Genomic DNA, 144,179 nt, shown 5'->3' with positions numbered 1-144,179 from the left:
TGGAAATTATTTCAATTCCTTCCTTCCTTCCTTCCTTCCTTCCTTCCACAGCTTTTTTCACATTTGTCTTCAGTAAATTCAGAGAATAACTTTGAATAACCCAAATTATCCCAAATGACTCTCTCAACTACTCCTCTTCAGGCAACTGATTGACTTCTTTACCCTTCCTTAATAGGTTAGTAGGAGAAAGCATAAGTTTGAAGTCATTGGATTAGGTGATTTATTTGGCTAAACAAAAGAATTATAGAATTTCACAGTTGAAAGAGGCAATATGGATCAGCAAAGACAGGAGCTTCAAGCTTTATTTTTTTAAGCTGTGTTTCTTTTTTCAAATGAAAATTTGTGCAGAAGTCCAAAGTGTAAAACAGATAAAAGGAGAGATGCTCTGATTGAAATGAGGTGCAAGCCTTAGAGCTCAACTCCTGTGGTGATGGCGATGGAATTTGTTGCAAGTCAAGAAGCCCTTGTTTAAATGTCCCTGACCAAATTCAAGTCCTTCATTTCACATTTGAAGAAATTTAGGTCTGGAGAGGTAAAAGTATTCAAGGCCAGACATACAAGATTAGCAGTAGAACCAAAGTCTGCAAATAGATATTCAAGATGCTTTCCTTCATATTAGAAAGTAGTATTTTACTGTATAATTAAATGGAAGGTTATGCTGGTTGATGCACTAGTGTTCCAATGGCAAGGTCACAATTTAAGTAGTGTGTGTGGGCTGGGAGATATTGTTATAGCCTCTTTGGAAAATAAAATTTGCCACAATCCTTCTTCTGACCACAAGAGTTCACATTCCGGCAACATGAAAAATACTCTTATCTTCTTTCATGCATATCCAGATTTAATCCCATTGCTTCAAGTTTAAAATCCATAATTTCATGAAAACCAGGTTTGCATACATAAGAGGTTTTAATTTCTTAAGGAATCTCCATACTGTTTTTGGTAGTGACTGTACCAGTTCATATTCCCATGAACACTGCATAAGGGTTCTCTTTTCTTCACATCCTCACCAACATTTGTTATCTTGTCTTTTTGATGCTAGTCATCTTAATAAATGTGAAGTAATACCTGTGGTTTGATTTGATTTCCCTGATGCTGTCAGAAAGATAACTCCTTCTGTTTTTTTCCAGAAATGTTACTGTTTCAGGTCTTACATTCAAGTCTTTAATCCATTTTGAGTTGATTTTGGAATATGGTGTAATACAGGAGTCTATTTCCATTCTTTTGTACATGGATGTTCAGCTTTCCTAACACCATTTATTGAAAAAAATCCTTTTCCTTTGTATAATTTTGGCACCTTTGTCAAAATTTAATTCACTAGCTTTGTTCTTTCTCAAGATTGCTTTGGTTTTCAGGTCTTTGTAGTTTTGCATAAAATTCAGATTTTTTTTCCCTATTTCTGTGAAAAATGCCATTGGAGTTTTGATAGTAGTTGCACTGAATCTGTATTATCTCAGTCACCTGATGTGTAAGAGTAACTCAGTTAATTTCTGGATTTCTCTCAGAGGGAACTGATCTGTGTGTAGATGTGTATTTGGGGCCTCTGTGTGAGGAGGGACTTTCAGGAGCATCCAAGTTTCCATCTTGACGACATCACTCCTCTTAAGCTCCCCCTCCTCATTTTATTAATTGTAGCTAGAAGAAGTGAAGTGTGTCATGCAACATTTTACTTGAAAATCTTCTTCATTAAATTATAGAATTCATTAGGTTTATTTTCTATATTTTCACAGCTAATAATGTTTGTTATTTAATTTTCTGCCCATATATGAGTCTTTTATCCTCCATCACTCATTTGCATTTTCCTGACTTTCCTTTGGGCCTTCAAAGTTTCTTTTCTCAGGGTTCTTCAGGCTTCTGCTAAACAGCCTCATGGATTTTGCTCATCATCCTTTCCCAAAAGGAAAGCGACATATTTTAGGTTTTAGTATAGTGCATCACTCTGATCTGGATACAACAGATGCATAAAACTGTATCTCAAAGTTAGTGAAGTATAACAACATTTATTATTAGTATTTCTCATGGGTTTGGGAACTGACTCTGCTTAGCTAGGCAGTTCTCCTTAGGGGTCTCTCATGCAGTTGTCATCAGATAATCATTGTGTCAGGAGTTATCTTTAAAGCTTTCTTACATATCTGACAGTTGATGAGAGTTGTTGTCCGGAATCTGCCTGATTTCATAATGTGGCCTAGATGTTCTTGCATTATAGTGACTAGATTCCAAAAGCAAGTTCCACAAGAAAGAGAAGACAGATTGTCTGTATGACATAGCCTCAGAAATAAGACAGCATCATTTCCACTATACTCTATCAGTAAATGGTATAACAACATTCCACCTAGACTCAAGGGAAGAGAACATCAGCTCTTTTCGTAAGATGGAGAAGTAGCAAGGTCACAGAGTGAAGAGTCCATGAGTGATAGGATGATAGTATTACACATACACCATAAAACATCAGTTGTAATGGGAGGGAGGAGGAGTCAAGATGGCGGAGAAGTAGCAGGCTGAGACTACATCTGGTAGCAGGAGATCAGCTTGATAGCTTATCTAAACATTGCAAACACCTACAAATCCAAGGGGGATCGAAGAGAAGAAGAACAGCAATTCTAGAAACAGAAAATCAACCATTTTCTGAAAGGTAGGACTGGCAGAGAAGTGAATCTAAAACGACGGGAAGATAGATGGCAGGGGGAGGGGCCGGCTCCCAGCAAGCGGTGGAGCAACGGAGCCCAAAATCAGGACTTTTAAAAGTCTGTTCCACTGAGGGACATTGCTCCAGAGGCTAAACCAGGTGTGAAGCCCACGTGGGGTAGGCGTGGCCCCAGGTCCTGCAGGGTCACAGAAGGATCAGGGATGTCTGAGTGTCCCAGAGCTCCCAGGTATTAGAACGGAGAAGCCGGCTACAGAGACAGAGCCATGGACTGAACTCTCAGCTCGGGGTTACCCTGAACTGGTCACAGGCTCGGTGAGCTCAGAGCACGGCTAGAGGCTGGGGATACAGGAGTAATGGGGGCTGACCTCTGGGGGCACACTGAGGAGTGGGCTCCGGGTTTTCAGCTCCTCCGGGCCGGAGACTGGGAGGCCGCCATTTTCATTCCCATCCTCTGGAACTCTACGGAAAGCCTTCAGGGAACAGAAGCTCCCAAAAGCGAACCCGAAATGATTACTTAGTCCGGCCCCGTAAGGGCGGTGCAATTCCGCCTCGGGCAAAGACACTTGAGAGTCACTACAACAGGTCCCTCCCCCAGAAGATCAACAAAATATCCAGCCAGGATGAAGTTCATCTATCAAGGAAAGCAGGTTCAATACCTAAGACAGCAGCGGAATTCCAGAGGAGGAGAAAGCCAAGCATGGAACTCATGACTTTCTCCCCATGATTCTTTAGTCTTGCAGTTAATTCAATTTTTTTTCTTTCTTTTTTTTTTTACTAAATTTTTTAAAACTTTAACCCTTTTCTTTTTTAACTTTTTTTGACTAGTTTATCTAAAATATATATTTTTTCTTTCTTTTTTATATTTTTTCCTTATTTGTTTTCTTTTTTAAATTTTTTTCTTTTTTCTTTAATCTTTTTTTTTCTGAACATCTTTTTATTCCCTTTCTCCCCCCACACAATTTGGGGTCTCTTCTGATTTGGTTACAGCGCATTTTCTTGGGGTCTTTGCCACACTTTTAGTATTTTATTTGATCCTTCATATCCTCTTATCTGGACAAAATGACAACGCAGAAAAAATCACCACAAACAAAAGAACAAGAGGCAGTACTGAAGGCTGGGGACCTAATCAACATGGACATTGGTAATATGTCAGATCTAGAGTTCAGAATGATGATTCTGAAGGCTCTAGCTGGGCTCTAAAAAGGCATGGAAGATATTAGAGAAACCCTCTCTGGAGATAGAAAAGCCCTTACTGGAGATATTAAAGAACTAAAATCTAACCAAGTTGAAATCAAAAAAAGCTATTAATGAGGTGCAATAAAAAATGGAGGCTCTCACTGCTAGAATAAATGAGGCAGAAGAAAGAATTAGTGATATAGAAGACAAAATGACAGAGAATAAAGAAGCTGAGCAAAAGAGGGAAAAACAGCTACTGGACCACAAGGGGAGAATTCGAGAGATAAGTGACACCATAAGACGAAACAACATTAGAATAAATGGGATTCCAGAAGAAGAAGAAAGAGAGAGGGGAGCAGAAGGTCAATCAGAGAGAATTATTGGAGAGAATTTTCCTAATATGGCAAAGGGAACAAGCATCAAAATCCAGGACGTGCAGAGAACCCCCCTCAAAGTCAACAAGAATAGGTAGAGACCCTGTCACCTAACAGTAAAATTTACAAGTCTTAGTGACAAAGAGAAAATCCTGAAAGCAGCCCGGGAAAAGAAGTCTGTAACACACAATGGTAAAAATATGAGATTGGCAGCAGACTTATCCACAGAGACCTGGCAGGCCAGAAAGAGCTGGCATGATATATTCAGAGCACTCAACGAGAAAAACATGCAGCCAAGAATACTCTATCCAGCTAGGCTATCATTGAAAATAGAAGGAGAGATAAAAAGTTTCCAGGACAAACAAACACTGAAAGAATCTGCAAACACCAAACCAGATCTACAGTAAATATTGAAAGGGTCCTCTAAGCAAAGAGAGAGCCTAAAAGTAGTAGATCAGAAAGGTACAGAGACAATATACAGTAACAGATACCTTATAGGCAATAGAATGGCACTAAATTCATATCTCTCAATAGTTACCCTGAATGTTAATGGGCTAAATGCCCCAATCAAAAGACACAGGGTATCAGAATGATTAAAAAAACAAAACCCATCTATATGTTGCCTACAAGAAACTCATTTTAGACAACAAGACACCTCCAGATTTAGAGTGAGGGGGTGGAAAACAATTTACCATGCTAATGGACATCAGAAGAAAGCTGGAGTGGCAATCCTTATATCAGATCAATTAGATTTTAAGCCAAAGACTATAATACGAGATGAGGAAGGACACTATATCATACTCCATGGGTCTGTCTAACAAGAAGATCTAACAATTGAAATACCTATGCCCCTAATGTGGGAGCAGCCAACTATATCAACCAATTAATAACAAAATCAAAGAAACACATCAATAATAATACAATAATAGTAGGGGACTTGAACACTCCCCTCACTGAAATGGACAGATCATCCAAGCAAAAGATCAACAAGGAAATAAAGGCCTTAAATGACACACTGGACCAGATGGACATCACAGATATTTTCAGAATATTTCATCCCAAAGCAACAGAATACACATTCTTCTCTAGTGCACATGGAACATTCTCCAGAATAGACCACATCGTGGGTCACAAATCAGGTCTCAACTGGTATCAAAAGATTAGGACATTCCCTGCACATTTTCAGACCACAATGCTCTGAAGCTAGAAATCAATCACAAGAGGAAAGCTGGAAAGAACCCAAATACATGGAGACTAAACAGCATCCTTCTAAAGAATGAATGGGTCAACCAGGAAATTAAAGAAGAATTGAAAAAATTCATGGAAACAAATGATAACGAAAACACACAGTTCAAAATCTGTGGGACACAGCAAAGGCAGTCCTGAGAGGAATATATAGCGGTACAAGCCTTTCTCAAGAAACAAGAAAGGTCTCAAGTACACAACCTAACCCTACACGTAAAGGAGCTGGAGAAAGAACAAGAAAGAAACCCTAAACCTAGCAGGAGAAGAGAAATCATAAAGATCAGAGCAGAAATCAATGAAATGAAATGAAAAAAACAATAGGAAAAATCAATGAAACTAGGAGCTGGTTCTTTGAAAGAATCAATAAGATTGATAAACCCCTGGCCAGACTCATCAAAAAGAAAAGAGAAAGGACCCAAAAAAATAAAATCATGAATGAAAGAGGAGAGATCACAACTAACACCAAAGAAATACAGACAATTGTAAGAACATACTATGAGCAACTCTATGCCAACAAATTTGACAATCTGGAAGAAATGGATGCATTCCTAGAGACATATAAACTACCACAACTGAACCAGGAAGAAATAGAAAACCTGAACAGGCCTATAACCAGTAAGGAGATTGAAACAGTCATCAAAAATTTCCAAACAAACAAATGCCCAGGGCCAGAAGGCTTCCCAGGCGAATTCTACCAAACATTTAAAGAAGAACTAATTCCTATACTCCTGAAACTGTTCCAAAAAATAGAAATGGAAGGAAAACTTCCAAACTCATTTTATGAGGCCAGCATCACCTTGATCCCAAAACCAGACAAGGATCCCACCAAAAAAGAGAACTACAGACCAATATCCTTGATGAACACAGATGCAAAAATTCTCACCATATACTAGTTAATAGGATTCAACAGTACATTAAAAGGATTATTCACCATGATCAAGTGGGATTTATTCTAGGGCTGCAGGGTTGGTTCAACATCCCTAAATCAATCAATGTGATAGAACACATTAATAAAAGAAAGAACAAGAACCATATGATACTCTCAATAGATGATGAAAAATCATTTGACAAAGTACAGCATCCCTTCCTGATCAAAACTCTTCTAAGTGTAGGGATAGGGGCACATACCTCAATATTATCAAAGCCATCTATGAAAAACGCACCGCAAATATCATTCTCAATGGAGAAAAACTGAAAGCTTTTCCATTAAGGTCAGGAACATGGCAGGGATGTCCATTATCACCACTGCTATTCAACATAGTACTAGAAGTCCTAGCCTCAGCAATCAGACAACAAAAGGTAATTAAAGCATCCAAATCGGCAAAGAAGTAGTCAAACTATCACTCTTCGCAGATGATATGATACCGTATGTGAAAAACCCAAAAGACACCACTTGAAAACTGCTAGAACTTGTACAGGAATTCAGTAAAGTGTCAGGATATAAAATCAATGCACAGAAATCAGTTGCATTTCTGTACACCAACAAGAAGACAGAAGAAAGAGAAATTAAGGAGTCAATGCCATTTACAATTGCACCCAAAACTATAAGATACCTAGGAATAAACCTAACCAAAGAGGCTAAGAATCCATATGCAGAAAACTATGAAGTACTCATGAAAGAAATTGAGGAAGACACAAAGAAATGGAAAAATGTTCCATGCTCCTGGATTGGAAGAATAAATATTGTGAAAATGTCTATGCTACCTAAAGCAATCTAGAGATTTAATGCAATCCCTATCAAAATCCCTTCCATTTTTTTCAAAGAAATGGAACAAATAATCCTCAAATTTATAAGGAACCAGAAAAGACCTCTAATAGCCAAAGGAATATTGAAAAAGAAAGCCAAAGTTGGTGGTATTACAATTCCGGACTTCAAGCTCTATTACAAACTGTCATCATCAAGACAGCATGGTACTGGCACAAAAACAGACACATCGATCAGTGGAACAGAATAGAGAGCCCAGAAATCGACCCTCAACTCTATGGACAACTCATCTTCAACAAAGCAGGAAAGAATGTCCAATGGAAAAAAGACAGCCTCTTCAATAAATGGTGCTGGGAAAATTGGACAGCCACATGCAGAAAAATGAAATTGGACCACTTCCTTACACCACACACGAAAATAGACTCCAAATGGATGAAGGACCTCAATGTGAGAAAGGAATCCATCCAAATCCTTGAGGAGAACACAGGCAGCAACCTCTTGGACCTCAGCCGCAGCAACATCTTCCTAGGAACATCGTCAAAGGCAAGGGAAGCCAGGGCAAAAATGAACTATTGGGATTTCATCAAGATCAAAAGCTTTTGCACAGCAAAGGAAACAGTTTACAAAACTAAAAGACAACTGACAGAATGGGAGAAGATATTTGCAAACGACATATCAGATAAAGGGCTAGTGCCCAAAATCTACTAGGAACTTAGCAAACTCAACAGCCAAAGAACAAATAATCCAATCAAGAAATGGGCAGAAGACATGAACAGAAATTTCTACAAAGAAGACTTCCAGATGGCCAACAGACACATGAAAAAGTGCTCCACGTCACTCGGCATCAGGGAAATACAATTCAAAACCACAATGAGATATCACTTCACACCAGTCAGAATGGCTAAATTTAACAAGTCAGGAAATGAGAGATGCTGGTGAGGATGTGGAGAAAGGGGAACCCTCCTCCACTGTTGGTGGGAATGCAAGCTGGTGCAACCACTCTGGAAAACAGCATGGAGGTTCCTCAAAATGTTGAAAATAGAACTACCCTATGACCCAGCAATTGCACTACTGGGTATTTACCCTAAAGATACAAACATAGTGATCCGAAGGGGCACGTGTACCAGAATGTTTATAGCAGCAATGTCTACAATAGCCAAACTATGGAAAGAACCTAGATGTCCATCAGCACATGAATGTATAAAGAAGAAGTGGTATATATATACAATGGAATACTATGCAGCCATCAAAAGAAAGGAAATCTTGCCTTTTTCAACAACATGGATGGAACTAGAGGGTATCATGCTTAGTGAAATAAGTCAATCGGAGAAAGACAACTGTCATATGATCTCCTTGGTATGAGGACGTGGAGATGCAACATGGGGGTTAGGGGGATAGGAGAAGAATAAATGAAACAAGATGGGATTGGGAGGGAGAGAAGTCATAAGTGACTCTTAATTTCACAAAACAAACTGGGGGTTGCTGGGGGGAGGTGGGTTGTGGGGGGTTATGGACATTGGTGAGGGTATGTGCTATGGTGAGTGCTGTGAAGTTGTAAATCTGGCGATTCACAGACCTCTACCCCTGGGGATAAAAATACATTATATGTTTATAAAAAATAAGAAATAAAAAAAAATCAGTTGTAATGTATCACACATAAATAACAAAACATAAAGAAAAAATTAGAATAATGACAGCTTATTTCATAGTAAAAGGATGAAAACAGCTTAATGTATTTATTTAAAATTTTTTAAAAATAAAATATTTACCATAATATGGTATTATTTGAAAAAGTTGACTATCTCAATGTTTTGGTATTTGAAAATAGTCCCAACAAATGTAGGATAGTTGCTGCAAGGGAGGGTAAAATATTTCACAATAAATGAGATGAGTCATAGTACTACAAATAAACATTTCAGACATCTTAAAGAGATAAAATAGTCTGAATATAAAAAGAATAACTTTTGTACTAAATTCTAAGACAAAGTAATGTGATAAAACATTATTTCTGAAAAACAAGTTTTATGACATTTAACCCTCTTCGCTTAAGAGGTCTTCCTCTTTTCTTCCAGAGAGTCTACTGTAAGATAAAGTATATTAAAATAAAGGAAAACCTAATCACTTTAAATGCTGTAGCTGCTTTTGGACAGCAACTCAACATGCTTTCGAATTGGAAAAAATTCTCTCACTCTTTCTTATGGGAAAGGAAAATGGAACTAAATTAAGCAGTTTTAAGACCTCTGGCATCACAAATTAGGAATTACTTAAGTCATAATTATGTGAGGCCCAAGTGGATGACCAGCTTAGAGAACACCTTTTCTTAGCTCTCTCCTCCTATGAAGTCACACTACCTCTAATAGCAGCTCTATCCATATATCCCTCCCTTGCTGTTCCTTTGTATTTAAAGAACTCTTTAAAAGGAAAATATTTATTGTGTGTCTAATATGTGCTAGGCATTATGTAGATCTTTTTAGCATGGTACTTTATATTTTCCTTCCTGAGAGTCTGTGGTATAAATATTCTCATCACTCCTTTGTCATAGAATTTGTTTGCTTGTTGCTTAATCTTATTCAAAAATTACTTTCATTAAATACTACTGACATGTAAGAGCATAGACAATCATATAATGAACAACTGCATACATATCACTTAGCTTAAATATTTCAAATAAAATCTAAGTCCTTTGGGTAGCTTTCCATGATCCCATTCCTCTCTCATCCAAGAAGTAATTATTATGAATTATATTATTTCTATTGATGAAACTATTTTTATATTATTTTGCATATTTTAAAATGTAAAATATGTCATTATATCTTCTGCAACATTTTCCCTAAAATTGTTTCTATCTTTATCCACATTTATTTTCATTTTATTATTATGTCAGCTGTGTAAAAATATTTAAATTTACCCATTCTTTTTTTTTTAAATATATACATTTTTAAAGATTTTATTTATTTATTTGAGAGAGAGAGAGTGACAGCTTGAGAGGGGGGAAGGTCAGAGGGAGAAGCAACTCCCTGTGGAGCTGGGAGCCCAGTGTGTGACTCAGTCCTGGGACTCCAGGATCATGACCCAAGCCGAAGTCAGTTGCTTAACTGACTACACCACCCAGGTGCCCTTGTTTTTTCTTTTAATAGAATTTTACATCATTTAAAATTTTGACCAGTATAAACCATGTTGCAATGAGTATTTTAGGTATGATGTACTGGCTTTTGCTATCCCCTCAAAGTATAAATCGTGATTTTTTAAAAATTAAATCAACATTTACCCTATATATTATAATTAATATAAAAATACTATTCATTAGTAAACCAAATAGTGCTCTGGGATTAGCTTTCTCTTCTTCTTTTTTTTTTTTTTTCATTTTATTTATTTTTTCAGCGTAACATTATTCATTCTTTTTGCACAACACCCAGTGCTCCATGCAAAACGTGCCCTCCCCATTACCCACCACCTGTTCCCCCAACCTCCCACCCCTGACCCTTCAAAACCCTCAGGTTGCCCCAACCTCCCACCCCTGACCCTTCAAAACCCTCAGGTTGTTTTTCAGAGTCCATAGTCTCTTATGGTTCGCCTCGCCTCCCCAATGTCCATAGCCCGCACCCCCTCTCTCAATCCCACCTCCCCTCAGCAACCCCCAGTTTGTTTTGTGAGATTAAGAGTCATTTATGGTTTGTCTCCCTCCCAATCCCATCTTGTTTCATTTATTCTTCTCCTATCCCCCTACCCCCCCATGTTGCTTCTCCATGTCCTCATATCAGGGAGATCATATGATAGTTGTCTTTCTCCGATTGACTTATTTCACTAAGCATGATACGCTCTAGCTCCATCCACGTCGTCGCAAATGGCAAGATTTCATTTCTTTTGATGGCTGCATAGTATTCCATTGTGTATATATACCACATCTTCTTTATCCATTCATCTGTTGATGGACATCTAGGTTCTTTCAATAGTCTGGCTATTGTAGACATTGCTGCTATAAACATTCGGGTACACGTGCCCCTTTGGATCACTATGTTTGTATCTTTAGGGTAAATACCCAGTAGTGCAATTGCTGGGTCATAGGGTAGTTCTATTTTCAACATTTTGAGGAACCTCCATGCTGTTTTCCAGAGTGGTTGCACCAGCTTGCATTCCCACCAACAGTGGAGGAGGGTTCCCCTTTCTCCACATCCTCTCCAGCATCTGTCATTTCCTGACTTGTTAATTTTAGCCATTCTGACTGGTGTGAGGTGATATCTCATTGTGGTTTTGATTTGTATTTCCCTGATGCCGAGTGACGTGGAGCACTTTTTCATGTGTCTGTTGGCCATCTGGATGTCTTCTTTGCAGAAATGTCTGTTCATGTCCTCTGCCCATTTCTTGATTGGATTGTTTGTTCTTTGGGTGTTGAGTTTGCTAAGTTCCTTATAGATTTTGGATACTAGCCCTTTATCTGATATGTCGTTTGCAAATATCTTCTCCCATTCTGTCAGTTGTTTTTTGGTTTTGTTAACTGTTTCCTTTGCTGTGCAGAAAGCTTTGGATCTTGATGAAATCCCAATAGTTCATTTTTGCCCTTGCTTCCCTTGCCTTTGCCGTTGTTCCTAGGAAGATGTTGCTACGGCTGAGGTCGAAGAGGTTGCTGCCTGCGTTCTCCTCAAGGATTTGGATGGATTCCTTTCTCACATTGAGGTCCTTCATCCATTTGGAGTCTATTTTCGTGTGTGGTGTAAGGAAGTGGTCCAATTTCATTTTTCTGCATGTGGCTGTCCAATTTTCCCAGCACCATTTATTGAAGAGGCTGTCTTTTTTCCATTGGACATTCTTTCCTGCTTTGTCGAAGATGAGTTGACCATAGAGTTGAGGGTCTATTTCTGGGCTCTCTATTCTGTTCCACTGATCTATGTGTCTGTTTTTGTGCCAGTACCATGCTGTCTTGATGATGACAGCTTTGTAATAGAGCTTGAAGTCCGGAATTGTGATGCCACCAACTTTGGCTTTGTTCTTCAATATTCCTTTGGCTATTCGAGGTCTTTTCTGGTTCCATATAAATTTTAGGATTATTTGTTCCATTTCTTTGAAAAAAATGGATGGTATTTTGATAGGGATTGCATTAAATGTGTAGATTGCTTTAGGTAGCATAGACATTTTCACAATATTTATTCTTCCAATCCAGGAGCATGGAACATTTTTCCATTTCTTTGTGTCTTCCTCAGTTTCTTTCATGAGTACTTCATAATTTTCTGTGTATAGATTCTTAGTCTCTTTGGTTAGGTTTATTCCTAGGTATCTTATAGTTTTGGGTACAATTGTAAATGGGATTTTCTCCTTAATTTCTCTTTCTTCAGTCTTGTTGTTGGTGTACAGAAATGCAACTGATTTCTGTGCATTGATTTTATATCCTGACACTTTACTGAATTCCTGTACAAGTTCTAGCAGTTTTGGAGTGGAGTCTTTTGGGTTTTCCACATATAGTATCATATCATCTGCGAAGAGTGATAGTTTGACTTCTTCTTTACCAATTTGGATGCCTTTAATTTCTTTTTGTTGTCTGATTGCTGAGGCTAGGACTTCTAGTACTATGTTGAATAGCAGTGGTGATAATGGACATCCCTGCCATGTTCCTGACCTTAACGGAAAAGCTTTCAGTTTTTCTCCATTGAGAATGATATTTGCGGTGGGTTTTTCATAGATGGCTTTGATAATATTGAGATATGTGCCCTCTATCCCTACACTTTGAAGAGTTTTGATCAGGAAGGGATGCTGTACTTTGTCAAATGCTTTTTCAGCATCTATTGAGAGTATCATATGGTTCTTGTTCTTTCTTTTATTAATGTGTTGTATCACATTGATTGATTTGCGGATGTTGAACCAACCCTGCAGCCCTGGAATAAATCCCACTTGATCGTGGTGAATAATCCTTTTAATGTACTGTTGAATCCTATTGGCTAGTATTTTGGCGAGAATTTTTGCGTCTGTGTTCATCAAGGATATTGGTCTGTAGTTCTCTTTTTTGGTGGGATCCTTGTCTGGTTTTGGGATCAAGGTGATGCTGGCCTCATAAAATGAATTTGGAAGTTTTCCTTCCGTTTCTATTTTTTGGAACAGTTTCAGGAGAATAGGAATTAGTTCTTCTTTAAATGTTTGGTAGAATTCGCCTGGGAAGCCGTCTGGCCCAGGGCTTTTGTTTGTTTGGAGATTTTTGATGACTGTTTCAATCTCCTTACTGGTTATGGGCCTGTTCAGGTTTTCTATTTCTTCCTGGTTCAGTTGTGGTAGTTTATATGTCTCTAGGAATGCATCCATTTCTTCCAGATTGTCCAATTTGTTGGCGTAGAGTTGCTCATAGTATGTTCTCAGAATTGTCTGTATTTCTTTGGTGTTAGTTGTGATCTCTCCTCTTTCATTCATGATTTTATTTATTTGGGTCCTTTCTCTTTTCTTTTTGATGAGTCTGGCCAGGGGTTTATCAATCTTATTGATTCTTTCAAAGAACCAGCTCCTAGTTTCATTGATTTTTTTCTATTGTTTTTTTGGTTTCTATTTCATTGATTTCTGCTCTGATCTTTATGATTTCTCTTCTCCTGCTGGGTTTAGGGTTTCTTTCTTGTTCTTTCTCCAGCTCCTTTACACGTAGGGTTAGGTTGTGTACTTGAGACCTTTCTTGTTTCTTGAGAAAGGCTTGTACAGCTACATATTTTCCTCTCAGGACTGCCTTTGCTATGTCCCACAGATTTTGAACTGTTGTGTTTTCATTATCATTTGTTTCCATGAATTTTTTCAATTCTTCTTTAATTTCCTGGTTGACCCATTCATTCTTTAGAAGGATGCTGTCTAGTCTCCATGTATTTGGGTTCTTTCCAGCTTTCCTCTTGTGATTGAGTTCTAGCTTCAGAGCATTGTGGTCTGAAAATATGCAGGGAATAATCCTAATCTTTTGATACCGGTTAAGACCTGATTTGTGACCCAGGATGTGATCTATTCTGGAGAAGGTTCCAGGTGCACTAGAGAAGAATGTGTATTCTGTTGCTTTGGGATGAAATGTTCTGAATAGATCTGTGATGTCCATCTGGTCCAGTGTGTCATTTATGGCTTTTATTTCCTTGTTGATCTTTTGCTTGGATGATCTGTCCATTTCAGTGAGGGGAGTGTTAAAGTCCCCTACTATTATTGTATTATTATTGATGTGTTTCTTTGATTTTGTTATTAATTGGTTGATATAGTTGGCTGCTCCCACGTTAGGGGCATAGATATTTAAAATTGTTAGATCTTTTTGTTGGACAGACCCTTTGAGTAGGATATAGTGTCCTTCCTCATCTCTTATTATAGTCTTTGGCTTGAAATCTAATTGATCTGATATAAGGATTGCCACCCCAGCTTTCTTCTGATGCCCATTAGCATGGTAAATTGTTTTCCACCCCCTCACTTTCAATCTGGAGGTGTCTTCGCGTCTAAAATGAGTTTCTTGTAGGCAACATACTGATGGGTTTTGTTTTTTTATCCATTCTGATACCCTGTGTCTTTTGATTGGGGCATTTAGCCCATTAACATTCAGGGTAACTATTGAGAGATATGAATTTAGTGCCATTATTAGCCTGTAAGGTGACTGTTACTGTATATTGTCTCTGTACCTTTCTGATCTACTACTTTTAGGCTCTCTCTTTAGTTAGAGGAACCCTTTCAATATTTCCTGTAGAGGTGGTTTCGTGTTTGCAAATTCTTTCAGTTTTTGTTTGTCCTGGAAGCTTTTGATCTCTCCTTCTATTTTCAATGATAGCCTAGCTGGATAGAGTATTCTTGGCTGCATGTTTTTCTCATTGAGTGCTCTGAATATATCATGCCAGCTCTTTCTGGCCTGCCAGGTCTCTGTGGATAAGTCTGCCGCCAATCTAATATTTTTACCATTGTATGTTACAGACTTCTTTTCTTGGGCTGCTTTCAGGATTTTCTCTTTGTCACTAAGACTTGTAAATTTTACTATTAGGTGATGGGGTTTGGACCTATTCTTGTTGACTTTGAGGGGGGTTCTCTGCATCTCCTGGATTTTGATGCTTGTTCCCTTTGCCATATTAGGGAAATTCTCTCCAATGATTCTCTCCAATAGACTTTCTGCTCCTCTCTCTGTTTCTTCTTCTTCTGGAATCCCAATTATTCTAATGTTGTTTCGTCTTATGGTGTCACTTATCTCTCGAATTCTCCCCTCACGGTCCAGTAGCTGTTTGTCCCTCTTTTGCTCGGCTTCTTTATTCTCTGTCATTTGGTCTTCTATATCACTAATTCTTTCTTCTGCCTCATTTATCCTAGCAGTGAGAGCCTCCATTTTTGATTGCACCTCATTAATAGCTTTTTTTATTTCAACTTGGTTAGATTTTAGTTCTTTAATTTCTCCAGAAAGGGCTTTAATATCTCCAGAGAGGGTTTCTCTAATATCTTCCATGCCTTTTTCGAGCCCGGATAGAACGCTCAGAATCGTCATTCTGAACTCTTGATCTGACATATTACCCATGTCTGTGTTGATTAGGTCCCTAGCCTTCGGTACTGTCTCTTGTTCTTTTGTTTGTGGTGATTTTTTCTGCCTTGTCATTTTGTCCAGATAAGAGGATATGAAGGAGCAAATAAACTACTAAAAGGGTGGCAAAGACCCCGGAAAAATGCGCTGTAACCAAATCAGAAGAGACCCCAAATTGTGGGGGGGAGAAAGGGGATAAAAACAGGTTCTGAAAAAAAAAGAAAAAAAAAATTTAAAAAATAAATCAAATAAAGAAAATATAAAAAAGAAAGAAAAAATATATATATTTAGATGAACTAGTCAAAAAACGTTAAAAAAGAAAAGGGTAAAAGTTTTAAAAAATTTAGCAGAAGAAGAAAAAAGAAAAAAGAAAAAAAATTGAAAAAAGAAAAAAAAAATTGAAGTAGCCGCAAGACTAATGAATCATGGGGAGAAAGCCATGAGTTCCGTGCTTTGCTTTCTCCTCCTCTGGAATTGCTCTGCTGTCTTAGGAATTGAATCTGCTTTCTCCTTGATAGATGAACTTCGTCCTGGCTGGATATTTTGTTGATCTTCTGGGGGAGGGGCCTGTTGTAGTGACTCTCAAGTGTCTTTGCCCGAGGCGGGATTGCACCGCCCTTACCGGCAGCCGGACTAAGTAATGGGCTCGGGTTCGCTTTTGGGAGCTTCTGTTCCCTGAACGCTTTCCGTAGAGTTCCTGGAGGACGGGAATGAAAATGGCGGCCTCCCAGTCTCCGGCCCGGAGGAGCCGAGAGCCTGGGGCCCCACTCCTCAGTGCGCCCCCAGAGGACAGCACCCAATCACTCCCGTATCCCCAACCTCTAGCCGCGCTCTGAGCTCACCCAGCCCGCGACCAGTTCAAGGTAACCCCGAGCTGAGAGTTCAGTCCTCGGCTCTGTCTCTGTAGCCGGCTTCTCCGTTCTAATACCTGCGAGCTCTCCGACACTCCGACACCCCCGATCCTTCTGTGACCCTGCGGGGCCTGGGGCCACGCTGGCCCCGCGTGGGCTTCACCCCGGTTTAGCCTCTGGAGCAATGTCCCTCAGTGGAACAGACTTTTAAAAGTCCCGATTTTGTGCTCTGTTCCTCCGCCGCTTGCCGGGAGCCGGCCCCTCCCCCCCTGGTCTATCTTCCCGTCATTTTAGATTCACTTCTCCGCCAGTCCTACCTTTCAGAAAGTGGTTGATTTTCTGTTTCTAGAGTTGCTGTTCTTCTTCTCTTCACTCTCCCGTTGGATTTGTAGGTGTTTGCAATGTTTAGATAAGCTATCAAGCTGATCTCCTGCTACCTGATGTAGTCTCAGGCTGCTACTTCTCCGCCATCTTGACTCATCCCCCTAGCTTTCTCTTCTTTTACTACTTTTTCCCCCTCATGTTATTGTGGGATGAGGAGGTGTAAGGCAGGTAAAGTATGTTTTCTATTCCTTTAATTGCTTTAATTTTAATTGCTTTTATTGCTTTAATTGCTTTATTGAACATTAAGAAAAATGCATTTTTAGAAGGATATAAATAATACTTTGATAAAAATTTAACTTACTAAAATAAAATATGTATCAAAGAGAATGCAAATAAAAGGAGGAGAGATAAGAGTAACATGATATCTTGAATATCTTTTTTAATATTTTATTTACATATTTGAAAGAGAGAGAGAACACATGTGAGCATGGGGAGAGGGTGGGGAGAGAGGGAGAGGCAGAAGCAGACTCCTCAAAGAGTACACTGAGCAAGGAGTCCAACCAACAGGATGCGGGGTTCTATCCCAGGACCCTAAGATCATGACCTGAGCAGAAGATAGATGCTTAACTGATTAAGCCACCGAGGCACTCCAATATCTTGAATACTAAATACTATGTATTCAAACATATTCAAATATGCTTACATTTTATCTACTGAATACTAGATATACTCTAGTTCACTCTAATATTTCCAATATAAAATTAAAAAAAACTTCCTTAACCCAATCGCTAAGTCCCTATTTACTCTCATTTCTTCCCTTCTCACCTGGGGAGAATAATGGTCTCCATATATATATATATATATCTTTATATTATATTAATATTATATTATATATTTTAATATATATTAATATATATATTAATTATATATGTTATATATTATATATTGTATTATATATATTATATATAATATATATTATATATAATATATATAAAATATATATAATATATATAATATAATATATATAATTAATATATCAATTATATTAATATATATTAATTATTATTAATATATAAATAATAAATATATATAATAATAATATAATAATAATACTAATAAATAAATAAATAATAATAATAAATAAATATAATAATAATAATAAAAATATTAATCAATATAATTAATATTATATTAATTATATAATATTATATATTATATATAATATATATAATATAATATATTAATATATTATATTATATATATTATATATAATATATAATATTATATAATTAATATTATATTATATTAATATTATATAATATTATATAATATTATATAATTAATATATATTAATATATATAATATATATATTATATATATATTAATATATATCTTTATATATATAATTATATATTTATATATTTTATATATATATATAATGGTCTCCATATATATCTTTATATTATATTAATATTATATTATATATTTTAATATATATTAATATATATCTTTATATATATAATATATTTATATATTTATTTATATTTTATATATTTATATATAAATTTATATATATATAAATTTATATATAAATATATTTATATATATTTATATATATATTATATATTTATATATATTATATATATAATATAATATATATTTATTTATATATTATATATATATTTATTATATTATATTATATTAATATTATATTATATATTTTAATATATATTAATATATATCTTTATATATATATATATATATATATATATATGGAGACCATTATTCTCCCTAGGTGAGAATATATATATCTTAATATATATATATTAATTTATATATATATCTTAATCCCTGGAACCGAAAAATATGTTATCTTTGAAACAAAGATTTGCAGGTGTGATTAAAGGTATAGACACTGAGATAGGGAGATGCTGAAATTACTATTTATTCTGCCTGAAAGTCTCTTTTCTCAGGCCCAGCTGGAATTTTATCATCACTCTGACTTCAGTTTAAAGGGGAGCTCTCACAAATTGAGGTCATCTCTGGTCATCAAGTAAAAAACAGTCATGTAGGGCGCCTGGGTGGCTCAGTGGGGTAAGCCGCTGCCTTTAGCTCGGGTCATGATCTTAGGGTCCTGGGATCGAGTCCCACATCAGGCTCTCTGCTCAGCGGAGATCTTCCTCTCTCTCTGCCTGCCTCTCTTGTGATTTCTCTCTGTCAAATAAATAAATAAAATCTTTAAAACAAACAAAAAAAAAAACCAGTCATGTAGTCAGTAGCACAGTTCATTTGAATCTCCACATAATATTTATCAATTTCTTTTCTTCTTTACATGTGCATTGATTTGTTATCTGTTTTTCACTAGAAAGTAAGATCCATAATGACATGGATCTTGTCTGTTTCTGCTATATCCCCAGATCCTAACAAAATACTATTCATATATTATACCCTCAGTTTATGTTGCATGAGGAAGTTAGATGCCTTCCAACTTAAAAATTCAAAATTCCATGTCTATATAAGACTTAAAAATCATGAGTGTGCTCAAATGTGCATAATGTTTTGATAATATCTACGCAAATATGTTCATACTTTAAACTATAATCATTACAACTAACATAAAAGGGATGTTAATTTACTTTAGCCAAATATTCTGGAAAGAATATCATATGGAATATCTTTACTTCTAAACTGTAGGTTTTGCTCTAACTGTGTCTCATATTAGAACTCCATCTCCTTGAATTTTTGTACTAATCTGTACAATGATGGGGTGGGTGTAATATTCTAAGAATGTTATAATTTAACTAACATTTCATGTTGATACTGGTGAAGGACCATTATTTTGATCCAGGATTCACCTTCTTTTTTCTCTCAAGTAAGGACTACTGTCTATGTTTTGTTGGGACTACAGATAAATCAATACTGATAGGTGACTCTTTACTATCTAGAGAAAATAAATGACAGCCTTATAGAAAAGTTCTTCCTTTGATGTTAAATGGGTTTAATGTTTAAAAGTATTCCCTAGGCTTCCACTTTTAATAAAGACAACCACAATTCTTATAAAATTAGATCTCTTTATGATCTTTGAATATGCTTACTTATGATTACTTTAGCATTATGGATGGAATAATTTGGAATAAAGAACACCTGCCATTTTGTAACCACAACCAGAGTGGTGTGTGCCACAGAATAAAAGGTAACATTACTTTAAAAAGTATTTTCTTGCCATGAAATAAAGTATTTCACCTTTCAAATTGCTTCACCTATATGTTAATTAGTTTCTTTAACAAATATTCATGAGACTTCACACATTTCCACAAAAGGACTCCCTAACATGGAAAGAAATCTAAATTACTTTTCAGACTTAGTGATACTTCTGTAGATATTGATAAAATGCCTCATATCTATGAATATAAGTTTCTTTCCTCAATATTTTTTCCATTACAAGATATTTAATAAAATGCGGCAGCTATTGTCAAAGAAATTTCATTATTTTTTAGCACATCACACAATTTACTAGCTTCCCAACATCAGACAAGGCCAAATAGTATATGTAACTGCTGAGGAATTTGATCATGCATTGTTGAATATAGAAAGAGGATGTCCTGAAAAATAAAAGATGCAGCTATCACTTTGCTCTTTCTCACCTTATACATCACTAAATTGCAAAGTCCAAGACTGAAACATGTAAGATCATGTAATTGTCAATTTTTATAAATATATGTTGAAGGCCTTTCATGTAAGAGTTTTAAATCTTGGACTCAAATCTCATGGAACTATAGCAGCTGTCCACCAAATTCTACGATTTATTTTTCAACAATATAGATTTGGCAAATTTACTCCTTTTGTTGCCCATCTCTTACCTCCCCAAACCAAGGCTAAGACTGCTAATCTGGCATTTGCATGGTTAGTGACTATGATGGATAAACTCGGGAGTTGGTAAACTAAAAACACCAATATTTCAGGAAGGTATTAAAAAAATGAGAATACTATATACCAGTAAAGATGTGCTTTCTGAAATGAATGGAGCTGATGGTGGTGTAAACTATGAGAATTCTTTTAGAAAGCAACCTGATATCATGAATATTATTACCAAGATTCCACAATTATTAATTCATTACTAATTTTGTTTCTTCTATATCCAGTTCTTTCTGCTGCTGGGTTGTTATTCCATTTTATGTATTTATTTTAGAAAGACAGAAAGAGAGCGAGCACATGAGCAGGGAAAGGCGCAGAGGGAGAGAGAATCCTCAAGCAGACTTCCCGTAGAGCATGAAGTCTGATGCAGGGCTTTTCCCAGGACCCCAAGGTTCTTGACCTGAGCCAAAATCAAGAGTCAGCTACTTAACCAGCTGAGCCAGCTAGGTGTCCCTGCTACAGGATTATTTTAAATCAAATTCCAAACATCCTTCAGCTCATGTGAAATTCAATGTATTCATTCTAAGACACAGATTCTACTTTCGGAATATAACCACAATACCATTATCCTACTCAGAAATCAAAATAAATTCTTTTTTTTTTTAAGATTTTATTTATTTATTTGACAGAGAGAGATCACAAGTAGACAGAGAGGCAGACAGAGAGAGAGGGAAGCAGGCTCCCCACCAAGCAGAGAGCCCGATGTGGGACTAGATCCCAGGACCCTGAGATCATGACTCAAGCCGAAGCAGTAGCCTAACCCACTGAGCCACCCAGGCGCCCCTCAAAATAAATTCTTTACTAGCTGCGCATGAACAGTAAGGCTCCCCAATTTCCTGATTAGCTTCTAAATAGCTTCTATTATATCCTCCCTGCTTTTCTCTTGTCCTCCTTTTAAAAAGTATTCACTGAATTTGGTTGATGTGTCTCTTACATTTCTTTTAACCTATATGAACATTTGTTATCGGTGTCTTGGCAATAGAATATGAACAATTGCTTCTGGGTCCATTTGCTTGTTTTTTGCATTTACCTAGCATGCAAAATAAGTAGATTTTATATTTTAAAATGAGTACAATACATTCAATAAAACAAATTCCAGTTTGGCTAAAACTTCAAATTTAAAAGTGAAACAATCAGGTTAGAAAAGTAAAATATTTGGCATTATAGAGTGTAAGGAATCCAGTGATTATTGATTTTTAAATATGTAATTGATTTCTTTGTCCAAGTAATATAATGTGACAGCTAGGCTACTCCAGCTCTCCTCTTCTGTAGATCTCCTATGGTATATATTGGCAACTCTGAATTTCAATTAAGTTTTCTCCCCCCTCTCTTTTTCTGCTTCCTACCATAATTAGCTTTCTAAGTCTCTAGTGTGTTTAAACAATTTATTCCAATTAATTTGGATCAGATGATTTTTGTACACTCTTCTGACATAGCCAGATATCGAGCTGCCTACAGTAATATCTAATATCATTTTCTAATAAGCAAGTTGGACCAGCAAAGAACTTGAAAGAGTAGAAAGAATACACTCATTAATAACCCATTTCCACTGTATTTTCCCAGTGTGTACTGTCAGAGAAAAAGAGAAGCTTTGGGTTGATTTATGAGGTGAGTGCACATTTGCACGTCCCATCTAGTGGGGTAAGAAATGTGAGTAGACACCTACTCTCTGCTAATAGCTTTTCATTGCTAGAGAGCTTCCATGTTATTATTCCCTACTTGTAGTGAGTTGTTAGATTTTGAGGTGAAAGAAATTCTGTTTTAGATATTATAGCTATTTTTCTCCAATCTTCTATAATACAACACCTGCAACCTCTATTTTTCCATGAATTTACTCTACAGAGTGATTCTTTTACTATGGCCTAAGAAAAAAAATGAGACCTTGTTTTATGCTTTTTGCTTATAAATGGTATTGCTCTTATAATAGGCAAAACCAAACATGGTCAGAATATTCTTTTCATACCTTTCAGTTATTCTTTACTTTTCTCAAACTCTGCAGATAATCTGATTTCTTCAACTCTCCAGCCCAGACCTGTCAGGGGTCCTGGTATAATCGTCATTCTTCTCGGCCATCAAAAATTTCCTGTCAAAGGGTACAAACTTTCGGTTATAAAATAAATAAGTCATGGGGATATAATGTGCAGCATGATGACTACAGTTAATAATACTGTATTGCAAATTTGGAAGTTGTGAAGGAAGTAGATCTTAAAAATGCTCATCACAAGAGACAAATATTTTCTAAGTATGGTGATGAATGTTAATTTTACTTATTGTGGTGATCATTTTGTAATATATACAAAAATGGAATCATTATGTTGTACATCTGAGATTAATACATCATAAGTCAATTATACCATATGCATATTTAACACTGAAAAAACAACTCCTTTTCCAACCTACTTGTCTAACAGCATATCTTTTTAATGTAACATACTTTTCCATATTAATTTGAGGACTAGGGAATACATGAAAATCCACCTTCACTGAGCATATGCTGTTTACCTTTATTACATTTCTATTACATTTAATATAAATGTATATTCCATTTTATAACGTTTGTGAAATCATTCTTTAAATCTTCACTAATTCTGAGGACATTTATACCCTCTTATAGTGGAGAAAAACTAAGATTCAGAGAGATTAAATACATTGGCAAGTTTTACAAAAATAGGAATCAGTAGGGCAGGGTTTTGAAACCACAACTTCCTTATTGCAAAGCCTATGATTTTTTTTTTCTCCCAATTTCCATTTCAATTTTTCCCTACCCCCAGGAACTATCATAGATTTTGGAGCCCTGGGTATGATTTTATCCATGCATTCTTGTATGGTATGAAATGTCTTATGTGCCCATGAAATTGGCAAGCAGAAAACTGCTGTTACAAATGCCAACCGCAATTTCACAGGATATTTGTAGATTTGGTAAATGGCAAAATTTAGCTTTTTAGCACATCTAAAAGGGAACTTGGTATCATAGTCTATCTTCTGACATTCGAACAAAAATAGAGAGTATATTTTTAGAATGTAAACGTGTCCTTGTAGTATGTTGCCAACAAAATCTATTGGAGTTAGATTTTTAAATGCCCAACTGAAATTCAAAAATTACCTTAGGAACTAGTGCTGTTAAGACAAAGCTTGAACTTAATGCCTATTTGCTTAGCAGAAGTCACATAACATTGACGGGAAATACAGTATTGGATTCTTTTTTAATAGACACCTCTAAAAGTAGGATTTATTTTTTCACAGCTGTAAGGATTAAGTTATATCCTTTGCTAATTATGTAAATGTGACTAATTGAATTAATGCTTTGTCCACAAGCCAACTTCTTCTGCATTATTAATAACTATGACAAGGAGGCATATTAATAACAAAAATAACACAAGGCAAAATCAGTACTTCTTCCAGGTTAGCAGCATGGTGAAAACAGGTGAAAGGTAACTGAATAACCATTAGTGGCTGGACAACTTCATAATGCCCAAATATAAATTATGCAGCTTAGTCTATAAAAATTATTCATCTGAATGCCCCTGAAAAAAACAATGATGAGTTACATGGAAAAAGTGGAAAAATTAATTATTAAATCTGTCTGCACTCATAAAGACCTCCTACTTAAACACTAAATATTTCAAGTTGCAGTCTGACCTTTCCTACACCTTTTACATAGGCTCCCTTTCTTTAACAAAATGCTACAGAGAATGGAAGTGTTGTCAATTAAGTAAAAAGGGTGTTTGCATCAACCTTTTCATGTGTGGAATTTAATGACATTTTAAGGTTAAAGTAAAAGTCAAACATCGATTTTTTTTTCAGTGCCTTCCCCTAATGCACTTAATGAATAGACATTCCAATAAAAATCTTTTAATCCGTTTTAAACCTTTCACTATCAAAAGACTTTTATTTTCTCTTCTCTTTTCTTTTCTTTACCAAACTTTTTTTATCCCCACTGACAAAGATTCAGGACAGAAAGAAACGCAGAGTCAAGATGACCTAGGGAATCCAAATCCAGAAAATCTTGACAACGATGTATTCTAAAATACAGTTAATAAGATGAATCACATCTGTGAATACACATTTTAGAAATCAGGAGACTGGAAATTCAGAATTCAGACAATATCAGATTGGATGCTGATAATTTCCCAGCTATTTGAAAGGATACTTAGCTCTCTTTCACTTTACTTACAAGGTACAATGTAGAAGCATGCTTGTGTCTATGTACTTTGCTAACATAGATTGGTCTACATAAAATATAGAGTTGAATCCAAGGAATCAGTAAATTTTGTCCCATAACATCATGAACCACAATATGAATTATAACAAACCTGATCCTTTGAGTAGAGCTTTGTAAATTAAATTCAACTTTGCATATGTAACATTTACCTCACAAGGTGATCTGAGGTTGAAATGAGATGATCTCCATTTAAAGGGTAATTCTCAATGGTTTATTAAAATCACAGTATCAGAATTATTATTACCTCCTCAACAGATTTTTATTTCAAATTCTGAAGAGCACTGAAAAAATCAGCACATTAAATATATAAATAAGTAATTAAGCTTTCCCCTAAGTGCTAGATAATAATAATAGTAATAATAATACAATGGTTAACACATATCTAGTACTTACTGTGTATATGCAACTTTCTGAGTGTATTATATGTACTAAATATTGTAATACTCATAATAACCTTAGTCAATAGATATATTGTCATCCCATTCACAGGTAAGAAAAATGAAGGAGAGAGAATTTTAACTAAACTGCTAAAGTTTCTGTAGCTAGTAAACTTCAGAGCTCACATTCAAACTTTCGTTATCCATGTTGTCCCATGTCCATATACTTAACTGCTGTGAAGTTTTGTTGGAACCTAGTTGAGATGTGCTCAGGGACTGGAATTTCCATCTACTGTTGTGGTGCAAATGACGGTAATTTTTGAAGCAATAAAGGTGAAGAAAATTAGGATGGTCTACTGTTGTCTGTGTGTGTGTGTTTCTGAGGGTTAGGGATGAGTTCAGCAAATGAGATCAGAATAAGGTAAGAAACTACAAAAAATAATCTCACTTAATTTCCTTTGCTAACAAGCTTCTGTTCTAATCCCAAGAATATCAATGAATACAAACTGAGTTCAGAGTTTCTTTTTTAAATTTCCAGAGCATACAGTACAGAGCCTCATACATTACACATCAATCATTTCTTCTTAAACAAGTCCATAAAAGAGCTTCACAATTCCAGCTCTGAAATAGCTGGGGTGTGCCATAGCTGTAGAAAAGTACAGAGTGTCTTGAAATTAGAATCAAAAGATATATTCTGAATCCAAATTCTTTCATTAACTTGTTGCAAGACTGTGGAATACAATTCACTTATCCTTGCTGAATTTCAGTTTCCTCTTATGTGTAATAGGAATAATACTTTTTTCACAATATTGTTATAAATGTTAAGTAAGATCTTATATACAAGTGACAGTGGTTAATAGCAATAAGGCCAGATGATAGGCCATTTCAGTTAATTAACTATTCATTTTAATAGATTTAACATAGCTTTTTGGGAAAGTTATACATTTTCAAAAAGTTAGAAGGTGATGAAAGATAGTTATCACTAAAATCACAATGAAATATCAAACTTGTGACCTGGGAGTTTATCACGAATTTGCAATCGTTAATGGATAATGTGATTTAACATTGAGCAACTCCTCAATTGTATGAATGTGCTGTTGCTTCTGTAACAAAAGACCACAAGGGGGGCGCCTGGTGGCTCAGTGGGTTAGGCCACTGCTTCGGCTCGGGTCATGATCTCAGGGTCCTGGAATCGAGTCCCGCATTGGGCTTTCTGCTCAGTGGAGAGCCTGCTTCCCTTCCTCTCTCTCTGCCTGCCTCTCTTGTGATTTCTCTCTGTCAAATAAATAAAAAAATAAAATCTTAAAAAAAAAAAAAACAAAAGACCACAAGTTAGCAACTTCAAACAACACAACTTTATTAGTTCAAAGTTCTATAGGTCAGAAGTCTGGGTTTGGTGTGACTGGATTTTCATCTGAAGGCTTGGCCAAGGAAGAGTGTTTTAAAGCAGTCAGGTGGCTGGCATTACTCAGTTCCTCAAAGTTGTAGAACTTAAGTGCTCATTTCCTTATAGATGATGAGCTAAGGGCTGCTTTTAGCTCCAGGAGCCTATCTGCATTCCTTGCCATGTGGCTACCTCCATCTTCAATGTTAAGTCTCACACTTCCTTTTAAAGGCTCGTCTGATTACTTCAGACTTACCCAGGATTATCTCTCTATTTTAAGGTCAGTTGGTTTGAAAACTTAATGACATTTTCAAAATCTATTCATAGCAGCATCTAGATGAGTGTTGGATTAAATAGCAGGTTAAACATATATGCACATCAAGGGGAGGGCATTTTAGGCAACCAATGTAAAATTCTGCCTACCTGTCTTTCAATGTTTCCCATTGCTAGAATACTTAATAAAGTAGATCTGAAATACTTCTGTTTGGCTTAAGTTGTTTACTATGTCTACCACTTTCCTGTTAGGAAACCCCCTTGAGCTTATTCTGCAATTGTCATTAATGAGTGCTACTACCCAAATGCAAAAAAAAAAAAAAAAAAGTGACAATTTTGAATGCAGACAAAAGTATCAACACAGGGATGCCTGGGTGGCTCAGTCTGTTGAGCATCTGCCTTTGGCTTGGGTCAGATCCTAGGGTCCTGGAATTGAGCCCTAGGTCAGGCTCCCTGCTCAGTGGAAGCCTGCTTCTCCCTCTCCTCCCCACTTATGCTCTCTTCTTGCTAACTCTGTCTCTCTCAAATAAAATTTTTTTTAAAAGTCCCAATTCATATTCTACAGACATATTTTTATATCCCTTAGCTAGATCTGGGATTTATTCCCCAAACCCTGATTCTTTTTTCTCACAAAGAATTTAAAAAACAAAGCTTTTGTTTATTACACAGGTGGAGTCAGAAACTGGGTGAAATAAAATTAAGAATCCATAAGTCAGAAGAATGTTTCTTGTCAAATATATATTAGGTAAGGGTAGAGAGATAAGTTCAGAAATGGTAGCTACCATTTTTCTTCCCTGGACTCATCATGAGTCATTATAGTTTTTGGAGATTGGCATTGAACCTGAAATTAAAACAAAATTAGTATTAGTGATGGTTCCATGATCATTCCCATTATTGTTTTCCCATTATGAATTTATACAGATGCTGCTCTAGCAATGGTTTAGAAGAATGTTTGTCAAAGTGGTGTCCATTTGCTATCCGGGTCAGAAAATCTGAGGATAACTGTTAAAATGCCTTGGCCTCTCAAAAGACTTACCAGATCAGACTCTCTTGGGATGGACTTCAAGACTCAATCTGTTTCTAACAAACTTCCCAGGTAATTCTAATTTCTACTTGTTCAAAAAGTTGGGGTTGTTGAAAATATTTCGAATTCATTTCAATTTATTTATCTTGAAGTTTGACTATCTAAAGCCCCACACAGAGAGTTTAAAAATGGATTAAACTTTAATGTCGGAGCTCTGAATCACTATTATTTCCTTGAAAGATGTTCCAGTATTTTAGTGTCCAGGTCTACTGTCAAATAACTTGTTCTCTTGAGTCATCTTAAAGTGATGTTGATCAATGACATTTTGTTCCAATAGAGCTTTTATAAATCATTTAGACCAATTTTCTTATTTTATAGGAAAGAAAATGAGGTATAGAAAGTTTAACTTATTAAAGTCATCCTGATTTTTAGTGGGGAGGTATTGACTTGCAAACTATGTTCAAGATTTGAACCTCAGTGATCTTCCCAATGGCCCATATTACCATTTTTTATGTGAATTTAGTCAATACTGAAAAAATTCTTTGTAAAATACAAACACAAAAATGAAACAAAACAAATATACTATTAAAATTTAGCAAAATCACCAGACAATCATGCTTTCATCCTGAAGGCAGATGATCATTCACAGACTTTAAAAATAATTCATTTTTAATGAATTTTAATATTGCATTTTGGTTTGTATCCAGTAAAATAGCACAACATATAAAATGTTTCATTTATCTTCAGCACTTGAAACGTTCCATATGCCATCCTTAGTATATTTAAATCTCATTGTACTTTATATGTGATTTTCATTTTTATTTATTTTGGAAAAAAATTTTTAAATATTTTATTTGTATGAGGAGAGAGTGCAAGAGTGAGAGAGAGAAAGAGTGAGCATGAGTGGGGAGGGGCAGAGAGAAAGAGAGAAGCAGACTCCCCATTGAGCAGGGAGCCTGATACAGGACTGGGTCTCAGGACCCTGGGATCATGATCTGAGTTGAAGGTAGACACTGAACTGAATGAGCCACCTAGGTGTCCCATATGTGATTTTTTAATATTTTAGGTTGCAAATGTCTAATGTTTTAGTTTTTTTTTTTTGTGCTGCCATATATCTAAGTAGATTTTGCTTACAGTTAAAACATTTTTTGAACTTCGAAATCATTTAGTTTTATTTCACAGAATGGTAATGCTTATATTTTCATATTATCAATCTTTTATCATGACAAATAACTTTATTTTACAAATATGAAATAACACAGAAATTGGCTGCTTTGGAGTGTGAATAAACATCCAAAAAACCCTCCTCTTCGTATATAGTTGTGTTCTACAGAGATACTCCTAAAAACAGAGGCTCTCCACACTCATAAGTATATGAATCATAAAAATAATTACTTACAAACATCATCCCCAGACAGGTGATGGCATCCTAACACAATACTTATTTTGAGTTTGAAACGCACTGTCAAACTTATGGCATTTTTAGAGTTTATGAATTCAGACTGAAGAGGGAAGAAGATAGAAGTGAGATGGGGATAGGCTCTTATTACCAAAGCCAACTCTGAACCGAGACACCCAGATTACCCTCCAATTTTTACTATATTTCAGGACATCTGTCAGCTTATTTTGTTATATAGTAGGGTTGTCACCAATCTCAGGTTCACATTACTGAGGTTAACAAAGTTTGTTTCTATAATTAAATATATTCTAGAGATTAAAGGGTTTTCACTCATTGCATAGAGTTGATTAATCGAATGAGATTATTCCCCTCCACTTATTCAGTAAATTTTTTTGTAAGTTTTGACTGATGGGACAAAATGGAGCAAGAAATTTTAGAATAAAGAATATTTTAGGAGAATGGTACCTCTATCCAGTGTGACATAATTAAGGTCTTTGAATAAGATATGGGAATGAGGAAACTATAGAGGGCTCTTGAAGGGGTGTGTGTGTGTATGACAGAGCGCAGGCAGAAAACACAGATAGGATAATGGGAAGAGGCTCGCCCAGTTCTCTGGCTCACAGCCCAGGCTTCAATGAATGGAATGGATTTCAAATTAAACTTAGTTTCCAAGAAAATGAAATTCGATTCAATTCCAAAATACAGGCATTGTGTTCCTACTATACGTAAAACATGACTACTCAGGAAAACAAACAAATAAATAGTCTTTTCCCCCACATCTTTATACTTAGCCCAAAAGGGAAGACATATAATGATATAATTTTTTTTTAACATAACCATAAAGCCACAGAATTTTTATAACCGGGAGAAACTTAGACACCATACATTTTAATTTTCTCAGTTCACTGAAAAACTGGGTCCAAGTGACTTGTCAGGAACTCAGAGAAATCATCTGGTATTTATTCACCTACCTGGAAAAAATTTATTATATGACTGAGAAATAGATGAAAAGGAAGTCAAGAATACACTACGATTGCTCTCGTCCCAAGTCTGTTTATAAATAACTCATTCATTTATATAGATATATACACATACATTTCTCCAGAACTCCTTCCTGATTAAAGAATCTGCCTCCTCTCAAGCCAATTCTTTTTTTTAAAGGTTTATTTGAGATAGCAAGAGAGAGAGCATGGGGTGGGTAGAGGGAGAGGGAGAGGCAGACTCCCTGAAGAGCAGAGAGCCTGACATGGGGCTCCACCCCAGGACCTTAGGATGATGACCTAAGCTGAAGACAGATACTTAACCGACTGAGCTACCGAGACACCCCTCAAACCTATTCTTTAATATCCATCTCTTTAGCCTCTGGGTAGAATGAATCCTAATGTACATTGAGTCCCTAATTTAGGACTTAGAAGGCTGTGAATTTCCCAGTAGAAATACATTGTCTACTGCACTCTTTCTGATTAAGGAGACTAGTGCCACTTAACCCTCAGGATATCAGCTATGTAGTTATTATGCAATCGTGAAATCGCATGGTTCTGAGTATACATGCATCTTCACTAGTTTTCTCAATCATATAACCCAATGACTTCATATCCTATTCTGGAGGAATTCAGGATTTAGGAACTAAAGTCTAGATATTTTCATTTTCCTGCCTGAATTTAAAAACAATTATAATAAATATTCTCTGTCCAAGATTTGAGTAATATTTTGTACTTAAGTATCCAGAGATTATAACAGACCAATTAACATATTAATCATTCTTTCCAAACTCTGTGGCAAAATAACATATAAAACCATAGGAGAGAGCATATTGTCACCGTAGAAGGAAGGCATGTTAAAGAGTAGACAGAACTTGGCTCAAATACTGGTTCTAATTCCAATTAGCTTTTTGACATGGAGAACATCAGTTATCTATTTTAATCTGTTTCTGTATTTGTGAAATCAGATGATAGCAGCTGTCTATGTAAGTCATTTATCTAGATTAAACAATTTAAGATATGTGAAACACAGGACCTGTGACAAATGGAGGTGCCCAATAGTAAGTGTTAATTAGTTCTTCTATTTTCAATTTCTTCCCTACAAATTGAAAAAAAATTGAACAAAATAATGCTTAATATGAACATTAAGCAAACTGCAGGTGCAATTACTCTAGTAATATCATTGTGTAAAAGGAAAAAAACGGGAAGGATTTTCACTGTTCATTAATCAGAATCTACCTATGGACTAAACTCTAAGATATATTCCTGATAGCTATATTGAATTTTTAAATTTTTGTTCAATTTTGTTTTAATATTCTATAACAAAAAAGTGTTTAATATTCCATAACAATACTTAAATGTATATGTAGAGTTCTACATGAAAAAAATAAATGGCAGAATTTTACTTAGATGCCTATTGGATTAAAAATTTTTTTTAATTGCCTAATTCAGCAGAATGTTTGATATAGTCTTGGATCTTGCCTCTGATTATTCAGCAGAAATCAAGGCAGGGTTTGTCAATTGTTTGGATAATGAAATCACTGTAGATGGCAAAATTTGCCTCTCCAGGAACATTTGTAGCATTTGGGGTCCCTCAGAAAAACAAAACTATGCAGAGTTCTAATTGGAGGAAAACATTAAGTGTGAAGAAATAGGAAGGCCTGCCAAAGTGAAGGCCAGAGAAACTGATCCAGGAAATCAATGTGCTGGGGAAATCTCTTGTCTATGTTCTGTAAATCTTTATGTCTGCTGCTGCTTCATGCCACAGTTACTCCCTCTACTTCCCCTCTACTTGCTAGAATTCTCCTGAGTGTCTCTCACTGGTAAAATGGAACCTAGTACCTTCCCTTCAGGGATCCTGAGATACAGATTTACCAGGCTTCTAGCTCCTGAGATATAAGGGAGATCACAGGAGGGAAATAATTTAGGTATTTAAAGATAACCTATCATGACATTAGGATAACGGCAATGACAAAATATCAGGACATGATCTCAAACTGAACTAAGAAAAAAGCTAGAATCATAAGACAACAACTGTGGGGAGAACAGAATAAGCCTCTTTACGGATGCCTAGGAATACTGGGGTTTATTTACTTGTTTTTTTAAAGGGCAATCCTAGAAGAAACATACTATCTTATATAGGGACTAAAGATCCAAATTTTAATTAACAAGTGGAAAAAGAAGTCCCAATGCTTACTATTCTTTTGAATAACATTTCAGAGTGTGTTTAATAAAATGGTAGTGCATATGTGTGAAAATTATTGTGAACTTTTTTCATTTCAAATGTTAAGCATTGATTTATAAAGATTTGGAATAGATTCCCTCCATCCTCTAGAATTAAACACAGACAGACACACATAAACAGAGACAGAGGCACACACACGCACGCACACACACGCTCACACATACTCACACAACCAGACGTGATTGTTTTTATATGCAGAAGACAGAAGCAGATGGTAGAAACTGTGAATTCCTAGCAACAGATTTTGAGACCACAATATTATTCTAGCAAAACAACAAAACATAGTACTTATGTAAACTGATCGATATATAAAACTCATTAAGAAGTCCAAATATTTCTAGTAATTTATTAGAGAATTAAATCAATGGTGATACAAAGTTAATCATTATTTTGTTTGAGTCTCCACACTCTGATAATTTTAGTTTTCCAGAGAAGATTAAAAAATAAATAAAAATATTTACTTTTTTTGGCAAGGAAAATTACTCAAAAAAGACATAAGGAAAACTTTTTTTTTTTAAAGATAAAACAGAGCATGAGACTACAGCTTACTTAACATAAGGGAATATTTGAAAACAAAATTAAACAAACAAACAAATAAACTGCTTCTTATATCACTCACAAGAGCACCCCTAATACAGATATTTTATATTTGGAAAGTACAGGATTCTAGCCTGTTAGAGAGTCCATGCATGCCCCACCACCTCCCCCCACACACAGTAAAAATGCATTTTTATTACCCAGGGAAACACTAAACAAGAAGTCTCTAGGACAATACAAGAAATAGAATACTCAAAGAACTGAGATATTAAGGGAGAAATTGATTTTGCTGTGGCATTTGTTTTATAATATCAGAATCTATGTAAAGAACCTCAGGCTGATAGAAATAAACTATCAAATTGTCAAACCATCTTCAAAATCCATTGGAGATAAAGTTTAGAATATGAGTTAGAGCTGCTAATTCAATTAATCCAATGAATGGCCCATGTTCATTAGGTGTACATGAAAAAAAAAAAAAATCCTAGGTCAAGAAAGGATGTCCAAGGGGCGCCTGGGTGGCTCAGTGGGTTGAGCCGCTGCCTTCGGCTCGGGTCATGATCTCAGGGTCCTGGGATCAAGTCCCGCATCGGGCTCTCTGCTCAGCAGCGAGCCTGCTTCCCTCTCTCTCTCTCTGCCTGCCTCTCTGTCTACTTGTGATCTCTCTCTGTCAAATAAATAAATAAAATCTTTAAAAAAAAAAAAAAAAAAAGAAAGGATGTCCAGGAGTCATTTTCCATCTATTGGCAAGATTTCACTCAATGCAAAATAGAAGCTTTGTTTTCACACATTGCCTATACTTATTCTGTTTCAGTTAGGCTTCACTAACATTTAGAAAACACTTTTACAAAATTTTATCTAAGTTCATATATATATATATGGGAAAATATGGGAAAAATATATATGTATGTATATATACATATATGTACATATATGTATATGTATATGCATATACATATATGTATGTGTATATTATGCATAAATACACACACACACACACACACACACATATATTTCCTTCCCCTTATCTCTCTAGAAAGACAAGGTAAATCTATGACCACATAAACCAGCCTGAGAGATCTGTCTTGGAGTAGGGTCGTATGTATAGGGTTATCATTCATCTTTTTTCTAGATTCTTCAAAATTGAGATTTAAATTTTAGAATGTCAAAAATCAGCTAACTGTTATTATTTAGGACTAGCTTAAGGATAGTTGTTTATATTACCAAATTCACATTATCTAGAAAATTAAGGTATTGATTTCCTCCCCAATAGCAATCAGAATAACCTGTTGATCAAGCAAAGTCTAGTTTATTTCTGCAGTAAGGGAACACTCCCCCCACCCCCTTGACAGAGTGTTAGTATTTGTTCAGAAGGGGAGATTAAGGGTGGGTAATGATAGGATTTAGAGTTTTGGGTGGTAATAGTTTAAGCTGAGTCTTTCCATGTTAGATTTCACTGGCATTAGCATTGGCATTGGCCAAACACTGTATTATAACACTTTATCAACTGATGGACACAGTGAAGACATAGTTTCAATGAATAAACAGCTGTTTGATAAGCAAGTAAATTAGCTCAGTAGAGCTGTTTCAAGAAGAGCTCTACCCAGACCTATAAGCTACTCTCCTAAGAAGTAAACTGGTTTAACAATCTACTGTTCGAATTAATAGAATTTGGGGGAATTCCCAAGACTAACAAAAGTATTTACTGACTTACAGCCTTATCTTCTTGGGCAAAAATTTCCTAGAACAAATAGTAGAGAAGTGTTGATGTAGGGTCTCTGACCTTAGTTGCCATAAGGAAGCAACGAGGATGCAGGTTTTCAGTTTTCACCACTGAACTCACTTGACCCAGCATATCAATATATAATACATCAATTTATATTTGGAGATATACCAAATGATGAGTACAGAAACATCTTCTTAGGCTTAGGTCCACTCAAGAAAACATTGTTGAAAAGCAGAAAAACTGAGGTCTTGTGTGTAAATGTGCAATGTAAACTTGCACATTTAACCTTATGAGGCATTAAGTCAACAGAGGCACAAGCCAACAGGCAAAGCAGGGGGATGGAGACCTTTTCTCATCCTTCTGAGCCATTGTGATGTGAGAGCTATGCTGGTCCAAACTGAAATAATCCCCTATAGCCCTAAGGAAGTGAGGTGGAGGACAGAGCAAGGTGGAAGTAACTGCAGACACTACAGGATTTTCCCTTTGCACAAGAAGACAGACAATCCCCAAGGACAAATAATGACTTGCAGACCATGTATTTGTCTCCTTTTTTATGACTCAAATGGCTTGGGCCCACACACGCTAATGTGTGAGGAAGGGAGGGTGCAGGTGGGCTGTGGGCAGAAGTTCCCAGCATCACTTCAGTCCTATGAGTATGAATGTGTGGTGGTGAGGGAAGTGGGCTGGAACCAGCAGTGATCAGAATAGTCATCTTCTCCCTGATCTCAACTGCAGGGAAGGAACATTTAGATCTTTTCATCACAATGTGACAATTTCTCTAAGGGGGTGGAAAAGGGAAAGGATTTATTTCTGTGTAAAATGAGGTAACATTTAGGTTCATGCTACACTGGAATGTATTCCATTGTGCTTGGCTGATTTTATATACATAAAATTATACAAAATACATTTACAGGAATACTAAACAAGAAGAAATGCTTATATTCCCCAAGAGTAGTGTGTTTTGTCAGATAATTACCCAAGATACCGATATAAACAGTTTGACATTGGACACAAGTCCAGAACATTATCTTAATGGTCTGCATTAGGTCATATTTCTTTTTGTTTGTTCTTAATTTAAAAGCTACTTAATAACAGCCAATATATGTATAACACTTTAAACTTTTTATAACATGCCTTGTTTATACTGCCAGGATTTTCAGCCTATAAAGAAAACATGTCTAAAGGGAAATGTAAAAAAGCAAGAGAGAGATGTAAGTTATGGGTTGGGGTCAGGAATTCTCCCAGAGAACTATAAAATATTTAATGATAGTGTAAAATGTGTTTTCTCAAGATTACACAATATATAAATCATTTTTGCAAACATATTATAGGAGTGAATTATAAACAACAAAATGAAATTTCTACTTCTCAGCTTGCCTGAAGTGACACTTATTTGAAAGAAATTAATTTGATACAACAATCAGAAGACCTGGCTGATGAAGTCTTTTGCAATACAATGAGGAAGATAATCAGTAAGAGACAATGAGGCTGAATTTATATTTCATATAAATAGTGTGCCGAAGGTAAAAGAAATTTAAACACCAGTTTTACTCAACTAATAAAGGTGTTAGAAATAAATTTCTTCTTTCCCAAATGCAATGCTTAATGGGCTTGTAAACTTTTCATTTTAAATAACTGTTTAATTTCTTAACTTTAAAGATCTCTGCAATATTTCTTATGCTAAAAACCGTTAGACTTGTTTGTGATATATTTTTATTTTTAAAATAACAAAGTTTGCGACTTTAAAATTATTTAACAATTTCCATCTTTCTCTCCAATATTTTATCATAGAAGCAGCAATTTTATGTCTGTGGTTTATATTAATTTTTATAAAATAATGCAAGAAGGCAATAAAATACTCAAATAATTTTAAAATGCATTCTTATATAGGCTAAAGGAATGTGAATATATAGGGTTAGGAATATAGGAATATTAGGATATAGGAATATTGGTGATCAAATGTTGCCACATTGATTAAGAGACAGAATGGTAAAGTTATCATTTGCCCCTGGTATCCTAACTCTCAATTTGAGGTGCATCTGACTCTATCTCATTGCTTTTCAAAATTATTAGAACTTGGTAAACACCATGAGAATACAGACTTTGTTGAAATTACTCAGTTCTGTGTCCTCTTGCCCAGAATGACTTGGAATATATTAGGCCAAAGATGAATGACTATAAAATTAATAGGAAAACACAATTCTTATCCATGTTGCACAGTGTTGTGGCTTGCTGTCTTTTTTTAAAATAATAGATACAGTAGGTAAGAGTTACCTATCCTATCCTATCCTATACCTATCCTATGACTAGGCAGTAGAATAGATAAAGAGAAAGCTGGACCCAGCGATTACAAACCTCACAGAGAAGACAACTGAGGAAGGTAATAAGGGTAAAAGAAAAACTAGTCTAGGTGCCAGGTATCAGACAAAACACTCCATTTCCTGGAAATGAATTAAATTAAGGAGATAGATAGAAGATCTCAGACTAGAAAGGCTGGGATAATATGCAAAAGACTCAAGCGAGCTCTTTTGCACAAAAGGGGATGAGAAGGAATGGGTAGTAATGTTTAGATGCAAACGTTTATTTGGTCACTAGCCAGAGATGTCTTACTGTGACACATGCAAAAGTAAGATATGGCCAACACCAAGCCTATACTGATACTCAGATCTGAAGCTCCATGCCTTGGATTTCTTAAACTTTGATAATTTTGAGGGAAAAAAATGGTTCAGAACATAAGAGTTATAAGGTTAGTCCCAGTTTCTAGAAAAATAAACACCCAAGGATTATAAACCATGGTGGCAGATAATTCTCCACACTAACATTCTTAAAATTATTGTTCGGGTTGAACATGCCTCATCAGAGTTTGCTGGGTTCTGCTATTAATTCCAAAGTATGATTTCAAACCTCAGAAAAACATCTTCTAAGTGACATTACACAGAAACATTAGCACACCATATAAAGAAGATGAATCACTATGTTGTTCACCTGCACTAATGTAACATTGTGCATCAACTATATTTCAACAAAAAGAAGCAGCAGCAGCAGCAGCAGCAGCAGAAGCACTAAAAGGAGCCTAAAGCAGGACAGGAGAGTTGGCTTAGGTTATCTTAAACATAAGCATTAAATTTTTATTCCTTTTTAAATAAAATTAACTAAACAAAGTAAGCAATGGGCTGTTTGGTATGACTAAAGTGAAATAAAGAAGCGTAAATTTTGAATTCCAGTCTTCCTTAATTATTACCTTCATTATTACCCCTCTTACAAAGCACTGAATTATATGCTTTTAATATTATATTTCAATATTTAAATTTAAGTAATAGCATACATATAATAAGACACAGAAAGGAAATTATAACCATACTGGAAATAGTTTTCATTATAGTACTTAAAAATTCCTCCTATATAGAATCCTATTTAATCCACAGGCTTGGAAAGGCTGCTATTTTTTCTAAGGACAAATAGCAAAGCCAGTTTCTGAATAAGGGACTATTTGATTCTAAAACCTATTATACTCACTGTATATCTAGAAAGCTTAAAATATTGATCTCTAAATACTATAAATGAATATGACATGTTCCTTTATAATAACCATATTTATTATCTCATCATTCCAAATTCGCATATAGGTCTATTTCTCTCTGTCATATGGTAAACTAAATACATCATAAGCAAAACAATTTTTATTTGTGTTTTTTTGGGAGAAATGTGTACTTTTTCAAGCTAGAATTGTGTGTAGGGAACAGTTATTGTTTCCATACCATAAATGTGCGACTGGGTTACTCCTGAAACACACACTGGTAAAGAAGAATTTATTTTTTAGTGCTATGACATCCAGCTACTAATGGGAATTAGGGTGTGTAGTTCAGGTATTCCATTAACAGAAACTATTCTGTCTCAGTTTCCGTAAATTAACAATTAAAATTAAGCTATATCTGCCTTATTTGTGTCAAATTAATTTAAATATTTTCTATTATAGCCTGATGCAGTGTATCTATGCCAGAATTCAATAGATACAGTAAAAAAAGACATCTAGATCAATTAGTGTATTTCCTTGGCTGACTCAATTCACTATTATTACTGCTCTCTCCAGAATAAATAACTTAAATCTTTTGGCAGAAACACTCTTAAGTGTTCATTTTAAAAGAGATTTTGAGGGTCTAGTGTCCCAAACCCAAGTGATCAAGAAAATAAAGATATCAGAAAGCAGAATATCATAGTCATATCAAAAGTCAGAGGTCAAACAGAGCAGAGATTAGAAGGAAGGTTCATAAATCAGACCATGGTCTGGAGGGGGGAAAAAAAACAGAAAGACCAATAGAAAAGGTAACCTAAATTATCACAATGTTAGAAGCTTGGTGAGAGTATCTTTCCCTTTCCGTGGCCCTACAACCCTGACTACTACTACAGGATTAGGACACCAGCTCACTTTTTTTGGTGGAGTGAGGACACCAGCTAACTTAATGATACTTGCCTTTTCTCCCACAACTCCCTGATGATGATTACTAGCATTGAGTTTCTGCACTCCCAAGAAGCCAAGAAATAGAACAAATTGGCCTGAGATGCTACAAGAATAGACTACAGGCAGTAATAGGTAAGGAAGATACTGGTTTGTGGTCTGGGTCATCCTGAAAGTTTGTATTTTAAAATTAGTTTAATTATAAAGATTATTGAAAATGAAGTCTTCTCTTGGACATAATATTTCTTAATGTATGGTATGGCTCAAGAATTTAAATTTTAATACATCCCCAGGGTGATATTATGATTAAGAATGGCTGATAAACACTTGCACATGCTAGGATTAAAAGGTTTATGGATATTTGAGCCGGAACTAAGACTAAAACATAAGAGCTACATAACTGCTGACTTTATTTAAATTAAGACTATGGGAAACAAGTTGTAGACTTATTAAGTGTGGTTCTACAGCATGAAGAACTTTAGTTGGCATTTTAATGGATTTGTCAAATTATTCTATTACTTAATAAAGTTTATTCAATAAGTAAGAAGTGTTTATTATAGAAAAAACTGTCAAACGAAAAGGCTAAAAATAATTACCCATATAACCATCTTGTCAAAAAGAATCACTCTAGTAATTTTACACTATAATAACATCTTAACACTTCAGGGACATGTTCTTGAAAAGTCTCCATCATGCATGGATAAAATCTATGTCAGTAGAAAAAAAATGTATAGAGAAATCTAGTAAAAACAGTATTCAGTAAAACAAAACAAAACAAAACTGGTATTCAATATTATTAAACACAATATATCGATGTTCAAGAGGTTTCCCTCTTCTAAATCAACTGTCACTTGTCCAAATTTAAAAATCTTGTTCATAAAAAATAAAAGTCTTAGAAATTTTTATGTCATGATTGCACATTTTGTGTTTGTATTTGCCAGGCATCTCAAGGGAGATAAAGGCTTGTTCATATTCACCCCTGGAAGGTAGAAATAATTTAGATTAATCAAGATTAGCAAACTTTAATTATGTCCCTTTAGTAACTAAGCGATATAGTTATTAGAGAAAAAAAGAATAAAAAATCAAAAAACAAAAATATTCTTCGGCAAGATCCTCAAATTTTCACAGTATTGCAATATATTGAGGAAGATTCTTCTAGAAGACTTATGGCAGTAAACCTTCCTTGATGTTTTGAAATAGCTCATACTTAAAATGTCTATTATAGTTGTTTTCTCTTTTGTTAAGTTAACCATAGAAGAGTCTAATGTAAAAGAGTCAAAGTCTCATCCTCTCTCTCTCCATATACATTTCCACATAAATACACACACACACACAAATATATATCTTTATATATATTTATATATATATACACATACAGTCAAACATACACACAAATTTCTGTAGTCTATATATAAACATATATGTATACATATACATATACACATGATATTTAAAAAGGAAGAATGATTATAGTCTATGCACGGTAAATTGCATTTCTGGCTAACCTTGTGAGTCAACTATAACATTATAAAATATAGTAACTAAATAGTTTGTGCCTTTGGGTAGCCATACTTAAAAAAAATACAATTTTTTAATTCACATCAATTATGTTCTGTGATTTGATCTTAAAATGTCTGAAACATTTCTGGACTAAAAATTAATACCCAACAAGATGATTGAAGAAACATCCTCATTTATCAGAATCAGAGATGTATGTGCTGAGTTTGAGGAAAATGCCCCCAAATGTGTTTCTAACAGAGTAAGAATCACATACTCTGTTAACTGGGCAAATATCATCTCCAACTCCAAGGACACTGCATGCTCTGCTAACTGATGGCAAGGCAAATACTAAGGTAAGTTTCTACCAAAATTCCTACTGAGTACTGCAAGTTAGATATGTTTATAGAAGGACTTCTAGCAAGAAATGCTTGGAATGGTAAAAGAAGTAAAAGTAATCACTTTTTATTCTTGGAGTTACTATCTGGGGAAATGTAAGACAGTATTTCTTGAGTCTTAGCTACCACCTCATTACAAACATTTCATTAGTGTTTTCCAGCTGCTCATTTGTCTCTCTTCCCTCCACCTGCATATCCTTTCAGCCAATTTTCAATAATGGCTGTCCCTTTTCCCAGGCTTCAATGTGCCAAGCACTGGACAGATTCTGAAAGGCTTTGCTTCAAAGTAAAATGGAGAATCTGGCTGGCACTCAGCTGCCATGGAGATACCCACAATATTTTTCTTCCAATGCACATTTTGTCTGAACTGAGCATTTCCCCCCTTTCATTTTCTTCTTAATGGCACCTCTTCTTTCCCAACTGCTCTAAAACTTCCATAGATTAAGAGAAAAGCAGCATTCTCTTTGTTTCCTGCTTCCACATCTTTAGCATAATTTAACCACTACTTCAGTTTTGAAGTCCATGATATTTACTTGTCCGACTCTCTATCCTACTGATATCATCCTTCAGAATTGTATTTTTATGGGAAATTTCAGAGTCTATTTAACCTACTTCATTTCCATCCAAGCATCTGACAGTTTGGTGCTTAACATGAGCTCTTGTATTGAAAACTCACCCAACATTGTGTACATATTTCACCTACTCACTTCAAATTACTCTAATTCACCTTTTCAAACCATAAAATCATCACCCTTGTGCCCATTGTCATTTGGAGCTTTCTAGATTTAATCAGAAAATAAGACAATGTTCAAAATCTCTTCTAATTCTAACCCTGTTACCACCATCAACTTTGTGCTAGACTGCTAATAGTTTTATACTGGTTTTCTCTGAACCTATGTCTCCATTTCAATCCATTCTCCAACCTGCATCCAGAGTACTTTTTCTTTTTCAAAACATGAATTTGATCCTGTCCCACATCCTTGGCTCTGCCAGCATTTCAAAAGATTGCAAGTTTTTTTTTCCTCTCATTATTATTAGAAAGATGGAGGTAGTGTTATGCTGTTAAGTGTTTGGCAATCAGTTGGCAGGGAAGATTTGGGGAGGATAAAAACCCCTAATTTGTAGAGTTCCAAATTCCCATAGGTTACTCCTATAGTGGCCAATTTCACTCAGCATTGCTGAGTAAAGAGTTGGCAAAAGATCTAAACAATCCACCATGGAGAGTCAGTGTAAGCTGACTCCCACACAGAGTCAAGACAGAGGTAAATTACTTAACCTGGACTTTAAGTTCTTGCTTCACCTGCCCCTTTGACCATGTTAACTTAGACTGTCAGCTAACCACTTTGAGCCTGTATTTAGCCACTTACATGTAGTCAACATTCTCCTTGCTTTAGCCAGAGGAACTTTGTATATGCTATTCTTACCACGTAGAACACTCTACTTCAACCTTGCCAAAATTAAGATCTCTGCTCTGTTGAAATTTTCTTAGGGAAATCTTCTCCTTAAGTCCTACTGCACTCAAACTAATCCAGACCCTCCTGTTGTATGCATGCTGGGCATTACATACTTTTTATTTATTATTTTTTATTACATTACACACTTTTTCTCTTAACACTGTTGTCATTTTTTTACATCTATTTGTGTGACTGTTTTATTTAATGTTTGTCTTCTCAACCAGGCTGTAAGCTCTGCAAATGCATGAGTTATGCCAGGCTCCTCATTGCCTCATCAGTGCCTATGTCCAGCATGGTTCTAAGTATATAGCATTTTCTTAAAAATAACAATGATAGTAACATGCTAAATGAAAACATGGAGAGATCTGTATCCCTCTACTGTAAAGTACGTAGAATATACTATGGGTTCATTTGATGGTTTTGGATTTAATTGAAGATTTCATGTATCCCATTTCCTCATTTATGCTGAAATGTTTTCACCTTTACTAGGATCTTTATTTTTTCAATATTCTTCAACTCAGTATTATTTTCTACCTCTTACTTGTCCCTTATAATTCTCTACTTGATCTATTATGATTATCTATCTACATAACAAATTACTTAAAATGCTGTTGTTATAACCATAACCTGATGAACCATCAGCCTTTATCGCATTAAGTATGGGCACTACATTCTCACAATTTAGGAAAAATTCATTGGTGTTGAACTTAATCCTGTTCAGAAGATGTTGGATTGAAAAAATGGTGGGAGGGGTTCCGAGGTGGCTCCGCTGGTTAAGCATCTGCATTTGGCTCAGGTCATGATCTCCGGGTCCTGGGTTTCAGCCCCATATTGGTCTCCCTGCTCAGTGGAAAGTCTGCTTCTCCCTCTTCCTTTGCCCCTTCTCCTGCTCATATTCTCTCTTTCCAATAAGTAAATAATATATTTTTTTAAAAAAAGAAAAAATGGTAGTAAATCAAAAAGTGAAAAGTAATTTAACAGAATATTAATAAAAATCATATATAAGAAAGGAAAATTCATTCTTGACATAGATATTTTGTGAGGAAAAATATGATTATTTACAAGTAAATGTTAGAAGTGGGATCTTGAAAAACACTTGACAGTACTCTATCACAGGCACTCAGAGAAATGCAAGTCATTACATAAGTGGTAGATTTAATGAGTTCACTCTGACATTCTGACTGCTAATATGAATGACCTGTATGAATGAACCCAAATAATTAAGAAAGGTACTCATAAAATCACCAGTGGCATTTAGTAAACATATTGTGACTCTAGTAACCATGCTATGTACGTGTTGACACTTGAACATAAATAATGTAGTTTTATAAAAACAAACACACTAATCCAATATATAGTCTTTCCTGCTTACAATATCCTGTTATTTTCCTTGATACTATGTTCAATAGAACATCTGTTGCAGTTGTTTATACTGTTTAATTTTTTTAATCTATAAAAGTAAAGTGGTCTCTTTTTTTTGCCTCTGCATCTTTTGCTTAAAAAGTCAGACACCTCAGTTTCTTACAAAAAGTCAATTTTTAAAAACTAACTTTAAAATACAAGAGGAAGAGAATCTTTCTATCAAGATTTCTGTTTAAAGTGCTTGTTGCATAGTGTTTTAGAAACTAGAAGTATTGCTTTTGAAGTGTCAATCTAACTATTGCCATGATTTTGATGGTAATTATAGTGGAATGCCCATATTTCAAAGAGTAAGATCAGAAGTTCATTTTAATCTCTGCACTGAATGAATTTGGCAGTGTTTCAGTGCCTTTTGAGTCCTGAGCAAACATATTTGCAATGCATTTTGATGTAATAAACTCATTGTTTGGGTTTATCTGGACAGTTGTTCAAATTGGCTATATTAGCAAATAGTTCAGTCGTTTAAACATGTAACAACTAATACTATAATATTTGGAGCTTATTTTAGGTGTAGACATTACTAGACAGATATCACATACTCTTCTGTAGAAATTATTTTAGTATGATCAAACCACAAATTGAATAATAGGTGTATATTTATTTTAGTCCTTAATTAGGGAAACCCTAAAACAGATTCTATGAAGAATACAAAAATGAAGTGTCATTCTTTGGTCCCTACTTGAGGGAATAAGAGAAAAACACTGAAAATGGATTTTTTAAAAAAGGAGTAAAACAGCTAACTATATAAGCAAGAATATAAAATGCACTATCTGTCTAATTCATCAAATGAGGCATCTATGCAGAAAATCCCATAGCAACTTCATTCCAAAAGTAGAAACCACAGGAGATGCAAGGATAAGTAAATGGCAATATATAGTATTAGTAGTCTTTCACACACTATTCTCAATCCAATAAAGAGAAGTAGACAAAAATAAATGAGGATATAGAATATGTAACATAACTAGCAGTGTATATATCGTAATATATTGCAATTGGCACTAGAGAATAATGAATACATGTTTTCAAAAATATACATAGGACATTTGTGAAAACTGACCATATATTAGCTTACAAAGGTAAACTTAATAAGCTTCATAAATCAAGATTAATACTAACAACAATTTCTCATCACTGCAAGAAAACTAGACCTTAATAAAAAGGTAAAATATCAGAAAGTCTTTTCTACACTGAAACAAATAAATTCTTGGCCAAAGCAGAAAAACACATTACAGTTTTAAGAATAATTTAAAAAACAATAATAATATAAATCAGTATATCCTAGAATTTATAAAATAATATTTAAAAGACATTATAGGAAAACTCACAGCATTATTACTTAAGTCAATAAAAATACATGAATGAAAAAAAAATCTATTAAATATTCAAGTAAAAATATTAAAAAACTACGCTGAAGGAAAATGGAAAAAATGTTATAAGAGAAAAAAGGCAGAAAGTAATGAGTAAAAACAAAAAGTCTTAGGAATAATAAGAAAATGCAAGTCAGTGCTTTATTTAAAAATCATTAAAATAAGCAAATCCTTATTCAACCCAATTAATGAAAAATGGATAAAACCATAAATATAAGAGAACATGACAAAGGAAAAATAACCATAGAAACAGAAGTGCCACTCTGGGTGAATGTAGCCAAGAAATTAGGCTTCCCTCTTCTCCCATTTCCTAGCACAGAACTATAGTTTCTCTCCGAGAATAGCAGACTACCAGCATTTCTCATCTACATATTGTCAGTAATTGGTTGTGGAAGATCTGTTCTAGGAAAAATCAGCTGACAGGTCTAGGGTCTATTACTTCTTTCACTCATCTACCAATCATAGCTGAGAAGTTCTACTCCATGGAGTAGAGGCAGATAATATTGGGCCCCAATTATCCATCCTCACCTTAGTCATAGGAGAGAAATTTCATAATGGAAGGTGAGTTCAGAACAGGGGATACTACCGCCACTCAGTGACCCACTTATAGCTCAGAGTTGTCACTGTATCTTCATGCCCTGCTCAGAAGCAGGGACACAAAGATTCTTCCCAGGGCAGTGGAAAATAATAACAGAGTGCTTCATAGTTCACAGCTCTCTTGAAGGAGACTGACTTTATTATCAGCGAAATGTGGAAGTTCAAGACCAAGGGCAGTGTCAAAAACAATGGGGGCATTGATGGTAAGCAATTAAGAAAGGATTGTCAGTTCCGTGACAGCAACAAGTGAAACCACAGGGCAGCCAGAAGTTTAATGGAGAGAACCAGAAAAAGAGACAGATAAAATGAGCCTTTTGGGGCTCAGAACAGCATCAAAACCTGGCCTCAAAGTCTACTCCCTCAAAGAGCTCAAATTTAATTTCATCAGACTATGGAGTAATTTATTCCTCAGGGATAAATTATTGTCAAAAGCAATAGAACAATCGGCTAGCAATTAGTGGGGACTAACAGTGGAGAGAATTTGTCACTTAACAGACCTTCCTTACAAAAAGTATACTAAAGTAAATTCTTCAGCCTGAAGGCAAGTAACACCAGAAAGTAAAAGAATGGAAAAAAAAAAAAAAAACTCAAACAAACAAACAAACAAAAAACTCCAGGCAATAGGCAACATGAGAGGCTTGGGATGACTTTAAACAACAACAAAATAACAATAGAAAAAAAGAGGGACATTATGTAATAATAAAAGGGTCAATCCATAAGAGAGATATAATAAATATAAAAATATATGCACCTAACAAGAGACAAAATTCATGACGCAAAAAATTGACAGAAATGAAGAGAGCAACAAGTCAAAAATAATAGCTAATGGAGCAAAAGGAACACTCATTCATTGCTGGTAGGAATGCAAAATGGCAAAGTTACTTTGGAAGACAGTTTGGCACTTTCTTACAAAACAAAATATAAATGTACCATACAATTCAGCAATTGCATTCCTTGGTATTTACCCAAAGGAGCTGAAATCAATGTATTCTTCCTTAACAGGTAAGATATTTTTATACCTTGGTCAAAATACAGCATTTTATTTAATGAGAAACAGAGGAAGAGAGGAAGTAGTGAAATCTGAGGAAGACAAAATGCTTTATGTATATACAGTGTTATTATGTTGGAATTAAGATATAATACAATCAGCTGTGAAATATATGGGAAGACTTGAAAAATATGGCAATCAGGTAGGTAATACAAGATATTATTAGTACATACCATGAAGCCTAATTAAACACTGTGATACTAGTATAAAAATATAGAACATAATAGAAAGTCTAGAATCATCCTTAATAGCAAATGGAAATCTATATGTGTATGTTAAATGTAGTATCTCAATTGTTAGAGAAAATATAGATATTCAAAATATATGGCATTATGACAATAAGGTACTCATCCATAAAAAGTATTAAATGACATTTATATCTCTTGTACCATGAAACAAATAAATGGCTCACAGATATAATTATATTTTAAAAATATATTTAACAGAATACAGGGATAAATTCCTTTGTAACCTGAGATATGGAAAACTCTTTAACCCAAATTCAGAAAGGAATGATGAATTCAAGTACATTAATATAAACAGACAAATAAATACATGAACCAAATTTAAAGCAAAATGAAAACACTAAAGAAAATATTTGCAACTGGTATCACTGACAAGAAATTAATCTCATAAATATATAAAGAGCTCTTAAGATTGAGAATAATAAAAACCTAGTAAAACATGGGAAAAGATATAAATGGGCATTCAAAGATGAAATTCTCTTTAAACATACAAAAGATAATACAGATTGAAATAAGAAAAATACAAAATACAAAGGTGTGCACACTCTCCATTGGTGTAGCTGTTAAAAAACAGACTCATATATTGTTGCTGAAAATACAAAATAGTAAAACCCAACGTCAGTACTTTACCAGTATCTATAAAAACTGTACATGAATTTACTCTTACATAGCAGGTCCGCTTCTAGTGATCTATCCAGAAGTTACATTTCTACAAATATGAAACAACATATACACAATGCTATCATTTGTAATAGCATTTGTAAATGTAACAGCAGTATTTGTAAAACATTTGTAGTAAGTCCAAATATGTACATTAATAAGCAACACATTTTATAAATTATGGCATATTCAATTATGCAACCTTAAAATATAGTGACAAAGTCTAGAAATATGATTTCCAGGGATGAGTTTTAAGTGAAGAAAACAAGTTTCAAAGCACAACATATAGTATGTTCATGTTTTGTGTGTGAAAGACAGTAAAACACACATGCACACACATGCACACTTACATGTTTCTTAGCAAAGAAAATACACCAGAGGGGCGCCTGGGTGGCTCAGTGGTTTAAGCCACTGCCTTCGGCTCAGGTCATGATCTCAGGGGCCTGGGATCGAGTCCCGCATCGGGCTCTCTGCTCCGCAGGGAGCCTGCTTCCCTCTCACTCTCTCTCTGCCTGCCTCTCTGCCTACTTGTGATCTCTCTCTGTCAAATACATAAATAAAATCTTTAAAAAAAAAAAAAAAAAAGAAAATACACCAGAAAGATAAATTGGAAATTTAAGTAAACAGTCTTCATTGAGGACAGGGATCACCGTAGAATAAGAATGAAAGCAAAATGTAGCATATGTTTTAATATAATCTGACTTTTGAACTGCATATTTATTTTTCATATTTATAGTTAAAATATAAACTAAAACACACTTAAAATATATAAATATTCCATCATTTTTCTATTTATTCATATATCATCTGTCCATTCAGTCTACAAATGTATATACATATATATATGTTTTATTTTAGAGAGAAAGAGAGAGTACCTGCATGCACGTGAATAAAGTGGAGGTGAAGGGCAGAGGGAGAGAGAATCTTAAGCAGGCTTCACACCCAGCATGGAGCTTGGTGTGGGGCTCAGTCTCATGACCCTAAGATCACAGCCTGAGCTGAAATCTAGAGTTGGGCACATAACTGAGCACCCAGGTGCTCCTAATCTACAAATATTTACTGGGTACTTTCTTTGGGTCAATCATTTCTAAATATAACAGAAAACTAGAGAATATGGTCACCTATTTTCACAGAGCTACATTGGCTGGACCTCTTCTTCTCAGTAGGAATATTCCATCTAGTGGGCCACTAAGTCCACTTTAGACCTGCCTGGGCTCTAAAGCATTTGCATGCATAACCCTTGATTTAAAGAAATGATTTTGCAATAAATCCATACTAAAAAAAAAAACTCAGTAAAAAGGAATGACATATTTTGTTTATTTTTGGAGCAATGAGATCTTTAATAACAGAGCTAGGGACAGATCCACTAATTGCCTCTCTGGAATATACTTGTGGGATGGTCAGAGAAAGAAGAAATTCTCAAATACTTATCTTCTGGTGGTTATTTTGTGAAAGAAAGAATGAAAGTAACTACACTGTAATAAGTATTTTCCTATGATCCAGACACTCTGATTTTTTTTTAATGTTCCCTTATTACCTCCATAGAAAGTTACAATTAATAAACAAATTCATTAAATTCTTGAGAGAGAAAGAAAGGGGGAGGCAGAGAGAAAAGGAGAGGCAGAATCTCAAGTATGTTCCACACTCCATGTGGAGCAAGACATGGTGCTTGATCCCATGACCCTGACATCATGACCTGAGCTGAAATCAAGAGTCAGATGCTTAATCCACTGAGCCAAACAGGTGCCCCGAAGGTTATCCTTATTTTGCATATACATAAAGTGAGGCATATAGATGTTAACAAATTTAATGTGTAATAAATATATGGCTTAACCTAATCCTCATATACTGAAAAAATTAGCTGAGATGAAGATAATTAGGTAGAGCTAGCATTCTGCACATATTCTTTCTAAATTCAGAGCCTGTATTCTTTTTTTTTTCTTTAAAGATTCTATTTATTTATTTGACAGACAGAGATCACAAGTAGACAGAGAGGCTGGCAGAGGGGGTGGGAATCAGGCTCCCAGCTGAGTAGAGAGTCCGATGCGGGGCTCGATCCCAGAACCCGGGGACCATGACCCGAGCTGAAGGCAGAGGCTTTATCCCACTGAGCCACCCACGTGCCCCCAGAGTCTATATTCTTATTCTTACTTATTATACATAGTGTGCCTAAAAGTAAACATATAGCTGTCTGAGGAAAAATGTCAAACAATATTGGTTAGAACAAATAAATAAATAAGCTCCATATGGAGAGAGAAAGATAGTATCAAAAATGTTTACCTGTAGGCTCTCACATTGAATATTATTAATGGGTAAATATTAAGGAGATGTTAAAAAGAATACATCATTAGTGATGAAAAGTTTTGTTTTTACCTCATTAAATTCTAAATTTATTATAATAAAAAAGAATATGCTTTATCCTCTCCTCTATTGTTTGTAATAAAAATACAATGCTCAAAAATTTTTTCTTGGTCCAGAAAAATTAATCTCATATATGTACTTAGAAATGCAATTACTAACCCCTGTTTCTGTTTACTAAAGGATCTTAGAGATTGGGAGAGATGGATGAACAGCTGAAAACAAAGGGGCAGTTTTGACTTTCATAAAGATGAAGAAGGGGTCTCTGAACATTTTAAATGACTGAGGTTAATATAGATCCCAGACAAAATCCAATAAAAGATTTTTAAAAATGATTTTATTTATTTGACAGAGAGAAAGAGTACAAGCAGGGAGAGTAGCAGGCAGAAGGAGAGGGATAAGAAAGCTCCCTGATGAGCAGGGAGCCTAATGTGGGGCTTGATCCCAGGACCCTGAGATCATGACCTGAGCTGAAGGCAGATGCCCAACCAACTGAGATACCCAGGTGCCCCTAAATTATCATATGATCTCTCTGATATGAGGAATCTGAGAGGCAGGGTGGGGAGTTGTAGGGGGTAGGGAAGGAAAAAATGAAACAAGATGGGATTGGGAGGGAGACAAACCATGAGACCCTTAATATCAGGAAACAAACAGGGTTACTGGGGATGGGGGTGATAGGGAGAGGGTGGCTGGATGATGGACATTGGGGAGGGTATATGCTATGGTGAGTGCTGTGAAGTGTGTAAGCCTGATGATTCAAAGACCTGTACCCCTGGGCCAAATAACACATTATATGTTAATAAAAAATAAAAATAAATTTAAAAAGATTATTTAAAAGAATATATTGCAAACACTAGAGGAGGATTTCTGAGAGTCAGTATAGGCTAAATTCCTATAAGTTTTAATCCAGCTTGGTGTGATTATTGGATCAGAGAAATGAGGTTTATATGGATTGGTATATGGATAGCAAGATTTCCAACAGTGTCTTATATATTTTGTTTAAGAAATATAAATTTGATTAATAGCAAGTGAGTGGGTATGTTACTGGTTAATAAAGTACCCTAAAAGAGTGCTTAATATAATCAATTTTACTTTAATATTATATGGCTAATTTGTGGACTGCATACAAATTTATACATGCTATAGATTTCTCCTACTAATATTTTTGCCTCAAATTCAATTCCTCCAGTACTAATTTTGATGTTCCAGTTTTCTTTTAGGTAGCATGGCCTAGACAAGATATGTTCCATCATTAATTTCATCCTTTTCTGTATGGTATTATTTGAAAATAGCATAGAACTAAATTTTTTCTTTTTCTAAAATATATTCTGAATCTGTCATTTAATAAATGAATTTGTTATTTATATTTTTTACAAATATTAATATTTTATTTATTCAACATTAGTATTTTTTTCTATTTAGAATCTTACCTTAGATTCTATTTAAAATCTTATGTATATTTTTATTTCTTTCTTGGACTAAGATATATGATATAACAAAACAGGTTAGCCAACAGATTTTTTGGTTGAATATTTTGATTTAGAGAAAAAAATGTTTTTGTTTTTGTTTTTGGTTTTTTTGGCCTAGAATCTCTATTCTACCTCACTGCTTCAAGAGGTGAGTTTCCTTTTGGTTCTCTGACTAGAAATAGATATTATCCCATGGGAACCTACCTACCTCCTGGTCAACACTGATTCCAGACATGAATCTACTATGCCTACAGCATCATAACTAATATCTATTTTGTATATATTTGGCCCAACACATATTTATCTAATTTTTGAGCTCATTCTTTTTTTTTTAAAGACTGCATTTATTCATTTGACAGAGAGAGACACAGCGAGAGAGGGAACAGAGCAAAGGGACTGGGAGAGGGAGAAGCAGGATCCCCACGGAGCAGGGAGCCTGTTGTGGGGCTCGATTCCAGGACTTTAGGATGACCTGAGCTGAAGGCAGACGCTTAATGACTGAGCCACCCAGGTATCCCTTTGAGCTCATTCTTAAAAAATCTCTTTCCATGTATTATTTGTCATTAGTGTACATTTGGAGTAGGCAATAGGGTAGGAAAATACCTAAATGGAAATTCACTGTATCATCTTAACCAGAAATCCTCTATTGCTTGCTTTTCAGTGCTCATTAATTCTACATAATTCTCCTATTTTTTGACATTCATATTCCACCTCCATGATCTGTCTAGTACTAAAATAGACTGAATATGAACAACATGCTATCTGAAAACAACTGAAAACACTGAGTGTGTTTAGTCAAGAAAACAATAGGCTTGGAATGAAAGGTGCTGAATAACAGCTTTCATATATTTGAAAGGATGTCAAATGTATTTGTTGAAGTGAAGAAAGTCATTTTGTCTAAATAGGGAGAAACCTTGAACTGTGCAAAGGTGGAATAACAGCCTGGAGATACAGTGACCCTCCAAACCCTGAAGTTTTTATTCATAGACTGGGTGGCCCTTCAGTAGCTTATAGAGCGGATTCAAATATGGTATGTGTAAGTGCACAGAGTAGATGAGTTGCAGTGAGACAGTGAATGAGATGGTGACTCTAGTGGAAAGAGGAACAGAAAATTCCGAGATTACCTTTTACAATAAAGTTGCTATAAGCTTGAAGCCTCCATCCATTCCTAAGAAAATGGATAAGATCTTGGGCATTTTGTCAATTAAAGCAATCTGCTATTTATTTCAGCTAGTTTCTTATGTAATAACAGAATTACCTCCTCTTAGAATCAGCTTTTGTATATAAAATGTGGTACTTTGATTTGAGGCTTAGCGTATTTATTTACTTAACAAATAACTACATAGTACTTATGGTGAACAGGACATATTTGTGTGCTTCCTAAGTATTAACTCACTTAATTTTCAAAAACCCAAATGAAGTAGGTAGCAATTCCTTTCTCAATTTAAAGATATAGAAAACTGAGGCACAGAGAAGTTAAGCAACACCCTTGAGGTTATAGAGATGATAGTGACAGCAAATAAATTCAAATGCAGGAAGTCAGGGGCTTGATCTTTGGACTTAAACATTACATTGTTCAACCTAAAATAAATCACAACTACGATAAAGTTCCTTAGCAAGTATGTATTTTACATTAGAGGATACTGAAAATGTTATTTATATGTTAAATTTGGAACGAATTCATTTTACATAATAATATGCAGCAATTTCATTGGCCCAGAATATGTCATCTATTATAAAAGTTGTATATGAATGTAAAAAGGAAAACAGAAATGTTATAATAGAATATCAAGCTAAAATTTAATTATTCACTGGCACCTTTAAATTCATTGACTGTCTCCTTTTCCAAATGGATTTTGAGTGGTAAGAGTGGAAATTAATTGTTTAATGCATGCTTGCCTTTCAAAGAAGGAATGTTAAGGTAATCATGTGAACATGTAAGTTTCACTAAAGAACTCCAGGATATAAATCACTTTATTACGAAACCTAAAGTAGCATTAACATTCCATCCATGACTTATCTGGCAGCAGCCATATTCGTGGAACAATTTGTATGTAAATTTTTAAAAATAAATTGATATTGAGGTTATCTAAGGACGGCTGCCTTATATGTATGATTTATGAACAATTGTGATCATGGCGTTTCTCATGCAGACACAAGAAGTACATTGAAAAACCAGAGCAGGGGCACCTGGGTGGCCCAGTGGTTAACGCCTACGCCTTCGGCTCTGGTCATGGTCCCGGGGTCCTGGAATGGAGCCCCACATTGGGCTCTCTGCTCTGCGGAGAGCCTGCTTCTTCCTCTCTCTCTGCCTGCCTCTCTGCCTACTTGTGATCTCTGTCAAATAAATAAATAAAATTCTTTCAAAAAAAAAAAAAGGAAAACCAGAGCAAATCAAAAAAACTGAAGAAAGGACACAGAGACTATCATATTGACACATGTTCCCAGAAAATTGTGTCTTCATTCATATTCTCTCAAATTGTTGATATGTATATAAAATAATGCCCTGGAGGATTTTCACCATGTCTAATAAAATATGTTACAGATGCACTTTTTTTGCATGAAAGGCCTCCAGTGGTATTCAATACCAGAAAATTTTTTTAAAAAAGATTTTATTTATTTGAGGGAGAGAGAGGGAGCAAGCTCATGAGCAGGGGGAGGGGCAGAGGGAGAAGGAGACTCCCCTGGATTATGACCTGAGCCAAAGGTAGATGCTTTAACTGAATGAGCCACCCAGGCACCCCAGATGACTTTTAAACGTATGAAGACTCAAATGGATAGTTTTTGAGATAGATGACACAAAGGTAGGTATATAGATTGCATCTGCTGCTAAATAAAGGGAATACTTTTTTTTAACTGTGTTATGTTAGTCACCATATAATACATCATTAGTTTTTGATGTAGTATTCCAAGATTCACTGTTTACATATAACACCCAGTGCTCCATACAATATCTGCCCTCCTTCATACCCACCACCAGGCTCACCCATCACCCCACCCTTTCCCCTCTAAAATCCTCAGTTTATTTCTGGGTCCACAGTCCCTCATGTTCGTCTCCCTCTCTGATTTCTCCTCCTTCACTTTTCTTTTCCTTCTCCTAATGCTCTCCATGTTATTCCTTATGTTCCACAAGTAAGATCCATATGATAATTGATAAAGGGAATACTTTTAAACTCTAATTTTCATTTATTAAACATCAAAAATAAAAGGCACAGTTACTTAAAAATTGTAGACTTAGCTTTTTTGCAAGTGCCCAAAGAGACAAAAACTTCTGACCCTTTTTTTTCTTGGTGTTGTGGAGGGGTAGGTGTAGATAAGAAAGACAAGGACTAATTAAGAGAGGATATTCTATTTAGTATTTTTTTAAGTTTATGTGGAAAAGGTCTCTTATGACATTTTAGTTAAGAGCTACTTTCTTTTTATTTTTTTTTATTTTTATTTATTTTTAGAGAGAGAGAGAGAGATCACAAGTAGGCAGAGCAGCAGCCAGAGAGGGGAGGAAGCAGGCTCCCTGCCAAGCAGAGAGCCCCATATGGGGCTCGATCCCAGGACCCTGAGATCATGACCCGAGCCGAAGGCAGAGGCTTAACCCACTGAGCCACCCAGGTGCCCCTAGTTAAGAGCTACTTTCAAACTAAGCCAGTTGATCTGGTGACAATAACCACCTGTTCTGATAAAATGATAAGAAGTGGCCTATGGAATTTCCTGTAACTATGGTCACAGCTAAATTTTTAATCTATGTGTACATACCACCACAGACTAATACTGACACAAATTTAACCTTTATTTAGTCTGGGAATGGTTTTATACCCTTTCATGTGACTGCCTCAGCAAGCAGAATAAGGCATGAAATAAGTGCAGATGAATTATCTCTGTGGTGATAGTAATTATTTCCAAGTAGATAGTGGCCTACTCCTCTGAGTTATGAGGTAAACTGTTAACAATGATAGTTTCCCTTACTAATGCACTGACTGGTATTTTCATCCCTTAATCCATGTTGGGTAGCTGTGGTGCCTAATGAAGATAACCTGAATATTTTGGATGTGGCATTTGCAAAATAGTTATCAGATAGGTCTACCATTATAATAAATATTAAACGTAATATTAAACATAAGTTCCATTTGTAGAGTTCTCATTATGGTAACAAGCATTGTCACAAGCCTTTAAAATACTTTTATAGGTATCCCCACACCCTATGAGGTAAACCCCATCATGATCATGGCTTTATTCTATGCTACAGACTTAGAACATAGCATTTACCTAGGAAATGAGCAATATACAGAAAACAATGATGTAAGCATTTTCCTTTTCAAGTTCAGGAACTCTTTAATTCTTTCTCAAAAGAATTCTTGTGATTTCAGGGACTCCAGGTTAAGTACCCTTGCAGAATCCTAAGTGGACTAAACCCGAATCAGCACTGTGTTCAGATTTCATGGTACCTGGCCATTAGGAAGAAACACCAATTTTTTGAGGTTGCTAGCATTCCCATAAGAACATTCACTGTGTACTTCCATAAGTATGTTGACAAAAATGAAAATATATTTTAAATATTTAATCCTATTGTGTCTATTAAGCATATTTGCATTTTAATTTAAAAATGGGTCTCTCCTTAGTTCAGGAAATGCTAAACCGTGAGATGACATAATGTGAATGTAGAAGCGTGTTGTTTTGAAGCTTACCAGGAAAATACCCAAATGATTCGATGGTGTGGCCTAACCTTGATCTTCAGGGGCATGTTGAAATTGCTTATTTCACAAAACAAGTATCATCACTGGGACTTTTCAGCTAACTGTCCACATGTATATGAGGTCTTCAATGTCTTTACAAAGGCATGCCCTTTCACTCATTACTGCAAGCTGTCTTGTTTTTCTTCCACCTCTGCTATGCTCTTACAATACTGAATATTTAGAGATGTTCACTGATATGAAATTACTGATTATGCAATTTCCTCAGGATAACTCTGCTGTGTCCCTCAAAGCTGAGATGGTTTTAGGTTCAAGTTCCAATTAGAACTTAGTATAAATCTCTTCTACAGATGAAAGCATAGTAAAATAATTATTCCCTGGGAATTTCAGAAGCCTTTTACAGCTCCTGCTATTGCATTCTTGCCAAAATGAACTATCTACTCATTTATTCTAAATTAGAATTGTGTAGTTAACAAAGATCAAGAAGATTAAAAATGTGGTATGAAGCCAGCATAACATAGCCTTTAGTATTTCCTTTTGTAAACACTGTTCTCCCATGCTTAGTTAAGTATTATTTAAGATGCTATTGAATCTTTATAGAATGTTCAAATCATTAAAAATTTAAGTGGGACATTAAAACATGTATGAAGTTCTGTCAAGTATTATTAATGATTAAACAATGAGGAAATATGTTATTATAGTGTGTTCAATCTTTCATGTCCATTAAATCCACTTGGTAAGTGTAAGTGGAAACAATACGAACTGCAATTCTTGCTCTCAAGTAGTCCTTTACATATCATAAAGAAATGAGGGTCTTACAACACCAATCAATAAGTGATGAAAGGAAACCGCACACAGAGGCTGTAATTTGAATGGGCCTTTCACAGAAATCTTATTATCCTCCTACTAGGGATAGTGCTGAACAGACATCCTGCTTTCCGCTTTGTAACCAAAGGCCTGTGCGTGTAGCACTGTGATTATATTACTATCTCAGGCCTTAGATCATCTTCAGCATCACAGAGTTCTGAAAATCCCATTAAGAAATCATTTCAAGGAAACATAGATGTTCTTTGAAATAATCTTCAATGCTTTTCTAATTTTCTTTATATGAATGTCTCCTTTAAACCTCTTCTCTAGAATGGGGAATAATTCCATTTGTATGTATGCATAGAAGGATATGTATACACAGTTTATTTACTTCCTGTTTTAATTGCTCTCCTCACTAAATATAACACACAGAACCTAAACATTTGCCAAGCTTTTATGGGCTGTGCTTAACATGTATGATACTGACATTTATGACTGAATCGATCCTGAAAAATCTTCTTGAATAAATATTAATTTTTATAAAAAGGAAAGAGCATTGTTGCAAAATTGGGCTTCTACTTTTCCTTCTGATTTTTTGTTCTAATGAAAAATAAACACACCAATTTTTCTTCACTTTTAATTGATCCTCATGGACTCGAGGGAATTTGTTTTTCCATACATCTCTAAGGGAGACATTCCACCTAACTTTTTGAGTAAATCAACATCATTCAAATTTCACTAGGCAGAAGTACTAAGATAGGTCCAGAATTTACATTAAATCCCTCATTTTCTACTCTGGGGTAATGGATCAGCAGAAAGTACAAGATAACCATATTGATTATAAGGGTAAAGTAGGCAAGAGCTAGTGAAGATTGCATCTTCTGATAAATTTGTTTTAAGAATCATTTCACTCTTACATGCTTATTGGGGCTTTAATTGTAAAGATCTGTGATTTACTCCTATGGTCTGTCTTCTTTCATTTTCCCAGGTAAATTTAGAATTCTTGTGTGTCAAAAATTATTTGACTTCTTGTTGAATTTCCTCCCGATATTCTAACAGATTTAAAAATGGGATTATTCCACTCAAGTTACAAAAAGTAAACATCATTTGCTGTGACTGCCAGGTCCAGGTCTTATTAACACTTTTTCCTCTAAGAATGTATCCACCCAACCTTTTACTGTTCCTATGGTCCAGAAAAGTAAACCAGAACACAACTATGGTTATTCTACAGGGGTCTTTTTCCTGGCCATGGCTGATCAGGGCTAGATAACTACTGCAAACCAGCCTAGTCAGATTCTCTTTCTTAGAAATTTAGAATTAAGAAAACTTCTAATTCAGTCTGAGTTTGCTTGGATTTAAGTCATGCAAATATGATGCATGGAGGTGAAGAGGAAATACGTCACACATGGAAAAGTGGAAAAAGCCCATCTATAAAGAAAATGAATAGGTGTGCAGAGAAGTTAAAGCAGTTAAGCAGAGAAGCAAGAGTGAGAACATGAGTGAGAAAAAGGAAAGAGTGGAAGGGAAGAGAGAATAGAGGGGTGGCGGATGGTGCCATGGGCTAGTCTTCTTATAGCCTCTGGTTCTTAGTTTCATTTAGTTTCATTAGTTTTTTTAAAAAAAAAGCCAATTTCTTTTTCTTTTTCTTTTTCTTTCTTTTTGGATCCCTTTTTAATGTCACATCAATGGGTTTCATAACTTTTTAGCAATTTATATTTTTTTTAGAAAGAAAAGTTCTCACATTTTTGTTTTACCTTGAAATACATGAGAGAAGTCAGCGTCTAAATCCTATAGTTCTTCCAGGTTTGGGAAACACACTCCAGACTTTTTTTTTTTCTTTTTTTAACTGATATTTGTAGCATATGCTACATGACTTGGTTTCCTAGGTAACAGCGTATATAGACTTAGTTGTAAATTTTCTCTTTCCTTGAGCTCAAACTTGGGGGGGATTCTAAAATATCTATGCATTTCAGGATCAGAAATTTCCCTTTCATCCTTCACTATTTCTTGCCACCTGCCTCCTCAAAGGATCTTTATTAATTTTAAAGCAGGATTTGTTGTCTTTTGATTTTCCACAGGTCCTCAGGAGCTCATTTCTTGCTTTAGGACACTCCCAGCTTATGCTACCTAATGAGTCATAGAAATGATTTAAAAATTTATATCTAAGGTAAAATTATAATATTAAACTTTTCACTGAACACTCATTGAATATGAAAAACTTTGTCTTTTATATGCATTATTCATTTGATCTATACTACAGTTTAGACACTAAATATGATTATCCTCTCTTTTTTGTAGTTAAGGAAATGAAGTTTCATAATAAGTAAATGACTTCAAGTAAAAAGCTAGGAAATTAGTTAGGTCAGGACTGGAATTCACGTCTGTAAATGCCAGACTCATGACCTGAGTCAATATACCATGCCAGCTAATCCAAAGCCATGTGTTTAGCTAATACCTTTATGTCAGGGCATATGGGAAGGTAAGACTAGACTACGATCAGGCTCCCTCTGAGACCTCAGAAAATACATGGTAGAGATATGCATTCATAAAGAGGGAGAAATTTGACTTGTAGCATTTATCATCATGTATTTATCTCTTAAGGGCAGGGAGAACATTACATATCTCCACTCTCACCCATTACATAATGTCTTATTTGTGGCAGGCTCTTAATAACAAATTGATTGATTAATAATTGGAACTATGAATACAGCCTGTACTGCCATTGCCAGGTAACTGCTCTGAATCATATCCTCTCCTTTGACCTCTATAGCATACTTCAATGCAAAAGTCATATATAGATAACAGTTCCTTATATGCATATTTTCAGTATTTAGCCAGAAAAAAATTCAAAAGCTTGGGACTTTTTTTTTTTGGCTACTTGAAATCACTCAGTGATTTCTCCTACTTCTGACCTCATGGAACACTACAATTATGCCACTAACTCACTCGGAGAACACCAGGGATTGGTGGAATCCTGTCCTTTGTCATCATATTTTTCAAATGAAGAAACTAAGGAACTAAGGGTTAAAGAGATAGAGGGGAACTTTTCCTTGTGATTGAGCTCCAGTTTCAAAGCATTGTGATCGGAGAATGGAGAGGAGAGGGAGTTGAGGGAAACTGGAAGGGGAGATGAACCATGAGAGACTATGGACTCTGAAAAACAACCAGAGGGTTATGAAGGGGCGGCAGGGGGGTGGGGTGGGGTGGGAGGTTGAGGAACCAGGTGGTGGGTAATAGGGAGGGCACGTACTGCATAGAGCACTGGGTGTGATGCCAAAACAATGAACACTGTTATGCTGGTTATGCTGTAAATAAATAAAAAAAAATAAATATATATAAAAAAAAAAGAGATAGAGGGGATAACCTGATGACCAACCCCACAACTGAATACTGAATACAACTGAATACAATACAACTGAAAACTGCAGAACAAGAGGTCGAGTTCAGGTTTCTCAGTCACAACTCTAGTGATAAATCTGCCACGTCTCATGTAACCACTTTGGTCTTTACTGCCTTGAGCACTTCAATTAGTTACACTTTCAGTTATAAGCAAAATGAGCTGACTTTTGATAATATACAGAGAACTGACCATATTTGAGAGGTACCCCAAAATGCACAGAATTGGTGGAGTGGTGAAGAACCTGGTCCAAAAATTAGCAGGGGTTGAGAGAGATTGGGCCCCCAGAACAATTGCCAAAACACTGCCCTCCTTCATAACCACGGTAGACGGTTGTGGAAACAGCTATGGCCATAGTTATTCGTGGCACTGCTGTCTCCAGACAGCATGCAGGCTCTACCACTACCACTATAGCTCTTGGAGTGGTTTCCAGACGGGCTCCTGCTTATGCGCATAATCTTCCCAGAGTCAAAATCCCAGGGAGCAGGCCATGATAAGGTTAGTTCAGAGGCCAGCATTTTAGCTGTCAAGGACATAGAAAACAAAAGATATGATCCCTTTACAAGTTTGCATAATTGAAGATAAAACCTTGCCTTTCTTTCTTGATATTTCTCCAAACAGAAGGAATTCAGAGATTGGGCAACTGCCAGTGAGAAACATCCACTCAACATTCTACTTTATATTGTCAAATAAAAATTATACTGGACAAAAACTGGCAAAGACTTTAAGACTATTTCAATAGGGGAAAGAGCTTGAATTCAAAAAGTGGAATTTTGGGGGCACTTGGGTAGCTCAGTCCTTAAGCGTCTGCCTTTGGCTTAGGTCATGACCCCAGGGTCCTGGGGCAGAGCCCTGCATTGGGATCCCTGCTCAGCAAGAAGCCTGCTTCTCCCTCTCCCACTCCCCCTGCTTGTGTTACCCCTCTTGCTGTGTCTCTCTCTGTCAAATAATAAAATCTTTTAAAAAAAGGTGGAATTTTTAAGTGGTATGAGTTAGTGGAAAAGTACTGGAGGAAGTTAGAGAGGAAATCAGTCATTGAGATTAGGCCATCCGGGTTTGCTAATTGGTGTTTATCAAAGTTAGGGGCCCATATTCCCACAAAGACTGGGCAACAGGGCCCTGTTTTTCTTAATGATTACATTTCAAAGCACTGATTCCTAAGTTCTTGGCTAAGACATCCTTGGTTTGTAAAACTGGCAACAGGATGGGAGAAAATTTGTGTCTCACAGGGACTAAGAAATAATTTAGGATAGAAGGTTTTCTAAAGTAAATGTTCTAAGGAAAGAGCATATAGCCAGGAAGACAACTGTGTATAGTCACAAACACAACTATCTAATCAAGCTGAAGGGGATACCAAGGCCTTCTTGGTCTTAGTATGTCTGTTTTCTGGTTCTTCAACTAGAGAGAAAGTTTTACAAGACTTGTATTTACACTATTATCTATTTCTTGCTCAAATAGCCCATCACCATACTTTTTAAGTATGACAGTGGTAAAAGATGATTATTTGACTGAACATAATAGAATATCATGAAACTTCTTTTAGCTTCCTCCTTTCCCCAACCAAAACTTTTTGAACAATATCTTACTCAGAGATTTCTCACATAACTTGAGGATAAAACGTGTCTAAAAATATGAATACATAATTAAATTTATTTCAAACTGAAGGATAAATAGTTCCTAGGCTAAGTTTATTGGTAACTGTCTATAGATACTGATAAAGAAAATTTAAATTCTTGTTAGCAAGCCTCTTTGGAGAAATGCAGTAACAAAAACCTAATCACAGTTTCATTGGTTGTGGATTCTGTAGTTTTACTGATTACATCATTTCAATATATTCAAGTTTATATTCTGTTTCACAAGTGGTACACAGCTGAATACCAAAAAAAAAAAAAAAAAAAACAACAACACAAAAAACAAAAAAAACCCAAAACCTATATATTTCCTCTAAAATTGCTAAATAAGGAAATGATAAACTTGTTGTATTGGGTCGTAGTAAAATATGCAAAGAAGCAGCTTGGCCTTCAATAAAACTATCCTTTATTTCTGCAAAATCTACTCTAGGCTGACCTTATCTTAATTCACTGTACTAAGCAACTATAAGGACTCAAAAACAACCAAGTATTAACACTGAACTGCAGCTACCTCTGACATACATATTTGGCAAACTGGAGTCCTAGAAATCCTTGCTGCTTCACACATTTTCTTCCCTTAGGACCCCATTACCTTTCAGAACAGCAATAACAACAAATCCAGGAAGCTACTGAAATGAAGAATGCCAGGATAGAAGCAATTGAGTTATAGCAATATATTTCTGATCCAAAAGGAAAGAACACTTTCAGAGTGATTTCTGTGATGACTAAATATACTCCAGGAAGCTAGAGACAGGGTTGAATTAACCTGATTGTGTGTGTGTGTGTGTGTGTGTGTGTGTGTGTGTGTAAAATCTTAGATAAAAGAATATAATTCTTGATATTATTTATCAAGCCAACAAAGACAATGCTCATGCCTCCATCCATTCTCATTTGCAGATACAAAAGGCCCTATCAAAAAACAGCCCACTGATGGAAACATTTATGAAGGATAATACACCTTAAAGCTTGGCCAATGAAAGCATCTCTATCCTACAAATGTATGACTACAGGCCCCGTGGAGAATCTGTTCTAACCACAATTTGGTGATTGAGTGTTGTAGAAGGAGGCTCTGGAATAAGGAGTGAATATTGCGAGATTTGGGTTTTTGTTTTGTTTTGATTTGTTTTGTTTTGGTTTTGTCAGCGTTGCAGAGGAGTGCTTGGAGGGCAGTATTTGAGACACAGATTTCCTTTTTCTTTAGAACTTACCCCACAACTGATTGAAGCATATCTGGAATATAATAATGACTATGATGATTCTTATTGGTAATCTGACTTAACATTTATATCTATTGGAACCTCAGTGGAACACTGTGAAGTCTACAGAGTAGGTTTTATTGCCATTTTAAAGATGAGAAGACAGATGTCATTGAAAATAAATGGAACATTTCAGCTTAGAATTCAGGTTTTCTGATTCCCAGTGCACGGACTTAACAACCATAAACAACTTTGAATAAGGGTGTATGGAAAGTGCTCAAAAGGGGAACCGGGGTGACTCAGTGTGTTAAGCCTCTGTCTTCGGCTCAGGTCATGATCTCAGGGTCCTGGGGTCAAGCCCCATCGGGCTCTTTTCTCAGCAGGGAGCTTGCTCCTCCCTCTCTCTCTGTCTGCATCTCTGCCTACTTGTGATCTCTCTCTGTCTATCAAATAAATAAATAAAATCTATAATCCACTGTGCCACCCAGGTGCCCCTTAAATAAAATCTTTAAAAAGAAAAAGTGTCAATAAAATGCTAGTCATCAGCGTTACTGATATTAGTAGTATTTTTATAAATCTTTTACAATATTCCTCTCTGAATCAAATTCTCAACCAGAAATAACACATTTTATAGGATTTTGCCCTGAGAAGCATTTTCTTATATTTCTTTCTCATAAAATTTCTTTTATTATGCTGCTTTAGAGCAGAATGCTCATTCTTCTAAGATAGCAGGGCAATGTATTAGGCAGAAGAATTGTCTGCACGTAGTCCCTGAATGAACTAAGCTAATGTCTATAGTTCGCCTAATAAGAAAGTCACTGATTATTTTCTTCCCATCCAAACCTATGCTCCCATTTTCCCACTAGGGTTCCTTTTTTACCACAAGTACACAAAACATGTGGGAGTCAGGGGTTCTATTGTTATTTAAGATGGCAATCTGCTGCAGTTGTGTGCCTCTATTTACAACCAATCCCACTGGAACTCTCAATCACAATTTGGATGGCATGGATGCTAAGCAAAAGACAAATCATTTGCTACAGTGGAGCCCCGAGAAGAGAAAAAAGTAGATGAAGTTGACTATCAAGTAATTTCTACTCGGCGAAACTGAACACCGTGCTGTGACTGAGGGCTAATTTTGAACTGAAAAGATTATAAATTAATCGAACCAAGCTGAGAAGCGATTAAAACCTCAACTGGATTAGGCCATCAGGTCTATTTGATTCTTTAGGAGCTGTATTCATTCATGAACTTTGTGGCCCAATGCCTAGTGTTAAGGTGATTTTGGTGGTTGCTTATCCATTGAAATAATTCTGTAAAAGGATAAATAGCATTTACTAAAAACACTGTACTAGCCTAGTTCTTTGGGGCAGGAATAAGTCATTTTCAGTGTTGTTTTATACTATTTTATTATTTATATACTATTATACTATTTTAACTATGAAATTATAAAATTATTACTTTTTTCCTTTCTTCTTAAGGACTATCACTGGAAGAAATTAAAAAGGTGACTTGAATGAGAACATAGCATCATGCCCATATGAACTTGGTATTCATTACACAAATGAGTAAGTTCAGAAACATTTGTATTGTTCTGAAGGTGGTTAATGGTTGATCATTTTTATTGTCTGTGACTTAGAAAAAAAGCCAGCCAGAGGAGTGAGAAGTAGTGACTCAATTAATCTGGGGTACAACTTCAGTTAAAAACTGCTAAGTTTGACTTACTGATGTAGCTATCAACTGTTTAAGAAACAGAGGTGGGGAGGAGTCAAGATGGCGGAGAAGTAGCAGGCCCATGCAGAGTCAGTGTGGCCCCAGGTCCTGCAGGGTGACAGAAGGATCGGGGGTCGGAGTGTCGCAGAGCTCGCAGGTATTAGAACAGAGAAGCCGGCTACAGAGACAGAGCCGAGGACTGAGCTCTCAGCTCGGGGTTACCTTGAACTGGCCGCAGGCTGGGTGAGCTCAGAGCGCGGCTGGAGGCCGGGGATACGGGAGTGATTGGGTGCTGTCCTCCAGGGGTGCACTGAGGAGTGGGGCCCCGGGCTCTCTGCTCCTCCGGGCCAGAGACTAGGAGGCCGCTATTTTCATTCCCGTCCTCCGGAACCCTACGCAAAGTGTTCAGGGAACAAAAGCTACCGAAAGCAAACCTAAGCAGATTGCTTAGTCCAGCCACCAGTAAGGGCGGTGCAATTCCGCCTCAGGCAAAGACACTTGAGAGTCACTACAACAGGCCCCTCCCCCAGAAGATCAACAAAAAAATCCAGCCAGGATGAAGTTCATCTACCAAGGAAAGCAGGTTCAATACCAAGGACAGCACCGGAATTCCAGTGGAGGAGAAAGCCAAGCATGGAACTCATGACTTTCTCCCCATGATTCTTTAGTCTTGTGGTTAATTTATTTTTTTTTCAATTTTTTTCTTCTTCTGCTAAATATTTTAAACTTTTACCCTCTTCTTTTTTAACGTTTTTTAACGAGTTTATCTAATATATATATATTTCTTTTTTATATTTTTCTTTATTTGTTTTCTTTTTTTAATTTTTTCTTTTTTTTTTCCCCTGAACCTCTTTTTATCCCCTTTCTCCCCTCCCCCACGATTTGGGGTCTCTTCTGATTTGGTTACAGCACATTTTTCTGGGGTCTTTGTCACCCTTTTAGTATTTTACTTGCTCCTTCATATACTCTTATCTGGACAAAATGACAAGGTGGAAAAATTCACCACAAAAAAAAGAACAAGAGGCAGTACTGAAGGCTAGGGACCTAATCAATACAGACATTGGTAATATGTCAGATCAAGAGTTCAGAATGATGATTCTGAAGGTTCTAGCCGGGCTCAAAAAAGGCATGGAAGATATTAGAGAAACCCTCTCTGGAGATATAAAAGCCCTTTCTGGAGAAATTAAAGAACTAAAATTTAACCAAGTTGAAATAAAAAAAGCTATTAATGAGGTGCAATCAAAAATGGAGGCTCTCACTGCTAGGATAAATGAGGCAGAAGAAAGAATTAGTGATATAGAGAATAAATGACAGAGAATAAAGAAGCTGAGCAAAAGAGGGACAAACAGCTACTGGACCACGAGGGGAGAATTCGAGAGTTGAGTGACACCATAAGACGAAACAACATTAGAATAATAGGGATTCCGGAAGAAGAAGAAAGAGAGAGGGGAGCAGAAGGTCTATTGGAGAGAATTATTGGAGAGAATTTCCCTAATATGGCAAAGGGAACAAGCATCAACATCCAGGAGGTGCAGAGAACCCCCCTCAAAGTCAACAAGAGTAGGTCCATACCCTGTCACCTAATAGTAAAATTTACAAGTCTTAGTGACAATGAGAAAATCCTAAAAGCAGCCTGGGAAAAGAAGTCTGTAACATACAATGGTAAAAATATTAGATTGGAAGCAGACTTATCTGCCAGCCTCCTACACTGTTGGTGGGAGTGCAAGCTTGTGCAACCACTCTGGAAAACAGCATGGAGGTTCCTCAAAATGTTGAAAATAGAACTACCCTATGACCCAGCAATTGCACTACTGGGTATTTACCCTAAAGATACGAATGTAGTGATCCAAAGGGGCACGTGCACCCAAATGTTTATAGCAGCAATGTCTACAATAGCCAAACTATGGAAAGAACCTATATGTCCATCCACAGATGAATGGATAAAGAAGAAGTGGTATATATACACAATGGAATACTATGTAGCCATCAAAAGAAATGAAATCTTGCCATTTGTGACAATGTGAATGGAACTAGAGGGTATCATGCTTAGTGAAATAAGTCAATCGGAGAAAGACAACTATCATATGATCTCCCTGATATGAGGACGTGGAGAAGCAACATGGGGTGTTAGGGGGGTAGGAGAAGAATAAATGAAACGAGATGGGATTGGGAGGGAGACAAACCATAAATGACTCTTAATCTCACAAAACAAACTGGCGGTTGCTGGGGGGGAGGTGGGGTTGGGAAAGGGGGAGGGGGTTATGGACATTGGGGAGGGTATGTGCTATGGTGAATGCTGTGAAGTGTGTAAACCTGGTGATTCACAGACCTGTACCCCTGGGGATAAAAATACATTATATGTTTATAAAAAAATAAGAAATAAATAAAAAATTAAAAGAAAAAAAAAGAAACAGAGGTGGGTTCTGGAGATGCTGATGATCACAGACAACCAATATTTAGTTGTTCATTTACACACATATATTTAGAGACTTCTGTGTGCTACACACTGTTTCATGTGTAGGGTACATAGCATAAATAAGACCAAACTGTCTACTTCCATCACAAGTTACTCAACTCAAAATTTTAAACAGAAATAGGAATGTATTAGGGCATGCAACTTGAAATTTCAAGGCCTGAACCTGTCTTTAAATGATGCTGAATTCAGGGGCGCCTGGGTGGCTCAGTGGTTTAAGTCTCTGCCTTCGGCTCAGGTCATGATCTCAGGGTCCTGGGATCAAGCCCCGCATTGGGCTCTCTGCTCAGTGGGGAGCCTGTTTCTCCCTCTCTCTCTGCCTGCCTCTCTGCCTACTTGTGACCTCTCTCTCTGTCAAATAAATAAATAAAATATTTAAAAAAAAATGATGCTGAATTCAAAGGGCCCCAGTAGTTGTTATTAGGGTGTTATCTCTGTTTTATCACTCAGTCTTGTTTTCCTCTGATTTTGCTTTTTGTCAGGTTTTCTTCATTTGGTAGCCTTTGAATGTGAAGGCATACATTGTAAGAGCTGGATAAATTCCATGGGACAGACTGTCACCTTATTAATTATCCTAACTTATGTCCCAGAACTAAATGAAATGTACAACAATAAAGCAGCACTGTAGAAAATGGAAATTTTTTGGTTACCCAAATCTGGAACTGCGGTTGGGATGGGAGTTGGTGGGTATGTGAAAGGAGTCTCACCCTAAATACAAGGACTGAGAATAGGAGAGGAATAATTTCCTAAGGAAAAAACCAGGGTGGCATGGCCAGAATCATAGGAAATGGATGATGATCAAGCTGGTAAATAAATGTCCACTACTTAATTTGTGTGACTAGCTATTCAACTTATATGTTGAAATATGTTGAGAGGTTATTCAACTTATATGTTAAAATATGTTGAGTGCCTGGGTGGTTCAGTTGGGTAAGTTTCTGACTTCAGCTCAGGTCATGATCTCAGGGTCCTGGGATGGAGCCCTGCTTCAAGCCCATCATCAAGCCCCACATCCAGCCCAGCACTGGGCTCCCCACTCATCGGGGGTCTGTTTCTCCCTCTGGCCCTACCCCCAGCTCATGCTTGTGCTAGCTCTCTTTCTCCCAAATAAAATCTTTAAAAATGTTAAAATACATTGTTTCTGATTAAGAGATAAATAATCTTAAAACACATTAGCTAAAATAGTGAAATGAAGATGCTAGAAAAGAAACTACTTGTGTGAGCTTTGGACTGTGGTGCTGTATTCTCAAATCGTAGGGAGATTACCCCCCTCCACTCCATCCTTAGTGTCAAGTTCTTAAATGGGAAATTTCCTTTGTGTTTCTTGGGAGAGGAAAGAGATTTATTCTTAGAAGTATTTATCCCTGGGACACCTTTAAATTACTAGCCTTCCTGGTGGGGGTCTCCAACTAGACTTTCTATATACCCTGAATGTAGTCTCTTGCACTCTTGTTCCTTTGAGGTCATTTAACCTGATTCAGAAGATGCTTTCAATAGTGAATATGACTTGGGGTGCCTGGGTGGCTCAGTGGGTTAAAGCCTCTGCCTTCGGCTCAGGTCATGGTCCCGGGGTCCTGGGATTGAGCCCCACATCGGGCTCTCTACTCAGCAGGGAGCCAGCCTCCTCCTCTCTCTCTGCCTGCTTGTGACCTCTGTCTGTCAAATAAGTAAAATCTTAAAAAAAAATAGTGAATATGGCTTTCATGTCCTATTTATCTATCTGGCTTTCTATCTTCATTCAGTTTTATCCTACATATGCCTTACTTTCTTAAGTTCAATGATGTAAATGTTATTTAAAGTACTTTTCCCCCCAGAAATTTTAGTTGTTTTCACAGAAATAGAGTCTACCTGTGTATGTACTTAATCATATTGCTGAAAATATGTCTGAAAAGTAGTTTTCTAACTTTATTTTGTTGGCCGTGGAACCATTTTATATATAAATATATATATATATTTAATATATATTTTTTTTACTTGAAAAAGAGAGAATGATCACAGAGAGAAAGGAGGTGGGAGAAGCAGACTCTCCAATGAGCAGGGAGTCCAACATTGGTCTTGATCGCAGGGCCCCAAGACCATGACCTGAACTGACGGTAGACGCTTAACTGACAGAGCCACCCAGGCAATTCCATTATGTTTTTTGACTTCTGTGTTTTAGAAAAATTATCACTGGCTATTGCAAAAAGAACAAATTAGATAAGTTGGGGATTGAAGGCAGAGATATAATTTAGGAAATGAACTCATTTGTATAAGATCTACAGTGAGTAATAAAGCTGGGTTAGATGAAATGTAGAAGAGGGAACAAATACTAGGAAATCAAAGATTTTCAAGTACAGAGATACAAATGCATCAACCTCAAGAATTAAACATTATCTCTTGAATCCATATTGCTGGAGAATACCAGTATGGTAGTCTATTAAACTTAGCTAAAGGACACACTGGAATTAAGTTATAAGTTGAACTGAATCACCACAAATATTAACTGTTTCAGAGATCTTTTCTCATTACAGTAGCATAGTCTGTTCAGTTCAGTTACAGAATCAGAATTAAACTTAACCAGGCATTGCAGATACAAAGCCCTGAATCTCAGCAAGTGGCAAAACTGTGGAGACTTTGGGTGCTGGTGGAATTACTCACTGGTGCCACCTAGGTGACGAAGTATGTAACTTATCAAGGAGCAAATACATTGATAAGAAGTATTTTTAAAAAGTGATAATTTTTTGGAGGCATTTAAATGTTCCCCAAACTGACGTGCACCAGATATGAGAAATGAAATTCTACCTTAAAAGTGTGTCCATCAAAATGGAAAAAAAAAAAGAAAAAAGGAAAAAAAAAGGTAGTGAAGTTTCAGCTCCAAAATTACATTTCTGGTGAAAGTCTTCCTAATGATTCCGTGATTTACTAATTAAGCCATTTCTTTTTCTCTCATGAATTTATTCTGCACCACACAGTTAACATCTTCTGAAATAAATTGTTTTGTAACTGACAACAATAAAATTTCATCTCTTTAGAGAGATAATATCAAGTAATGTAAAAATGTGGACTTTGGAGACATTCAGATACTGACCTAGCTGCTGGGTTTCAATCTAGCTCCCTTTCTTCTTAACTGGGAGATTTTCCACAAATATCTCATTTTCTCTTGACCTTAGTTGCCTAATAGGTCAAGTAAAATTATTCTTACTTTGGAGAATTGTTTTAAATGTTGAGACAAGGTAAACTGACAAGTTCATTAGCTGACATATATTAACTTATCAACCTACCTCCATGACTCCTATGCAACACAGCACTGGTCCTAACCAGAGTCACCAGGCAAGAAAAAGAATAGAAGGCATCCAAATCAGGAAGGAAAAAGTAAAATTGTCTCTATTCGCAAATAACTTGATCTTATATGTAGAAAATCCTAAGGACTCCTAAGGCGGGGTGGGGGGGGAAGTGTTAGGTTAGAAATAATAAACAGTTTCAGGATATAAAATTAACATAACATACAATAACAATAGGCTATCCAAAAAGGAAAGCTAGAAACAATCCTAATAGCATCAAAGAGAATAAAATCCTTAGTATTTTGTTGGGAGAAAGGGGAAAATATGGTATTGCTTTTCAAGGGGTATAAAGTTTCAGTTATATAATACGATTAAGTTCTAGAGACCTACTGTACAATATTGTACCTATAGTTAAAAAAACTGTATTGTATGCTTGAACAATATGTTAAAAGGGTAGATTTCATGTTAAGTGTTTTTACTACAATTTAAAAAACATAACTTATCAAATAATAGGTTTCATTATGTATTAGAAGGTATCTGAACATTTTGGGTATGTGGGTGTGTGTGTGTGTGTGTGTATGGATATAGGTGTGTGATTGTGTTTCCCTTATGTTTTGATAGCTTTGTAGTATGGCCTTATATCTTACAATGGTAGAAGTCATGCAACTTCCCTGAATATCATTGTTTCTCATCTTTTACCTGAAAGAACTAAATAATTGTATCTAAGGTCTAGTCAAGTTCAAAGCCCATTTCTATGTTCTACGGTGTCCCTTCTGAAAGCAGGCAGTATGTAAAATAGTGCTAAACATGAAAAAATAATGACTGCATAAAATAATATAAAATCATATTGACTACTAGCTGTTAAAATTCAAAAGGCTGAATTTGAATTTTTGCAAATTAAAATTTGAACTTTAGTATTTAGGGTTTCTCTTGTTTGTGTGTATATGTAGCTTTTTAGAGTTCTGCATACATGTTAATTTTTCATGAGATTTTTCCATTTAACTGTGTGTGTATGTGTGTGCAAATAGAAATCTTGCTGTGAATGAAGAAAACATTTATTTTTAAAATCTTTGTCATATTGCTGTGACAGTTTGAATGTTCAAATTTAAAAAATATAGGAGAGAGAGTGTTTTTCTTCCATTTTTATTACCCATAAAGAGAGCTGTTGGAGTTTGTGAGCTAAAAGAAGAGTGGAAGAGGGAAAAAGAAGCGGGAGGAAAAGCTTCGTCAGGCAGTGGTTGTGTATAATAAAGACATAATATAGAATGACTCAGATTGAAGAGATCCTAGAGTATACAGACTGAACTACTTTAAATAGATACAGAAGGAAAATCAGAAAATGTCACTTTTTGTGCTTCTCAGTGGAGGAAATTAGAAAGTAAAGTTTTATGTTGAACACAGAGATAATATTTTTTTTTTTCCCAAAGCCATGGACAAGCAGTTACTAAATTCCTGCTATTTGCACTGTTAGACATTGTGGGCTGTACATTGGGTAAAAGTTCTTGATCTCAAGCAGCTTAGATTTCAGATGAAAGGGAAGGCAGGAGCTAAATAAGAATGGAGAAAGAAATAATGGAGGGGAAGAGGAGGTGAGTGAATGAAAGGAGGAGTGATGAGCATATTATGTGGCATGCAATGTGCTAAGGTATTTGAGTTCACGTGCAATCTGAGAACACTCCCATTTAATTAACTAGGAAAGCAGATTAACAATTATGAGATAACCTCGGTTATATTTGAGTATGTCCTCTAAGTTTCATATACACTGATTCTAAAGCAAAACAAACTGTTGAACTAATTGCTGTTGATTTGTCTTGAACTGATCATTACTGATTTAAATTAGGAAAGGATTCCTAAAGATAAGTCATGAGATAAATGTGGAAATCAAAATGAGGCAGTGGAGAGTTGCCTTCTGTTTAACTTTCTGGCAGTTACATCAATACATTTACAAAACTTCTATTTTAGTTAAAGACTTATATGAATGTAAAACAATGGGTCCTTTCCTGCCTATAATAACTAATGTGAAAATTAAAACAAAACTTGTGGCTTGCCCTATTGGCTTAATAACAACTCTGCCTCTGATACCTAAACAGAAACTGGATTTTTGTTCCATTATCTTATATTGACAAACTGTTCTCCCAAACTAGTGAATAAACAAACAAAGAGAAAACTGAAAGTGAAGCCAATTAGGTATGATTGTCCTTACAACATATAGCTTCATGGACATTTCAGTGACTCTTTCTTGTTGTGAAAGAAATCATCACAATTATATTATACTCTCCTATACTCTGATTAACTAGTGAGAATAGGGGGAAAAAGTTTCAGGGAAGAGAATTATGAATAAAAACTGGTTTCTGGCAATGCAAGGTAAAGTTAGTATTGGGGATATTTAATGCTCCCCAGAGTTTCCTAAACACTTACATTTATATTCATATATGGCTGATTTAGATGGATTCCGATTTCTGTCTTAAAATAACTCCTTCTGTCATACAAGATGATTACTTTTACCTATCACTGCTAATGTATCATATATTTTGGATCAACAAATTGAAGGAATGCACATTGTGTAAATTCATAACTGGAAATTGCCTGATGTCCTTTTTCACTCTAATAAGAAAACAGGAAGGACAGACATCTTTCTATTGGTCTACCCACATAGGAAAGGTTATAGGAAAGACACAGTTATTATGCACACACAGATACACATGTATGAATATATACTTTTATATGTAGAAAAGTTTTATTTAAAAATTAACAGGAAGTAAACAAGACCACCATACATCAAGTTGACCCGTCCCTTTCTAAATTTCTCCCATCTCAATGTTTTAAGACTTAATAGTTACCCTGCATACTTTTGTTAGGCTGAGTCACCATGATAAACAATCCATAAATACTATATACTTCACTGTTACTCTTTGGGCTCATCAAAGCCCATTAATTGTTATATTCTTAATCTAGCTATACTTTGGAATACGTGAAGAATGTAATCCGGGTAATTTCTCTGCAGTTTAAAATATAATGGTAACATTCTTTGGTGCTTATAAAAAAAATGGTTACTCTTCACCCCCCCCCCCCAAATGATCTATGTGATCTGATATCTTAATCTACAACCAAACCCCATTTCCTAATAGTCTCCCCATGCACTGTCCTACAGCCTCAGTGGGCTTCTTGCTGCATTTTAAAGGTATCAGTTCCTTTTTCCTGTTGGGGTTTGCGCATTTATTACTTCTTTGTCTTGAATTCTCTTTCTTTAACAATTCCCCTTGCTGGATCTACCCTGAACTTCAGGTCTCAACCCAAATATTATATCCATAGCAATGGATTCCTTGATTATGCATACAAAGTGGTTTCTCATTTCCTTCTAGCTTGGCACCTTGCTTATTACACTCATGGTACTCATCACAATTTGTAATCATCTTATTTGTTTACTGATTTATATTCTGCTGTAAATATTCTTAAATGGACTTCCCATTAATAATATTTTGAAAGGCATTCTGACTGGTGTGAGGTGATATCTCATTGTGGTTTTGATTTGTATTTCCCTGATGCCGAGTGACGTGGAGCACTTTTTCATGTGTCTGTTGGCCATCTGGATGTCTTCTTTGCAGAAATGTCTGTTCATGTCCTCTGCCCATTTCTTGATTGGATTGTTTGTTCTTTGGGTGTTGAGTTTGCTAAGTTCCTTATAGATTTTGGATACTAGCCCTTTATCTGATATGTCGTTTGCAAATATCTTCTCCCATTCTGTCAGTTGTCTTTTGGTTTTGTGAACTGTTTCCTTTGCTGTGCAAAAGCTTTTGATCTTGATGAAATCCCAACAGTTCATTTTTGCCCTTGCTTCCCTTGCCTTTGCCGTTTTTCCTAGGAAGATGTTGCTACGGCTGAGGTTGAAGAGGTTGCTGCAAGAGCTACTCAAACTCTCAACTTAAGAGATGCACAGCCCACTCCAGACTTTTTTCTAACCCCAACGTATGAAGCATTTTGAACCAAAAAGCATCCTACTCCTTTAATTTTAATTTACTGAAAGGAATAGTAAATGTCCAAGAGGATAATGGGACAAAGGAAGAAAAGAAATGTCCTAAGCACAAGAAGTATTTACAAAGCCCTTTTCTGAAAACAACAAAGATGGGAAAGAGTATGGGGAATATGAGAAACCAAAGGGTATTTAGCATGGAAAAAGAAGGTAGTGGACAGGAGAGTTTTCAAGATGATGTTGGGGAAATGAACTCAGGGAAATGAGACTCATGGTGTAAGCTGTGAGCATCAAGCAATAGATGTTAAAGTAACTTTAGATAAGATAATGATTCAAGTGTAAGGCATACATTTTGGAGAAGCAAACAGAGATGCAAGGTGTATTATTTCTATAAAAAGCCACAAGACCTGAGAATATGGGTTTGGCTCTACTGGAAACAAGCTAAATGATTTTTTTAAGTAATTTCCCTTAGAACTTCAGACATATCTAAAAAGAACAAGCAATTAGATAGGTGATTTATACATTACTTACCTGCTCTAAATTTCTGAACATAACTAATGGGTCTAGTAGTTATGCACTATTACTTTCTGCACAAACTAGTATTTTAAAAAAATGGTGATGTCTCTTTTGTCTAATTTTGCCCACCCTTGCAGACTGTCACTTTTTTTTACCTCACTAATGTTCATCACTAGCTATCCCTCCCTTTCTCCATAAAACAGCATCTCCTATTCATGACTAGTGTTAAGACAAAGAATTTCTATTCTTATTATATTACCTCATTTTTGCTTATTGCGCCTTATATTAAAGTTTGAATCTGACGTAAGTTTTAAACTCACACAGTTGTCTGGACTCCCTGATCTAACACATATCAAACCCTTATATTTCTCTCTCAAAAACATAAATGTGTGCTTCCTAAAGTGAAGAGAAAGTGATCAACAAGCCAGAACAAAAATCCCGATTGAGGTCACATCAACAATTTCAACAAATCAACAAAGAAATTAAAGGGAATGAACTTAGTTCCTTCCTAATAACATTTCAGTTTGTTTCCATATTGCCCTTTTTTTCTGTTATTATGCAGTTAATGCAATCTAATTCAGTAATGTCTTCTGAATGATTAAGACATTTATGATTGAACCTGATGAAGGAAATGAGAAAAGCCTCTTAAACATCTAGATAGAATAATTCCTATTAACTGTTGTAAGTCACAATCAGAATGCTATTGAATTCAATATTTTGCTCAGGCACAAATATTTCCAGAACTGAGACGTTTTCATCAATATTCATAATGAAACTTAGAAGAGAAATTAGAACTTCTGACATTAGACCTATTTTTAAAGTTTGCAGAATTTTTCTCTGAATGATATTTTATGGAGGTATCAGTGTTCCCTCTACATGAACAGCAAGTGGGAGGATCAGGCCCATCAGAGGATTTTTCATGCTAGTGCCCTTCAACATATCACGAGGAGAAAATAGCTTTCTTAGAGGCTGATAAGATCTGATATTATCTTTTGCAAAAGAATTCACATTATATTCTAAAACCTGTAGGGGTTATATAGGACAATCTGAAACTGTGTGGTTTGAATTTATCTTTGTAAATATATATATTTTGAACATAATAATGTTAATAAGCATGTTCCCTGATATATACCACTTAGCAAATATTAACCTATTTGAATAATGTGAATGTATTACTTGTGCTAGAAGGTTTATTCATGTTAATATTATCCTTGAAATAAACATGCTTTGCCATCTCTGCTCACAATTTTATGAGACTGACGCGCTACCTACTGCGCTAACGAGGCACCTCTGCTCACAATTTTAAATGACTTGCACATGGTTAATGATTAGAAGTTGTAGCTCTTTTTTTTTTTTAAATGTTGGAATATGTATCTGTACTCTAATTTCTACAATTGGGGATACTGCTTCAGTTCCAGGCTCAGCTGATGCCAGGCAAGATTAATGTATATCTGTAGCTCCATGTTCTTGGATGGAATATGGGTTATTATATGGGAATATTGGTTGTAAAATTTAAAAAATACATTTTGTTGTAATAAGACAATATTATACGAAGTTTCAGGCATTTCATATATATATGCATTTAAGTGTAAATATAAATATAAATATAAATATTATATACATATCTATAAATATATTTGTATAAATATTATCTCAGGTGAAGTGAATTACTTTTAAAACATATTTAACACAGGTGAATAAAATAATTTTCCTTAAACAAGATTTTTTAAAAGATTTATTTATTTGAGAGAGAGAGAGACAGGGTGTGTGCATATACACACACTCATATGACAGAGGGAAAGAATCTCAAGCAGACTCCCCATTTGTGTGAAGACCAAAGCAAGGCTCAATCCTATGACCCTGAGATCATGCCCTGAGCCAAAACAAAGTTGGATGCTCAACTGAATGAGCCACTCAAGCTTAAACAAATTTCTTTTAAAAAGTTGGTGACAGGGGCGCCTGGATGGCTCAGTGGGTTAAAGCCTCTGCCTTCGGCTCAGGTCATGATCCCAGGGTCCTGGGATCGAGCCCCGCATCGGGCTCTCTGCTCTGCAGGGAGCCTGCTTCCTCCCCTCTCTCTGCCTGCCTCTCTGCCTAGTTGTGATTTCTCTCTGTCAAATAAATTAAAAAAATAAAAATAAAAAAAATAAAAAGTTGGTGATAAAATGGTGTTGGGAAAATTGGACAGCCACAATACAGAAAAATGAAACTGGATCATTTCCTTATACCACACACAAAATAGACTCAAAATGGATGAAAGACCTCAATACGAGACAGGAATCCATCAAAATCCTAGAGGAGAACACAGGCAGCAACCTCTTCGACCTCAGCCACAGCAACTTCTTCCTAGAAACTTCACCAAAGGCAAGGGAAGCAAGGGCAAAAATGAACTACTGGAACTTCATCAAAATCAAAAGCTTTTGCACAGCAAACAGTCAACAAAATGAAAAGACAACTGACAGAATGGGAGAAGATATTCGCAAATGACATATCAGATAAAGAGCTAGTATCCAAAACCAATAACTCATCAAACTCAACACCCAAAGAACAAATAATCCAATCAAGAAATGGGCAGAAGACATGAACAGACATTTCTGCAAAGAAGACATCCAGATGGCCCAACAGAAGTGTTCTACACCACTCGGTATTAGGGAAATACAAATCAAAACCACAATGAGATATCACCTCACAACAGTCAGTATGGCTAAAATTAACAAGTCAGGAAATGACAGATGCTGGCGAGGATGCGGAGAAAGGGGAACCCTCCTCCACTGTTGGTGGGAATGCAAGCTGGTGCGACCACTCTGGAAAACAGCATGGAGGTTCCTCAAAAAGTTGAAAATAGAGCTACCCTATCACCCAGCAATCACACTACTAGGTATTTACTCTAAAGATACAAATGTAGTGATCCAAAGGGGCATGTGTACCAGAATGAATGTTTATATAGCAGCAATGTCCACAATAGCCAAACTATAGAAAGAACCTAGATGCCCACCAACAGGTAAACAGATCTTTATAAGATGTGGTATATATACACAATAGAATACTATGCAGCCATCAAAAGAAAGGAAATCTTGGCATTTGCAATGACGTGGATGGAATTAGAGGGTATTATGCTAAGCAAAGTAAGTCAATCAGAGAAAGAAAATTATCATATGATCTCTCTAATATGAGGAATTTGAGAGATGGAGGGGGGTCCTGGAGGGTAGGGAGGGAAAAAATGAAACAGGATGGGATCAGGAGGGAAACAAACTATAAGAGGCTCTTAATCTCATGAAACAAACTGAGGGTTACTGGGGGGTCGGGGGATAGGGATAGAGTGGCTGGGTTAGGGCCATCAGGAAGGGTATGTGATATGGTGAGTGCTGTGAAATGTGTAAGCCTGATGATTCACAGACCTGTACCCCTGGGGCAAATAATACATTACATGTTCATTTAAAAAAAAGATTTAAAAAATAAGTTGGTAATAGATAAAATCAACCAGGATTCACATGAAATAACACTACCAATACCTATTAATTCTTCAGTGATTTTGATAGCACAATAACTACATAAGCAAAAAGAAAATAATAACACCATACTTCTTTCCATATAGTCTCTAAAAGTAAGACTACATGCTGTATGGATTAAAGGCAGTTCTGCTCTTGGACCCAGGCAGGCAGGGCCTCTGCCTTAGATCTTATGTTTCCGGGGCAACATGTTTTGGAATAGTTCCCTTGATATTATTTCTGGTGTCTGGAACAGTGTCAAGCTGATGGTGCCATCTGGATAGCATGCACCAAATTTGGGCTGGGGTCAGTGTGGGCCCTGAAGAGCTCTTCAACTCTTCCTTTTGTGTGTGAAATTGGCCAGATATTCCTAGCAGCTTCATGATTCATGCTTATGAGTTGCCTCAGAGCACTGTAGCCAGGCCCTCTTTGTAGAACAGTATCTTTCACAGAACCGTATGAGACTAGGCCACCAGTCTGGTGTTGAAGAAGTTAATTAAGTGGCTCAAATCATTTATATAGAAAAGAATGCCACAGAATGTTTTGTCCAGGTCCAGCATATCCTAAAGGCAGCCCAGATTACATGCCATTAAAGTTTAAGTTTTATGTTGATAAATATTTATACAATTCTTGATATGTTTTATTCCACGCATTTGAATAATAGATTCAAGTTAACTTGACAGAGTACAATGTCATTTTGAAGCAATCATAGTGAAAATAAAAATTACTCTCTTGGTTTCTTTCACTGAAAATAAAACAAGCAACTGTTATCAAACATTTTATCAATAAATATTGAAGCTGACAATTAAAATGGGCATTCCAACAACATTCAGGGAAGTTACTATATAGTACATTAGTACTATATAGTACATCAGGAAGTTACTATACAGTACATCAGATGTACTATACAGTACATCTGGAATTAGGGAAAAAAAAGTATGACAGCCTGCGCCACTGATACAGTGGTATTTTGGAAAGTGTTGCTATAAAATAAGCTGCTTGAAAACTTAAGGGTTTAGAGCAATACCAATCATTTATTTTTTCTACTCATGGATTTGCAGTTTAGGTAAAGTTTATAAGATAGCTTTCATTATTCCTCTGTATCAGTTACGGCATCTCTAACAGGGCTGAAAGATTCATTTCCAAGATGGTTCACCCAACTGGTTGGCAAAATTGCTAGGGTGCTGGCTGGTAGGTTAGTAAAGGATGTCAGCTGCCCTCAGACTTTCGCCATAGGGGCCTTTTGCTAATTTGGCTTACCCAAAGCTGGCAGCTTGGTCTAAAAATGAATGTTCCAAGTAGTAAGAAGTAGAAATTGCCTCTATTTTTATGCCTGGTCCCAGAGATTGGCTCTATACCACTAGTGCGATTCTATTGGTCAAAGAAGTCCCAGAGCTTCCACTTGGGTTTCAAAGGGATAGGACATAGTTGTCATTTTGTAATGGAAGCAATGTCACAATGTATCTACGAACATCTTTAATTCACCACAGGTACAATCAAACACATTTGTTTGATTCTAAAGAAGTTGTCTAGAACACAAGGAAAAGCCCTCCATTCTAAACAATGTCGTGCAAGAGAATGAGCGTCCCCAACTGCTTTGCCATTATGAATCTATAACCACACCCAATCAGAAGATAAAACCACTTCTACAGAGCTGAAGGAGTTATTATCCATACTTCCATGAAAAAGGTGAGGAAACCATTCTTTCATGCCATTGTGGAACTACTTAAAAGCTTTACATGAAGCTATACTAAGCCAAAAATTTACAGGTATGTGAACTAAACTTCCTATGTTGTTTAATCTAATTTCAGTGACCTTTTTCTATTAGCTGTAATTTAAGATTATACTGACTTGAAAGTCATTTTAGGTATACAGAAACAGAGGTTCAGTCAGTGAAATGACTCAAACATTTTTACAGCAGTTTGGTAGCAAAATCAGTACTTAGTCTACTGCTTCTTCCATCAAAGTTTGCCTTTCCTATGTCTATGTTTTACTTGATATTATCAACCACATGCTACATTTATTTTCATATATTATCTTGAGGAAGTTGATTAAAGTATTTTGTTTGAATAGCCAGATATAAAAATATAAATATACTAAAATAAGGTAAATGCCACAACAAATTCTTCATTAAAAGTTAAATGACATTAAAAGTATAGATTGCTCTAGGCAGTATAGACATTTTAACAATGTTTATTCTTCCAATCCAAGAGCATGGAACAGTCTTCCATCTTTTTGTGTCTTCTTCAATTTCTTTCATGAGTGTTCTGTAGTTCCTCGAGTACAGGTCCTTTACTTCTTTGGTTAGGTTTATGCCCAGGTATCTTATGGTTCTTGGTGCTATAGTAAATGGAATCGATTCTCTAATTTCCCTTTCTGTATTTTCATTGTTAGTGTATAAGAAAGTCACTGATTTCTGTACATTGACTTTGTATCCTGCCACGTTACTGAATTGCTGTATGAGTTCTAGTAGTTTGGGGGTGGAGTCTTTGGGGTTTTCCATATAAAGAATCATGTCATCTGCGAAGAGAGAGAGTTTGACTTCTTCCTTGCCAATTTGGATACCTTTTATTTCTCTTTGTTGTCTGATTGCCGCTGCTAGAACTTCTAATACTATGTTGAACAAGAGTGGTGAGAGTGGGCATCCTTGTCGTGTTCCTGATCTCAACGGGAAGGCTGCAAGCTTTTTCCCATTGAGGATGATATTTGCTGTGGGTCTTTCATAGATAGATTTTATGAAGTTCAGGAATGTTCCCTCTATCCCTATACTTTGAAGCGTTTTCATCAGGAACGGATGCTGGATTTTGTCAAATGCTTTTTCTGCATCAATTGAAAGGACCATGTGGTTCTTCTCTCTTCTCTTATTGATGTGTTCTATCACACTGATTGATTTGCGAATGTTGAACCAACCTTGCAACCCAGGGATGAATCCCACCTGGTCATGGTGGATAATCTTTTTAATGTGCTGCTGGATCCTGTTTGCTAGGATCTTGTTGAGAATCTTAGCATCCATATTCATCAGTGATATTGGTCTGAAATTCTCCTTTTTGGTAGGGTCTTTGCCTGGTTTGGGGATCAGGGTAATGCTGGCTTCATAAAAAGAGTCTGGAAGTTTTCCTTCTGCTTCAATTTTTTGGAACAGCTTCAGGAGAATTGGTGTTATTTCTTCTTTGAAAGTTTGGTAGATTTCCCCAGGGAATCCGTCAGGTCCTGGGAATGCCATTCCCATCAAAATTCCACCGATATTTTTCAAAGAGCTGGAGCAAATAATCCTAAAATTTGTATGGAGCCAGAAGAGACCCCAATTTGCTAAGGAAATGTTGAAAAACAAAAACAAAACTGGCGGCATCACGTTACCCGATTTCAAGCTTTACTACAAAGCTGTGATCACCAAGACAGCGTGGTACTGGCATAAAAACAGACACATAGACCAGTGGAACAGAGTGGAGAGCCCAGATATGGACCCTCAACTCTATGGTCAAATAATCTTCGACAAAACCGGAAAAAATATTCAATGGAAAAAAGACAGTCTCTTCAATAAATGGTGCTGGGAAAACTGGACAGCGATATGTAGAAGAATGAAACTCGACCATTCTCTTACACCGTACACAAAGATAAACTCGAAATGGATAAAAGACCTCAACGTGAGACAGGAATCTATCAGAATCTTAGAGGAGAACATAGGCAGTAACCTCTTCGATATCAGCCACAGCAACTTCTTTCAAGATATGTCTCCAAAGGCCAAGGAAACAAAAGCAAAAATGAACTTTTGCGACTTCATCAAGATCAAAAGCTTCTGCACAGCAAAGGAAACAGTCAACAAAACAAAGAGGCAACCCACAGAATGGGAGAAGATATTTGCAAATGACAGTACAGACAAAAGGTTGATATCCAGGATCTATAAAGAACTTCTCCAACTCAACACACACAAAACAGATAATCATATCAAAAAATGGGCAGAAGATATGAACAGACACTTCTCCAACGAAGACATACAAATGGCTATCAGACACATGAAAAAATGTTCATCATCACTAGCCATCAGGGAGATTCAAATTAAAACCACATTGAGATACCACCTAACACCAGTTAGAATGGCCAAAATTAGCAAGACAGGAAACAACGTGTGTTGGAGAGGATGTGGAGAAAGGGGAACCCTCTTACACTGTTGGTGGGAATGCAAGTTAGTGCAGCCACTTTGGAGAACAGTGTGGAGATTCCTGAAGAAATTAAAAATAGAGCTTCCCTATGACGCTGCAATTGCATTGCTGGGTATTTACCCCAAAGATACAGATGTAGTGAAAAGAAGGGCCATTTGTACCCCAATGTTTATTGCAGCAATGGCTATGGTCGCCAAACTGTGGAAAGAACCAAGATGCCCTTCAACGGATGAATGGATAAGGAAGATGTGGTCCATATACACAATGGAGTATTATGCCTCCATCAGAAAGGACGAATACCCAACTTTTGTAGCAACATGGACGGGACTGGAAGAGATTATGCTGAGCGAAATAAGTCAAGCAGAGAGAGTCAAGTATCATATGGTCTCACTTATTTGTGGAGCATAACAAATAACATGGAGGACATGGGGAGATGGAGAGGAGAGGGAGTTGAGGGAATCTGGAAGGGGAGATGAACCATGAGAGACTATGGACTCTGAAAAACAACCAGAGGGTTATGAAGGGGTGGCGGGGGGTGGGTGGGAGGTTGAGGAACCAGGTGGTGGGTAATAGGGAGGGCACGTACTGCATGGAGCACTGGGTGTGATGCCAAAACAATGAACACTGTTATGCTGTAAATAAACAACAACAAAAAAAAAGTTAAATGAATGTAATAACTTAATGATTCACTTTTTTTTTTTCATAAGTAAATATTCTTACTCACAGTCTTAATAAAGACAAATCATACTCTACAATGTTTGGGTCAAATATCAGTTGTTGAATCATTTGACGAGTTACAAAAGTCAAATCTCCAGTGTTGAAATGAGTGGTTTTAGTGTGTTAACTTTGAAATATTGCCTGAGAATCAGATTTGAAAGTTCTGCCTAAAGTCTTTTGAAACAGTTTTCTGCAGGTGATATTTCTCTAATTCTCATTAATTGTCCTTCAGAAAAAGATATAAATGAGTTTTCCCAAAAGCAACATTGACTCAAACACAATTTTTCTATGCCAATGGCAGATTTGTGAGTAAATAAGTATAAGAAGGCTTTAAATATTTAAAAAGAGACCAAAAATTCCTGAATATTTAATTAGTAACACTCAATGCTAATATCAATACTAAAAAAGGGATAATGATAACCCATTCATTCATTTATTTATTCATTCATACGTTAATTCATCCAACTACCATTGTTGAGCCTCTAAAGTTATGAAAAAGACCAAATTATGTGAATTATGGGGTAAGGAACACCAAATATTGCCCTTCCTCCTCTTTCCAATGATTGTTCAAAATCATATTAGCCCAGAAGATTAGAGCCAATCACTTGAAAAATAAAAGAATAAATCTTAACTTGATCAAGAGTCATCACTCTATAGAAAAATGCTTAAATGGAAACTAATTTCATATATGGAAGAATAAAGAGATTTACATTTCTTAGACACTTGAGAATGATTCTCTATAAATACCTTTAACAAATTGGTATGGAAAGAATAGAATACAAATTTATCATCACCATTAAGAATCCAAAGGTGATTTATAGTTCCTTTCTTCCCCCCTTTTTTTTTTGGTTATTAAAAAATGGAATATTAAAAAAGGAATATATATATATATATACCCATGTATATATATGTATATATATATTTTTTTTTCCCATTCCCCTCATGGGCAAAAGGAGACAAAAAGTGCTCTTCTCCTAAAAAATATATAAAATACATATATATTTTCAAAGCTTGGATTTCTTTCCCCAAATAAAGATTAAGAAATGACAAATTGATTCTTAAATAGTATAATCTGATCATTGGAATAAGCATCATAAGTGGAAATAAGATGGATGGGTTCAGTTAGAAGATAATGCCCAAGTAACAGTGGGCACTGTGGCAGTATGTAGACTTTCCGGTTCTTAGCTTAAAACACATTTAGTATCTTGAGAATATGTAATCAATTACAGTTAGACCTCATTGATTACTACTTGCTAGGAATGTTAGACATAAGAAGTACTACCACAATATAAGGCAATCATATTTGCTCAAAATGAATTTTGGAATTTTTTTGATTATCAAGATTGTATTTGATAAGTTCTGTATTTGGTAAACATTATATTCTCTGTGTATCAAAGATTCGGGTAAGGGAAAAGATGGGAAAATGTCACAGTCCCCACATACATACATATATAACCAATCCAGAGAATTTTTTGGGCATTTTGTAAGATTAATACATTCACTGTAAAGCAGAAAAAGTACTTTCTAGGACATGTACATTGTTACTGTAATTTTATAATAGCCTTTAAAATATTCATACAATTTGGCCCAGAAACACCAGTACTAAATATTTAATCTTAAAAATAATCATAAAACTCATCAAAGGTTCACATACCAATTATTTTTCAAAATGTTATTTTAATAATAATGACAACCTAATTTCTTAACAAGAGAAAATAAATTAATTACGTGATATACTAGCAGTCCCTAAAAACTTTTTTGGAAACTTAGTGGCATAGTTAAATATATCACAAGATAGGAAATAAGTGAAGCAGGTTAAAAACAAAAATAAAATTAGTTTAAAATTTTCTATCTAAGGAATACAGAAACTAGTATTTATAATAATCATCTCTGATATTAAGCTTATAGATAATTTTTATTTTCTTTATAATTTTCTGTATTTTCTAAGTTTATTTTTAAACCCACTCCTTGTTTTTGTGTAAACTTTTCAATAATAAAAGATATTTAAAAACTAAAGTAAGTGTACAAAATGTAACATAAAAACCTAAAAACTTGGCTGGATGCTCTTATTTAGTATTCTGCCTGCATGGGTCTAGCTTTGAATACTGCTGAGAAGGAGGAAGAAAATAGAGCTACAGGGTCAACACACACCAATGCTCAATGAGTCTCCAAAGACTCAGCTTGGATGAGCCCCAAAATATTCAGCTGTGCTACTGAAAATTAACCTGTACCATCTGAACCTCTAAGGTTTGTAATACAGAAGATAAAATTTGGCTGAGTTGAAGAGATAAAAGTACGAAGAACAGTTCACTCAGATTAAAAATTTCTTGTAGTTCTTAAAATTTATTTTTGTCATTATTACTAAGAAAGAATAAAATTGAATTGAAATATGCATTAAATTGTAAGTTTGAATGTGTTTATCTAATTACATTTCCATTAAACTCATTTTTTAATTTTTAATTACATAAGGAAAATGGATTCAATGTTTGTTTTTATATAATTTTTATATAATTCATGTGTGCTTACTGTGAACACCCCTCACCAAACACAGACATACATGCCTACAAACACATGGACAAAAAAAAAGATGGGATTGGGAGGGAGACAAACCATAAATGACTCTTAATCTCACAAAACAAACTGGGGGTTGCTGGGGGGAGGTGGGATTGGGAGAGGGGGAGGGGGCTATGGACATTGGGGAGGGTAAGTGCTATCGTGAGTGCTGTGAAGTGTGTAAACCTGGCGATTCACAGACCTGTACCCCTGGGGATAAAAATACATTATATGTTTACTAAAAAAAAAAAAATTGGAAGGGGAGGTGAACCATAAGAGACTATGGACTCTGAAAAACAACCTGAGGGTTTTGAAGGGTCAGGGGTGGGAGGTTGGGGAACAGGTGGTGGGTAATGGGGAGGGCACGTTTTGCATGGAGCACTGGGTGTTGTGCAAAAAGAATGAATACTGTTACACTGAAAAAATAAATAAAATGGGAAAAAAAATAAAAAAAAAAAAAGCCAAACAACAAACAGAAGACGAAACAATAAAATAAAACTTGATGTATAGCCAATATGTCTCAAGCACATCTTTGTATAGAACTACACAAATAGATATAGCATCTCAAAACTGTTATAAATATTCTCATCTATTTCCCTTAGGTAACAAGACTTAAATCAAAGTAATATTCTGTTTACTTTTAATCTGCATAAAATGCTGCTCTCCTACTTGCTCTTTTGATTAAATGTAATAAATATTTTCCCTTGTCAATAAAAATAAATCTACCATCAGTTTCAATAGCTGCATAGTATTTTATTGTATGGCTAAGCTATAATTTATTTAACCTTCTCCTAATGATGTGCATTGAGATTATCCACTGCACAAGTCACTAAAATACATTCCTAAATGTATTTTAAGAAGACAGAATAATTACCTGAAGAATTATGAAGATTGTTTAAACAAATGTATACCAAAAAAAAAAAAAGAAAAAAAAACCAGCACAATATTAGACTTATAGTGGTTAAAACATAAATCTTTAAGACTAGAAAAATATCCAGTCTCATAAATTAGGTTATAATGCAGATGATCCCCTTAAACACATTTAAACTACATTAAACAATTATATAAGTGAAACATGTAGAAAATCCAAAAAACTGGACCTACTATATATACATTTGTTTTTAAACTAAAAGACTAGTTCATAGAAGACAGATTAGGTCTTTTTATAGTATCAGGAGATAAAATCAAAATCAATAGGGGAAGTTACACAGAGAAACATAATGATTCTGAAATACAATGATTCTAAAACTTCTGTGGCTGAATCAAAATTGTCTCTGCTCTTCATTTCTGGCTTAGATGGAATAACAGAGACCAGATTTTCCCTCCCATTTGGAAAAAACCAAAGAGTTTAAAGAAACTATAAACCACTGTATTATAAGAAAAGGTACATTAGGCAATGAAGGAGTCCTCAAGCCACAGGAAACCAAAGAGGGAAGTTCTATGATTGTCCCAGCTTTCCAGCTTAACACCTTGATATACTGTTTGACAAACAGTAGACTGGATGATATACTGTTTAAACAAATTAAGAACAACAAAAAAGAAAAGGCAGCATGGAATTTTTAACACATGTAAAAGTAAAATACACTGCAATAACAATGGTTTGTGGAGAGGAAAAAAGGTTCTTACAGGTGAACTGGTATACTACTACTTGAAGGTAGACCATGGTAAGTTAAAGACACAACTTAAAAATGCTAAAGCAGGGGCGCCTGGGTGGCTCAGCGGGTTAAAGCCTCTGCCTTCAGCTCGGGTCATGATCCCAGGGTCCTGGAATTGAGCCCCGCATCGGGCTCTCTGCTTGGTGGGAGCCTGCTTCCTCCTCTCTCTCTCTCTGCCTGCCTCTCTGCCTGCTTGTAATCTCTATCTGTCAAATAAATAAATCTTTAAAAAAAAATGCTAAAGCAACTACATGAATAACAAAGATGTGTAGCAAATCAGCTTTCTGAAGAGATAAAACAGAATCATAGAATATATTAATATATTCCCAAAAACACAGGCAACAAAGAAAAAGTGAAAAATGAATCAATGAGACAAATAGAAAATAAATGCAAGATTACAGACTTAAACCCAACTATATTTATAAATATATTAAATCACCTAAATATTCCAGCTAAAAGGTGGAGAGTCTCAGATTCAATTAACAACAAACAAACCTAGTTCTATGCTGATGTCAAAAAATGCACTTTAAATAAAAAGATATAAATATGTTAAAAAGAAAAAGACAGAAAAATATATTCCATACTGACACCAATCAAAAAAAGTAAGAGTGTCTATAAAATATCAGGGAAAATACATTTAGGGCAAAGAATATTAATAGGAATAAAGAAGCTCATTTCATAATAATAAAAGGGTCAATTTATTAAGAATACAAAGAGCCTAAATATTTATGTACCTAGTAAAAGAGCTTCAAAATACACGAGATAAAAACAGAACTTTAAAAGAAGTAGACAATCCAACATTACAGTAAAAAATTTAAATACTTCTTTCTTGATAATTGATAGAACAAGTACAGTATTAGTAAGCATAAAGAATATCGAATAATATTATCATGCAATTTGACCTAATTTATATTAAAAAAACATTTCATCCAATAATGCTAGAATACACATTATTTTTAAGTGGACACAGAAGCTTAACCAAGATAAACCATATTTGAGGACATTTTACAAGTCTCAATATATTTAGTTATACAAAGTATATTCCCTGACCACAATGGGTATGTATTAAAAATCAACAATAGGTCTCTTGAAGAAAGAACAAGTTTTGGAAACTAAATAATCCACTATTCATCCATGGACCAATAAAGAAATCAAATTCCAGGACAAGATGGATTCACTAGTGAGATCTAGGCAACATTTAGGAGGAAATAATATCAATTCAATATAAAATGTTCAGAATATTAAAGAGGAGGGGAAACTTTACAACTCACTATATGAGATCAGTAACACTTGGATGTCAAGGTCAAAAAACATAATTACAAATAAGAAAATTACAAACCAATAGCTCTCATAGATATAGGTGCAAAATTCTTTTTTTAAAAAAAGATTTATTTATTCATTTTAGAAAACATTAGGGGGAGGAGCAGAGAGAGACAGAGAGAATCTCAAGCCAATGCCCCACTGAGCATGGAGCCTGACTCTGGGCTCCATCTCAAACCTCTGAGATCATGACCTGAGCTGAAATCAAGAGTCAGATACATAACCAACTGAGCCACCCAGGAGCCCCTAGATGCAAAGCTCTTAACAACACTTTAGAAAATAAAATCTAACAATTTGTAAAAGTGATACTACATCATGACCAAATATGCTTTGGAATGCAGTATCAGTTTAATAGAAATTTCAATGTAATATTAATTCTTGATTTAAAAAAAAAATCTCACAGAAAGCTTAGAATAAAAATAAATTTTCTTATCCCAATAAAGAATATTTATGAAAACACACAACTGACATGATATTTCATGTTGAAAGATTGAATGCTTTCTCCCAAGGATAGAGAGTGAACCAAGCCTAGAGACTAGGCAGGGGGAAGAGAACAGGTTGGGATCACAAAAAGTGATACAAGAAACTTGAATGGGTGATGGATATATTCGTTATGTTGACTGTAATTATAGTTTCATGGATACTTGTATACTTATTTCAAAGATTATCCAAAAGTATACTTTGAATATATCAACTGCATTCAGTTATACCTCAATAAAGTTGTTAAAGCAATAAATAAATAAATAAATACTCGTTAGATGACAAAGTATGTTCAAAGATGGAATAGGATGATGCAGCATTTTGAGGTAAATGTGTTAGACCCAAATGTGATGCATGGTAAGACTACATTGTATTTATTATGCTTCCAACAGTAATATTCTATGATTACGGCCCAGTGGTGGGCTTATCCTTTTCAAATGTTCTCGCCATCTGAGATCTGAATTTTCCTGTGAATGGGCTGTAAAATTATGATGCCATTTCAAAAAGAATGCAAATGATCTTGATCATGATTCCAAAATACAGGGTTCAATCTTGGTATATTTACCATGCAGTATAAAGAGAAAAATACAATGAAATAAAATAATCCTCACCTATATTCTTTGCATGATAGAGAACTCCATGAATGACCTGACCCTTCAGCGTCATGAACTCACAAATCTGGAGTAAGTGGGTATTCTGGATGTTACATATCTTTTTTGTGTATTATTAGGGACATGAATTTACACTTTTTTTATGTTAGATTATCAAAAATATGCCAAATGAAAGATAACTTCCACATATTAGATAAAAATCATTTCATAGTATAGAAACTTTTTTCAATTGCTATGGAAAAATGTGACTTAATTTTAGATAAATGAAGTCAATAGTTAGTATGGCAATTTAAATTCTGAAAATCCAATGATTTAGTAGTCTTCTTTCTGTTAAGACTAAAAAGTGAAAAGCTCAGACCAAACAAACCAGGATAGTCCACATTTTCTAATTCCTGAAAACCCTCTGGATTCCAACTCAAATGTAAAGTGGTGCCATCTGAATTTCTAACAGGGAATTATTAGGTAGTCAAAGATATTGTACTATCTCTAGGGATTTAAATAATGAAAAACACCCTTCAGATGTGAGACTAGAAACTGCTTGATTTATGTTAATGCTGATGTGCACTTAGTGTTTTAGAAAAGGATTTTATTACTATCTAAAGGCAGCACTATATTAAACCCACAAATTAGCTTCTGTTCTGTTAGAATCTAATTATCTTTATGTAGGGCAATAGTCCAGCAAGCCAGGGGCAAAATCTTACCTTTCTAAAAGGAGACATGGACAGGGAAAATGATAGACTGCTAAGCTAAACAGTATTTACTGCAGTGTCCACATGGGAATGGGGTGAGGAGGTATGAACACCACAAAGGCATTTGCTCTCAACTCAGTGGTAGATAGGAAGGTCCAATTTTACATTGACATTTTGTGCTGCTTTTATCTTTCTTAGAATGTAATCAAAATTAACTCTTATTCCCTGCTTTCATTTTATATTTTTATTCCTTTTAGGTACTCAGTTATAATTCAAAAGCATATTCTAGTTGTTGTCTGTTTTCAGGGTTTGGTAAAGATCAAGTCTTCATCTTTTCTGGGCATAACATGAGATCACTGACATAATAACTCTCATTTCTTTTATCGTCTAATTTATGATCTGTCATTTATCCTACGTATTTCTATAAAGACTCAATGGTAGTGATGATGCAAATATAGAGAAGATAAGCTTGTAAAAACATCCATACAGAAATAAACCTGGCTATAGAAACATTATTGAAAGGCACATTCTTTACCTGATAGAACAAATTTAATAAAAAGCACATTACGTGACTAATGGTATAAAGTTTGCTGTTGAGTTACCTCAGCATTAGGGTAAGCCCCCAAAATGTTATATAGAGAAGCTTTTGTATCACCTCCCAATTCCCCCTAACTATGGAATTGGTTACTATATATATATTGTTAAAGATTTATTTATTTTAGAGAGAAAGAGAGTGGGGTAGAAGGCAGAGGGAGAGAATCCTCAAGCACACTCCCTCCTGAGCAAGGACCCTAAAAATTTCACAACCCATGAGATCATGACCTGTGCCAAAACCAAGACCTGGACATTTAACTAAATGAGCCATCCAGGAGCCCCCTGGTTATTATATTTAAACAGGTATTGATAACAAGATTTCCATTATTATCACTTTATTAATTAAATAAATATTTATTGAGAATTTTCTGTGTTTGGAAATGTGAAAACTAGTAGGACTATTTCCACCAGGTGGCCAGACTTTAGCCAAGATCAAAAGGCATAAAAGTGGCACCCAGAGAATAGACCAGAGCAAGATTCAAGGTCACTGATAACAGAAAACATATACACCTGGGTCAAATTGAACAGCCATTACTTGAAGCAAGAGAGAAGCGTATACAAGATCCAGTTCCTCACAATGCCTAAGTCTCCCCTGTGGCCTAACTGGCTCCATTCTGCAGTAGACAATGTAGATTATGTAATTCAAAGCAAACCACTTTATGTACAATGGAATGATTTCAGTGTCATCTCCTTGGGATCTGAAATATACTACGGACTTCTGTGGGGCCAATACCACATCTTAAACAGAATGAATGAGTGGATATCTAGCCTGAAACAGAAACAGTGTTCTCTCATAAGGCAAGCCCAGCACAGACTGTGAGTAGTCTTAACTTTCTAGCAAGGAAATATAGGCTCAAGGTTCTTAACATGACTGAGCAGTAGAAACTAAAACTGATTCCCTTTTTGAAAAAGGACTGTAATGAATAAGGCATACATGTTGTCCTTCTTGTGGAGATGAGCCTAATGAGGTAAAAAGACAGTGCAGGGGCACCTGGGTGGTTCAGTGTGTTAAGCATCTGCCTTCAGCTCAGGTCATGATCCGAGGATCCTGGGATCGAGCCCCACATTGGGCTCTCTGCTCGGCAGGGAGCCAGCTTCTTTTCCCCTCTCTCTGCCTGCCTCTCTGCCTACTTGTGATCTCTGTCTGTCAAATAAATAAATAAAATCTTTAAAAAAAAAAGACAATGCATAAACAAACAGAAAACTAAATGAATTAATGGCAATTTGTGATAAGTGCTTTGAAAAAAGATACAAGGTGCTACTGTGTATAATACCAGCAAGGGAAGCTTATTTAGAAGGGGTTAAGGAAATAATACCTAAATTGAGACCTTATTGGAGAGAAAAAACTGAAGAAGTGATAAGAAGGGGAATACAATCTAATGAAGTAAGATACAAGTTTGAGGACCCTTTGCAGGAATCTGTTATGTGCATTCTAGAAATTAAAAGTTGGCGAGTTTAAGTATTCATGAGGGGGAGGGTGTGAGGGTTGGGAGAGGAGAGGAACAGCAAGTGCATAAATGAACACATGCTGGGCAGGAAGCAGATAGGAGAGCATGCACATTTAGATTTCTCTATTTATTTATATGTGGCTCTGACTTTAATAGTGTTCTTTGTATGTGCTCCTGAGATACCACTTGTTAACATCAGCTACTATATTTGCAGATGGTGACATATACGAACATAACCTCAACAGGCAATTTAATCTGCATTCACAGTAAATTACGATTCACTTTAAGAAAACAATCTTTTTCTTAAATATACAGCTATATAAGTTTATTTTACTTAATTGTTTCTGCACATTTAGTATAAAAAATTTATAGCCTCCTTCCATTTTTAACACCAGGTATGTAAAGAAGTAAGAGTTCACTGAATGGGTGGATAAACGTGGAGGAAATAGAAACAAATATCTATTTCCTCCATCTTTCTGCTGCCAGTTCTTCACCCTTGGCCCTAGTCCTTGCTCCACCTTCTCTTAACGGTGGCATGTGGACAATACCTTTTTCTGGGCAATGCCTTCATTTCTTCTTCTTTTTTTTTAAATTAACATATAATGTATTATTAGCCCCAGGGGTACAGGTCTGTGAATCACCAGGTTTACAAACTTCACAGCACTCACCATCTCACCATAGCACATACCCTCCCCAATGTCCATAATCCAACCACCCTCTCCCTACCCTGCCTTCCACCGGCAACCCTCAGTTTGTTTTGTGAGATTAAGAGTCTCTTATGGTTTGTCCCCGTCCCCATTCCATTTTGTTTCATTTATTCTTTTCCTACCCCCCAAACCCCCCATGTTGCTTCTTGACTTCCTCATATCAGAGAGATCATATGATAGTTGTCTTTCTCTGATTGACTTATTTCACTAAGCATAATACCCTCTAGTTTCATCCGTGTCATCACAAATGGCAAGATTTCATTTCTTTTGATGGCTGCATAGTATTCCATTGTATATATATACCACATCTTCTTTATCCACTCATCTGTTGATGGACATCTAGGCTCTTTCCACAGTTTGACTATTGTGGACATTGCTGCTATAAACATTCAGGTGCAAGTGCCCCTTCAGATCACTACGTTTGTATCTTTAGGGTAAATACCCAGTAGTGCAATTGCTGGGTCATAAGGTAGCTCTATTTTCAACTTTTTGAGGAACCTCCATGCTGTTTTCCAGAGTGGTTGCATCAGCTTGCATTCCCACCAAAAGTGTAGGAGCGTTCCCCTTTCTCCACATCCTCGCCAGCATCTGTCATTTTCTGACTTGTTAATTTTAGCCATTCTGACTGGTGTGAGGTGGTATCTCATTGTAGTTTTTATTTGTATTTCCGTGATGCCAAGTGATGTGGAGCACTTTCACGTGTCCGTAGGCCATCTGGATGTCTTCTTTGCAGAAATGTCTGTCCATGTCCTCTGCCAATTTCTTGATTGGATTATTTGTTCTTTGGGTGTTGAGTTTGATAAGTTTTTTTTTTTAATTTTCAGCATAACAGGATTCATTGTTTATGCACTACACCCAGTGCTCCATGCAATATGTGCCCTCCCTAATACCTACCACCTGGCTCCCCCAACCTCCCACACCCTGCCCCTTCAAAACCCACAGGATATTTTTCAGAGTCCATAGTCTCTCATGGTTCTTCTCCCCTTCCAATTTCCCTCAACTCCCTTCTCTTCTCCATCTCCCCATGTACTTCATGTTATTTGTTATGCTCCACAAATAAGTGAAACCATATGATACTTGACTCTCTCTGCTTGACTTGTTTCACTCAGCATAATCTCTTCCAGTCCTGTCCATGTTTCTACAAAAGTTGGGTATTCATCCTTTCTGAGGCATAATACTCCATAGTGTATATGGATCACATCTTCCTTATCTATTTATCCATTGAAGGGCATCTTGGTTCTTTCCACAGTTTGGCGACCATGGCCATTGCTGCTATAAACATTGGGGTACATATGGCCCTTCTTTCACTGCATCTGTATCTTTGGGGTAAATACCCAGTAGTGCAATTGCAGGGTCATAGGGAAGCTCTATTTTTAATTTCCTAAGAAATCTTCACACTGTTCTCCAAAGTGGCTGCACCAACTTGCATTCCCACCAACAGTAAGAGGGTTCCCTTTCTCCACACCATCTCCAACACACGTTGTTTCCTGTCTTGCTAATTTTGGCCATTCTAACTGGTGTAAGGTGGTATCTCAATGTGATTTTAATTTGAATCTCCCTGATGGCTAGTGATGATGAACATTTTTTATGTGTCTGATAGCCATTTGTATGTCTTCATTGGAGAAGTGTCTGTTCATGTCTTCTGCGCATTTTTTGACATGATTATCTGTTTTGTGTGTGTTGAGTTTGATAAGTTCTTTATAGATCCTGGATTGAGTTTGATAAGTTCTTTATAGATTTTGGAATACTAGCCCTTTATCTGATATGTCATTTGCAAATACCTTCTCCCATTCTGTCAATTGTCTTTTGGTTTTGTTGACTGTTTCCTTTGCAGTGCAAAAGCTTTTGATCTTGATGAAATCCCAAAGTTCATTTTTGCCCTTGGTTCCTTTGCCTTTGTCGATGTTCCTAGGAAGAAGTTGCTGCGGATGAGGTCGAAGAGGTTGCTTCCTGTGTTCTTCTCAAGGATTTTGATGGATTCCTTTCTCACACTTAGGGCCTTCATCCATTTTGAGTCAATTTTCGTGTGTGGTGTAAGGAAATGATCCAGTTTCATTTTTCTGCATGTGGCTGTCCAATTTTCCCAACATCATTTGTTGAGGAGACTGTCTTTATTCCATTGGACATTCTTTATTGCTTTGTCAAAGATTAGTTGACCATAGAGTTGAGGGTCCATTTCTGGGCTCTCTGTTCTGTTCCATCGATCTGTTTGTCTGTTTTTGTTTAAGTACCATATTGTCTTGATGATGACTGCTTTGTAATAGAGCTTGAAGTCTGGAATTGTGATGCCACCAACTTTGGCTTTCTTTTTCAATATTCCTCTCACTATTTGAGGTCTTTTCTGGTTCCATATAAATTTTAGGATTATTTTTTCCATTTCTTTGAAAAAAATGGATGGTATTTTGATAGGGATTGCATTAAATGTAGATTGCTTTAGGTAGCATCGACATTTTCACAATATTTGTTCTTCCAATCCATGAGCATGGAACATTTTTCCATTTCTTTGTGTCGTCCTCAATTTCTTTCATGAGTGCTTTATAGTTTTCTGAGTACAGATTCTTTGCCTCTTCGGTTTGGTTTATTCCTAGGTACCTTATGGTTTTGGGTGCAATTGTAAATGGGATTGACTCCTTAATTTCTCTTTCTTCTGTCTTGTTGTTGGCGTACAGAAATGCAACTGATTTCTGTGCATTGATTTTATATCCTGACACTTTACTGAATTCCTGTACAAGTTCTAGCAGTTTTGGAGTGGAGTCTTTTGGGTTTTCCACATATAGTATCATATCATCTGTGAAGAGTGATAGTTTGACTTCTTCTTTGCTGATTTGGATGCCTTTAATTTCCTTTTGTTGTCTGATTGCTGAGGCTAGGACTTCTGGTACTATGTTGAATAGCAGTGGTGATAATGGTCATCCCTGCTGTGTTCCTGACCTTAGCAGAAAAGCTTTCCGTTTTTCTCCATTAAGAATGATATTTGCAGTGGGTTTTTCATAGATGACATTGATGATATTGAGGTATGTACCCTCTATCCCTATACTTGTAGAGTTTTGATCAGGAAAGTATGTTGTACTTTGTCAAATACTTTTTCAGCATCTATTGAGAGTATCATATGGTTCTTGTTCTTTCTTTTATTAATGTATTGTATCATATTGATTGATTTGCAGATGTTGAACCAACCTTGCAGCCCTGGAATAATCCCACATCATTGTGGTGAATAATCCTTTTAATATACTGTGGGATCCTATTGGCTAGTGTTTTGGTGAGAATTTTCACATCTGTTTTCATCAAGGATATTGGTTTCTAATTCTCTTTTTTGATGGGATCCTTGTCTGGTTTTGGGATCAAGGTAATGCTGGCCTCATAAAATGAGTTTGTAAGGTTTCCTTTCATTTCTATTATTTGGAACAGTTTCAGGAGAATAGGAATTAATTCTTCTTTAAATGTTTGGTAGAATTCCCCTGGGAAGCCATCTGGACCTGTGCTCTTGTTTTTTTGGGAGATTTTGGATGACTGCTTCAATCTGCTTACTGGTTATGAGTCTGTTCAGGTTTTCTATTTCTTCCTGGTTCAGTTGCGGTCATTAATATGTCTTTAGGAATGCATCCATTTCTTCCAGATTGTCAGATTTGCTGGCATAGGGTTGCTCATAATATGTTCTTATAATTGTATTTCTTTGGTGTTGGTTGTGATCTCTCCTCTTTCATTCATGATTTTATTTATTTGGGTCCTTTCTCTTTTCTTTTTGATAAGTCCGGCCACAGGTTTATCAATCTTTTTAATTCTTTCAAAGAACCAACTCCTAGTGTCCTTTGTTCTATTGTTTTTTTGTTGTTGTTGTTGTTGTTGTTGTTGCCTTTTTTCGTTACTATTTCATTGATTTCTGCTCTGATCTTTATGATTTCTCTTCTCCTGCTGGGTTTAGGCTTTCTTCGTTGTTCTTTCTCCAGCTCCTTTAAGTGTAGGGCTAGGTTGTGTATTTGAGACCTTTCTTGTTTCTTGAGAAAGCTAGTACTGCTATATATTTTCCTCTCAGGTCTGCCTTTGCTGTGTCCCACAGATTTTGAACCATTGTGTTTTCATTATCATTTGTTTCCATGATTTTTTTCAATTCTTCTTTAATTTCCTGGTTAACCCATTCATTCTTTAGAAGGATGCTCTTCAGTTTCCATGTATTTGGATTCTTTCCAAATTTCCTCTTGTGATTGAGTCCTAGCTTCAGACCATTGTGATCTGAAAATATGCAGGAATGATCCTGATCTTTTGATACCAGCTGAGACCTGATTTATGACCCAGGATATGATCTATTCTGGAGAATGTTTCATGTGCACTAGAGAAGAATGTGTCTTCTGTTGCTTTGGGATGGAATGTTCTGTATATATCTGTGATGTCCATCTGGTCCAGTGTATCATTTAAGGCCTTTATTTTCTTGTTGATCTTTTGCTTGGATGATCTGTCCATTTCAGTGAGGGGAGTGTTAAAGTCTCCTACTATTACTGTATTATTGTCAATGTGTTTCTTTGATTTTGTTATTAATTGGTTTATGTAGTTGGCTGCTCCCATGTTAGGGACATAGATATTTTAAATTGTTAGATCTTCTTGTTGAACAGACTCTTTGAGTATGAAATAATATCCTTCCTCATCTCTTATTATAGTCTTTAGCTTAAAATGTAATTGACCTAATATAAGGATTGCCACCCCAGCTTTCTTTTGATGTCCATTAGCATGGTAAATTGTTTTCTACTCCCTCACTTTAAATCTGGAAGTGTCTTTGGGTCTAAAATGAGTTTCTTGTAGACAGCATATTGATGAGTTTTGGTTTTTTTATCCATTGTGATACCCTATGTCTTTTGATTGGGGCATTTAGCCCATTTACATTCAGGGTAACTATTGAGAGATATTAATTTAGTGCCATTGTTTTGCCTGTAAGGTGACTGTTACTGTATATTGTCTCTGTTCCTTTATGATCTACTACTTTTAGGCTCTCTCTTTGCTTAGAGGACCCCTTTCAATATTTCCTATAGAGTTGGTTTGGTGTTTACAAATTCTTTTAGATTTTGTTTGTCCTGGAAACTTTTTAATCTCTCCTTCTATTTTCAATGATAGCCTAGCTGGATAGAGTATCCTTGGCTGCATGTTTTTCCCGTTTAGTGCTTTGACTATATCATGCCAGTTCTTTCTGGACTGCCAGGTCTCTGTGGATAAGTCTGTTGCCAATCTAATATTTTTACCACTGTATAATGTATGTATGTTACAGACTTTTTGTTCCCGACTGCTTTCAGGATTTTCTCTTTGTCACTAAGACTTGTAAGTTTTACTATTAGATGACAGGGTGTGGACCTATTCTTATTGATTTTGAGGGGGGTTCTCTGTGCCTCCTGAATTTTGGTGCTTGTTCCCTTTGCCATATTAGGGAAATTCTCTACAACAATTTTCTCCAATATACCTTCTGCTTCCCTCTCTCTTTTTTATTCTTCTAGAATCCCAATTATTCTAGGGTTGTTTCATCTTATGGTATCACTATCTCTTGAATTCTCCCCTCATGGTCCATTAGTTGTTTGTCTCTCTTTTGCTCAGCTTTTTTTATTCTCTGTCATTTGGTCTTCTATATCAGTAATTCTCTCTTCTGCCTCATTTATCCTCGCAGTAAGAGCCTCCATTTTTTATTACACCTCATTAATAGCTTTTTAAATTTCATCTTGGTTAGATTTTAGTTCTTTTATTTCTCCAGAAAGGGCTTTTATTTCTCCAGACAGGGTTTCTCTAATATCTTCCATGCCTTTTTTGAGCCTGGCTAGCATCTTGAGAATCGTCATTCTGAACTCTCGATCTGATACATTACCAATGTCCATATTGATTATGTGTTGGGCCTTTGCTACTACCTCTTGTTCTTTTTTTTTTTTTTGTGGTGAGTTTTTCTGCCTTGTCATTTTATCCAGATAAGAATATATGAAGGAGTGAATAAAATACTAAAAGGGTGGCAAAGATCCCACGTAAAATGTGCTTTAATCAAATCAAAGGAGAGCCCAAATTGTGGGCAGAAGAAAGGGGATAAAAAGAAGTTCAAAAAAAAAAAAAGAAAGAAATAGAAAAAATATGAAAAAGAAAATGTATACATATTAGACTGGTGAATAGAACAGGTTCACCCACTTAATTTTGGGAGTATTTTGGTCTCTTAGAAGAAACTACCTCTCAAAATTTTAAAGAATGAAAAATATATATAAGGGTAAACATGATGAAAGGATGGAATATGAATATAAAGATGAAAAAAAATTTTTTTTTAATTTCTAAAGGCGTTGTTAAGATAAGTTGTTTGGGAGAATAAAGAAAAAGAAAGTGGAGAGAATTTGCTCAGGCTGGAGACTGGAACAAAGCCCTGTGCTAGATTTAGGGTATATTTTGATCTATTAGAAGAAATATCCCAAATTTTTTTAGAAGAAAAAACCCTATGTGTATACAAAAAATAAAGTTAGGTACAATGAAGGATAAAATGTGACTATAATAATGAAGGTTCAAAAAATATTTTTTTGAAAGTTATTGTTAAGATAAATTAGTTAAAAGACATTAAAGGAGGAAAGGGTAAAAGTTAAAAAAATAGCAGAAGAAAAAAATAAAATTAAAATCAATTAACTTTTCAAGACTAAAGAATCATGGGGAGAAAACCATGAATTCCATGCTTTGCTTTCTCCTCCTCTGGAATTCCACTGTTCTCTTTGGAAGTGAACTTGGTCATGGCTGGATTTCTTGCTGATCTTCTTGGGGAGGGGCCTATTGTAATAATTCTCAAGTGTCTTTGCCCATGGCAGAATTGCACTGCCCTTACCAGGGGCCAGTCTAAGTAATCCACTCGGGTTCGCTTTTGTTTCCTGGATGCTTTCCATAGAGTTGCAGAGGATAGGAATGAAAATGGTGGCCTCCCAATCTCGGGCCTGGAGGAGCTGAGAGTTCAGGGCCCCACTCCTAAGTGCAGCCTCAGAGAAAAGCACTCTAGCACTCCCATCTCCCTGGTCTCCAGCTGTGCTCTGAGCTCACCCAGCCCGTGACCAAGTGTCTCTGTTTCTGGCACACAGCCCTGCCTAGAGTCTCCAAACCCCACAGATCCCTGAGCTCTTCCAGGGGAGTCTCCCTGGGTCTTGTGGGTCCCTTGTCACAGAGCAGTGACCTGTGCCATGGATCACGATAAGGTAACCCCGAGTTGAGAACTCACTCCTCGGCTCTGTCTCTGTAGCTGGCTTCCCTGCTCTAATACCTGTGAGTTCTGCAACACTCAGACACCCTGATCCAGGACCTGAGACCACGCTGTCCCCGTGTGGGCTTCACCCCTGTTTAGCCTCTGGAGCAATGTCCCTCAGTGGAGAAACTTTTAAAAGTTCTGATTTTGTGCTCCCTTGCTCCACTGCCTGCTGAGAGCTGGCCATTCCCCGCAGTCTATCTTCCCATCGCTTTGGATTCACTTCTCCGCCAGTCCTACCTTTCAGAAAGTGGTCGATTTTCTGTTTCTAGAATTGCTGCTCTTCTTCTCTTTGATCTCCTGTTGGATTTGTAGGTGTTCGGGATGGTTTGGTAAGCTATCTAGCTGTTCTACTACCTGATGTCGTCTCAGTCTGCTACTTCTCCCCATCTTGACTCCTCCCTCCAAATGCCTTCATTTCATTGGTCATTATTTTCCTGCACTGGTGAGGGTCAGAGGACTGAGATTAAGTCTCAGGATGTTTCCTAATGAAAAGGATATAATGTCAGCAGCAATGGCCCTGGCCTCTACCTAGCATTCAGAGATTGAGTTAAAGCATGTGCATGTGTGTGTGTGGGTGTATGTGGGCATGCCCACAAAGGTGTTTGAATGATGGTACAATTCTCAATTCTCACTGACTTATTTAGAGAGGACAGAAAGGTTTAATTAGTAGGGGCTCAAATACTTTATCTAATGTAGTGAAGATGTTTAATAAAATAGAATGGATGGATGGATGGATTGTATTGGCCAATACAAAATTATCTTTTGATTCATGATATCAGTCAGACTATCATTATTTTGGCTTGTTTTCTATCTGCTTCAAAAGAGAAAAATTTTTCTTAAACAGATGATGGCCTGTTTCTCTTATTACCTCCAACCCCAAGGTCATCATAAACAAAATTTTAAGATACATGCATTGTATGTTGCTTCCTTTAAATCTTTTATCACAAACCCTGTGGCTAGCTACAAAGGAGGGATGGCTACTCTTTCTTAGGATGATGATGAAGCCTGTACCCAGTGTATGTGTATTTCTGACACATCCACTACTGTATTTTTCTACAAATATACAAAGGTAATTGACAGCTAAAAAGAAAAAAAAAAAACTCTGACTATACAAAAATGCCAGTATTTTTAAAAAGTGAAGGTTGAGTTTGCATACTCTGAATTCTATTGTTACCTTTTAAAAACTTACGGAAAAAATACAGATTCAATTAAACACAAAATAAAAACATGTTTTTAGAAAGGCTCATGTTTGACCAATACTCAGATATACATAGCCTGTATATATGTAGCCTGTAATTTTTTAAAGGAAATATTTTAAATATATGAGAGGAAAACCCAGCAAAACCTGCATTCTTGTTGTTTCTTCAAGGGAAGAACTCTATAGTAATTCTACCACTAAACTGGATAATCAGATAATCTGTTACTATCACCACTCTTGTTCCCACTAGTACAGTTAATATTTAGTAAAGTCTGTTCTGTTCTAAGCCTGTTAAGCATGGTTCTACTGCTTTATATATATTTTTTGCACTTATTTTTTTAAATGAGGAAAATGAAACATACATGTAAAGAAAGTTATGCAAGTAGTGTTGTTAGGAAATTATAAACTGAGGATCTTAAGTCATCAAGCTATGGTTTCTCCCATTTCACAAAAGGAAAGCTGAAGTAAATGCCTACGTACAACAATGAGCCAATGAGCAAAACTGAAGAAATGAATAAAACTTGTTAGAATTTTTAGACACTTATCCTTGAATATTTTATTATTTCTTTGTTCCATGTTACTCATTTTACCTATGATTGATTTACATATTACCTATGATTGAATAAAAATGCAAAAACTCTCTTTTTGTAGAATATCTATTACTTAAAAATATTTTAACATTTCTTCTCATCTGAATGGATATTCACATTGGAGAGAAAAAAGTCACATGTGCATGAATGTCTTTCAATATCAGAGAATAGTTCTCTATTTCACTGTACACAATAGTATTTAATTATTAGGATAGTTATCCAACTGCTATTTCTGCATTGCTAAGTGCAAAGCTCTATAGAAACACCAAGATAAGTAAGACACAGCTCATTCTTCATACATTTTTAAAATGAGGTAATATGTGTGCATGAAACCAGTATAATCTAAAGTGGAATGTATACTGTAAGAGAAATGCAAATGAAGATGGAAGTTTAACAGCTGATTTTTGTTTCAACCAACACTGCATGGTTCCCACTAAACATCTTGTTTCCTCTGAGTTCCAAGCTGTGTAGTTGAATGAATCTCTCTTAGATGATAGGTTCTTTATTTTTATTATCTGCTCTGTGAAGTAGCACTTCACAGACTTCATTAGAAACCTTCATTAGAGGGACGCCTGGGTGGGTCAATCGGTTAAGCGGCTGCCTTCAGCTCAGGTCATGATCCCAGGGTCCTGAGATCAAGTCCCGCATTGGGCTCCTTTCTCAGTGGGGAGCCTACTTCTCTCTCTGCCTTTGCCTGCCTCTCTGCCTACTTGTGATCTCTCTCTCTCTCTCTGTCTGACAAATAAATAAATCTTAAAAAAAAAAAAGAAATCTTCATTAGACTTCATTATCAAAGGATATTTTCAACATGTATAAAAGTCAGTATTGGCAGGTTTTCTTTATTCTTTTCATTATTTTGGCACATTAAAAAAGTCATCCCATTTTCTTCCAGATGACATAGTTTTAATAAACCTTTCGTATTTCTAATTTTATTTTCTTGTATTTAATTAAGGCATTTTCTGAAAATGCTTTCAATATTTTTTATCTTTTATTTTCAGCAATGTAATGAGTCTAGGGTTTTTTTGTTGTTGTTGTTGATGTTTTTTGTTTTCCTTCATATTGATCGATTTTGGGCTGTGCTGACCTTCTTTAATCTACAAAGTTATGTCTTTCACCAAATGTGGGAATTTTGACTAATATTTTTTCAAACAGTTCTGCCACATTCTCATTCATTTATTTTTCCCCCCTGGGATTCCAGTTACACATATTTTAGACTATTTTACGTTGTTTCACAAAGTCCCTGAGGTACTCTCTAAATTTCTTTTTCTAATATATTCATAATAATATAACATATAATTCAATATATTATAATAATAAGTATATAACACAGTAATAATTATAGATATAGAGACATATTTGAATCTTTATGGTTTTCAGACTGGATAATCCCTATGCTTTATCTTCAAGTTCATTGACTATTATTAAGCCTATCCTAGCATTTTTTTTTTAAGATGTTATATGCTTTAGTTTTAGAATTCTCATTTGCAACACTTATAGTGTCTATTTCTCTGCTGTTTTCTATTACTTTATTCATTAGCATAAATTCCTGTCTAGTTGAGTACAGCTGTAATAGCTACTTTAAATGACTTGTCTGTTAAGCGCAAGATCTGGGTTATCTTGAAGTAACTTCATTGATTGGCTTTACCTTTGAGAATGGGGTACTTTTTCTAGGTTTGGGTTTGTTTTGTTTTATGTTGTATGACAAGTATTCTTAGATTATATTTTGGAAATTTTGCACATTATGTGACTATGCTGTGTTGAGTCTGTATTCTGCTTTCTTTCTCTGAAAAATGTAAGATTTTATTTTAGCAAGGCAACAACTGATTTAAAATGAAACTCAAAACTCTGTTTTACAGTGAACAACAGCTCAAATCTCAATCCAGATCCTTTGTTTTCATTGCTGGGATGTTTTGGGTCTCATTTGTGTATGTGCAGTTCAAAGGTCAACCAGAAATTTGGTCATAATTTATAATCTCATTCACTTTTGTGTGCAGTGGTTGCCCTGGGAGAAAGATATAGTGGATGAGTCTATCTTTCAGTTCCCTGGGTCAGTAAAACAGCAGGTTTTTGGTCTAGGTTTTAGCTGCTTTGGCTGTGCTAAACTGTAGTCTGCTCTCAGGGTAAAACCAGTATAGTAAAAATCTCAATCCATGCTAGTTGCTTCTTCCAAGTTTCAATTCTCCTCCCAAATCTACCTCCTTTGCTTACTCTCCAGAGCCCCAAAATTCAACAAAGTATTTCAGAATTTGGTAAACATTTGATAGTTAATTTGATTATCATTGAAAATATCATAGGTAGGGATCATCTTCCTTTTCCAGTCCTTATTGTTTTAGTGTAATGTATATTTTAAAAGTTTATTTTCTGTTGTCTGATTGGCTTACAATACCCTATTTAATTATTACAATTACTGTGTAACACTTTGAGTTATAGTTAGGAAAGGGTTCAATATCTCTCAGAAACAAAGTATAAGTCTCCCAGATCCCTTTCCTCAGTCATGACCAGAAACTATAATTTTCAGTGTTTATATATTTATTTCAACAGTAATGACCTTGAATATATACACATTAAACATATTTTAAAGTAGTTATGGCTGAGATTAATGGTGTCATGACCATCAATTTAGAAGAATTTAAAAAATACTACTATCTAGTAAGTCATACCAACTAATTAACTAGTGTCTGAGGGAAAAAAAAGCCTAATAATGTGATGACGGCCAGAGGGATGGAATAAAAATACTTGAAGGAACCTATCATTTTAAAATGTTCACTTATAAAACTTAAATACCAAATAAGATCATAGTAGTTTTTTTTTTTAATTTTCCTATTAAGCACTGGGAGAGGATGATCAAATATGTTGGTTGGCATGATGGCTGCTAATATAAGTTCAAGATAAGAAAACTTGTATTTATTCAGTCTCCTGGCTTTCAGACACATGCATGTCTTTTTAAATTATTATTTAATCTTCACATAATCCTTGACAGTATCATTAGTATATTATAAATAAACTCAGGTTCATGGAGATTAAATATCTTAAGCATAATCATCTTGAAAATTGTCACATGAGGAATTTGTATTCTTTTTTTTTTAAAGATTTTATGCATTTATTTGACAGAGAGAGATCATAAGTAGGCAGAGAGGCAGGCAGAGAAAGTGAGAGGGAAGCAGGCTCCCCGTCGAGCAGAGAGCCCGATGCGGGACTCGATCCCAGGACCCTGAGATCATGACCTGAGCCGAAGGCAGTGGCTTAAAACACTGAGCCACCCAGGCGCCCCAGGAATTTGTATTCTAGACTGAAACCTTATGGACTATAACTTACTGCTTCCAAGCATGCTACAAAAGGTCTCCAACTTACTAAGACCTTTTATGGTCTTCTTCCACTGATCAAAATTATTTTATAGTGCATGAAGTGTCTAAAAAGATACAATGTTTAAAATAGAAACATCATCATTAGGAAAGAGAGTATACTGATTAAAATTCAAATTTAGGGTATTCATGTTGGGCATCAGGATCTATCAATACTTTATTCAATAAGTTCTTTTTTTTTAAAGATTTTATTACTTATTTATTTGACACAGAGAGAGAGAGATCACAAGTAGGCAGAGCAGCAGGCAGAGAGAGAGGGGGAAGCAGGCCCCCCTCCAAGCAGAGAGCCCAATGCGGGGCTCAATCCCAAGACCCCGGGATCAGGACCCGAGCTGAAGGCAGAGGCCTTAACCCACTGAGCCACCCAGGCGCCCCTCAGTAAGTTCTTTATTCATTGCCTACCACATTCAATTCGCTGTGTTAGGTTATAACATCAGGTTCTGATGGTAGACACTGTGATAGATGAAGATAAAATAAAGGACTGGGTACCACTCTATAGCAGAAACTGGAAAGATTCATGTGGCACATTCATGCTTGCACAAATTTTCAGCTTTTGCTAAGAGTGATTCAGTCAGTCTATACTCTGGTTATATCTAATTATGAACCAAAACTCTCTCTTTGAAGTAATGTAAATTCTATATTTTCAATGTGATCACTGAGTTACCAACATGCTTTCTTTTTACTGATCAAAAATGTTATGATTTTATGGAAATTTATAAGGAGAGGAACCATAAAAATATTAAATGCTATGCCAAGTAGCTTTGGTAGCATAAGAGCAACTGATGAGCATTGTTATTAGAGAAGTATAATGAAATTTACTTACAGAAATAACAGAGTTGATGGAAAATGTTTTTGTTGGTGGTGTTGCTGCTTTGTTTATGTTAATGGCTTTTCCTAAAATATGGCTTCAGATATAGTGCCACAATCACATTTTATAGGGATTAATCCAAAAATAAAATTTTGGTAGGATTTTGAGAAACTAGCCTCTTTTGCAGAAATATTATTGAACATTACCTAATGAGAGTATTTCTCAGTCACCAAAGTCCCCCACCCAACCCTAATTCCTGCAATTGAATTATCTAGTCTAGAATTACCTCATAGGTATATCCAATTAGAATAAGGCTTTGAGAAACTCTAGGGGTAAGTTCAGCAGACAGAGAATACAGACAGGCAAATGGTAAATTAAATGCACTTAAAGTCAGCATAATCTCCTTGGGAAATAGCACATTGAAATGTTTTCTTCTCAGACCTCTGGCCCCAAACATTGTCAGGGAGGGTAATGCTATAGATAATGGCAGAAATAAATTGAAAATGAGAAAGAACGCTTTTAGTCTGATCAACTTAGGCTTTTATTTCTCCTGTTTATGTATTTATAAAACTGTTAAATACATTTTAGATAATGACTTAAAATGGGCAAATGCATATGACACATTTTAAAGTCTATCTTTTAGACTATGTTTTCAATTGAATTTTCTTAAGAAATTTATTGACATATATTCTCCATTCTATTAATGTCACATTTTACTTTTAATTTCTGAAGTATCCATTCATCTGTTGATGGACATCTAGGTTCTTTCCATAGTTTGGCTATTGTAGACATTGCTGCTATAAATATTCGGGTACACGTGCCCCTTCGGATCACTATGTTTGTATCTTTAGGGTAAATACCCAGTAGTGCAATTGCTGGGTCATAGGGTAGTTCTATTTTCAACATTTTGAGGAACCTCCATGCTGTTTTCCAGAGTGGTTGCACCAGCTTGCATTCCCACCAACAGTGGAGGAGGGTTCCCCTTTCTCCACATCCTCTCCAGCATCTGTCATTTCCTGACTTGTTAATTTTAGCCATTCTGACTGGTGTGAGGTGATATCTCATTGTGGTTTTGATTTGTATTTCCCTGATGCCGAGTGACATGGAGCACTTTTTCATGTGTCTGTTGGCCATCTGGATGTCTTCTTTGCAGAAATGTCTGTTCATGTCCTCTGCCCATTTCTTGATTGGATTGTTTGTTCTTTGGGTGTTGAGTTTGCTAAGTTCCTTATAGATTTTGGATACTAGCCCTTTATCTGATATGTCGTTTGCAAATATCTTCTCCCATTGTGTCAGTTGTCTTTTGGTTTTGTTAACTGTTTCCTTTGCTGTGCAAAAGCTTTTGATCTTGATGAAATCCCAAGAGTTCATTTTTGCCCTTGCTTCCCTTGCCTTTGCCGTTGTTCCTAGGAAAATGTTGCTACGGCTGAGGTCGAAGAGGTTGCTGCCTGCATTCTCCTCAAGGATTTTGATGGATTCCTTTCTCACATTGAGATGAATGGATAAAGAAGACGTGGTATATATACACAATGGAATACTATGCAGCCATCAAAAGAAATGAAATCATGCCATTTGCGACGACGTGGATGGAACTAGAGCGTATCATGCTTAGTGAAATAAGTCAATCGGAGAAAGACAACTATCATATGATCTCCCTGATATGAGGACATGGAGAAGCAACATGGGGGGGTAGGGGGATAGGAGAAGAATAAATGAAACAAGATGGGATTGGGAGGGAGACAAACCATAAATGACTCTTAATCTCACAAAACAAACTGGGGGTTGCTGGGGGGAGGTGGGATTGGGAGAGGGGGAGGGGGCTATGGACATTGGGGAGGGTAAGTGCTATCGTGAGTGCTGTGAAGTGTGTAAACCTGGCGATTCACAGACCTGTACCCCTGGGGATAAAAATACATTATATGTTTATTAAAAAAAAAAAATTTGGAAGGGGAGGCGAACCATAAGAGACTATGGACTCTGAAAAACAACCTGAGGGTTTTGAAGGGTCAGGGGTGGGAGGTTGGGGGAACAGGTGGTGGGTAATGGGGAGGGCACGTTTTGCATGGAGCACTGGGTGTTGTGCAAAAACAATGAATACTGTTACGCTGAAAAAATAAATAAAATGGAAAAAAAAACAAAAAAAACAACAAAAAAAATTTCTGAAGTACTGGATTTTTTTTCCCTTCTCATCTGAACAAATGTTCTCCATTATTTTACCTTGTGCAACTTTTCTAATGAGATCTGATTTCAATGTAAATAAAATTTACCTAAAGGGTGCTAAGTTGTTCCAGTAAAGATCTGAATATCATTAAATAAGCATCTATACTGGTTTTCCTTCCCCAGGATTTTTATCATAAAACATTTGTCCCTCTGATTAGAATCTGAACTACTTTACAGACTCCCTAACAAATAAACAATATTTACTACCCATTCATAATAAAATAAAAGCTGGGTGATTTGTGGTTGAATATTTTCATGTATACATATACGTATATATGTAGTATATAAGAAGCATATCTAAAACATAGGGTTAAAAATGTACATAATTTGTGGGGCATAAAACTATTTTGTCCTTGGATTTTTCTTCCACTGGATTGCCACTATTACAAGATATTTTGTTGTTGTTTTTACTTAGAATTTTCTGGATTTTGTAATTTAAATAAAATTTAAATAAAATTTAAATTTAAATAATTTAAATAAATTTAAATAAAATAAAATTTAAATTACAAAATCCAGAAAATTCACATTAAAATGTACTTGGGAGTACAGTACCACATTGGTGGTTTCTGGGTATTAATAATGTTCTTTGAATCTGGAAAGAGAAAGAAGGTGAAGGAAAAAGAAATTACTTAGGACAAATTTCACAGACCTCTAAATGTTCCCTGGAGCAAACTGAAAGCCCATGTCTCTCTATATCCATAGCATCTATATATGGATACAGATACAGATACAGATATAGATATATAATATTCTTAGCTATATTTGCTGCCTAGAAAACTGCATTGTAAAGGAAGTGTATACACATTCGAAGTAACAGACAACTCTGGTGTTATTCATTGGCACCAAAAGATTGGTTTGTTGTTTTTTTTTTTTTTTTAAAGATTGGGTTTTTCCCACAATTTTATATCAGAGGCAAGAGTTTTAAGTTCTCATAGTACAAATGAAGTTATAATTGCTTCCTATTTTAATTAAGAGCCAATTTCAAACTTAAGAAGGCTAAGTATCTGTCTAAAGTGTTTATGCCACAGGCAGCTGGACCCATTGAAGAAGGGGAATTAGAAAGACATTTCTGTATGGTGTGTCTGGCCAAAATTGGTCAGCTTTGAAGAGCTGTTCCATTTAAATAACAATCATTATAACACTCAAAAATATTCCTTTGAATATGAATAGTTGCATAGATGACTTTCAGTTTTACTATTCTCACACTGAACAACTATGACAGGAATTCTTGACCATTTTTGTGCCATACTTCTTTGGCAGCCTGGTGAAGCAAATGGACTCTTTCCCAGAAAACGTTTTTGAAAGCACAAAATAAAACACATAGAATATTAATAGAAACCAATTATATCTAAATTTAATTATGAAAGCATTTTTGTAAATAGAAATTTGAAATGTAGTTATATATGTGCCTCTTTATTGACATTAAAAAATGAGATCTAGCAGAGGGTATAATAAGCAGCATAATTTGAAGTATTAATTAGTGTACATCCTGTTTCAAAATATCTGCAACAGCTGTAACATATGATAATATTTGTGGTTTTTACTGGTGATAGTGTAATAGAGACCACAGTTCTGTTGTGTGTTGTCTTTATTCAAAATAGAAGAAAATGTTCAATTTCTACCAGAAACTTACTAATAAAGATACATTTTTCTCATTGAAGTTCATGGTCCCCTTAAATTCTATCCACATTGTCTGGTTAAAAGTCTCTTTTTTACGCCAAGTTTTCATTGAAGCACTCTAAACTTTTCAAGTAGTATATGGCTACATTTTGTTGAGTGCTGAACATGTACCAGAAACTGTAATATGTGCTTTAAAACATTATCTTGCTCAATCTTCAAAACAATTCTCTAAGGTAGGGATTATCATTACCTTTACAAACAAGCAAATGGGAGCACAAACTAACACTGTAAGTGGCAAAACCGGTTCATGGAGATATATGGAAATATTTTTTATCTCTATTTTATAGAATACAGATAAATAAAAATTATGATTTTCATAAAAAGAATCAGAACTGGAACTCAGGGGGCACTTGGGTGGCTCAGTTAGTTAAATGTCTGCCTTTGGCTTAAGTCATAGCCTCAGGTTCCTGGGATGGAGCCCAGCATCCAGCTCCCTGCTCAGTGGGGAGTCTGCTTCTCCCTCTCCCTCTGCCTCTCCTCACTACTTGTGCTCTCCCCCTCTTTCTCTCTCTCTCAAATAAATAAATAAAAACCTTAAAAACAAAATAAAACAAAACTGAAATTCAGGTTTTCAGAATCCCATTTTGATGTTCTTTCCACCATGTCATTTCAACATTTGGGGATAACTATAAGAAGCTGTTCTTAAACATTCTCATCATAGAGTGCCAATCCTGTAAAAACTGACACTTTAGAAAGTGATTTTCTCAAGAGATCATAAAAACAATTCCCCCATGAGAAACGTCAATGATGAATAGAATTATCTCCATCTGCTGACCAGAGACAGTATACAATATGGTGAGGACAGAAGCTGAACACGAGCCAGAAGAGTAGAAAAGCATTGGCTTCTGAGAATCACGTTCATCCAACTAAGCCGTCCTGAGTTTTTTGCAAACTCCCCAGGCTAGAGAGGAAGGAATGAAAATAAGTAATCTAAATATCATCTGAATCTCAGGACTAGCCTTATAATCAAATCTTTGGGGTCAGTGGTACCAACTGAGGACCAGTTGTATGGTTAACTCATTAACCATACAGACATGCAGAAAGGCTGCATAATACTTAATTCTAACACAATTTTAGGAAAAGCAAGCAGGTCAAGAGCTGCACTGATACTTGTAATTTGTGCATTAAGAAGTTTTACTCTATGATACATTTTAGGAAGAACTGTAATTGAGATACAGACTCAGGTGGACAGAAATCTTTTTTGACCCAGAGCATTAGAAAAGGCATCAGTTAGGGCTTGACATTTGACCAAAGTCTTAAAGTTTGGCAAGAATTCTGTTAAGAAGAGGTACACATTTTGGGAAATTTTAGATAATATGACACACAAAGGAGAGGACTCTAAATGATTCATGGGAGAACACTTTACCTAAATTCAGGAAGAATTTTGAACAGTGTGAAATGACAAGATTTTTTATAATGAAGAAAGTTCTAGTAGTAGTTTGGGAGAATGGCTGGGAAATAAGAAATGATGGATGTCGGAGAACCCTCGGGAAGAAATTAGAAAATAACAAATAATGCACTTCAAAATACCTGATGTCTGACCGTTTCCTTGGAATAGAATCAAAAGTCTTCAGAGACACTCTGGAGACAGACATTCTAACTTGAGAAAGATCATATGTGGGGATAAAGGAAAAGACAGTGGTTAAGAAGGACATTAAGATCAATAGTTTGGTTATCTTGGTAACTTAGAAGAACATTTCCTGAGATAGAATATGACAGAGCAGGTTAGGGAGACAATACTAATATTTCATGCAGAAACCTCGTAAGTTTGCAAGTATCAGTAAGAAAGATCTTTTTTTTTTTTAAAGATTTTATTTATTCATTTGACAGAGAGAGAGATCACAAGTAGGCAGAGAGGCAGGCAGAGAGAGAGGAGGAAGTAGGCTCCCTGTTGAGCAGAGAGCCCGATGCGGGGCTCGATCCCAGGACCCTGAGATCATGACCTGAGCCAAAGGCAGCGGTTAATCCACTGAGCCACCCAGGCGCCCCGAGTGAGAAAGATCTTAATAAACATGTTCAATAGGAATTTGGAAATAAGGTGTCAGACTTTGGAGAAAGTACTAATATCAGCAATAGTGATGTTGCTGTTGTAGTCATATAGAAGAAAGTCAAAGTTACCCGAATGGTTGACACTGGAAAGAAAGAGAGCAAGGAAAAAACAGGAAAATGAATTCAATAATTAGTGTGTATGAGGTGATGATGGTATATCAAGTTATCAAGTTGTATACATTAAACTTATACAATGTTATATGTCAGTTATATCTCATAAAGCTGGGGAATAACTATGAACAGTTTGACTAAGATATGTAGAGTAAATGCTTTTAATAAAGGTGAAAGAAAGAAAGAGAGATCAATAAAGATACTAGCTCCTAAAGGCTAACAGTGAAGTAACAAATGTTTGAAAACTGGGGAAGAGAAACTGAGATAAGAGAAGTAGAATATACTGTCATAATTAAAGATGAAGTGAGTTTCAAGAAGATGCTACTCAACAGTACAAATTCTGTAGGAATGAAGCCTAAGAATAGATTGTTGTTGATTTTGGCAACTTGAAAGTCTTTAATTTCCCTTTTAAGATCTATTTATAGGGATAGAATAAGATTATATATAGTACTTTGAGGAATGCATGGAAAAATAAGAAATTGGGATCTGAAAAGCTACACTTAATTTTTTTTTTTTGATTTTTTTTTCCATTTTATTTATTTTTTCAGCGTAACAGTATTCATTCTTTTTGCACAACACCCAGTGCTCCATGCAAAACGTGCCCTCCCCATTACCCACCACCTGTTCCCCCAACCTCCCACCCCTGACCCTTCAAAACCCTCAGGTTGTTTTTCAGAGTCCATAGTCTCTTATGGTTCGCCTCCCCTCCCCAATGTCCATAGCCCGCTCCCCCTCTCCCAATCCCACCTCCCCCCAGCAACCCCCAGTTTGTTTTGTGAGATTAAGAGTCATTTATGGTTTGTCTCCCTCCCAATCCCATCTTGTTTCATTTATTCTTCTCCTATCCCCCTACCCCCCCATGTTGCTTCTCTATGATCTCCCTGATATGAGGACATGGAGATACACTTAATTTTTGAGAATACTTTTTAGTTAAAAATAAAAGTATGATAGTTGAATAAGAAGAAAAGTTAAGATACTTTTTTTCAGGGCATAGAAGAATTGAACAATTTTATTGACCCTTTGGACTGGCAATAGATAAAAGCAGAAGAAAGAAATGGGAAGAATAATTGGGTAAAGTCCCAGAGGAGAAAAAAAGCGAGCAACTGAGAACAATAATATAAGGGCCATATGTGAAGAAGGTTAAGGATAAGATGTCCTATGGAGAGAGAAATACACTGACCCCTATTCTATGACCTCAGAATGGATTTAACTCATTTCTTGTTGAAGGTAATAAGAGATTTGAAAAGCAATGGAGGCATCGAGCTGCCACATTGCTAACAACCTGAGTCGAATCATGAAACTAGCAGGAGAGTATGGTGTACAGTGTTCTAATCCAGGGCTCCGGTAGCAGCCCAGTGAGGCAGTTCTGAAACAGAAATATTTGTTTCATTTTTGTTGTTATATACTGTGTCGGGGGGTGGGCGGTGGATGACAGACAAGTACTGAACTGAAGAACAGAGTTTTTCCTGATATTTCCTACTCCATCGTGCAGGTCAAAAAATGCAGTCCAGTATATGCAGACCAAGATATGTGTTCTAAAATCCACTAATTGATGTTCAGTGATTCCATTATCTTAAGGTGCAAAATATACTTAAGCTATGTGACAGCAGTGTTAAGACTTTAAAAATACTCCATTTAAAAAATTTACATTACTCACTAATACATATTTATATACTTAACATTGAATATTTCTTGTTCCAATTTTCCAATCTGACCTGTAACACTCAATGTAATATTGGAATTATTATGAATGATTCTGAAGTCAAGTTAGTCTTCTGAATGGAAAAGCAAAAATAGAATTGGAGTTGGATAAAGTAGTAAAAATGTGCTTGTGAAAAAGAAAAGATATCAAATGCAGAAATATAAAAAGAAAAAGCAATATTCAATAGCAAAACCAGATTGCCAGATTGAAAGCATAACAATGTACCTGGAAAATATCAGTTGGCCAGCAATAGCAATTAACACACTTTGCATTCTATGCCTACTGATATTCTCATTGTAGTAGCCTGTATGAGAACTCTAGACACCTCCCCTCACTTTCACTTCCTACTCATTTTTTTTCCTAGTCATTTCTGAGAGGAAACTCCTTCTTCTAAATTCCAGTGGCAAGATTTTAGTGGGAGTACTGCAGCTAGTTTCCTGCCTCTCGAACTCTGAAAACCACAGTTCCCCTTGCTTCACTGATTGGGTAGTGAAGGGCATGTGACTAACACTTAGAGAGTTCTTCCCTGGGGAATTCTCTCTTTAATGTGCATCTGAAGGAGAAGTGATTGTGACTGGTCCCCCAAGCTGAAAAGGTGAATTGCAAGGTAGGGGAGACAATTATCTTTGAACTCCTTTACCAGTGAAAAATGCCTAAGAGAGATGAATAGCTAGATGAGAGAGAACTCCGAAGATGTGTATGGTCAAGATATCAGTCTTTGAAGTTTTCAGAGCTTCTCTGGTTCCTGCAGTGTGACCTTATCATTTTTTTTTTAAACAACACCATTATATCTTTATATCTTTCTTTACAGTTATTTTGAGTTAGCCTTTGGTCACTTATAGTCTAAACAGCCCTGATTAAGAGGCTAAGTAAAGTGAGCATAGTTTCATTGTTTGGTATTTAGTGTTTGTTCAGTTTAATTGTGTCCTATGGAAAAATAAATAATTAATCCAGTAGGCTCTAATTCTTTATTCATGATAATTAGGGTACAGAAAGGTTAATATTTGATATGATATAAGTAATCTTCTAAATTAAAAATGATGATAAACAAGATTGTAGAAATAATATTTTATGCAAGAAAACAATCAGTTTTCAAGTAGTTTGCATTCAGAATATATGCCAATTACAAGTGATGCTTAATGCTTATTACAATATGTCTTAGTGAACACCTACATGGAAATCAGTCTGTATTTTTGCTGGAAGGTATTTGATAATATAAAAACACTTATTTTGTTGTTGTTGTTGTGATGGATGATGAATGCATTCTTATTTTTAAAATCATCAGACAATGTTCATTAAGTTTAAATTTCTGTTGATGCACATACTGTCCAAAAGAAGTGTTCTATCCATAGGTAACCACTATTTTATTTTATTTTTTTTAAGATTTCACTTATTTATTTGACAGAGAGATCACAAGAGGCAGAGAGGCAGGCAGAGAGAGAGGAGGAATCAGGATGCCCGCTGAGCCAAGAGTCCAGTGTGGGGCTCAATCCCAGGACCCTGAGATCATGACCTGAGCCGAAGGCAGAGGCTTAACCCATGGAGCCACCCAGGCGTCCCACCACTATTTTAAATCTGATGTTGGGGCGCCTGGGTGGCTCAGTGGGTTAAAACCTCTGCCTTTCGCTCAGGTCATGATCCCGGGGTCCGGGATCGAGCCCCGCATCGGGCTCCTTGGCGGGGAGCCTGCTTCCTCCTCTCTCTCTCTCTGCCTGCCTCTCTACTTGAGATCTCTATCTGTCAAATAAATAAATAAAATCTTTAAAAAAAAAAAAAAGAAAAAAAAAAATAAATCTGATGTTTATCTTTTCAGAAGATATCCTTCCATCTTTCCACTTATCTTAGAAAATGCTTATAAAAATAAATAGAATTACAGGAAACAACGTGTGTTGGAGAGGATGCGGAGAAAGGGGAACCCTCTTACACTGTTGGTGGGAATGCAAATTGGTGCAGCCACTTTGGAGAACAGTATGGAGATTCCTCAAGAAATTAAAAATAGAGCTTCCCTATGACCCTGCAATTACACTACTGGGTATTTACCCCAAAGATACAGATGTAGTGAAAAGAAGGGCCATCTGTACCCCAATGTTTATAGCAGCAACAGCCACGGTCGCCAAACTGTGGAAAGAACCAAGAAGCCCTTCAACGGATGAATGGATAAGGAAGATGTGGTACATATACACGATGGAGTATTATGCCTCCATCAGAAAGGATGAATACCCAACTTTTGTAGCAACATGGACGGGACTGGAAGAGATTATGCTGAGCGAAATAAGTCAAGCAGAGAGAGTCAAGTATCATATGGTTTCACTTATTTGTGGAGCATAACAAAGAACATGGAAGACATGGGGAGATGGAGAGGAGAAGGGAGTTGAGGGAAACTGGAGGGGAAATGAACCATGAGACACTACGGACTCTGAAAAACAACCTGAGGGTTTTGAAGGGACAGGGGGTGGGAGGTTGGGGAAGCAGGTGGTGGGTATTATGGAGGGCTCATATTGCATGGAGCACTGGGTGTGGTGCAAAAACAATGAATACTGTTACGCTGAAAATAAATAAAAATAAATAAATAGAATTATGTGTATTTATAGCTACAATTTTCTGTGTTTATTTTAATACAGATGTTATATTCTATATAATGTTAAGCCCTTTTCATTCAGGAATATTCTTGGAAGATTTTTCCATGGAGGCAGAAATAAAATTAAATCATCTAAATGATGAATTGTTATTCATAATACTAATACATCTTAGTTTACTTAACCCAGTTCCCAGCTAATGAGAATCTAGGTAAGATGTGCATTAGTGAATAGCTGGTCTTATTTTTATGCTTGCTGCCAATAACAAATGAGTTCAAATGAGTTGAATCAAATAGTTTATTGCACCTGGGCTCCTGGCTACTCTCACTGTTTTATTTTTCTCTGCTTCTGCAACAACACACAAGACCAGTAACTCATGAAGCACACTCCTCTCCATAAGTCACTTCATATCTGAAAGAAACACGAAACTCTCTGGTTAAGAAAGATAGTTAACACTTGTCTAAAGTAAACAAGTAAACATACAAACAAAGGAAACTGGCGAATTCTGGAAACATGATTTGGATGCCAACCTTAATTACTCCAAGATAGCAACAAATAATTCCTCTCAAAATTAGGATGAGTTAAATTAAAACTCCTCATGCTAAGACAGGACCTGAGTCACAGATTGTTCTCATGGTCTATTGAAATTTTTTGTCTTTATATTTTATATGTCTTTATATTATATTAATTGGGAAAAATAATCTGTGCATTGATTTTAGATAATATTTTACTAATATTGAGACTGAAATTCCTGCTTAAATATGTTTGTCTGTAACAGTAAATTAAGCATTTGCTGAAACTAGAGGTAATAATTCTTCGAGGTCCTCCTAAAAATACGTTGTTCACTATGTCATCAAGTGATAAAGATATCTGCTGTGTGATATCACCTGTGCAAAAAATTGATAACCCTAAATAAATCAAATACTTCTAAATTGTGTTAAAAAAAAGCTTAGCCAATGTGTTCTCCTCATTGACATTTCAGGGATGTTGTTTATTTTTTAAACTATCAGCAAGTGTCAGTCATTGTGTCTAACTGTGGTCGTGATAGCAGCAGGTACTCAATGTGACCAAAAATAGAACCAACTCTTTTATTTTTATTTTTTTAAAGATTTTATTTATTTATTTGACAGAGAGATCACAAGTAGGCAGAGAGGCAGGGAGAGAGAGGAGGAAGCAGGCTCCCCGCTGAGCAGAGAGCCCCTGAGGACGCTGGGATCATGACCTGAGCCGAAGGCAGAGGCTTTAACCCACTGAGCCACCCAGGCATCCCTTGACTAAAGAATCTTAAAATGAAAGGTGGGAAATAGTTCACAAATGGGCACCACAGCTGTGTGCAAATGTTCATAAGATCATTATAGGGAAGAAAAAAATAATGTAGTCTCATTCTAAATAACCAAACACTTTGATGTAGAGTTCAGAAATGTGAACCAATTCAGTTGGAAATATAAAGATGACCTTGCTGATTGTCAAGAGACAACCAGCATGAGAATGGGTCACATTGCAGAAGAAATCTCCTGTTACTGAGGCACTCAAGCACAGGCTGCATGACCACTGGTTTAAAGAAGTCAAGTACAGTATACCTGGCCGTGACTAGCTTGGACCACATTTTGAACTCTTCTACTTACGAGATTATGGAGACAAAGTAGAGGTGGGTGTGGAAATGACATTTTACAGTGTTTCTGTTTTTTTCTACCTTAGCTAGTCATTCATCTGTTGGAATGGTATAGGTCTGCTGCTTTTGTTTAGTTTTAAGAAATTAGTTAAGTTTGGTATAAAATCATTTGGAAATATTTGTCTGATAGAAAAAAGGTGTTTTTATCTTATTTGGATACAACTGCAAAAACTATGCTTATTGTTTTATCTGAATTTTCTCTTCCAAGAACTTGGCATTAGCTCTTCAAAAAAAGGTTGGCTATGGTTTCAACTGCCAAAATACACAACAAACCTCTATTCTAAGTAAGATCATATTAGACATTGCATTTTATATCCTTAATAGGTTGTTTGAAAGCAGCCAAGAACCAAATACTTACTTAAGCTTAAGAATAATTAAAGTACCACAGGAAGAAAATAAGGGGAATAAAAATACTATTTGCTTTAGATTTATTCCAAATCCAAGCTGGTTAATAAGACAATTAGTATTCTAGAACTACTTCTAGTTTGTTTCTTTTTTTTTTTTTTAATTGTTTCCCACCTTCCTTTCTGCTCGATTTTTCCTCCATGGTTCTTCACTTTTTCTCTAATGTTTATTCCATTATGTTACTGTTCTTTATCAACCCAGAGTTTAGGTAAAGATTTAGAAATTAATGTAAGCCCATATGGGAGATAAGAAGAGTGCCCTTCACTGTCATCTAAGGAGGAAGCCAAGGGTAAAGACACCAAGGGTAAAATTAAAGAACAAGCTGCATATCTTTAGAAAAAAAAAACTTCTTGCAGAATTTTCAGAAATATTTAGTATGTCACTTTCTTCTCATCAGAACACATGGCTTTGATTTACCAGGTTAAAAGCATCTGAGAAGAAAGAAATTGGAGAATGAAATGAAGTTATAGCAGAATACTTACTGACATTAAAAAAATATTTTATTTATTGTAGACAGAGGGAGCAAGAGAGAGAGAGCATGACAGCAGGGGGAGGGGGAGAGAGAGACTCTCAAGAAGACTCCCCACTGAGCATGGAACCTAATGGGAGGCTCCATCTCATGACCCTGAGATCATGACCTGAAATTAAATCAAGAGTCAGATAGATGCTCAAACAACTGAGCCATCTAGCTGCTCCAGAATATTTACTGACATTTTAAGTATTAATGTTGTGTAGTGTAATTCTTTTTTCTTTCTCCTGATTATCTCTTAACTTTTAACATTCTGTTGCCTTGGATGCTTTTGTAGGAAGAATTAAAAGTTGCACTTAGATGGCCTCTTCCTTCATCTTGTTAAAAACTCAAACAATGCAAGAGATTGTGTTAGAAATTCAAAAGTGAAGGGAGAAAAAGCAGGCATTGATTTGGAATAGAGACTAAATCCTAACAATGCATTCTTCCTTGAATAGTCAGTGAAGGTCTGTGTGTAACATTTAGAATGGAAGGTACCCAGGTCCAAGTAAATGGCAAACTCTAAGAGGTGTACTGTTTCTGAATGCACCTGGGGTAGGCTAGACCAACGGAATCATAATGTTAAGATTACCAAAAACCTAGCACATTCCTACTTAGTAAGAAAGTAGAAAAGCTACTGGCAACACCAAGGGACAATTGGGCTTGGACAAAGAAAATGTCAGTGACAGTCAAAGCAGATTGAATTTGACCTGGTTCCTGCTTTTCTGTGCCACATACGCTTCTGGAGCTACCGCTCATAACTATGATAGAAGAACTCACTCCTATAACAGAACACCAGGATTGAATTTCATATTGCTACTTCTTTGACTTTTCTTAGAGAGAGAGGGAGTACCACCCAAGCTGGGGGAGAAAGGAGGGAGAGCGGGCAAGCAAGAGAGAGAGAATCCTAAATAGGATCCATACACAAGCACAGGTCCTTGATCCCAGGACCCTGAGTGAGATCATGACCTGAGCCCAAATCAAGAGTTGGATGCTTAACCAACTGAGGCACTCAGGTGCCCCAAATTTCATGCTCTCTCTATAGAATGAGAGTTAGTAGTTAGAGCTAATAAATTATTATGAATAGATGCAGATAGAAGAACATTTTATAAAAATATTTAGTAAATATAAAAAATATTTTATAAAAATATTTAGATGATGGACTGAGATTCATAAATCTCACACAGCACTCTGAAGGGAATGTGGGAGTTTAGCCAAAAAAAAGAAAAAAAGATTGAAATTATTTTTTACAGTATTCTTTATATTTTAAAACATGATAGCAAAACAAAAAGCAGATTCATATATATTATATACCAGAAGTGAACACAATGGAAATCAGTAAGGCATCAACTTGGACTGCTAGTTTATATCATGTTTGCTTATATCTGGAAATACATCGTCTCTTGAAGGAGATTTTAATTACTTATCAATACACAATTGATTAGGAAGTTTACAGATCTGCACCAGTCTTTAAAAAAAAATGAATCTGGACATTTCTAGTTCCATAAGTATATGGAAATAAGCATGCTACATCAATACATCATCACCTAATTTGAATGCTAGGTGAATTTCAGATATATCTCATTAAGCATAGCAGCAAATTGTGTAATTATAAGTGCAAAATTATGTATTTTGTCATAATATTTAATTACAGAATTTCAGCAATTATTACAAGTTTAGGACATTTTTTATAAAAGTTATATTTATAATAAAGAGTTAAAACAATAGTTTTACAAATCTCATGCTACTCATCTTTCAACATTCTGGATTTAATGAGACTGAAAGTGTCAGGTAATTGGAAGATGAACTGTTTAAAATTTGTAACATTTAAAATATGAAATATTTTACATATGGGAATAAGATTTTTCATAAAACTGAGCAACCAAAAAATAAAAAATTAGGAATTCGAAAGATGAAGCATCAATTTCAACTTATGATCTTTTTAAACACTTATATTTATTAAAAAGCTGTATGACATTTATTGACTTTACAACATATAAATGCTCTCACTTAATCAATAAATATTCTTGCTGGTGGGTGAATAAAAAGGGTACCATTTAATGAATGTTTGAAAAATAGTCCTATGGAAAAAAAGAAAAAAAAAAAAAACAGTCCTATGGTTTAGGTACATAAGTGAAATATAAGATATTTTTTGTCACTGGGTGTTTGCCACAAACTACTAATTCTCTGTAGTCTAGTATTTATAGACATTTCCTTAGTCTATGAAGACATGGAATCAATGATTTGCTCTGGCTAGTCCTTAACTTCTTTTCCTGCTGATTTCCTTGTAATAAATACTTATAAAATTCAAGGGTTTGAACTATGTAGAAAATCTCAGTAATGAACTAACACTTAGCATATATCACCATCAAGACACAAGACCTGGATATGTCATTTATCAGATTCTTCCATTGGGTCTAATGAATTTATGATAGTCTCACTTGGTATAGAATATGACCCTATCTATAATCAGCTGAATTACCTTTACATAAAAATTAAAAATTCCCAGGACCACAAGAGAAACAAAGGTCACAAGAAAGTAATGATACAGAGCATTCTAACATGCCTTCCTCTAAAGTCAACAAAAGTATTAGAAAAAATTATATGTATGGATTCCTTTGCAGATCTCTTTGGAAGAGCAGGAGTGAACTCCTTAGACTCTGCTTTAATCATGGCTAATAAAGAATAAAATTGTATCTTTATCTGACATTGCAACATTGTGCTGTTTTAGCAGACTAATGATTTTGCATAGGGAACCTTTACAGATTCCTCATGTTGCATCAGAATGCTACCATACTGTTGTCTCATGACAAAGGGAACATTGGTCGCTCACTCTGGGGTTTTCTTGCCTAAACATGGGCTTGAGGAAAGAATTTGGGTACAAGGTTGGAAGGACAAAAACAGGTGCACATAATCATTTATTTACTCATGTATAAGCTTTTTGTTCTTCATTTTATAAATAAAGCTCCACTTCTGTTACTTTAATACTTGCTCTTTTCACTAAGCAAATTATCACAGACTTCTTCCAAGGTCAATATCTGTATTTATGTTATTATTTTTAATAGTTACAAGATATTTCATATTTAGTATGTCATATATATTTAGCCATTCCTCTATTTACGATCAGATTGCTTCAATCTTTTCTTTATACATGTATACATATATATACTTGATAATAACAAATAATGCCACAATAAATGTCCTTAAATAGAAAAATCAAGAAACTAATTTATGTTTTTAAAGCAATTTCCTCTAGGGATTTTGGGAAAAAATGGGAAAATATGATTACTGATAGACAGCTATTGGTGCATAGTACAGTTTCAGTAAAATGTTGCAATTGTAGTATGTGCATCTTACATCTTTATATACTGGTGTTTTTATTTTACAGAATAAATAAGTGTAAATAAGCTTTACTTCTGGGTCAAATAACAGCCACTTTCTATCTTGTCACATACTGTCAGATTTCTTAAAGTTGTTAAACATGTATACATATTCTAACTGCCAGCCTCCTATAGTGGATATTTCCCCCACATTATTCTCAAGGCTAGATATAGATGGGAGAAAATATATCATCATTATTTTATATTTTATGCTTTATTATCAGTAACATTGAATACATTTTATATTATATGCATGTTAGTAATTTTAGTTATTTTAATGTAAATGTTCCATTTTATATCTTTTATAGTTCAAATATGTACTTGTGGCTAGTGTATAATTTTGTTTTTAAAATTTTTTTAATATTTTCTTCATTTATTTGACAGAGAGAGAGGTCACAAGTAGGCAGAGAAGCAGGCAGAGAGAGAGGGAGAAACAGGCTCCCCAATGAGCATGAGTCCACTGATGTGGGACTCGATCCCAGGACCCTGAGACCATGACCCGAGCTGAAGGCAGAGGCTTAAACCACTGAGCCACCCAGGCGCCCCCTGTTTTTAAATTTTAAATGTAGTCATATTATGCATTCAGTTTTTGCTAATACTTATCATAGTTTTAATCTTTAAATTTAAATGTTTACTTCATTTTCAAATTATCTATGGGGGACTGACTCTAAAACTTATATATATATTTTTTTTTCTTCAAGTTTGTAACCAGATGCACCCTCCCAACTTGTTAAATAATTCAACTTTTTCCAGTTAATTGAAATAGTATTTTGTCATTCATTAATTTCCCATACATAATTTCCCATAGGTCAATTTCTGGGCTCCATTTTGTTTCAAATATAAGTTTGTCTTTTCCTGTTTATAAAATATGCTCAACACCCAATACATCATTCTGGTATTAGGCAAGAAAATAACCTCAAAGCAAAATTCTCCTCTCTACTTTAGCTTATCCAAAATAAAAGATGAACTTCTGAAAATACAAGAACAAGACAATTATTTACCTTTGTGTACATTTATTACAGTATGCAGATTTTCCATATATCCTTGTATTGATTCTCTCTTCAATATAAGACAACAATATCCTCAAATATGTACAGACAAATCAACATTGATTGAAACATCACTACCCTTTATATAACATTGATTTTTTAGAATTTAAATATTTTGTTAATTTTTCCCAGATAAATGTGGCTCAAGCAAAAATGACCAAAAAGCTCCTCTTTGTTTTTTTTACAGAATCTGAATCCTACCTCTATTTCAAAAGAATGCAGAGACTACCATAAAGGTGAATAGAGCTGTGTTCAGGGAGATCAATGCACTCTAGGGAGGGATACTTTTCACAAAACCTGGTTAACTGAAGAGGGATTGAGAAATATGACACCAGGGGATTATTTTTAGCTAAATTCTCCATTTATTTCCAGTGAAGCAATAAAAGGAATTTTATTAAATTTTACTTTTTTTCTCATCTGTTTATCTTTTTTGTTGTTTTAACCTAGTTGTAAGGAATGAGAATTTTGTAAGAAATTTCAAGTAATTGTTGATCCAACACCTATCCTCAAACCAAGAGCATCATTTTTCTTTCTAGTATATCCATTATGCCACAATTCCTAATGAGTAGACGACACAACTGTGGTCGCACAAAATGATAAAAATGCAGTTCGCTAACAGGCAAGGTAAACTGAATAAATAGTAAACTGCATCCTTGGTAGTTCAGGCATGAAGACTTCCTTAACTCTGACTGTATTTTTAAAACCTCCCTGCTCATCTAACGTTTGAAGATATGACTATATTTCTCTGGGGGTGGCAGGAAGGTACATGTGTGGAAAGGAGAATGTGAAGTATTCAGTGTGAGGAAATAATAAAATTAACACCTTTGGCTACTCACTGAGTGATAGACACTTTCTAAGCACTTTGTGTGCACTGTCTTATTTGGTCCTAATAACTGCTTATGACATAGGCTGTATAATATCTCCATTTTTTTTCTTTTTTCCTTCATGTATTTTTTTTCCATTTTATTTATTTTTTCAGCGTAACAGTATTCATTGTTTTTGCACAACACCCAGTGCTCCATGCAAAACGTGCCCTCCCCATTACCCACCACCTGTTCCCCCAACCTCCCACCCTTGACCCTTCAAAACCCTCAGGTTGTTTTCCAGAGTCCATAGTCTCTTATGGTTCGCCTCCCCTTCCAATTTTTTTTTTTTAATAAACATATAATGTATTTTTATCCCCAGGGGTACAGGTCTGTGAATCGCCAGGTTGACACACTTCACAGCACTAATATCTCCATTTTAAATCAGGAAACTGAAGGGATAGCAGTGAGAGGTAAGGGACTTGTGCATGATTACACAGCTAACTGGTGGATCCAAAATTGAAAACCAACAACCTAAAGAACCCAAATTTTAAGAAAAATATGATGGTAATCATGACATTTCAACTTTAACCTTTTCAAGCATTTTCCTTCACTCTTCCTTAGAAAAGTCACAAATTGTGTCTAGGATAAGGTTGAAGAGAGAATAGAAGGTAAAAGATAAAATGAGAGTTTGCTATATACTGATAATTGAAGGAGCTGGTTATTGGACACCTTGGTGTTTAATCTGCTACTCTAGTTTTGCGTTCATTTGAAAGTGTCCATAATAAAAAAATTAATCAACAACAAAAGAAAAGTCACAAATTTGGGAAGAGATGTAAGCCCCCAATTCTAGCTACATTTCTTTCCATTAACTTAGATTGTGTCAGAGATTCACTGTTTTTTTCAACTTTTTTATGGTCTGTGAGCTTTTTCCCTATTTTATTTGCCTCAGGCTTCTGGTTCAGGACCAAATCGAAAGCTAGAGACTTCCATAGTGATTAGCTGTATTGCTCTTTAGACATTTAGTCCCCCTTAATTTGAGAAGGACTGGTCACGATTTTTAAAATGGGTGTTAGATGACACTTCCACCAAGAGTGAACTATATTAGCCCAATAACATTCTTTCTCATGATATTTGAAATCTAAAAAGACTCAGGTTATATGATCTTGGGAAATTGGTCACTGGAGCTGAGGCAATCTAACAGAACCAAGAGAAAGGTCATATATTACCAGAGGTCTCAGAATTTCTGCCTTTCTACATTCCATACGTTTGCTTATTCAAAGTGTGTTCTGATATATACGAGAGCTTTCCAGAGTCACTTTTTCTGACTTTGCAAAAGTTTAACTGACATTAAACCTGTGACTTTTGACCAGAGAAAGAAACCATAATTACTGGAAGTTATGAGATAGACTTTAAAAAAGTGTTAAACCTGTTCTAGATCTTGACCAAGTAGGGAGGGTGTGTGGGTGTGTTGGCGGGATGGTATTTCAATGAGGAGGGAGGACTGAAGGGGAGAGTGATATGAAGGGGATGTTCTATCACTGAGAATGCCAATATGTCTACAGTTAAGGATTTATGGGGACATACAGATTTTAATAAAATTTACAATATAAAATATTTACAAAAATTTACAATATAAAATATATTTACAATATAAAATATAATATAAAATAACAATTATACATTGTATAACAATGTACAATGTATAACATTGTATACAATGTATAACAATTATACATTGTTAGAGGGACTAGGCTGTGAGGGTTATGAATGGCACTAAATATCAAGGTATCTTTAGAATACAGTATTAAAATATTTTTTAGTTTCGTATTAAAAATACAGTATTTTCCCTTAGGGTCATGTTCTATGCCCTCACAGCAGCCCTTTGAATAGCAGCTCTGAGGTTGGACAAAAGGTCAGGTTTATTTCGGGAAAGAGTTGTGCTCAGGTTAAGTGTCAATGTATGCTGTAAAAAGCCATGGGAACAGATTGCATAGCAATGTCTGTGTATCTTCTTTTCTTTGCAAGGTTGAAAAAGAAGGTTGAACAAGGTACTTTTACTCTTTAACAAATGGTATGTGTAATGTATATTGCTACTTATTTAAAATGAAAAGAATACTTCTATAAATGCCATGTTAACCTGAACTTCAAACTGTGAAGTGTGGTCTACATAAAAAAACTATCAAAAATTAGAAGGAGGAAATAGCCTTTTAATGAATCTTGGAAAAAAAGGACTATGAAGCCAACCAATCACAATGAACCAAAACACACATTTATCAAAATTAGTCTTGACATTTGGTTCAACTTTGATGTCTTGATCTCTTGGGTTCATAAGATTAATGAGATTATAGGGCAAATAATAAAAAAAAGTGCCTATGGACTTCACATTTCTAAAACCAGGATAGGATTACAAATCCCTTGGGTATGTAATGGCCTCAACTGGGTTTTATTATACTGCCTTAGAAAAACTGATTAACTTATAGAGTATGATGATTTGTGTGTCTAATGTAGTTACATTCATTCAGCACCAAAGGGGGGAAAAATCACTCTTGGGATTCATGTAATAGTTTTAATTAATCCCACCATGCTTTGGTAGATAATTTATGGGACAGTAATAGAGCCCAACAAGCTTCCAATTACACATACACAAAGTAATCACTTAGTATTTCTATTACTGATTTACTTTCTTAAAGGTAAAGAAATATTTATAAAGGATGGTTTTTACATTAACAGATTTGAACAGAATAGTGTTTGTGGGAAAAAATAAAATGACCATTGGGAAGTAATAATTATATTGTTTGAACAAGATATAGACCCATTCTGAGATATTTAAAGAAAAATATAATTAAAAGGCAAGTTTTGTTTTATTGACCTTTAAAGATACAAAGGAGAATTACTGTTGCACCCTGTCTAGGTCCCATTTTTTATTTTTTTTTAAATTTTTTAAAGATTTTATTTATTTGAGAGAGAGAGTGCAGAGTGACAGCGAGCACGTGAGCATGGGGGAGGGGAGGGGGCAAGGGGGAAGAAGCAGGATCCCCACTGAGCAGGGAGCCTGATGTGGGGATTAATCCCAGGATGCTGGAATTATGACCTGAGCTGAAGGCAGATGCTTAACCAGCTGAGCCACCCAGGCACCCTGTCCAGGATTCTGTTTAAAAAATGGTAAGTGAATGTAGATGTTTTTCTGCAGTAGAAATAAAAAGCCCACTATATGCATGTGTGTATATAGATATGTGCATGTATATGTATATGAAGAGACTTCCATGTATCCTGGATATGTCATAGCAGTCAACTGTACAGAAATTAACTGTGTATATATTTCTAGATCACCACCTATTGTTAAGTGAAATAGATTATTATTATTGAAATAGATATTTCTCATACTTATGAAAGGACTGGAGATCATTAGTGTCCTTATAGTTTCCCCAGGTATTCTAAAATCAGCTAATCTCACCCACAACTCACACACCAAATCAAGCAAAAAATCCAAAGAATTCTTAAATAAACTCTGCTTCTCTCTTCTATTCTTTTTGCAAGAAGTGACTGTTTATATAAATCTAGATGATAAAATGTCAAGGGATGCTGGAGTCATTTTTGTAGGCAGAGATGAGACCTGTCAAAGCATTATGACACATGAGTGTTGGGATATGAATGGATAAGATAGAGGTATCGTTAAAGCTTTGCTAATATTTAAGAGGGTTGACTTTCTTCAATCACATTAGTTCACTTCTTATCCTGGATTTCCAATATGTGGGAGCTAATGTATAGTTTATATATAACTTCCATTCATGAAAAAGGTGCTTACAATCTTATACTATCATATTTAGTATGCATTGTTAACTTTAGATGAAACTGAATTATGAAAGGAAGAAAGCTGTATATAAATTAGGAAAAATAATGTTAAAAATTAATGGAAATTTACTCACGTTAAAAATTAAAAATTGACAGAATCCCTTATACATAGATTTAAAAAAAAACTCCTCAAGAACATATAATTAATTATATATCAAATATATATATATTTAATTTATATACATACACATACTTTAAGATATCTTTATTTTAGAGATAGGAAGAGAGAAAGAGAACACATTTGCATGCTCGGACAATGGGGGTACAGAGGAAGAGGGAGAGAATCTCAAGCAGTCCTTCCCCTGAGTGTGGAGCCCAACTCAGGGCCTCAGTCTCATGATCCTGAGATCATGACCTGAACTGAAACCAAGAATTGGATGCTCACTCTTCTGAGCCACTTAGACACCTCTTTTCTCTTTTCTTTAATTTTCAGATTTCTATTTAAGATTTTCCTTTTATTCTCTTTGTGTTTCTTTTTTACTTTTTAAAAAGTTTTCTTTAATTCACTTTTTTTTTTTTCCTAGAAGCTTGGAAAGTTTACAGCTTGGTAATTGCACTTGAGTTTGTATTTTATAATTTAAATTGATAACATTGAATGCTTAGTGTGTATTTTATTCATGGTCTTTCCCCAAATGGAAACACCTAATAACAAACCACTATCTTTATATCTTCCTCCATTTCCTGTATCATGAAACATCTGTTATGTATTTCTAGGTTTTAGGTTTTTTTAAAAAAAACTTATTACTAAGTAATCTTTCTTTACATTTAAAATAATTTTTAAAATTTCTACTCTTAAAAAAACACAAATTATAGAATCTGTTCTCTTCTCATTTAAATCCTTCTCCTTTAAATCCTTATTTCTTTTTCTTTTCAGTTCAGGCTATGATGAAAGTACTCAGCCCTTACATATTTGAAAATGTTGCTAATTTGCCATTATATTTTAATTTGGGAAAACAATAGAGAAAAATAAAATCAATGCAACAAGAAACCTGATCTTCAAAAATATTTTAAAAATATTGGGCCTGGCCACACACAGGTGACCAATAAGACTGTAACACACAGAGAAAGCTGCACAGTCATGCTAGGTTACACATGGGTGGCCAATTGAATTACAATTTACCCTAGTAGATATTTGAACTAGCCTATCACCTTGGTCATAATTGGTGCCCAAAAGGCGGGACCCACACTCCTTGGTAGCTAGGGATACAGTATGCAAACCCCACTGATTGGATGTCTCCACCTGGCCTGACCCGCCCTTGTATTTGGACTTTGTTACCTGGGACAGGTTTCCCAGACTTGTTTTTAAGTAAGTTCCCTGGGGAGGGGTGGGGGACACCAGGGTCAGTTTAAGTTTTACTGCATAAACAACAATATCATTGTTTAACCGGATGAAATCGCTCCGGCTAAACTGGCCCTTACTCGAGTGTCATTTAAGTAAGGGTTCCTGTTTAACCCAGTCATATAATATCCTGAACTCATCTACTCTCACAGATTCACCAAATCCATATCTACGTAACGAGCAATTTCCTCTGAAAAACAAAAAGAGAAAACAAAACTAGGTGTGCAACTCCTTCACATCTGGCAAACAAGAAAACAAAACAAAACAAAAAACCAAAACAAAACCCCACAACAAAGGAGTAGAAGAGGCTGAGACAGAATATCACCATAAATTCTACTGCTGGCTCAGCAACCCACAATGTGGAGGAAACTCGCAACTCCAAGCTTCTCCTTGAGGCGTGAAGGGTTAGAATTCCACATCTGTAACCTCAGCTTTTAAGACTGAATGACATAAAATATCTAGGTTTGAAAGCCTACAGAGCTTATACACATGTCTCCCACAAGGCTGTAACACATGGAGAAACAATTCTTAAAGGGCTTACACACAGACAAACTAGGCCCAGAGCCCCCAGCAGAGGAACCTGACTGAAAAACACCCAGACTTTATGGGAAAGCACCGGATTTGCTCATCTTAAAGCATCATCTTGAGGGGCAGGAAACCAATTTAACAGTTAAGGGTCTACTGAAATACTCTCCAAGGATAGAGGCTTGTATGTCTGTGCTCCCATTTTTATGTGTGGTACTTCGGATTTTGTGGTTGCCACCCAGTGATGCCTCCTGACTGTCGGCTTTAAGACCACTGGGACTTGCTTTCATGAGCCGTATAGGGTTGTAACAAATGGAAAGATAGTTCCTGCTCAGCTGTCAACCCCAGGCACTTCACAGAGACAACAGACAAACATACCCCCAGCCTTCCTTTGAAAGAGGCCTATATGGTTGACTTGGAGCATCAGTCTGAGAAGCAGGCTCACATCTACTGAGGAATTCTCCAAGGATAAAGCCTGGTGGGTGGCATCTTTGCACTCTCTCTGAACCTCACTCTAGGCTGCCAGTATATATGCAAAATGCCTACTAACTTATCTTCATTGTTGTGGTCTGAGAGGCAAGCTTCTAATTAAGCACATATCTAGGGGTGACTATAATCCTGTCTAGAGACTGGAGAAGTTGGCATGCACCATCTCTACGTTCTTCCTCTGCCCTACCCCAAGTTTCAAAGAAAGGAAATTGTTTGCAAGGCTGGCACCCTGGTTTTTTTGTCTGCTGCCAAGAGAACATATCACTAAATAGCCTTGCTCTGGTGGCCAGCCAGGCTTGAGTTCGTAGATTCAATGGAATGATAGCAAAGAATAAAACAGTCCTTCCTGGATATCATACCAGAGCTTAGAGCAGAAGGTAGACAGAAAAGCCCATCTTTCAATCTTCCCCTAAAGCAGGTGTATTTGCATAGTTTAAATGCTGCTGCCTGAGGGTCTGACTTCTGATCAGCCTGAACGTAGGAACCAATTGAAATCTCCCCCTTTGGGACACTGACATGTCCTGGCCCCTCTGAAAATATTTAAATTTGTGTTCACAAGATATTTTATTATGTAGTTTTCCTTTATTGTAGTGCCTCTGCTTGATTTTGCTATTAGGGTAGTGCTGATATCTTAAAATAAGTTAATAATTGTCAGCTATGCCTCTATCCTCTGAGAAAGATTATGGAATTATGGAATATTGATACCATTTCTTCTTTAAATGTTTGGTAGAATTCACTAGTGAATTTATCAGGTGTTACCTATTTTAGAAAATTAATTATCATTTCAATTTTTCTAATAGCTACAAACATATCCAATCATCTCTTCTTATGTGAGTTTTGAAAGATGGTATCTGTCAAAGAATCAGGTCATTTTGCCTAGTTTAAAAATATGTGGGCATGGAATTATTCATGATATTGTTTTATCTTTTTTTTTTTTTAATTTGACAGAGAGAAAGAGATCACAAGTAGGCAGAGAGGCAGGCAGAGAGAGGGGAGGAAGCAGGTTCCCCGCTGAGCAGAGGGCCCGATGTGGGGCTCGATCCCAGGACCCTGAAATCATGACCTGAGCCGAAGGTAGTGGCTTAACCCACTGAACCACCCAGGAGCCCCTTGTTTTATCATTTTTATGTCAATTGGATCTGTAGTGATATTCCCTCTTTCATTTATGATATTAATAATTTGCATTCTCCTTTATTCTCCTAGCTTGGCTAGAGATTTACTGATTTTATTCATTTTTGCAAAGAATCAGCTTTTTTGCCAGAAATGACCATCAATCTCTATACCAATGGATGAAAGATTACTCAAAACTTTGCTGTGAAAGAGAGGAGATGCAAGGGGGTCAACACTCACAGATGAAGACCCTTTGCTCTTCTTTGTTCCTGCTTTTATTGGTCCTGCAGGACAATCACAAATCCTTATCACTGTTTCTCAAGCACATAATGTGGGACGAAGGGTCTTACTGAAACTAGGAGGATCTGTTTAAGGAAAAGATATAGTATGCTAATTTGCATGTTCTCTGAGTTCTGCTAAATATAGCCTAAGGGGCAATGCATACATCTCTTAGATCACAGGGTGGCTGTTTGGGCCTCAGAAAGCTTTGGGAAAGCAACTCCCCCATGGCATTCCAGTGGCAGAGTGGTCAGGCAGGCCTCAGCTTTGCAAAGGCCTACACCCTCCTCTGAAGCCTTGCATCTCCTCCAGCGGCCTCTGTGTTACATTATAGCAAGCTGGGTATTATGGCTGATTTCATCTTCTATGTTGACCCCAACACTTTTTTTTTTTTTAAAGGTTTTATTTATTTAGTGCGCCTGGGTGGCTCAGTGGGTTAAGCCGCTGCCTTTGCCTCAGGTCATGATCTCAGGGTCCTGGGATCGAGTCCCGCATCGGGCTCTCTGCCCAGCAGGGAGCCTGCTTCCCTCTATCTCTGCCTGCCTCTCTGCCTACTTGTGATCTCTGTCAAATAAATAAAATCTTAAAAAAAAATATTTTCAAAGAATATTAGAAAATCAAATCCAACAATATATGAATGGAATTATAGGCTACAACCAAGTGTGATTTATGTCAGGTATATAGGGCTTATTCAGCATTTGAGAATCAGTTTGTGTAGTCCATCATGTTAGGGGGCTAAATAAAAAACAAAACCGGGGAGTGGGAGTCAAGATGCCGGAGAAGTAGCAGCCTGAGACTACATCAGGTAACAGGAGATCAGCTCGATAGCTTATCTAAACATTGCAAACACCTACAAATCCAACGGGAGAGCGAAGAGAAGAAGAACAGCAACTCTAGAAACAGAAAATCAACAACTTTCTGAAAGGTAGGACTGGCGGAGAAGTGAATCTAAAACGACGGGAAGATAGACCACAGGGGGAGGGGCCGGCTCCCGGCAAGCGGCGGAGGAACGGAGCACAAAATCAGGACTTTTAAAAGTCTGTTCCACTGAGGGACATTGCTCCAGGGGCTAAACCGGGGTGAAGCCCACGCGGGGCCAGCGTGGCCCCAGGCCCCGCAAGGTCACAGAAGGATCGGGGGTGTCAGAGTGTCGGAGAGCTTGCAGGTATTAGAACGGAGAAACCGGCTGCAAAGACAGAGCTGAGGACTGAACTCTCAGCTCGGGGTTACCTTGAACTGGTCGCGGGCTGGGTGAGCTCGGAGCGCAGCTAGAGGCTGGGGATACGGGAGTGATTGGGTGCTGTCCTCTGGGGGCGCACTGAGGAGTGGGGCCCCAGGCTCTCGGCTCCTCTGGGCCGGAGACTGGGAGGCCGCCATTTTCATTCCCGTCCTCCGGAACTCTACGGAAAGGGTTCAGGGAACAGAAGCTCCCAAAAGCGAACCCGAGCCGATTACTTAGTCCAGCCGCCGGTAAGGGCGGTGCAATCCCGCCTCGGGCAAAGACACTTGAGAATCACTACAACAGGCCCCTCCCCCAGAAGATCAACAAAATATCCAGCCAGGACGAAGTTCATCTATCAAGGAGAAAGCAGATTCAATTCCTAAGACAGCAGAGCAATTCCAGAGGAGGAGAAAGCAAAGCACGGAACTCATGGCTTTCTCCCCATGATTCTTTAGTCTTGCGGCTACTTCAATTTTTTTTTTCTTTTTTCAATTTTTTTTTTCTTTTTTCAATTTTTTTTTCTTTTTTCTTTTTTCTTCTTCTGCTAAATTTTTTTAAAACTTTTACCCTTTTTTGACTAGTTCATCTAAATATATATATTTTTTCTTTCTTTTTTATATTTTTTTATTTGTTTTATTTTTTAAATTTTTTCTTTTTTTTTTTTTTTCTTTTTTTTCAGAACCTGTTTTTTATCCCCTTTCTCCCCCCCACAATTTGGGGTCTCTTCTGATTTGGTTACAGCGCATTTTTCCAGGGACTTTGCCACCCTATTAGTAGTTTATTTGCTCCTTCATATCCTCTTATCTGGACAAAATGACAAGGCGGAAAAAATCACCACAAACAAAAGAACAAGAGACAGTACCGAAGGCTAGGGACCTAATCAACACAGACATTGGTACTATGTCAGATCAAGAGTTCAGAATGACGATTCTGAACATTCTAGCCGGGCTCGAAAAAGGCATGGAAGATATTAGAGAAACCCTCTCTGGAGATATTAAAGCCCTTTCTGGAGAAATTAAAGAACTAAAATCTAACCAAGTTGAAATCAAAAAAGCTATTAATGAGGTGCAATCAAAAATGGAGGCTCTCACTGCTAGGATAAATGAGGCAGAAGAAAGAATTAGTGATATAGAAGACCAAATGACAGAGAATAAGGAAGCCGAGCAAAAGAGGGACAAACAGCTACTGGACCATGAGGGGAGAATTCGAGAGATAAGTGACACCATAAGACGAAACAACATTAGAATAATTGGGATTCCAGAAGAAGAAGAAACAGAGAGGGGAGTAGAAGGTCTATTGGAGAGAATCATTGGAGAGAATTTCCCTAATATGGCAAAGGGAACAAGCATCAAAATCCAGGAGATGCAGAGAACCCCCCTCAAAGTCAACAAGAATAGGTCCACACCCCGTCACCTAATAGTAAAATTGACAAGTCTTAGTGACAAAGAGAAAATCCTGAAAGCAACCCGAGAAAAGAAGTCTGTAACATACAATGGTAAAAATATTAGATTGGCGGCAGACTTATCCACAGAGACCTGGCAGGCCAGGAAGAGCTGGCATGATATATTCAGAGCACTCAACGAGAAAAACATGCAGCCAAGAATACTCTATCCAGCTAGGCTATCATTGAAAATAGAAGGAGAGATCAAAAGCTTCCAGGACAAACAAAAACTGAAAGAATTTGCAAACACCAAACCAGCTCTACAGGAAATATTGAAAGGGGTCCTCTAAGCAAAGAGAGAGCCTAAAAGGAGTAGATCAGAAAGGTACAGAGACAATATACAGTAACAGTCACCTTACAGGCTACTAATGGCACTAAATTCATATCTCTCAATAGTTACCCTGAATGTTAATGGGCTAAATGCCCCAATCAAAAGACACAGGGTATCAGAATGGATAAAAAAACAAAACCCATCAGTATGTTGCCTACAAGAAACTCATTTTAGACGCGAAGACACCTCCAGATTTAAAGTGAGGGGGTGGAAAACAATTTACCATGCTAATGGGCATCAGAAGAAAGCTGGGGTGGCAATTCTTATATCAGATCAATTAGATTTTAAGCCAAAGACTATAATAAGAGATGAGGAAGGACACTATATCCTACTCAAAGGGTCTGTCCAACAAGAAGATCTAACAATTTTAAATATCTATGCCCCTAACGTGGGAGCAGCCAACTATATCAACCAATTAATAACAAAATCAAAGAAACACATCAATAATAATACAATAATAGTAGGGGACTTGAACACTCCCCTCACTGAAATGGACAGATCATCCAAGCAAAAGATCAACAAGGAAATAAAGGCCTTAAATGACACACTGGACCAGATGGACATCACATATATTTTCAGAACATTTCATCCCAAAGCAGCAGAATACACATTCTTCTCTAGTGCACATGGAACCTTCTCCAGAATAGATCACATCCTGGGTCACAAATCAGGTCTCAACCGGTATCAAAAGATTAGGATTATTCCCTGCATATTTTCAGACCACAATGCTCTGATGCTAGAACTCAATCACAAGACGAAAGCTGGAAAGAACCCAAATACATGGAGACTAAACAGCATCCTTCTAAAGAATGAATGGGCTAACCAGGAAATTAAAGAAGAATTGAAAAAATTCATGGAAACAAATGATAATGAAAACACAACAGTTCAAAATCTGTGGGACACAGCAAAGGCAGTCCTGAGAGGAAAATATATAGCGGTACAAGCCTTTCTCAAGAAACAAGAAAGGTCTCAAGTACACAACCTAACCCTACACGTAAAGGAGCTGGAGAAAGAACAAGAAAGAAACCCTAAACCCAGCAGGAGAAGAGAAATCATAAAGATCAGAGCAGAAATCAATGAAATAGAAACCAAAAAAACAATAGAAAAAATCAATGAAACTAGGAGCTGGTTCTTTGAAAGAATCAATAGGATTGATAAACCCCTGGCCAGACTCATCAAAAAGAAAAGAGAAAGGACCCAAATCAATAAAATCATGAATGAAAGAGGACAGATCACAACTAACACCAAAGAAATACAGACAATTATAAGAACATACTATGAGCAACTCTACGCCAACAAATTGGACAATCTGGAAGAAATGGATGCATTCCTAGAGACATATAAACTACCACAACTGAACCAGGAAGAAATAGAAAACCTGAACAGGCCCATAACCAGTAAGGAGATTGAAACAGTCATCAAAAATCTCCAAACAAACAAAAGCCCAGGGCCAGACGGCTTCCCAGGGGAATTCTACCAAACATTTAAAGAAGAACTCATTCCTATTCTCCTGAAACTGTTCCAAAAAATAGAAATGGAAGGAAAACTTCCAAACTCATTTTATGAGGCCAGCATCACCTTGATCCCAAAACCAGACAAGGATCCCACCAAAAAAGAGAACTACAGACCAATATCCTTGATGAACACAGACGCAAAAATTCTCGCCAAAATACTAGCCGATAGGATTCAATAGTCCATTAAAAGGATTATTCACCACGATCAAGTGGGATTTATTCCAGGGCTGCAGGGTTGGTTCAACATCCGCAAATCAATCAATGTGATAGAACACATTAATAAAAGAAAGAACAAGAACCATATGATACTCTCCATAGATGCTGAAAAAGCATTTGACAAAGTACAGCATCCCTTCCTGATCAAAACTCTTCAAAGTGTAGGGATAGAGGGCACATACCTCAATATTATCAAAGCCATCTATGAAAAACCCACCACAAATATCATTCTCAATGGAGAAAAACTGAAAGCTTTTCCATTAAGGTCAGGAACACGGCAGGGATGTCCATTATCACCACTGCTATTCAACATAGTACTAGAAGTCCTAGCCTCAGCAATCAGACAACAAAAAGAAATTAAAGGCATCCAAATTGGTAAAGAAGAAGTCAAACTATCACTCTTCGCAGATGATATGATACTATATGTGGAAAACCCAAAAGACTGCACTCCAAAACTGCTAGAACTTGTACAGGAATTCAGTAAAGTGTCAGGATATAAAATCAATGCACAGAAATCAGTTGCATTTCTGTACACCAACAACAAGACTGAAGAAAGAGAAATTAAGGAGTCAATCCCATTTACAATTGTACCCAAAACTATAAGATACCTAGGAATAAACCTAACCAAAGAGACTAAGAATCTATACACAGAAAATTATAAAGTACTCATGAAAGAAATTGAGGAAGACACAAAAAAATGGAAAAATGTTCCATGCTCCTGGATTGGAAGAATAAATATTGTGAAAATGTCTATGCTACCTAAAGCAATCTACACATTTAATGCAATCCCTATCAAAATACCATCCATTTTTTTCAAAGACATGGAACAAATAATCCTAAAATTTATATGGAACCAGAAAAGACCTCGAATAGCCAAAGGAATATTGAAGAACAAAGCCAAAGTTGGTGGCATCACAATTCCGGACTTCAAGCTCTATTACAAAGCTGTCATCATCAAGACAGCATGGTACTGGCAAAAAACAGACACATAGATCAATGGAACAGAATAGAGAGCCCAGAAATCGACCCTCAACTCTATGGCCAACTCATCTTCGACAAAGCGGGAAAGAATGTCCAATGGAAAAAAGACAGCCTCTTCAATAAATGGTGCTGGGAAAATTGGACAGCCACATGCAGAAAAATGAAATTGGACCACTTCCTTACACCACACACGAAAATAGACTCCAAATGGATGAAGGACCTCAATGTGAGAAAGGAATCCATCAAAATCCTTGAGGAGAATGCAGGCAGCAACCTCTTCGACCTCAGCCGCAGCAACATCTTCCTAGGAACAACGGCAAAGGCAAGGGAAGCAAGGGCAAAAATGAACTATTGGGATTTCATCAAGATCAAAAGCTTTTGCACAGCAAAGGAAACAGTTAACAAAACCAAAAGACAGCTGACAGAATGGGAGAAGATATTTGCAAACGACATATCAGATAAAGGGCTAGTATCCAAAATCTATAAGGAACTTAGCAAACTCAACACCCAAAGAACAAACAATCCAATCAAGAAATGGGCAGAGGACATGAACAGACATTTCTGCAAAGAAGACATCCAGATGGCCAACAGACACATGAAAAAGTGCTCCACGTCACTCGGCATCAGGGAAATACAAATCAAAATCACAATGAGATATCACCTCACACCAGTCAGAATGGCTAAAATTAACAAGTCAGGAAATGACAGATGCTGGAGAGGATGTGGAGAAAGGGGAACCCTCCTCCACTGTTGGTGGGAATGCAAGCTGGTGCAACCACTCTGGAAAACAGCATGGAGGTTCCTCAAAATGTTGAAAATAGAACTACCCTATGACCCAGCAATTGCACTACTGGGTATTTACCCTAAAGATACAAACATAGTGATCCGAAGGGGCACGTGTACCCGAATGTTTATAGCAGCAATGTCTACAATAGCCAGACTATGGAAAGAACCTAGATGTCCATCAACAGATGAATGGATCAAGAAGATGTGGTATATATACACAATGGAATACTATGCAGCCATCAAAAGAAATGAAATCTTGCCATTTGCGACGACGTGGATGGAACTAGAGCGTATCATGCTTAGTGAAATAAGTCAATCGGAGAAAGACAACTATCATATGATCTCCCTGATATGAGGACATGGAGAAGCAACATGGGGGGGTAGGGGGATAGGAGAAGAATAAATGAAACAAGATGGGATTGGGAGGGAGACAAACCATAAATGACTCTTAATCTCACAAAACAAACTGGGGGTTGCTGGGGGGAGGTGGGATTGGGAGAGGGGGAGCGGGCTATGGACATTGGGGAGGGGAGGCGAACCATAAGAGACTATGGACTCTGAAAAACAACCTGAGGGTTTTGAAGGGTCAGGGGTGGGAGGTTGGGGGAACAGGTGGTGGGTAATGGGGAGGGCACGTTTTGCATGGAGCACTGGGTGTTGTGCAAAAAGAATGAATACTGTTACACTGAAAAAATAAATAAAATGGAAAAACAACAACAACAACAAAAAAAAAAACAAAAAAAAAAAACCAAAAAAAAAAAAAACAAAACCAACCTGTAATTATATCAATATATGCAGAAAAAAAACTTTGCAAAATCTAAATACCCAAACATTATAAACTTTCAGGAGATAAATACTAGATGAAAATACCCTCAATTTTGGAAAGAATATCTACTAAATATCTATAACTAATAATCACACCTGAGGAACTGGAAACATTACTCCTAAGATCAGGATCAAGGACCCCTCTCACTACTGCTTTTCAGCATTATACTAGAAGTCTTGGCTAAAGCAGTGAGATCAGAAAATAAAAAGTTATGTAGATTGGGAAGGAAGAAATAAAACTATCTTTGTTCACAAATGACATGATCCTCTATGGAGAAAATCTGAATGAATCAGCAAAAACTTCTAAAATTAATAATTTCAGCAATGTTGGAAAATACATTATTATAAGAAATCCAATAGCTTTATTATATAACAACAATGAACAAGTGAAATTTGAAATTAAAAACACTGACATTTACACTAAAATATTAAATATTAAATACCTAGGTATAAATCTAACAAAATATGTGTAAGATCTATAATGAGGAGAACTATAAAATTCTGAGGAAATATAGGAAAGAACTAAGCAAATGGAGGAACATTAAATGTTCATAGGTAGACTCAATATTGTCAAGATGTCAGTTCTTCATAACTTAATATATAGGTTCAGCAGAATCTCGGTCAAAATTCCAGCAATTTACTTTGTAGATATGGAAAAACTAACTATAAAATTTATATGGATATGCACAAGAATCAGAATACACAGCCCATCAATGAAGGGGAAAAACAAATTCAGAGGACAAATATTACCTAATTTCAAGACTTAAAATAAACCTAGGATAATCAATATAGTGCAGTACTGGTGAAATAGCATAGATATATATCAATGGAATAGAATAGAAAACCCAGAAATAGACCCACATAAATATAAGTTACTGATCTTTAACAAAGGAGTGAAGGCAATGAAATGGAGCAAAGATAATCTTTCCAACAAATGGTGTGAGGACAGCTGGATAGCCACATCAAAAACTCAAAATCAATCTAGACATAGATTTACAACCTTCACAAAAATTAACTCAAAATGGATTACAGATCTAAATATAAAATGCAAAACTATGAAATTCCTAGAAAATAGCATAGGCAAAACTTGAAATACCTCAAATATGGCAAAGACGTCTTATTTTTAAATTTTATTATTATTATTTAATACTATTAGGCAAGGATATTCAAGAAATATGTTTTATTTATATTAGAGAGAGAGAGAAAGAGAGAGTGGGGTAGGGCAGACGGAGAAAGAATCTCAAGTAGACTCCCTGCTGAGTATAGAGATCAACATGGGGCTCAATCTTAGGACCCCAATATCATGACCTGAGCTGAAATCAGGAGTCATTTGCTTAACCATCTGAGTCACCAAGGCAACCCTGGCAAAAATCTCTTAGCTAAAATAGCAAAGGCCTGATCCATGAAAGAACCACTTGATAAGCTGGACTTCATGGAAATTTAAAAATTCTGCTCTGTAAAAGGCAATAAGAGAATAAGGAAACAAATGACAGACCAAAAAGAAATATTTGCAAAAGATACATCAAATAAATGACTGTTACATAAAGAACTTTTAAAACCCAAAAATAAGAAAATGGACAAAAGACCTGAACAGATATATCACCAAACAAGACCTAGAGACGGCCATTAGCATAGAAAAGATGTTCAACACCTTATCTCATTAAGAAATTGTAAAATAGGGATGCCTGGGTGGCTCAGTCAGTTAAGAATCTGCCTTTGGCTCCGGTCATGACCCCAGGGTTCTGGGATTAAGCTCCCCATTGGCTACTTGTTTAGTGGGGAGCCTGCTTCTCCCTCTGCCTGCCACTCCCCTTGCTTATGTCTCTCTGACAAATAAATAAAATCTTAAAAAAAAAAAAAGAGAGAAACTGTAAAATGAAACTAGCAATGAGAGTTGCCTTGATGGCTCAGGCAGTTAGGTATCTGACTCTTGATTTTGGCTCAGGTCATCTCAGAGTGATGAGATCAAGCTTGGTGTTGGATGTGGAACCTCCATGGGTTTCTCTCTCTCCCTCTGCTTCTGAAGGCCCCTGACTCACTCTCTCAAGTAATAAATAAATAAATAAATAAAATTTTTTAACCTAACAATGAAATACGATTGTTCACTTGCTAGAATAGATAAAATGGAATATGGACAAAACTAAATGCTGGCAAGGATGTAGAGTAATGGAACTCTCATTCGTTGTTAGTGGAAACAAAATTGTATTGGCACATTGGAATATACTTTTGCAGGTTCTTATAAAACTAAACATAATTTCACCACAAGACCCAACAATCATGCTCCTAGTTATTTAATGAAATGAGATGAAAATGTATTTCCCCATGAGAACTTACACATGAATGTTTATGGCAGATTTTTTTTTCATAATTTCCCCAACTTGAAGCAACAAGATGTCCTTTAATCTGTGAATGGGTATATAGACTGTGGTGTACCCATAAAATAGAATTTATTGATAAAAGTAATGCACTATCAAACCATGAAAGGTCATGAAGAAAACCGCACATTTGCTATGTAAAAGAAGTCAGTCAGAAAAGGGTCCATACTACACGATTCCATTAATATGATGTTTTGGAAAAGGCAAAACTGTGAAAATAGTAAAAAGATTAGGAGCTGCCCAAGCAAGAAACTAGAGCAGTGTGAATATGCAGAACAGAAGACTTTTAGGGCATGTATGATACTGCAATAATGGTAGATAAATGTTATTGTACATTTCTCAAAACCCATAGAATGTACAACACCAAGAGTGAACCTTAGGGAAAACAATGGATGTAGAGTGATAATGCTGTCAGTGTAGGCTCGTCAGTTGCAGCAAATGTATCACTGTGGTGAGGGATGCCAACAAGAGGGAAATTAAGGTGTGGGGACAGACAGTATATGGAACTCTATTTTCTGCTCAGTCCTGCTTTGAATCTAAAATCCCTCTAATAAAATAAAGTTTATTAGTTAAAAAAAAGAAGAACCTGATGAGAGACACATTTAAAGATCAGGAATATTTAAATGAATGTACAAATAGAGTAAAGCTGTTCCACAGGGAAAGGAAACCAACTAAATCTCTATTGGATAGAATGAAATTTGACATTCTTTTGTTGTTGTTGTTGTTGTTAATTAACATATAATGTATTATTTGCCGCAGGGGTATGGGTCTGTGATTCATCAGGCTTACACATTTCAGAGCACTCATCATAGCACATACCCTCCCCAATGTCTATAACCCAGCCACCTTATCCCTCCCCTCCCCAGAATTTGCCATTCTTATAGATAAGAGTTATTTTGCACTGTAATCAGTTATCTATAATTTAAAGAGTTCTAACTAGCTTTCATATAATCAGAATGAGATGACCCCCGAAAGACATCCTCTAGAATTTAAAAAATACACAGAAACATAAATATTATTTTACCCTAAGACCTTGCTGCTTTTTATAGTTTCAATAGAATTAATTCCAGGAGGGAAAACCAATAGGTCATGTTGATTCACCTCTTCCGGAGAGTCAGAAGTAGAGGTGAACACAATCTGCTTCAGTAACTTCTGCAAATTTATCAACCTTTCTCTTCTACTCTTGGTACCCTTTCTTATTTGCTGGCAATATTATGGAATACTTTTCTTTGAAAAATACAAAAATAATAGCAATAGTTTTCTATTCTTCTAAGGGATTAGGAATCCATGTTTGGTAAGCCATTTTTAAAATAATTAAGCAATTAACCAAATTTTATTTTTATCCCCCCTTCTATTTAAATGGAGCATTAATATAAATACACTTTTTGGGGCACCTGTGTGGCTCAGTCACTTAAGCATCTGTCTTAGACTCAGATCATGATCACAGACCTGCTTCAGTGGGGAGCCTGCTTCCCCCTTTTCTTTGCCCCTCCCCCGAACCCTTGTCTTCCCTTGTGTGCATACTCTCTCTCAAATAAGTAAATAAAATCTTAAGAAAAATTAAAAATAAATAAATACATTTCTGACATCATCTGATAATTTTGGATTTCCCCATTTTAAAATACT

This window comes from Meles meles, chromosome 15 (genome assembly GCF_922984935.1).
Source record: "Meles meles chromosome 15, mMelMel3.1 paternal haplotype, whole genome shotgun sequence".
Taxonomy (NCBI): domain Eukaryota; kingdom Metazoa; phylum Chordata; class Mammalia; order Carnivora; family Mustelidae; genus Meles; species Meles meles.
The sequence above is the reverse complement of the archived record's forward strand: the minus strand, read 5'-3'. Positions refer to the sequence as shown.